Raw genomic sequence first — 144,179 nt, 5'->3', positions numbered from 1 at the left:
TCCGCTTACTCGCTGGCTCTTTGGCTTCCTTCTTGCTCGCTTGAGCTTCGGCTTCCTCAACACTCGCTCGACCTTCTGGCTTCCCTCCTCCATTCGCTTTAGCTTCCTCTGTGCTCGAATTAACCAATGCTTCACGGGACACGTTCAAGAGGAAGAGGGGCCGAATTACAATAGAAATGATGCTTATTAAAAAATATCAGAGAGGTCCCTGTTAGCTCTGCTACATGTCTTGACATTTGGAGGACCAGACGCAAGCTTGGCCATGTGATAGGCGCCGAGGCAGCCGTAGCAGTCTGTTTGTTCTTTCTCCTTTATTGTTCTTATACTCTCTTAACCCTCGCCTTCTCTGGTTTTTCCTCCATAACTCAGCATAGACCTCTGTTCCGTCAAGCCCCTAGGCGCTAAGTATTAAACCCATATAATCGCACACCTTTGCATAATCCTTCATCCGCTGTTCTCCTGTGACATCAGTCAAAAAACACGTGAAGTTAAACCTTCCTTCCGATCATTCATTAGGCGATCTAACGACGTTCACTCCTCCTGATCCCGCGAACCGCCCGCGTGTTAACTCGCGATAAAGAAATTTTCAACTGTTCCCTGCCACCATGCGTCACAGCTCTAATGGAATCGCAAGCCCGTGTATAAATACCACTTGACTCCCAAGGGAGGTGCGAGCATTATCGCTTACTGCTTAAGCCTACTCTCCCCGCTCGATAAACCTTATGCATCTTCCGCACCTCGTGACCGTTGGATCTGCCTGTCCGAGATCCAATGACCTGCGATCATCTTCCAACTCAACTTCTCGATAGCCCCTGTCGTGTTGTATCTGCTATCCATCTGCGCAATCCAACGGTCAGACTCGTTCCTCCATTTAGTTCGTCTACCCACCATAAAGACCGTGCTCCTTAATTTCTCTGTGCATTTGAAGGCTATTTATAGCTGTTACTTGCATGCATATAAGCTCTCCGATGACTTATTTGCATGCCTCCATTGGCTCTGTCTGCTCTTTGCACTGTTTTCTCCTCTGGTGGCTCTGTCTCCTCCTCTTGGCTCAGATAAGTCTGTGTGCTCCTCTTGGCTCTGTCTACTCCTTGAATATTGCCATATTGACATCAATGAAAATTTGTGTCCAACAATAAGCCCATAATATTGTAGGTACGCACAGGTCCCAATCACTTCACTGTACATTGCATATCTTGGTTAACACTGTCTCCAGTACTTTGTTAAATACTTCTACTGTCTCGTTAGCTTGTGGGTGATATGATGTGCTTTTTTGATGATACACTTGAAACTCTTCTATCAGCACGCTGATCGTCTTGTTCAAGAAATGTGTACCGCGGTCGCTCATCAAGATTTTGGACATCAAAATCGTGTCAATACGTGTTCAAACAGAAATTTTGCGGCCGTCGCGACTGTGAAATATTTTACCAGTTGCGCTTCTGCGCAACAAGTCAGGTACTCTATCATAGTGATAATATATCTCATGCCCACTTTTCCTTAAGGTTTGATAGGTCTTACGAAGTCGATCACCCACTTTTCAAAGGGATGAAGTGTCATTTACAGATTCAAAGGCATCTCGTCCCTCCGCGATGGTTTACCTGTTCTTTGACATACATCACAGGCCTTGCAATGTGCTTTTGAATCTTGATGAAGGGTATGCCACCACAACCCTACGCGGATAATCTTTTGAACCGTCGCTCTCCATGCATAATTTCCTCCTGTAGTGCCCCCATGATCATTCACTAGGATATTGTTTCGTTCAAATTTAGGTACATATCTTCGCAATATCTCATCATTCCCCATCTTATATAGGTGCCTCACAATGACAGATAAATCTGTTGTGTGCACCACTAGTTCCTTCTTCTGCTGGACGAAGTACTCTTTCGGTGCAATTCCAGTTGTGAGAAAGTGGATTATATCTTCAAAATGTCCATCTGCTACGCACACAACAAAGAGTTGCGTATCAGGTAATCCTTCCTCCAGACTAGTAGGTTCCTCTCCTGTCTCAATGCACGAAAGGTGATCTAGTCCTGTGTTCAATCATCCAAGTTTCACAACAACTTCAAAATCATATTCTTGGAAAAACAAAAGCCATCTGCATATGCTCCCCCCCAACACAGGCTTATTTACCAAGTATTTTAGCGTGGAATGATCTATATACATTTTGAAGTGTCCCCCTAGCAAGTAGTGCCAATATTTCTGGAGCGCATACACCATAGCCAGTCCCTCACGTTCAGTGGTGGAATAATTCTTTTCTGCTTTAGATAATCTACGACTTACGAATGTTATAGGGTGATCCAAGCCTTCTCCACCCTCCTGTGTTAATACTGCCCCTAGCGCTATACTCGACGCGTCAACATGGACATGAAACTCTTCCTCCCAATTCGGGAAGACCAGAATTGGTGCAGTGACCATATTTTCTTTCAATACATCCAGGCTTTTCTCAGATTCATCATTGCAGTAAAATGTGACATCTTTTTTCAACAACTTTTCCATCAGTGTGATGATCTGGGCATAGATTTTGATGAACTTCCTGTAGTACCCCGTATGTCCCAGAGTAGCGCGTAAATATTTCACACTTCGCGGCATGTCCAAATTCAGGATCACAACATTCTTCACGGGATCTACCATCAGTCCCTGTCTGCAAACCACATGTCCTAATAAGTGTTGGGTTGTGTTATATTCTTTCCACGACTAGCTCACTTAGTTAACTGGGGGGCTATGCCCCCCCTTCATTGCGTTGATTGTGTAGCGGGGGGGGGGGGGGGGTTCATAGGGGGTTTGAAGGGTGCAGGTAACCCCACTCTATGGGGTCCGGGGCAGCACCCCAAAAAAATTTGGTTTTTGACCCTATGTTAGGTTGGGTAGACCTACCTATGGTTTTGTGTTGATTTTCGTACATGGTTTTGGACGCGATGGTTTTTGGTCCATGGTTTTGGACGCGATGGTTTTCGGTCCATGGTATTGGATGCTTCGGCATGTATAAATATGTATTGTAACATTGAAAGGAACATAATGAAAAATCAAGCTGGTAGTCTCGGTTTTGGGATCTAGGGGAAAATCTCTGTGTATATGTGTTTTATGTGTTATGCTCTCGCATTGTTTATTTTTTGTGTTTTAGAATTCGTATGCAAGTAATTTCTGTACAGGGTTAAAACCTACATTTGGTATCAGAGCTGTTTTGGCTTCAAGGGGATGCCTTTGTTGTTGAGGGGTTTCGCTCGAGCATGTGGTAGAACCTATTCAGTGGGAGATATGTGAGATCAATTCTGGTGGTGAAAGAAGATGGCGAGCAGTGGAAAGATAGAGATAGAGAAATTTAATGGTCAGAGTTTTGAGTTATGGAAACTAAAGATGGAGGATCTATTGGTGGATAAAGATTAGTGGATCACGGTAGATCCAGGTACTAAACCAACGGGTGTGCCCGATGAAGAATGGAAGAATTTGGATGGAAAGGCAAAGAGCACAATATGATTGTGTGTCTTAGATTCAATATTGCTGAATGTATCAGGGGAAGCTATGGTGAAGGCTTTGTGGGACAAGTTAGGGACTTTGTACCAATCTAAGTCTTTGTTGAATAAACTGTTCCTACGGAAAAAGCCGTATAACCTGAGGATGAAAGATGGAGACTCAGTGACAGAGCATATGAATGCATTTAATACTGTGGTAAGTCAGTTATTGTCTATTGATATCAAAATTTTAGATGAAGATAAGTGCATTAGCTTGTTGTGTTCTCCACCAGATTCGTGGGATAGTATGGTTATTGACATAGGTAGCAATGCAACTGTCTTGCAGTTTGATGAAATAGTCTCATCCTTGCTGATGGAGGAGATGAGACAGAAAAATATGGAGAGCCAGAATGGTGATTCCTTGTATGTACGAGGACGGTCCCAAAATAGAAACAAAAATAAGTCATCGAGTGGGAGATTTGAATATAGAGGGAGATCTAAATCTCCAGGAAAACCTGTAAAGGTGGTCTGCTAGAAATCCAGAAAGGAAGGGCACTACAAAAGGGACTGTAAATATAAAGCTCCTAATAAAGGAAAGGGTTCTGATGATGCTCCTTCTACAGAGGTGAAAACCACCTCAGATGAACGTGGAGATGTGTACTTGGCTTCTTCAAGTACACATGTAGATCATGAGGCATGGTTGATTGACTCATATGCATCCTTTCACTTCACTCCCCATAGAGAGTGGTTCTGCGAGTATGAGAAATACGATGGTGGTGATGTATTCTTAGGGGATGAAAGGAAGGCTAGAATCGCTGGTCGTGGAAAAGTAAAGTTGAGGTTGCAAAGTGGAAGGGTTAGAACACTTCCGAGTGTGCTACATATTCCTGCATTGGCCAGAAACTTGATTTATATAAGCAATCTTGATGATGCATGTGTAAAAAAAGTGTTCGAGAAGGATATCTGCAAGATGGTTTGAGGAGAACTAGCATTGATGTGGGGAGTTCGGATTGGAACTATGTACAAGCTACAAGGTAGCACTGTTGTTAATGGGTGCAACAGTTCTGTGGTTCTTGAAAGTGGAGCAAAAAATCTAATGGTCTCTAGAGAGAAGACCATGTTGTGGCATCAAAGGCTTGGACATATTGGAGAGAAGGGCCTTCGAATACTTCATGGTAAAGGTATGGTAGAAGGTATGAGTAATAGCTCTCTGGATTTTGATTTCTATGAAAATTGTGTATATGGGAAGCAGAATTGGGTGAGTTTCCCCTCTGGTGGTAAAAGGGCGAAACAGATATTAGAGCTTGTGCCCAGTGATGTGTTTGGACCTATGAAGGTTCCATCACTGGGTAAGTCTGTGTACTATGTATCATTTATAGATGACTTCTCAAGGAATACATCGATATATTTCCTTAAGAAGAAATCTAAAGTTTTTGACAGGTTTAAAGAATTTAAGGCTCTGGTGGAAAACCAACCAGAGAAGAAGATAAAGGTGCTGAGGACAGATAACGGTGGATAGTTTTGCAGTAAGGAATTTGAAGAATTCTATAAGAAGTGTGGTATAACATGGTAGAAGACTACTCCATATACACCTCAGCAAGATGGAGTTGCAGAAAGAATGAACAAGACGTTGATGGAAAGGGTAAGAAGCATGCTCAGTGGTGTTGGGTTAGGACATGAATTCTAGGCAGAGGCGGTGGAGACAGCATGTTACCTGGTCAATAGATCACCTTCATCATCGTTGGAGGATAAGACTCCACAAGTGGTATGGACTGGTAAGAAACCCTCTCTTTCACATCTGAGGGTATTTGGATGTGATGCATATGTACATGTTCCAAAGGAGAAACAAACCAAGTTGGATAGTAAATCTGAAAAGTGCATATTTATTGGCTATAAGGATGGTTTAAAGGGTTATAAGATTTGGAACCCATTAACAAGGAAGGTTGTGTATAGCCGAGATGTGGTGTTCAAAGAGGTGAAATATGTTATTAAACATGAAGTCCAACCAAAGGAACTTGAGAAGATAGAGTTTGAGCTAAAGGAGGAAGAATCAGACTCTACAACAGAGGAGGAATTAGAAGATGAAGAGCCACAAACTCCGGGTGTGAGAAGATCAGTTCGAGAAAGAAGGTAGCTAGAAAGATATAGTCCATCTACTTTCTATTAAAATTTTGCTTTATCTATTACTGATGATGATCCCAGAACGGTGAAGGAAGAAATAGATTCGGAGGATGGAAAACTCTAGAAAGAGGTCATGGTTGATGAAATGGCATCTTTGCACAAAAGTAAGGCTTGGGATCTGGTGGAGTTGCCAGCTGAAAGGAAACCCATTGGCAACAAATGGGTGTTCAAGAAGAAGACAAATGTAGAAGGAAAGGTGGAGAAATACAAAGCTCGATTGGTAGCAAAAGGTTATTCTCAGGTGCTAGGAATTGATTTTGGTGATATTTTTTCTCCTGCTGCCAAGGTAACTTCTATTAGATTACTTTTATCTGTTGTTGCTGCTTTTGATTTTGAGGTAGAATAGATGTATGTGAAGACATCATTTCTTCACAGGGATCTGGAAGAGGAAATCTACATGAAGTAATCTGAAGGCTTTGCAGTGAAGGGTAAGAAAGAACTAGTATGCAAGTTAAAGAAGTCTCTGTATGGGTTAAAACAGTCACCAAGGGTGTGGTATCAGAAATTTGATACATTTATACGGGGACTTGGCTTCACCAGAAGCAAAGTAGATCATTATGTGTATTTTAAATTAATTGGTGACCGTGTTATTTATTTGGTCTTGTATGTGGATGATATGATTTTGGTTGGAAATGACAAAGAAATTATCCAGGATTTGAAGACCCAATTGTCCTCCAAATTCAACATGAAAGATCTTGGTGCTACGAACTATATTTTGGGCATGGAAATTAAAAGAGATCGGACAAAGAGGAAGCTCTGGTTAAACCACAGGAAGTATGTCGAGACAATATTGTATAGATTTAATATGCAGAATAGTAAACTGGTGAAGGTTCCTATTCATGTAGGTGTAAAGTTATCTGCTGAACAGTGTCCCAAGACACAAGAAGAGGAAGAGGACATGTGCCGTGTTCCATATGCAAGTGCAATAGGTAACCTGATGTATGCAATGGTCTATACTAGACCAGACATTGCACATGGGGTGGGAGTATTGAGCAGGTTTATTTCAAAACCAGGGAAGGAGCATTGGACAATAGTGAAGCAGGTTTTCAGGTATTTGCGTGGCACTAGTGATTATGGTTTGTGCTACCAAGGAAGACCAGGATTGGATAGAGTTTTGGATATCCATGGCTTTGTTGATGTGGACTAGGCTGGAGATCTGGATCAGATAAGATCTACAAGTGGGTATGTGTTTAACCTATTTGGAGGTGCAGTCAGTTGGATGAGTAAGAAACAATCTGTAGTGGCACTATCAACTACAGAGGCATAATACATGGTAGCCACTCATGCAAGCAATGAAGCAGTTTGGTTGCAGAGATTGTGTTCAAGTATGGGGTTAGTATAGGGAGCTATAAGGATAGAGTGTGACAACTAAAGTGCAATTTTCTTGGCAAAGAACCCTTCTTATCATTCAAAGAAAAAGCACATTGATGTTCAGTATCACTTTGTGAGGGATATGATAGAAGACAAAAAGGTGTTGATGGTAAAGGTGAACACTTTGAAGAATACTACAAATGCGTTGACAAAATCTGTGAGCTCTGAGAAGTTCTCTTGGTGTAGAGAAACAATGGGCATTGTAGGGCTGGATAAATGACTAAGCGCTCTTGTGGCCCCCTGTGGAAAGAAAACAACAAGTGGGAGAATGTTGGGTTGTGTTATACTCTTTCCATGACTAGCCCACATAGTTAACCGAGGGGTTAGAAGGGGGACATAGCCCCCCCCCCCCCTTCATTGCACTGATTACATAGTGTGTGGGGGCAGGGGGGGGGGATCATAGGGGGTTTGAGGGGTGTAGGTAACCCCACTCTATAAAATTTTGGTTTTGGACCCTATGTTAGGTTGGGCGGACCTACCTATGTTTTTGTGCATGATTTTCGCACATGGTTTTGGACGTGATGGTTTTTGGTCCATGGTTTTGGACGTGATGGTTTTCGGTCCATGGTATTGGATGCTTTGGCATGTATAAATATGTATTGTAACATTGAAAGGAACATAATGAAAAATCAAGCTGGTAGTCCCGATTTTGGGATCCAGGGGAAAATCTATGTGTATATGTGTTTTATGTGTTATGCTCTTGCATTGTTTATTTTCTGTGTTTTAGAATTCGTATGCAGGTAATTTCTATATAGGGTTAAAACCTACAACAGGTTCCCAAAAGGAACAAGGAATGTACACTTCTTGAGGCTAATTGCGATTTGGTATCTTCGGCAAGTATCCAACATCAAGTGTAAGCTCGCTACATGGTGCTTAACCAACCCAAATACAGTCCAATCATCAAAATAAACCTCCAAGAACTTGTGAATATATTCCTTGAATATTGCAACAACCACACGCAAAAATATGGCCAGCGCGTTCTTCAAACCAAATGGCATGATAGTGTATTGAAAGAAACCCCACTCAGTCGTGAAGGTTGTCTTGCTCCTATCTTCCGACACGGTTTTAATCTGGTGGTACCTTAAGAACTCGTAAGTGAAAGAATATGCTTCCTGCCAACCGACATTGTCCAACACCTCATCTGTGAACGGAGTTGGGAATGGATCATGCACACAAGCGTCATTCAATTTTCTCAGATCCATGCATATTTTTATCTCTTCCTTCTACTTCTTTTCTTGCACCACCATTGGACTTACCCAATCGGATTCTTCCACTAGCTCAATGATTCCTGCTGCAAGCATTTTTTTCTAGTTCTACACAGACCTTCTCCTTGTATTTCGGATTTAGGCGGTAAGGTCGCTGCTTAACTGGCTTCCATTAGGTTTTAACGTGATCCTCATCATTCCTAAATCTCCGATGATTCCCTTTAAATCCATAAACTTGGTTGGGAATAAGTCATGGTACTCATGGAGTAACTCAACGATCTTATCCACTGTTGCGTCATCCCAGTAGTCACCGAGTGTTGCAAAATTAGGTTTTTCCTTCATACCAATGTTTACCTGCTTCATTTTTACCAGCGCGGTTATGTTAGGGTTCTCAATTTGTGGTCCTTAAACCTCGCAATGGCCTTATGTTTCTGGAATGTCAATTTTCTGTGGATCTTCGTCTTCTTCTTTAGCAATTACATTATAAAATTCCAGCGTGTAGCTTAGCTAAGTAGCCCATTTAGGCTGAATCGATTCTACCAGCTCCTGTGGTATCCTAAAGATAGCTGCTTTTACCTCTTATAATGCTTCATCAATGTTGTCCCACCATCCATCCTCAAAACTGAAGGTCATCATGAACCCTTCATGTAGGATATCCCATTCACTTGTCCCATGGTAGAGCTCTATATCTATATACCAATTCATGGGTATAACATATCGGTTATGACAGAATAGGTGCACCCACTCAGGTTGTGGCTTTTCTCCATAGACCTTCGTCCACTTGGCCAAGTGTGTGTGTGGATCATCCCGTCCATCATACTTGTCTGTTAATCACATCTTAGGCTTCCCAAAATGTGTGCGCATTATTCTCCTACATTCGTGCTAGTCCTCAAAGCTCCCTTTGTGCGTACCCCACCACCTTGCGGGTGTAGCGCACAGTACCCAATTCAAGGCCTGGAAATGTTACTTTTCTGGCACCTCCATTTCAAACTTATCTAGGAAAGTATCTACCTCACTTAATCCATCATAAGTAGGCATATCCCTCACTTCTGTCATACGCAGCACAACGATCTTGTCATCATATTATACTTCAGTGTGGTTACCTTGTGTAACCGGTTCTGCCATCACGCTATATCCTCATCAGAATCTGACATATAGGAGCTTTCGTGCTCCCATGAGATCCATTCGTCCACGGTGGGATTTACCCAATCTTTCTCTCACGCAGTTATTTTGTAGATGTAGTCCAAATCACCATCACTTTCATAGTCGCGCACCAGCTCTATATAGCGTGATCCTTCAACAGGGTCTAAGGGTATAACTACACACAAAGACTTCTTCTCAAAAATCATCTTGCGCTTCTTCAGATTAACCACCCCGTTCATGTCAGTGGCCCAATCAATCCCTAAGAGCATGGGGTAGGGATTGCTGTCATCAACAATCTCTATTACTTCAAAGTCTGCTAGCATGCTCACTCCCTCAATATCCACAATAATTCCCTGCAATCTCCCCATGGGTATTACCTTTTGCTGGTTCACCATTCGCAGCTGAATAAGAGACCATTTGCATTTGATCCTAAATCTAGAATTACTTGGTCCATCTCATATTCTCCAATCTGCGTAGTTAACCTCATTTCTCTTCCTGTCATTGTCTTATTCTTTCCAATCTTCCAGACTACGTTCAGTTCTCCTGGCGCGGTCCCAACACATCTATTAATGAGTTACTGCAATCCCTTTACAACTTTACTATCGCACAGTAACTTCATGAATGTTTCCAGGAATGTTGTGATCATAGATGGGTCCATCTCTGGCTCTGGTTTATCCTTGCTTCCTGAAGTGAAGGCATCAGTGAAGCTCTTCTTAGCTTCCATGAAGGTTTCTCGAGTGCGCTCCAAATCAAACTCCGCTTCTTTTGCTGGAGCTTTGCGAACCCAAGTGTTATCTTTAGGCTATTTACCATTGTCATCTCCTATCATGGTTCCACTTCGGAGCACAATTTTCACATTTGGATCTTCCTCGCGCGGCTCAGACCTCATCATCTACAGGTTCTAATTTGGGGGAGGTGGTAGCGGCCCCTTGTTGCGTATCCTAGCTATCAACGTAGGACAATCTTCCTTCTCATGATCAAACAAGGTACAGTACAGACACGATGGATGCATTGGGTTCATACAATCACTGGCATAATGTCTCGGCCCTTTGAAATTGTAGCATATCAACTGTCCGCGACCACTTATAGGTCCTCCTCCACCTCGACCTTGTTCACGCCCCTGAAATCCTGTTCTAGCGACTCTCGCATTTTGGTCTAGGGGCCGCGTTTCAGCCTGAACTCTGTAGGTGGGAGTTCTATCCATCATTAACTCATAGCTTCTACAAGTGTGCTCATCGTGTCCCACTGATCTAAAAAAGTTATAGAACAATTGTTGTGAATTTTGTGTATACTTTTGTACCAAATGGTAGTTGTCCGTAGCATGTTTCCCTCCTATTTGACAAATCACGCACCACAAAGCAGGTGCCATGCTAGGTCCTGCTTATTCTTCCGGCCTTAATGACATCGGTCATCCTCCCGCGAGGTAATTTGTGAACACCGGGCAATGGTCCTTATCATGACCCTGACCCTTGCATTTTACACATCAGACATCTTCGCGCAATTTTGGTCGGGCTGTCCTATCTTGTTTTAGAATTTGCATCTCAAGGCATAAGTTTTTCAACTACACGTGGATCTACTGAACTCCCAAGTTAGGATCCTGCATCAAGGTATCATGTAGCCTCATCGCGATCTCTAAGGCCTCTGCGAGAGTTGTTAACTTCTGTTGCGACAACAAGCTCCTTAAACATGGCGTTACTGATGCTACAAACCATTCGCGATATTGTCCATTCGTCAGATTCATATTAGCTTCACGAATCGTACACTTCAACCTATTTCACCTAGTAGCATCATGATTTCTTTGAACCCAATTATCGATTGTGCTTCAGACTTCGGCCTACTAAATTCTTTGTTTAGTGCTGCTTGGATATTCGCGATTCCCACATTTGGATTATCATTGGAGTGCATAATATACCAGGTCAGCGCGCGATCCTGCAAAGCACTGACCAGCTTCACTTTATTTATATTATCATCCGTAACTCCCCCACTTCCCATACTGCTCGTATGATGAGCCAAAATTAGTCAAGATCCTCATTTTCTACTCCCTTAAACACAGGAAACTTTATCGTGCTTTCCATATTGACTTGTGTTGGTGGCAGAGGTGGTAAGGGTGAAGATGGAGGTGAAGGCAATGAAGCTGGTGGAGGTGTGGGTGGGGGTGGTATGCACAGAATCCTCTACCTTATCAAATGAATCGCACTTCATCGAGAGACCTTTGTGAGATCTTCCTCGTCCCCTCGTGGAGGTGAAATCAAAGGGCTTTTCTCTGGTCCCTTACTTCCTTCGTTTCTGTAGGTTTTTCCACTTTACATAGCTCAGAACATCAAGGTAATTGCATAACCCTCTTTTTACACAATAGCATTCTAATCCAAGTATTCAGAGACTTTACGTACTTACCTTGCGGTCCTTTGAGGAAGCATTGCTCTGCCTCGCTGTAGCTAATTGAAGTGTGTTGGCATTATGATGCATGTATTGTACTTGATGGCAACCCACTCGTAGAAGAACAACTCATATATATCTAGATGAATCTACAGAAGAAATATTAGATGTGACAGAATACATGGGATGCAGGACAGCTCAAAGGAATCAGATGACAGTTCTCAATATGACAAGTTAGCTTTTCCATCAAGTCCAAAGGAGGAGATTGTTGGCATTATGATACAAGTGTTGTCCTTGATGGCAAGATGTTAAATTATAGTGCAGCAGGTCAGTAGCAAAGAATTGATGATCAGACTACAAAGAATGAAGAAAGAAGAGTATATACGCAGGTTCACTAGATACCAAGTCATGTACATATGAAAGTTATATGCAGATTCATTATGTACCAAGTCACGTATATACGCAGGTGCGCTATATACCAACTAGGGTATACACGCAGGTTATACACGTAGGTTCACTATATACAAAGACGCATATACACACGGGATTGCTGATCAAAAGTCGCGTATGTGTATGCACACACTTTCATGCACGGAAAAGAGCGTACATGTGGGAAATCTTATTTTTGGGTCCATGGTATTTAGACCTATGGTTTTGGTCCTTGGTATTGCGTCCGAAGTATTGAACCCAGGTATTGGGTCCCTAGTATTGGTTCTAAATGGTTTTGGACCATGGTATTGAGTAAGGCCTAAGACTATAAAAGGAGAAGAAGATCATTAGGAAAATGCATTGAGAAAGTATTGAATATCTGATGAAGTATGAGATCTAGTATGCAAATTATGGGTTCATGATGCTTTGCTTGATCTAAGCTAAGGTGGAATCTCACTGGTTGATGGAGAACAAGATCTAAGGAAGATTGGGATCCAATGGTTTGGAGTGAATCATCTCTGTATGGTTTGATTATTCTTGTTCTAACGCATGTAATGTTCTGATCTGGGTATATTAACTTAACATTGAAATAGCTGCAAAACATGAATGAATATTTACAGATGTATACGCTAGTTGACTTTGATAAAAGAGTGTACATATGTAGGTTAGATACATCTAAGTAGCGTATACAATATGAACTATGATGTTTGAAGTTACAGGTGGTTCTGGTTGTTGATGCAAAGTCTGAGCTCTGGTGACTGTTTACTGGTGTTAGTATTATGCATATTCAAATTGGTTGATTATGTTTAGCTTCAGTTTTGATGGATGAGATCTATAATGGATCAGGATCATAATGACTTATCTTTAGGTGATCTGATGGACTAGATATAGTTTCTAACATCTGTATTATCCTTGTATATGTAATGATCTGGGTATGTCTGAAGTCAGGAAGTGCAACGAAGTTATCAGTAAGTAATTGTTGACATATACGTTGGTTCACTTTGGTGAAGTTGCGTATACATGCTGGTTCGGCTCTTCCAAGTAGTGTATGCATGATTTCTGATGATACAGTTGGTTTTGAATATTGTTGCAGAGTTCTGTGTTCTGCTCTGTGTTCTGGTGATTACAGTTTGTTGACAGGGTTTCAGTGATTCAGAGATTGATGATGCTAGTGTTGATTGATTTTGTGCTTCAATGATATTGATGGGTCCAGTATGAAAATTGGATGAAACGTGGCCTTTTAGATTATGGTGTTGTGCTTCAGGAGTATCCAGTCTGAAAATTTATGAAACGTGGTACCTGGAGGATGAAAGAGAAGGTTGTAGCCTTCTGTAGGTTGGCACCTACGTACTAGTACATCAGCTAGTACAAGAGCTAAGGGGGTGGTAGCTCCCTTCCAGTAGCAGCTGGAAAATGAGTGAAGGTTGGAGCATTCAGTAGGTTGGCACCTACGTACTAGTACATCGGCTAGTACAAGAGCTAAGGGGGTTGCAGCTCCCTTCCAGGAGAAGCTGGAGAACGAGAGAAGGTTGTAGCCTTCTGCAGGTAGAAGCCTGTGTACTGGTATAAGACTGTACCATTACAGAAATATTGTAAAAAGAATTTTCTTATTAAAATAAGATAGAGACGACTTGCAGCAGGTGGTTTTCACCCACATTGGGTTTCCACCTTACATCATGGTGTTCATGTGTGCTTCTTGTGTGTGATGATCTGTTCTGTTTTACTGCACCTGTTTACTGTTCATATGGTTAATAAAAGTCTTGATGCACTAACTAAAGATCAACATTTAATGGATTAACTGAATCATAAGTTTACTGGATATACGCCAGTTGAATTAGACACAGTTGCGTGTACAAAAGGTTCCCTTCACTAAAGTAGCGTATATGAATCTGAGTATGGAAATGAAAAATTTATATTGATTTGATAATACTGATTCACCCCCCCTCTCAGTATTATTTCCAATAATTGGTATCAGAGCAGGTCCTTTGGTAGAAGCTTGATCGCTTGAAGGAGATCCGTAGATCAATGGGAAAGAAGCTTAAGAAGAAAGTGCCTAAGAAGAAGAAGACATCTCAGAAGAGCTATGACAGTGGGAGAATCGATTGGGGAATATGTGGAAGAAGCACTTCAGATTTAGAATTACTTTAGAATGAAGATGAAGAAATAACATGTATTAATTTGTTATACTCTGGTGATACATTTATCCATCCATTTGAAGATGATGAAAGTGATAGAGAAACAACTGAATTTGCTCTTATGGGTGAGCATGAAAGATATCAAATAGAGGTAGAATTTAAAAGGCTTATAGACAAAATTAGAGATCAACAAGATCTATTGAACAAAAGGGAATGTGCCTTCAAAGAAGAAGCTACCAAACTAAAAGCTCAACTAGAGGAAGGAAACAAGGTAAGGAAGTTATTCAAGGACAAGGAAGATCAATGTCAAAAGTTGCAGGATGAAGTGACATCATTAAGAAATGAAGTCAATAAAAGGAGCACAACAATCAAGAAACTCAGAGATAGATCCAGTTACTATGAAAGTCTTGAAGCTACAATTCTCTCGCTAAAAGAAGATTTGTAAGAATCAAATATGCAGAATAAATAACTACTCCAAGTTCTTGAAAAACAAGAAAATGAAGTTCTTGAACTAAGGCATCAGTTGCAAGAAGGAAGAAAAGCTGAAGAAAACATGAAGAAGCAGTATCATGAAAAGGAGGAGCAACATCAGGTTGAGGTAAATATTCTAAAAGATAACTTAGAAGAAAAGGATAAGCTCTTACGATTTCAAGATAGTAATAAGATCTTGGATGATATTCTTAGTAGTCAAAGGTCTCCTGTTATCAAAACTTGCCTTGGTTTTTATGAATCTGCTGAAGATGAATCTAGCTCACAAGGAGAGGTAAGGAACTCTAATGAGAAATCTAAAATAATCAATAAGGAGATGAGAGGACAACCCCATCAATAGCTAAGGAAAGAAATTCTTAAAAGAAAATATTTTACTCCTCTGATGAATAATGTTGAATGTTATGTATGTCATAATCTTGGACATGTTGCAGCCAGATGCAGAAGTAGAATGGTTCAATACCATCACACAGAAAGCTCATCACGTTCTAGGTACTTTAAGGGATGTTGTTTTTCTTGCAATATGTTTGGTCACAAAGCTGTTGATTGCTACAGAAGGAATATGAAACATATGAGATGTTATGCATGTAACAAGTTTGGACATATAGCTAAGGAATGTAGGAACAAAGTACAGGCACCATACTGAAAGGAGAAAACATCATCACACTTGAAGATATGGAAGAAGAAGGAAGTACAGTCAGAAAAATGTGGCACAGCACAATGTACAGACACAACAGACTCAGAAGGAGCTGAAAGTGTGAAACTTCAGTATCCTAAATCTCATACGCAAGTTTCATAAAGTGAAGTCGCGTATATACGTGAGTTAGACACTACACAGTCGCATATATGTTAGTTTGAAGAAAAGCAGTGGGACAGACTCAGGAAAAAGGGTCTGATATGATTCAGTCCATTATTTTCTCTGTTTGATAATGGTTACAATCTGCTGATGATGTGTGAAAATGTCTTGATACTTGTAAGATGTTTTAAAAGTGTTGTGATCCTAAATTAATGATACTTCTTGCTGATATATGCATGATCAGATCTGACAATAAGCAAGATGGCACAGGTTCAGGGGGAGAATATGCCTTTAATAATGCATTGTTGGCATTATGGTTAGTAGTCCTTGGTAATGATGCTTATATGGCTAAATGATCTATCTTGCTATGATATGGTTATGAGTTATCCATGACAAAGTCTCATATGATTCTTAGGGTTACATAGTTGATGTTCAGATTAGATTTGTGGTTGATTCTCTGATGATGCATAAATGGTGCTTACATGGTGATCTTCATAAGGATAAGGAGAAGTACAAAGATTTAATACACATCTTCATTAATTGATGATGAGTCACTCATATGTTGTTGTCATCATATGCATAAAGATCATATAATACAGTTATGATGCAGGATTCCTATAGTTCTTGGCGCTCATGTGGATGAGGATTGTTGCTGTTGATGATATCAAGAAGTCTTGACAAATGATCTTGAACTCAAGATACATAGTGCTGGATACATGAATGATTACTCAAAGTTGCATTGTTGGAGACATGATGATGATGAGTTCTTACCTATATGATGATAGTTTGATACTTACATATGTTGATTGATGCAGATGTTCCCAGAGTGATGATACTTGGATCATGCACATCTTGATGAGACGGCTATGGTGTTTTTCACCTATGATATAATGTGAATGATTTTGTTGCTGGTCTAGATGCTGTTGACAGATGCTTATGGAACAGATCATACATTGTGATAGTTGTTGATGACTATCATGGTCTTATTTAGATGTTTGGTCTCTGTTATAAATGTCATGTAAAGGTCATATCAAGACTCATGATGTAATAGTTTGTCTCTATCTATTGTAGTCATTTGATGAACCCCTTTTGGTCATATGATGTAATTTGTACCCCCACTATGCATGGGAAAGATGATGTAATATTTCAATCATGTATAAACAATTGGTATTTGGTATATGGTTGGGTGGATGAGTCAATATTGGTATATCCCCACTTGGTTGGGAGATGGATGTATGTATGAGTCTTTGGTGATAGGAAGGTCGCTTATGATGTATAGAGTCATGTTCTTTCTTATAAACCATTTTCTGTAGACCTTGTTTACAGTCGGGGGAGCATGAATAGCACACTTCAGCAGAGCAGATATTTCAGCATGTATTCAAAGGGAGCATGGACAGATTGGTACACCTTGGCATATACAAAAAGGGAGCTCATTCAGAGATTTCAGCAGGTACTCAGAGGGAGTATGGACAGGAGAATGTTTATCAAGGAAAGAGAATATCTTGGTCCGCCCTTTGCCCTTGATGTCAAAGGGGGAGAGTGATTGGGTGTTGTTGCCATCAAGTCCAAAGGGGGAGATTGTTGGCATTATGATGCATGTATTGTACTTGATGGCAACCCACTCGTAGAAGAACAAATCACTTATATATATCTAGATGAATCTATAGAAGAGATATCAGATGTGACAGAATACATGGGATGCAAGACAACTCAAAGGAATCAGATGACAATTCTCAGGATGACAAGTTGGCTTTGCCATCAAGTCCAAAGGAGGAGATTGTTGGCATTATGATACAAGTGTTGTCCTTGATGGCAAGATGACAGATTATAGTTGCAGCAGGTTAGTAGCAAAGAATTGATTATCAGAATACAAAGAATGAAGAAAGAACAGTATATACACAGGTTCACTATATACCAAGTCGCGTACATATGCAGGTTATATGCAGGTTCACTATGTACCAAGTCGCGTATATACATAGGTTCGCTATATACCAAGTAGGGTATACACGCAGGTTCACTATATACAAAGATGCGTATACATGTGGGATTGCTGATCAAAAGTCGCGTATGCGTATGCACGCACTTTCATGCACGGAAAAGCGTGTACATGTGGGAAAGCTTATTTTTGGGTCCGTGGTATTTAGACCTATGGTTTTGGTCCTTGGTATTGCGTCCGAAGTATTGAACCCAGGTATTGGGTCCCTAGTATTGGTTCTAAATGGTTTTGGACCATGGTATTGAGTAAGGCCTAAGACTATAAAAGAAGAAGAAGATCATTAGGAAAATGCATTGAGAAAGTCTTGAATATCTGATGAAGTATGAGATCTAGTATGCAGATTATGGGTTCATGATGCTTTGCTTGATCTGAGCTAAGGAGGAATCTCACTGGTTGATGGAGAACAAGATCTAAGGAAGATTGGGATCCAATGGTTTGGAGTGAATCATCTCTATATGGTTTGATTATGCTTGTTCTAATGCATGTAATGTTCTGATCTGGGTATAACTTAACATTGAAATAGCTACAAAACATGAATGAATATTTACAAATGTATACGCTGGTTGATTTTGATAAAATATCGTACATACGCAGGTTAGATATATCTAAGTAGTGTATACAATATGAACTATGATGTTTGAAGTTACAGGTGGTTCTGGTTGTTGATGCAAAGTCTGAGTTCAGGTGACTGTTTACTGGTGTCAGTATTTTGCATATTCAGATTGGTTGATTATGTTTAGCTTCAGTTTTGATGGATGAGATCTATAATGGATCAGGATCATAATGACTTATCTTTAGGTGATCTGATGGACTAGATCTAGTTGCTAACATATGTATTATCCTTGTATATGTAATGATCTGGGTATGTCTGAAGTTAGGAAGTGCATCGAAGTTATCAGTAAGTAATTGTTGACATATACGCTGGTTCACTTTGGTGAAGTTGCGTATACATGCTGGTTCGGCTCTTCCAAGTAGTGTATGCATGATTTCTGATGATACAGTTGGTTCTGAATATTGTTGTAGAGTTCTGTGTTCTGCTCTATGTTCTGGTGATTATAGTTTGTTGATAGGGTTTTAGTGATTCAGTTATTCAGAGATTGATGATGCTAGAGTTGATTTATTTTGTGCTTCAATGATATTGATGGGTCCAGTATGAAAATTGGATGAAACGTGGCCTTTCAGATTATGGTGTTGTGCTTCAGGAGTATCCAGCCTTAAAATTTATGAAATGTGGTACCTGGAGGATGAAAGAGAAGGTTGTATCCATCTGTAGGTTGGCACCTACGTACTAGTACATCAGCTAGTACAAGAGCTAAGGGGGTGGTAGCTCCCTTCCAGTAGCAGCTGGAAAATGAGTGAAGGTTGGAGCATTCAGTAGGCTGGCACCTACGTACTAATACATCGGCTAGTACAAGAGCTAAGGGGGTTGCAGCTCCCTTCCAGGAAAAGCTGGAGAACAAGAGAAGGTTGTAGCCTTCTGCAGGTAAAAGATTGTGTACTGGTATAAGACTGCACCAGTACAGAAATATTGTAAAAAGAAGTTTCTTATTAAAATAAGATAGAGACGACTTGCAGCAGGTGGTTTTCACCCACATTGGGTTTCCAACTTACATCATGGTGTTCATGTGTGCTTCTTGTGTGTGATGATTTGTTCTATTTTACTGCACCTGTTTACTGTTCATATGGTTAATAAAAGTTCTGATGCACTAACTAAAGATCAACATTTAATGGATTAACTGAATCATAAGTTTACTGGATATACGCTAGCTGCATTAGACATAGTTGCGTGTACACGCAGGTTCCCTTCACTGAAGTAGCGTATATGAATCTGAGTATGGAAATGAAAAAGTTATATTGATTTGATAATACTGATTCACCCCGCCCTCTCAGTATTATTTCCAACAAAGTGTCTACTGCGAACTCAGTAATGAATCCTCCTATAATCCAATCAAGCTAGTGATCGACAACGCGCATGATTTTATCCTCCGATGCTTCCAATCTGTGCACCAACTCTGGGGTCCACACAATAGGACCGTCGAGTTTCCACCTTCCTTGGCTATCTACTAGCTTCACGATCCACTCATACAACTCAATAGGGAAAGATGCGAAGAAGATTTCGTGGATCTCTGTGTACAGGTAGCAGTCTAACCACTCTTCTTTTGTCAGTCGTGGGTTCCTGTTCTCCTGCGCCGTGAACTCGTGAATTCTCCTGTCCAACCAACCTTCAATTTCCTTCTTAGTTGGATTCCAATGATACGACATCAGACATCTCTATGCAGATTCTGGTCCTAGCAACGGAACCATTTGTTGGCTTGAGGGGGCCTGACCCAGGTTCAGAGTTAATTAGCCAAACAAATCCCTACACTACTGGCCCTTTTAGCATCAGCCTGTGGAGCGCAGATTGAAGTCTCACCCAAAGCAGTATGGGGAGATGATGGAACCAAGTTTCTGCACCCTGAAGATGCCCGAGGGGTCAATTTAGTCCAACTATGAATACCTTCATGCAGGTCACTTCGCGCACTATCCTGACCTGCGATACCTTCACGATTTGTTAGGATCACCTTTCGTGCAGCCCTAACCAGGGGCTGAGATGCTTTCGTGTTGCCAGGGTAGCGATCTGCGCTATTTCCCCAAGTTACACCACGTATCTTACTTATCTTCTTACAATTGTTAGTTAACTTCACGTAAACAGATACCTTATCTCACATTTACTTAATCAACACAATCATATAAGTTCGTGCACCATATAAACAATGAAAATGAAATTCATACCCAATATACTCAAAGCATAAAAACAGTAAATGAATACACAGGAATGGTATAAAACTTCTCTTTATTAATGCTTCAATGGTTACAGACTCAACCTGCCCTGCGCACTCAGCTGCAGGGGTCCATGCACTCAACTGTAGACTACTAGGCCTCTGCGCACTTAGCTGCAGAGCCTTCTCCTACTCTACGACCCAAATACTTGACTCTACACTTAGATCTTCCGCTATCCTTCTATTCCATCATCATTTTCCTTCTATTACTAACTAATTTACCACTTAGAGCCTTGCTTTATTTATACAATCCCATGGCCCGCGGACCACGGGTAGATCTCTAAAGCTGACATTACATTACAAAACTGAGGGCGGACAACCCTATGACTCATTTACAACTTCACACTCCATGCCCACAAAATGAGGAGTCTTTACATTGGATTTACACATTTTAGCCAAAATATGGGATTTTAGCCCCAAAACATCCCTCGGGGGATGCCGTGCCCAACAACAATGTACATAAATTTCCAAATATTACAAGGTTTAATCCTTTCATGAATGAATACCGCACAAAAATTATGGTATGGAAATCTCAGAAAATTTTCCAAGAATACACTTAATGGAGATCTATGCATTTCATTGTTACGTAAAGTCTGTTTGGTTTAGTTACTTTATTTTTCCTCTTTTCTGCAATGTTCCAATGAAGGAAGTTTAAAGTTTGTTAAATGAGACTTGATTCCTCCAAACACTCCATTGAAGAATCAATTGTTGTTAATATTGGGTGCATCACATTTTTTTCCCATCCTTTGTATTCACTTACATGTCAGCTGGTGAATGTTCAATTCTACATATTCAATGAAGAATGGATGGTCCTTGGATCATGTAACAAAATTAATTAGATAAGTTCATTTAAAATTATTTAAGCTATTGAAAAAATGTGACTCGAGTTAATCACTACTCGATTGTTAGGAAAGTCTATACCTATTGGTCAAAGGAAAATTAATTTATGGCCCACCATGCACGGGGAAGTAGTATCGATTGATTGAGAAGATCAACTAAAATATGCATTTTTTTCCTTGTTAGACTTATCACTTGGTAATTATATGTAATATTCAATTAGAATCGTGCTTTGTGAGCATGTGATATGATCCACACGTTGATCTTTACAATTTGCACTTCTTGTGCTACTATTTTATGGATCTGGTCAACTTGGACGATAACATCCACCACAATGGCACATTATATTCATGGGACTGACTACCTATGATGGTAAAACCATACATATATTCTTTTATAAAATATTATGATTAAAACTACCAATCAAGTTGAAGGTAGTGTGGATTTTGCAAAGGTAGAGCTATACAAAGTTGTGACAATTGACATTAAAAATGATCAAAGTATCTCGAGATGTTGTCTAGTAAAGTTATACTAACAAAATTATATTTTATAATAGAATCTATGTGGTGTTAGTGTCAGTCTTTCCAACCTTCCTCCAGTGATCAAATTTGCTCTTACAAAGTGGTCTCAGAGTGTCAAGGTCAAATTTTGTCATTTCAGTGAGTCTTCAAGCAAAATTTGGTCACTAGGCATTAGGTCTAGGCTTTGCCCAAATGTCAGTCCATGTCATCATTCAGATGAGCCTATCATCATTCAGAGGGTTTTCATTATCATGTCAGTGTCTAATGAGTCTTTTTACAACTTATTCATGCTTCAGTTGTGCCTAGGCAAGGTCATTTCCCTCTCCTAGGGTTTTGAAGGCAATTTCTCTTGGGCGGCTAAATAATCAACAAAACTCATATCCTGATGTTCATACACCTTCCCCTATCCTTAAAGTACCTTATAACACACTTCCCATCCCTTAGATCCACCAAATTCCTCATTTTTCCACAAACCCTAGTTTCTAACTACAACCTGGCAATTTTCTAGGTTGGGCCTGTGTTTTGCCCTTTTGGACCCAGTCCCCTCACTCAATCACTGAGATTCCACTTTCCCCTACTTCCTAACATCCCTCCTCACTCCCACAAATTTCCCCAAGAATTTAGAAGCCCCCTATCCCCTTCATCTCGCTCCATTTCGACAAAATTCCTTGTTTCACACATCGGGATAAGTTTCACTCAAAAGCTGTTTTTGAGCAATCAAAGATGAATTTTGGAAAACGAAGAGCGGTTATTGTCCAAAACATGCCAAGGAAGAAAAACCTCCTTCACGTTTTACACAGGTTTCAAGGTTTGAGAGAAATGTCAAGAATTCCGTTGCCTCAGGAGAATCAAAGACACCTCTGAAGTGACCTTGGGAAAATCAAGTTTTCTCCTAGCTGGGTTGGCCAAATGATTTTTTTGATGGGTAAAATGATAACTAGACACAAATATATTTCCAATGAGCTATCATGAGCTCAATTTGGGGTTGAGGAAGGCATTCAAACGTTGACTGCAACAGTACTCTTCTTTCAGGCAGCCTCATTTGGCACTTTTTGAACAGTCTTGGGAGATTTGATTTTTTACAGGTCAAATCAACTCAAAATTGAAAAATTCCACTTGGGTTGGAAATTACACTCAAATAACTTTCCAACGAGCCATCCTACACCCGATTCCAGCACCGTTAAGGCCTCCAAAAGCCTCCTGCAAAAGCGCGACCCGTTGGGAGGTGCGAGACCCATTGAGAGCCCTCCTGCAGTGTAAAAAATCAACGTGCGCGACCCGTTGGGAGGGGCGCGACCCATTGAGGATTTCTCCACAAAAACTTGCCAGTGAGCTGCCAAGTGACCACAGACTTGCTCAATCTTCCTCCAAATCATCAAATTTGTTTTAGGTAGTCCTTCTACACTTCAGTTGGTGGTTTGTCATGATTGATGGCTCTCATGTGCAAAAGTTGAATTGTGCAAGTGGATGAAATTTTAAATGGCTCCTCAAACATGTCAGACACTGAAACATATGAGTAGAGTGATGACCATTCATCATCTTCAGAGGTTCAGGTACAGAGGAGGCCACATAGAGGTGGAAAAGGTGGCCATCACAGGAGAGAGGAACCTACTTCTTTGGCAGGTCTACAAGCTTGTCCTTTGGCAGTTTCTTGCTTTCAGTACATGTCCTGTTATGAGTTCTTTGTCTTGCACTTGCATGAAGGACATGTCAACCTTGCCGGGGTGGATTTCACTTTGACACCCGAGGTGATTGCACAGGCTACAGGGATTCCAAATGTTGGGAAGATATGAGAAAGTCCTTGATGAGCTATGGAGGATTCGAGGAGACCGAATCTTGAAAAGAAGGAGGCCCGGTGACCTATTGCCTGCTGACCGGGAGTCATTGCTCATTCAGGAGAATGCTCACTTGGAGAGGTTGTTGGCTAAGGCCAACCAAGAGAAAAAGCTGCTAAGGAACATGAAGAATCACTATTGGGCGAGGATGCATGTTTGCAAGGCAAAAATGAAAATGTTCCAAAGGAGGTTGACCGAGGCACTAAAATGGAGAAAAAGGCCAAATCCACTCCGTATCTTGGCTGAGGCATCCCTCAAGGCTCATGGCACTCACTAGCATCATCTACAACACAAATCCCAAAAATTGTGGAGAATTTTGGGTAATTTTGCTATTTTTGGGAAATTTACAGGTTTTGGCTTCTCAACGGGTCTCACCCTCGGTGAGACCCTTTGTCATCGTAGCTCCGTTTTGCAAAAACTCAACATTTTTGGATTTTTCATGCAAAGTTACACATGCCTATGGATGGACTTGAGTTTTTATGGAGTTTTGGGCCTCCAAAAGGTCAAAATACAGCCAAATTTTGACTTTCTGCCCCTTTTTTGAGCTGCAGAAGTAGTCTTGGGAGAATTGACTTTTGACTAGGTAACTGACCTCCAAATCCAAAAATTCTGGTTTGGTGGGAAAGTAGACTCAGAGTCCTTTCCAACGAGCTATCCTGCACCTCATTCTGACACCGGGAAGGCCTCCAAACATGGCTCCAAAGTGCGCGACCCGTTGAGGAGGATGTGCGCGACCCGTTGAGGAGGATGTGCGCGACCCGTTGAGGGAACTTTGCCAGTTTTGACCAGTTCAGCCCAGAAATTGCAGTTTAGCTCCAGTTTGACTTTCTGAGGTCGATGGTGGTCCTCTTGACTGTACTTGTGGCACTTTTTGGATACTTTTACTCTTCTTTAACTCTTCTAGAAGTTTCTTGAATGTAAATGGTAAATATTTAATGTATGGATAGGTTTCCTAGCTTATAGAGGAAAGTTGTTTTGACTGCCTATTATCTAGTGCTCAGTTTAGAAGTAGTTGAAACAGCTCCTAGAAAGGGGAGCTCAACCCCTAGAGGTGGAGAAAGAGGTTAGATCATCTATATTATGCACTCTTTTGCTCATTTTCATGGTTGGACTCTTGAGGGAGGAGCTATCATTGTATATTTCACTTGTATCTCTGCAATTTTTGGCTAAGGAAGACCAGGGTTTTGCAGTCATCTTTGGGATTCTTGTGGACTCATGTGTTGATGGTGTGTTTCTACATGTTATTGTAAGATTTGTTATGTGATTCATTTCCTTTCTATACTGCTGCATATTAAACAAATGAAGTGATAAAGTTAGAATTCATGCTAGCCATGCTCTGCTTTTAAATTTGTTTAATTTCTATGTTTTCTGCTGTCTAAAGAGAATTCAAACCCATTGTTTGCTCTCTTTAGCCCTCTCATCTTTCTTCTTAATCATCCCTTTTAGCTAAAGACATCAATACAGCTTCCTACCTTGCCCCAAAGACCCCCCTGCAGAAACTGTGTCCAATCCCCGCACCCTAAATTGCAGTTCCTCAATTTGCCACCAAAAACCCCCAAATCAACCTTCAAATCAGTTTACTAGCCTAATATCAGTGTTACCGTGTTGGTCATCTCATCCCATTGAAGATCCACCGAGATTGACCGGAGAGAGCCTTCTCCTGCCCCGTAGGGCTAGCTACGAGGCTGAATGGTTTGATGTAGCTTTGAGGTTTGCCTTTTCAGCCTGAGGTGAAATTTCAAGCGCTAACATACTGGCGACCATACTGGGGAGAACAAACTTGTTTGTGGATTGACGTGTTATTTCACAAGTCTTAGACGGAGCCTGAAGTTACACCAGGTAGCCTTCGAAAACGCTCTTGTTTTACATCAGCGTTAGTAGATAAACGCTGCTTCAGTCCATCTCCGTGAGCTTGTGAATAAAACACTTCATTTGCATTTTACCCCAGTACATGTATCAAGTTCAGATCTGATTGTTGATGGTGAACAACGATCAGGCACTCGAAAGGCTGAAATCATTCACTTGGCGACTCTAAATCAGTTTCGAGATCAGATCCAAAGACTCCACTGGAGGATGATCCCGACCAGCAAAAACATGAAAGGAGAATATGGCAAGATCAGGTACTCAAGTTGGAATTTCATCCAAGACATTTTGTTCTTTGTCATAAATTATTTCTTCTCTTTTCCCAAGAATGTCAAGAAGGCTTTGCAAAGTATATTGCATTTGAGAAGAGATCCCAGGCCTGCAGTTGATTCTTTCCCTTTGAAGATTGTGAATACCAAAGATTTGCATGCCTTTGAGCTTGATCAAGATCCTTTTTCCGAATTTTGTGACGACCATCTTCAGATTGATGAACCCCAAGAGACCAAGTCTTATTCTATACCTGTTGTACATATCCCTACACCTTGTAAAATTCAAGATCGGTATAAACCTCTTGTTTCACCTTCTGTTCTTCATGCTTTTCCCAAAAACTATGATCTATACTTGCCGATGTTTGATGGTGAATGTAAGAATGTCAACGCTGAGCAACATGTCCAGAATTTTGAGAATTTTCTAGATCTTTTTGAAGTTGATGAAGAAGATGTTAGTATAAGGCTTTTTGCTCTTTCTTTGCAAGCCAAAGTGAAGAGTTGGTTCAAAACCTTGCCTGATGCAAGCATCTCAGATTTCCAGCAGTTCGTCAAAGTTTTTCTCAATAGGTGGATGATCGGGCAGAACCTTTTCTTGATTGTAGAAGAGTATAACCAGCTGAAAAGATTGCCAGGTGAGACAGTACAATAGTTTTCGGCCAGATTTAATCAAGTTTATTATTCGATGCCAGTTGATATAAGGCCTACTCCTAGATCTGCTCTCTTACACTATCCGGGCGCCTTTGATCCGGAGATGGAGTTTCAGCTGAGAGAAAAGAATATTGCAACACTTCACGAGATGCAAAACAGTGCAGTAAGTGTAGAGGCTCCTCTACTGATCCGAAGGGCAAGGTTGAAGGAAGAAGAAATGAAAAACATAGATCCGGAAAAATCGGCATCTTTAGAGGTGAAGCTTGACATTTTGGTAAGTGCCATGGAAAAGATGATGGACAAGATCAACACAAGAAATGCTTATGATGTTCAAGATCATGGCTCGCTGATTGAAGAAGAACAAGTTGCTGATCCAAAACATTTTGTTTCTTACCCTAGTTGTCATAGATCTGATAATGATTGTTTTGTAGATCACCTTGGAGAAGAGAGATCTATTGATATGACATGCATGCTTGATGATGTGTTTTATAGTGATGATTTGCCTCGTTTTGATCAGTATGATGATGATTATGTTCTCCAAACAGAGGCTAATTTTGCAATCAAACAAGCAGCTAGTTTGTGGAAGGAAAAAGTTCATTTTCAGCAGCTTGAATACAATGTTCAGCCATCACATATCAGCTATGACATTGACGAGGAAAGTGCAGCACAGTTTGAAGTAAGTGACGGATCTTTGCCTTTTTGTTTTGATTCATGTCAGTTCATTAGAGACAACTTCCATGAAATTAGAAATCAGCTGTCAACAAGTCTTGATCTAGACCATCTTGAAGGCAATAAAAACCTTGCTCCAGACTTTACATATTCAGATTTGCAGTCCCCAAATGCCATTGGTTGTCAAGTTGCAGATGAAAGCATGGAAGCTGACATATTTGATCAAATGATACAAGAAGGTTCCCTACCTTTCTGTTTTGAATCATTTCAGTATTTGAAGGGAAATTTGCATAGTCCATCTTCAGTGAAGAATGAGCAGCATGTAGGCAATCATGTAATCACATTGGAACCAATAGAAAATGGGTTGCAACAGTCTTTTCAAGCTTTTCATGATCCAATTGCTGATGTTTTGGATGAGGTTTGCAGTCAAAGTCTTTCTCCATTGACCACATGTGAGCTTGAAACATGTGCTGATATGAATTTGATCCAGCAGTCAGTTTCTTTGTCATTTTCAGCAGAGGTCTCGTCACAAGGCTCAGATCACAATTTGCATTCATATGAGGAAACGAGAAGTAATCCATTGGATGAGCTAAGTTCCAGTGTGCTTGAATTTCAAGATCCTTATGCAGTGTTTTTGGAGGTGAATAGAGAATTCATATCATTCCACGGATCTGTTTCTAAGTTGTCATGGGAGTTGCCTTTCAGTAGTTCTCTCTTGTTATTCATAAGCGAGAACTTGTGGAGAATTCGAACAGCAGATCGGATACTTGCTTGGTTACATTGGTTGTTTCATTTCACTTGACCCGGTGATGTATGAAACTATTAGAGTAGGTTGTGATGAATAAGCTCCCCTTTGAGCATCATTTTCAGTTTGTCGGTTGTGTTTAAGTGTTGAGTCAGTTTTTAGTTGAGTGAGAGTCAATTTGTGTTATCAAGTCATCATTTTTCAGCCATGCAATTCAGCTTGAGTTTTTGACTCCATTGCCCAATGGATGAAGGCACTGGTCTGCTCTCCCAGAGGTCTAAGGTTCTTGGCACCTCCAAGGAGCTACCATCCCCATTGGAGCCAATGTTAGTGTCAGTCTTTCCAGCCTTCCTCCAGTGATCAAATGTGCTCTTACAAAGTGGTCTCAGAGTGTCAAGGTCAAATTTTGTCATTTCAGTGAGTCTTCAAGCAAAATTTGGTCACTAGGCATTAGGTCTAGGCTTTGCCCAAATTTCAGTCCATGTCATCATTCAGCTGAGCCTATCATCATTCAGAGGGTTGTCATTATCATGTCAGTGTCTAATGAGTCTTTTTACAACTTATTCATGCTTCAGTTGTGCCTAGGCAAGGTCATTTCCCTCTCCTAGGGTTTTGAAGGCAATTTCTCTTGGGCGGCTAAATAATCAGTAAAACTCATATCCTGATGTTCATACACCTTCCCCTATCCTTAAAGTACCTTATAAAACACTTCCCATCCCTTAGATCCGCCAAATTCCGCATTTTTCCACAAACCCTAGTTTCTAGCTACAACCTGGCAATTTTCTAGGTTGGGCCTGTGTTTTGCCCTTTTGGACCCCTTCCCCTCACTCAATCACTGAGATTCCACTTTCCCCTGCTTCCTAACATCCCTCCTCACTCCCACAAATTTCCCAAAGAATTTAGAAGCCCCCTATCCCCTTCATCTCGCTCCATTTCGACAAAATTCCTTGTTTCACACATCGGGATAAGTTTCACTCAAAAGCTGTTTCTGAGCAATCAAAGATGAATTTTGGAAAACTGAGAGAGGTTATTGTCCAAAACGTGCCAAGGAAGAAAAACCTCCTTAACTTTTTACACATGTTTCAAGTTTTGAGAGAAATGTCAAGAATTCCGTTGCCTCAGGAGAATCAAAGACACCTCTGAAGTGACCTTGGGAAAATCAAGTTTTCTCCTATCTGGGTTGGCCAAATGATTTTCTTGATGGATAAAATGATAACTAGACACAAATATCTTTCCATTGAGCTATCATGAGCTCAATTTGGGGTTGAGGAAGGCATTCAAAAGTTGACTGCAACAGTACTCTTCTTTCAGGCAGCCTCATTTGGCACTTTTTGAACAGTCTTGGGAGATTTGATTTTTGACAGATCAAATCAACTCAAAATTGAAAATTTCTACTTGGGTTGGAAATTAGACTCAAAGAACTTTCCAACGAGACATTCTGCGCCTGATTCTGACACTGGGAAGGCCTCCAAAAGCCTCCTGAAAAAGCGCAACCCGTTGGGAGGTGCGCGACCCGTTGAGAGCCCTCCTGCAGTGTAAAAAATCAACGTGCGCGACCCGTTGGGAGGGGCGCGACCCGTTGAGGATTTCTCCACAAAAACTTGCCAGTGAGCTGCCAAGTGACCACATACTTGCTCAATCTTCCTCCAAATCATCAAATTTGTTTGAGGTAGGCCTTCTACACTTCAGTTGGTGGTTTGTCATGATTGATGGCTCTCGTGTGCAAAAGTTGAATTGTGCAAGTGGATGAAATTTTAAATGGCTCCTCAAACATGTCAGACACTGAAACATATGAGCAGAGTGATGACCATTCATCATCTTCAGAGGTTCAGGTACAGAGGAGGCCACATAGAGGTGGAAAAGGTGGCCATCACAGGAGAGAGGAACCTACTTCTTTGGCAGGTCTACAAGCTTGTCCTTTGGCAGTTTCTTGCTTTCAGTACATGTCCTGTTATGAGTTCTTTGTCTTGCACTTGCATGAAGGACATGTCAACCTTGCCAGGGTGGATTTCACTTTGACACCCGAGGTGATTGCACAGGCTACAGGGATTCCAAATGTTGGGGAGATATGAGAAAGTCCTTGATGAGCTATGGAGGATTCGAGGAGACCGAATCTTGAAAAGAAGGAGGCCCGGTGACCTATTGCCTGCTGACCGAGAGTCATTGCTCATTCAGGAGAATGCTCACTTGGAGAGGCTGTTGTCTAAGGCCAACCAAGAGAAAAAGTTGCTAAGGAACATGAAGAATCACTATTGGGCGAGGATGCATGTTTGCAAGGCAAAAATGAAAATGTTCCAAAGGAGGTTGACCGAGGCACTAAAACGGAGAAAAAGGCCAAATCCACTCTGTATCTTGGCTGAGGCATCCCTCAAGGCTCATGGCACTCACTAGCATCATCTACGGCACAAATCCCAAAAATTTTGGAGAATTTTGGGTAATTTTGGTATTTTTGGGAAATTTACAGGTTTTGGCTTCTCAACGGGTCTCACCCCCGGTGAGACCCTTTGTCATCGTAGCTCCGTTTTGCAAAAACTCAACATTTTTGGATTTTTCATGCAAAGTTACACATGCCTATGGATGGACTTGAGTTTTTATGGAGTTTTGGGCCTCCAAAAGGTCAAAATACAGCCAAATTTTGACTTTTTGTCCCTTTTTTGAGCTGCAGAAGTAGTCTTGGAAGAATTGACTTTTGACTAGGAAAATGACCTCAAAATCCAAAAATTCCGGTTGGGCTGGAAAGTAGACTCAGAGATCTTTCCAACGAGCTATCCTGAACCTCATTCTGACACCGGGAAGGCCTCCAAACAGGTCTCCAAAGTGCGCGACCTGTTGAGGAGGATGTACGCGACCCGTTGAGGGAACTTTGCCAGTTTTGACCAGTTCAGCCCAGAAATTGCAGTTTAGCTCCAGTTTGACTTTCTGAGGTTGATGGTGGTCCTCTTGACTGTACTTGTGGCACTTTTTGGATACTTTTACTCTTCTTTAACTCTTCTAGAAGTTTCTTGAATGTAAATGGTAAATATTTAATGTATGGATAGGTTTCCTAGCTTATAGAGGAAAGTTGTTTTGACTGCCTATTATCTAGTGCTCAGTTTAGAAGTAGTTGAAACAGCTCCTAGAAAGGGGAGCTCGACCCCTAGAGGTGGGGAAAGAGGTTAGATCATCTATATTATGCACTCTTTTGCTCATTTTCATGGTTGGACTCTTGAGGGAGGAGCTATCATTGTATATTTCACTTGTATCTCTGCAATTTTTGGCTAAGGAAGACCAGGGTTTTGCAGTCATCTTTGGGATTCTTGTGGACTCATGTGTTGATGGTGTGTTTCTACATGTTATTGTAAGCTTTGTTATGTGATTCATTTCCTTTCTATACTGCTGCATATTAAACAAATGAAGTGATAAAGTTAGAATTCATGCTAGCCATGCTCTGCTTTTAAATTTGTTTAATTTCTATGTTTTCTGTTGTCTAAAGAGAATTCAAACCCATTGTTTGCTCTCTTTAGCCCTCTCATCTTTCTTCTTAATCATCCCTTTCAGCTAAAGACATCAATACAGCTTCCTACCTTGCCCCAAAGACCCCCCTGCAGAAACTGTGTCCAATCCCCGCACCCTAAATTGCAGTTCCTCAATTTGCCACCAAAAACCCCCAAATCAACCTTCAAATCAGTTTACTAGCCTAATATCAGTGTTACCGTGTTGGTCATCTCATCCCATTGAAGATCCACCGAGATTGACCGGTGAGAGCCTTCTCCTGCCCCGTAGGGCTAGCTACGAGGCTGAATGGTTTGATGTAGCTTTGAGGTTTGCCTTTTCAGCCTGAGGTGAAATTTCAAGCGCTAACATGTGGTATGGAAAAATGGTGCCTATATGGATATATTTATTTGGTCCCTATGATCAGAGCTTGACTCTCAAAAGAGTCTCTCTATTAGGTTTATTTAAAGAAAAGTCGTGAAGGAATGTAAAAGAATTTAATATACTAGCAAATTGATGCAATTGAATGGTATTCATCCATTCCCCTACCACATAAATTGTTGATGTATTTATGTATGCTTGATTCCATATATTTCATGAACTTGTCTTCCTAGTCGACTTGATCGATTTGTTGGCAAAAACAGCTCAACTAATCGATGGAAATGATGTTGAATTGTTGGTTAACATTGACCGAAGATAGGAATTGACATATCAATGGCCTATGTACCATTTTTATTATTAGCTTTTCAAGAAATTTTATTAGTTGTGTAGTTTTAAACTTAAAAGTACCCTTCATGATGTAAATTGAATTGTAAACTCCATACATTAAAATAAACTTCAAAGAAGATAGAAAGTAGTAGAGCATTCAATCTAGTCATGTTTCATTGATAATGCAAACCTAATTATTTAAAAAAATATGATTAGTCATTCACAGTGTTGTAACATTTTATTTTCATACAAAATTTTCAAAAATATTCCATTTTTTTTACTTTTGCACACTTTATATTCATAATATATAGCATATATGTTATAAAGCGCTATATACTAATAAAAAAATCCGAATATTTTTTAAATTTAATATTGTAATATGTGCCTTGGAAAACACACATGCTTCTTGGCACGGTGCACATTCACACTTGTAAATCAATGATCTAGGATCAAAATAGGACCCCTTTGCATGTCCAATGTTTATCTCATGTGGGGGATCCAAAAAGAAGAGCCCCCCCCACCCCGCTAAAACCACTTATAGTACAACAACGCTGCCCCACCCCCCCCCCAACATCACAATACCATTATGGCTTGGGGTCACATCAATGATTTTTGCCGGAAACTATATTTATTACAAATTTTTTAAAAGGGCACAGCTTGTGGCAGTCAAAAAATGTTTTATTTGGCTTGTTTATTGGGTCGTCTGTTCTATTGGGAGAAACTAAGGGATTTTTTAATAAAAGTCATTGCAACAGAATACAAACTTTCCAATTCATCAAGTAAAATCCACTTTCCTCTTTCATTTTTGTTAATATTGTTTAACCATGAGTCAAAGAAAGATTCAATCAGGAAAAACTCAGTCTAAAATCCTAGTTCCTTTTGTCTTGGAAAAAATAGATGAAAATCCTATTATTGACCGAGATGTTAAAATTGTAGAAACATAGTGTGAATTCGACCACTTTGAGCTTAAAAATTAGGCATTTCAAATATTCCAAAACCATAGCGATGACTTTTCCCTTTGGAAATCTTTCCTTCCCCAATTTGATTTTACCAAAAGTCATCATTTTCCTGAATTGGTTTAGTGGTGTTCAAAGAGATATTTTCCTAGTAAAAGAGTTATAGTTGCCATAAATGAAGATCCCTTGTTTTATATCACATCAAAGTTGATTTTAGAAGCCCTAAAACTTTTTTTTCTTAATTCACTCCATCCATTTTCTAGTGAAGTTTTGCTAGAAACATTTTAGAAATTAACCCCTCAACAAAAAAGTGACATACTTGAAACCTTTTTATCGGAAGGAGTTAATATTCCCCAACATAACCCTCCTTACCAATCAAACATCTTCCCAAATATTTCCAGGAAAGTTATATCAAATCTATGCTATTTATTAGGGTATAAGATTGATGAAGTTGTGGATGAAAAACTGGTTTTAGGTTTTCTATCAACTCTATCTCCAGGAAAGAAGCCTTCTATGTGCTTCAATTTTAGTGAGAAACTCTTAGACACAATTCATGAAAAAATTATGAACTTTGGAATTATGAGATCCTTTAAACATTAATTTATCTTGGTGTATTTAATTCTCTTTTATCGTTTCAGAAAGTTTATTTCAAATATAGTTGGAGAAGTAGGATACACAAGGGAGTTTATGCTCAGTTTTTCATTGGACATCTTTGGTCAGGAAACATCTAAAGATTTTTCCTTTTCAAAATTTGTGGATCAATTTTTATTAGTATGTTACAGTTTTTTGGAAAGTATTGAAGTCCCAAGGATATTACTCGAATTCAAACACACATTGTAGCTTAGTGAACACAAAAAGTTAGGATACTAGTATCTATATCATAGATGTACTGAAATAAAGTTGTATAGTTGTGAATTGCCTCCTTATCGTTTACCAATGTTTTTTCCAATGAGGATTTTTGCACTTGAGTTTATATGACAAATTCTGAACATTGATCAAATGCCTTTTTTTCCAATAAAGAAAGAGATATTTTCAAGCTCAAAGAAGAAATAAGAGCTTTTGTTGTAAACATTAGGTTTTTAGATAAAGAGGTTGAATTTTTGTTGCAACCAATGAGGCTTGCAGAGGGACAGAGCTGATGTTATGATCCATTTGGAAAGATTTAATCCATAATAATTCAATAGGGTTCTACCTCATATGTTCATTCATAAAAAAAGACATTGAAAGATATGTCAAGAGAGAAGTATGGGAAGAGGGTACCCTAAGTAGAATTATCAAGAGAACAAGAAATAAATCAACCTTTAAAATTCAATGTTTTAGCCACTTCTCAACAGAAAGAGAAAGGACTCAAGAGAATTATTGAAGAGATTCCACTTTCAACTTCAGATTCAGAGGGAGAAGCATTTAGAGTATATAAAGGACCAAAAGTGAGAGATATAGATAAAGCAATGTTTGAGACTATTTCAATGGATGTATCTACACCTTCAAAAGTTGTTTTATCAAATGAGCATGTATATAGTCCAAGTCATATGGAAACAACAAAAAAACAATTCTCTTCATCCACTTCTGCCAGTCAAAGTATTTTTTCTCTATTTATGGAAATTAAAAATAAAAATGAAGCTTTGAAATCAGTGACTTATAGCTAATTTTGGAAACAAACTTCATCAATAAAGAAAAAATTAATCTCTCTTTTAGATACAAAGAAGGGGCTATTTTAGTTGGTATTCTTAGAACCTAAATTCCAAGGTGAAAAATCATTAGAGGATTATAAAACTTCCATATTTTCTATCAATACAAAGCAGATCCATCCAATCGATCAGATTGACCTTCATAGATATATAGGGGGGATGATTTACTCCACTTAAACCAGTTCAACAATTAATTTGTCTAATATGCCAAACACATTAAATAAAACAATTTCTGAATTGAAGATGGAGAAAGAATCCTCTTTTGCTAAAGATACTAGGATCAAGTCATTGGAGGACATAATTATTAGACCAGGATCAAATCCTACTGATGCTAATGTTGTACAAGAAATAATAAATAATATGAATTCAAGCATTCAATCACTTCGCAAAGCATTAAATATGCTAACTACTGAGCATCCACAAGCACAAGAGAAAGGGTAAATGTAGAAAGAAAAATAATTACTCCTATTAGTAATGAGTGAACAAACAAGCAAATGAGTAGCCTAGAATCACAAGTGGAACTGTCTTTTAAGGAAAGAGAGCACATAAAAGATGCAATCATTTTATCATCTCATACAACTTTAGAAGGAAATGATTCAACAAAGAAATTAACAAAGACATTGTCATATTTGAACTTAAAGAATCAAGAAATTGATAATTTGAAGAAAGATTTAGAAAAATATCAACAAGAAAAACTTAAGATAATTCCTTAGTTGCTGAACTTCAAAATAATTCTAGGTTATAGAAATAGCTAGAATGGAATTTAGGTCAAGCTAACAATGCTTAATTCTTAATTCAAGTTAAATAAAGAATATGGATGGAGATTATGTCTTCAATATATGATGTTTGGACATCAATTGAAATTATGGTTGAACAAGAGGAGTTTTTAGAATGAGAAGAAAGGGAAATAGATGAATTCAAGAATGAAATTGGAAATAAACCCAATAAGGCTAGTAAGATTATAAAGATTTTAAACTCAAAAACAAAGTAGGAATTAGAAGAAATGGATATTGTTGATATGACCCTTTCAATTATACAAACGAAAAAGGTTATAACTAAGAAGAATTTTATGGTTCAAATGAAAGAAAAATGTAAATTCATGTAAACTTAGGTTAACAGGTTCAACAAGAAGTTCACTATTCTAGAGCAAAAAGGATTACCTTCCTTCAAAATTTTAGAGGGAAAAATTATGTCCAAGGAAAAAGATCAAAGAATACTTAATAGGGCTGCACATGATAATTCAAACTTTATTGGATTAAAATTAGATTTAATTAGTTAAAGTCTTTTTGATAAATTATTTGATGATTTATTTTTATGTTATGAGATCAAATATTTGTTCACAGTCAAACCAACCTTTTAGAAATACAATGACGTGTATGAAACCTATAGAAAGATGATTACTTTTTCTTATCCAATGGGAGAATAATACGAAAAGCTCGTTGAAATTCTATCCTAATTATCAACTTAAAGAAGTATCTCGAAGGGCAAGCTATGTTTCAACAGATAATCAAGACAAATTGAGATTCAGAGGAGTGAAATCAAAGAAGATCTAGATTATGGGGAGCAGAAAATGGGTTGTTCTAAGATATCAACCAAACATAATTTTATTATAGTTCGATTTTGTTATTTTGGATAGGAATTTATTTCCTTGTAATTAGCAGTAGCTGAGCTCTTTGAAACTCTATATATATTGTCGTTGGCTTGATAGGGCCTGACCCAGGTTCAGAAGTGTTTTAGCCGAACAAATCCCGAAACTACCGGCCCTTTCGGCAATAGTCTGCGGAGTGCGGATTGAGGTCTCACCCAAGGTAGTATGGGAGGGTGCTGGAACTAGGTTTCCGCACCCTAGGGATGTCTTGATGAGGTCTGGAGAGTTCACGAACCGATATTTTGCACTTGTATAGTTTCACGCAGCTATCTGACCTTTGCGTAGCCCTAGTACCAAGCAAGGCGACACTGTCTAGATCCCTTATCCTTAGTATGTTTTATTGGTATTATAGATCTTGAATTAACTTAAATGGCCCCAATGCTTTCCTTTACCATTCAACATAAATAGACATGCGCGCAATCATAAACTGTAAACAGATGCATTAACAAAAACAGAGCAACAGATATGCGATATTCCAAAACCAACTTATCTTTATTAATGCTTTTTCCAGTTACAATCCACTTCCTACCCTGCGCACACAGCTGCAGGGGTCCGCGCACACAACTTCGGACTCTACTAGGCCTCTGCGCACACAGCTGCAGAGCCTCTTCTACTACTACGACCCGCGACTCAGACTTACAGACTTAGATCGAATATTACTTTTAGAAACCCATACACTTAAGATCTCCACCAAAGCTACCTTCTACACTTAGAGCCTCACTCTATTTATACATTCCCATGGTCTGCAGACCATGGGTAGGCTGACACATTCTAGATTAAATTAAAGTATTTTAGGGCAGACTACCCTTTGACTTGACTCATTACACTTCAAGCTCTGCGCACTTCGCAGAGCTTTTACAATATCCTTACCCAAAATTGTGGGCTTTAAGCCCCAAAACTGTTACGCGAGGGATCCGCTACCCAACAGGCCCCCAACACAAACATCATGACTCGTCCTGAGTCACTTGGCTGGTGCAGTGATCTTTGCGTGAAATTCATCCAGCAATCTTTGCACTTCGCTTATATCCGTAGCACATTCTTCCACTGTCTGTTGTATCCGCTGTGCGCGTATCTCCGATGTTTCGTTGTTAGGTGCAATTCCTTTCCAGAGTGCATATATGCCCTGCATGTGTGCTAGTTTTCCCTCAATTTTGGCGGTGACCGTGAATGCTTCCTCGAGCCAAGGCTGAATGCGTTCTTTAAGCACCGCTTCTTTTTGATGCGCAGCATCCACTTGGGCCTTTAGAGCCTAGGCCTCCCTCATCTTGGCTAGCCGCTGAGTAAGAGAGACCGTTTGTGCGGTCCCCCGAACATTGTCGTAATCTTGCTGTAGCTCTCGCGCTTCTGTCTCTAACCGTTGGAGCGTTGGGTCTTCCTGCAGTGAAGTGAGGGTGATGAGTGACTGATCTAGCAAGCCAGTGCAATCTTGTATGGCGCACTCTATGGCTTCCAACCCTACTTGAATGGCATGGTGTTGCTGCTCTGGGACCTCCAGCGGTGTGGCGAGTTGCGCCTTGAGCCTCAGCTCTGCAATCTGCAAGTTGAGGCCCAACTAAATCCTCATTCCTTCCTCCTTCGCCTCGCAGAATCCACTGGTCAACTTGTGGATCCGTATGCCTACTAGTAAGTTTGCTGCAATCTCGAGCTCGAGGGCGTGGCGACATGCTTCCTCGACGATTTGCTCCAACCGCCGAGTCTATGCTACTGCTTCATCATGTTGGAGGCTCAACTGTTCGATGTTGATTCGATGTTCACTGAGCATATGTACTACGCGTCCTTCCCTAGCGTGGAGCTCTTTCGTTGCCCCATCCTGTAGCTAGTATAAGATTTCTTATGGGAGGGCAGCCAAGTTTAATCAAAAGTCCATTGAGCCGGACTAACACTGCTCTGTCCTCCACATTGTTTGTTGTTAGTGCTCCTGCTGGCAGCGTGACAATATTAGCCATTTTGGCCTGTAGAAACTACTCAGTTGCTAACTTACCCATAGCCCCATAGGAAGCTACCATTCCCTACTGTGGGGGTCATACCTGAAGTTCCTGCAGTTGCTTCTTAAGTGCCCCCAACACAGTCCTCTGCTCTGTCATTGCCTCCTAGAGTGCCTCCCTGGTGACTTCGCAAACTATATCACCGTTGTCGTGTAGGTCACCCTTGGTGAGTGTGATAGCCTCCCGATCCAACTTGGATGCCTTGGTATTCTTCCGCAACCCTGTTCGTTCTGTCACGTGTGGCTGTGTTAAGGGTGTAGAGGTGGTGCTTAGGTCCGCACCTTCCGTCATATCATCCGTTCCTGGCCCTGTAGTCATGTTTGGGCCTCTTTCTTCTTCTGTCAGAGCGGCCCCTCCTGCTGCTGCCTTTTCTGCAGCAGCCTTCGCTACCTCCCAGGATGCTCGTACTTCCTCAACAAGCTATTCGTTCCACTTTTGTTGTGCTAGAAACTTGGCGGCAACCTTCTGTATTTGAATGTTCATCTCATTGCGCACCACCACATCTAGTGCATGCCATTCCAGTGGCCAGGTGTTGAGCACGACAAAAACAACATCATCTATTGCGATGAAGGGGAGCGTGGTCCACTTCTACTCTAGATCCTTCCGCGCCCAGATATACACATGGTGCATATCCGCTTTAAAGTCTACAAAACTCTTCACACTATCATATACCGAGGTGGATAGGCGTGGTTTCTTATTGATCCACAGTCATATGCTCGCTTCCATCAGTATCCAGAAAATCTTGGCTTCTCGGATTCTTGTGGCATCCTTCGTTGCCCATAGCGACGCGTATTTTGCTGCCTCTGGCCAATCCTGGTCAAGGGGAGGAAACTAACTATCCTCGGGCAATTCACCTGTAACCAACAGGATGGATAAGAGCAACCATGCGTAGTGGAAGGTCTTACCCTGCTCTTGGGCCTCCCTATAGTTCGTCAGGAATTCGTTGCGAAGGAACTGCGCCCAATTGAACTGTACCCCTTCTACGCATTTCTCGGCCAGTGCGATGACCGTTGCTGGCACCTCATTGCCCTGACATTTTCTCATCACCTTACCTACCAACAACTGGGTAGCAACATAGACCTCTTTGTCTTGAATACTAGTAATAGCATACCCTCTTTGCTTTTTCTCCAACTTATATTTCTTTTTCATGGCCTCCGCACTCGTCAAGTCACCACTTGTGCCAACTATTTTTGCGGGGTCCCTTCTTGCACAGGGAAGCCAAGAGATCCTATGAATGAGCTCTGCCGTGATGGGGATGGGCTATTCTAGCCATAAGTACCCATCTTCCACTAGGAAAAGTAGTTACTTGATGACAAATATCATGATTGGGGCCCGATGAAAATGTGGAATTGATAGGAGGTGGAGTAGCCCGGCCTCCTCCACCCCACGCAGCTAGGTCTACGGTTGTAGTGTTGTGATGGCCCCCTTCGTGCTTTGTTCCATCAACTCGCTAGTTTCCAAATGGGGAAACTTCTTGCTATCCACAAGGTCCCAGTCTTCAAACTTCATAGTGGGAATGTGGCCTACAGCCATTCCTTCGAATAGAACCCCCTCGAGGAGGGACAAGGTGTTAAGTGTGCTTTTAATGACATCCAAATCTTTAGGTACCTTTACCCTCCCTTTCCATGGAGGGACATACTTGGGTATTTTTGCTACAGCACATACTGGCTAGATGTCTTCTTCCATCTCTTCCTTTGGTTCCATCTCTTCGACAAACGTCAGATGAGCCTCTTCCTCATCGTCGCTCTCAATATTAACTGCTTTTCCCTTTTCTTCCATTAACAATTTGTTGAACCACAGATTTCGCTGTGACATGTGGACCAGTCCTGTGACCTGTGGGTCCTTCTTGGGCCTCAGCATTTGAGGAGATTTAGGGATTTCGGGTGCATCCCCTACCGCCGGCGTAGGACTTTCTGCGGCTCCCTTGGTTGATGACATGATTCTGACCAGGGACTCCTGTGTATCCTTCGACAACGCTTCAAACCACAGACTTTCTCTTATGACTTCCTCATTCATCATGTTCATGCCCCCTTGATAACGAAACAACTTTATTCACAAGATGCCAAGGGTTGTTCGGTGGAGGGCAATCTGCGATTTATTGGCCCGTTGAAATTCAAATTTGACCGTTCCCCCATATTCTGGCTCATTAATGTTAGAAGGTCAATAGATCATTTCAAATCTAGTTATGACTTCATTTCTTAAATGACCACTACCCACTCCTTTTCACCTTATCTCGAACGTCTTGTCATAAACAATGGCACCAATGGTCACTTCCTTGTTTATCTGCGCGACCACGATCCTTGTGACATATCGACCCTGCACGCACTCCTATTGTCGCACAGCTCCTTAACAGATTGTTTTATAGTCCTCCACTCTCTTTCAACTGTCTGGAGCACTGAGAATATCTCCTCTTTGGCTATTCAGGTGGTCGCACCCCCTTGGTGCACTGCTATCACATCTTGGTGAGCAACCCGTGACACGGTCTCTATTGTCGTTGTTACGCGCACTGCTGGATGCGGCGCACTGTCCTAATTCCCCTCGAGAGTGAGGCATTGCCTTAACCACGTTATTCGATCAATTACCCTTCAGTCATACTCCTCCAATTCATCCTTAGGTTTGCGCGTACTTGGCGGTGACTTTCTAGGTTTTTCGTTCAGAAAGTCCTCCTTTAGTTCCTTTTCCAGCTGTTTAATCTCCACATCCAGCATCATATTCTTCATTCGAAGTAGTATCCTGTTCCTTTCCAGTTCGCGAAGTTGTACATTCCCTTGCCGAATAGCTTCCTGAATCCCTTCATACTCCTCTTCACAAGGTCTTATGAGTTCTTCAGTTCAGACTTCACACGCTATTCTCTTCACCGACATTGCTGCATCCACAACCTTCTATGAAGGTTCTTCAAAGACCTCAGTTCCTATACCATTCTGCAGCCTCGAACTCAGCTTCATGGCCAGGTTCTTGCATAGCTTCGTATATACCCATCTGACCACTAGGGTGCATAGGTTCCCTTTTCTACATTGTATCCGCGGATCCTTATTCATGACTTCGCTTACCTCGGTGAACGATCCCCCCCTCACACTTGGTAGTATGATCCTGTTCTTCCTCCAACAGGTCTTGTTTGGGCCTGCTATTGTAATACGGTTGTGCGCTGGAACAGTCTGTTCTGTATATGTCTGGTGTGCTTGCAAGTTGTTCTACCTTTTCCCACCAATCCACCTTAGTTGGGGTCTTCCAAATTGTAAGCGCATCCATCTTCTACATTCGTGCCAATTTCCGATATTCTTCTGACGTATATGTCCCCATCGTGCAGGTGTCGCGCGCAACACCCATTCAAGCGAACCACACTGTTGCCGTTTGGATACGGTCCTTTCAACTTTGTTTAAGGGTCCATCCATTATTCGGTCGTTATGCACCGTAGTGATCGAAACATCATGTTACAATTCAGCGTTGTGACTTCGTGCAACCGGTTATTCCAGCGTTCTATTTCTTCATCTGAATCCAAAGTATAGGAACTGTCACGCTCCCATGAAATTCTCCCATCTTCAGTCGAGTTCACCCGATCCTGGTCTTACGTTGTTATCTGATAAATGCAATCCAGCTCATTGTCATTGTCATCTTGGCGCACAAGTTCAATGTAGCGCGCTCCTTCGGCTAGATCTAGTGGAACTACCACACGTAGGGACTTTTTCTCGAAAATCATTTTCTGCTTCTTCAGGTTGTTGACTCCATTCATATTCGTGGCCCAATCTATCCCTAACAATGTGGGGTAAGGGGTACTATCATCCATAATATATATTACCTCAAAGTCAATCTGCGTACTCACACCTTCGATATCCATTATTACCCCTTACAATCTTCCCATGGGTAAAATATTTTGCTGGTTCGCCATCCGTAATTGAATAGGATACCATTATAACACGGGCTTGCCCATGTGTTCCCATGTCTGTTTTGGTAACACATTCGCGTCTGAACCCAAGTCTAAGATCACCTGATCCATTTCATACTCGCCAATCTGTGTCGTCAATCTCATTTCCCTCCCGGTGCGTAGTGCATGCCTTCCTAATTTCTGGACTACGCGCAGTTCACCTGGTCCTGTGCACCTAGTGATCAGCTCTTGTAGTCCTTTAACTACCTTATTGTCGCGTAGCAACTTCATGCATGTCTCTAAAAAGGTAGTAAGCATAGAAGGATCCATTCCTGTCTCTAGTTGATCCTTACTACCTAAAGTCAGGGAAAATTTTAGGGGCTAATGTTCGCCCAGTGGGCTAATTTTCCATGATTTTTCCACAAAAAAGATTCGCCAATTTCCAATTTTATAAAAGACGATTCGCCCAAATTTTAGAATATAAAATTATTTTACCTTAAAAATCGCCAAATTTATATAGAGACTATATATAAAATAATTATAAATCTGATTAATTTTACAAATATATCAATAAACATTTATAATTTGCATATTAGGGATTAGTGAGATTCGCCAATGTTTTAAACTTCAAGAAAATTTTCCATCCTTAAAATTTTCCTTGCCTAAAGTAGAGGCCTTTGCGAAGCTCTTCTTAGCTTCCATAAATGTTTCCCTTGCACGCTCCAAGTCAAACTCAGGTTCCTTCGTAGGAGCCTTGTGAACCCATGTATCATCCTCGGGTTGCTTTCCCTTATCTTCCCCTGTGGTCGTGCCGCTTCTAAGTACCATGTTCACATTAGGGTCTTCTTCACGCGGTTCCGACCTCATCATTTGGATATTTTGAGTTGGAGTAGGCTATAGTACCCCTTTCTCGTGCATTTGTGTGATCAGCGTCAGACAATCTACCATTTCATGATCAAACTGATCACAGTATGGACAAGATATTCTTGTGAGGTTGGTATAATCGTGAGCATAGTGCCTTGGTCCTCCACAATTGTAACAGATTAGCTGCCTGCGCCCTCGTCTAGGTCCCATTCCTCCTCATCCTCATCTAAGTCCTTGGAATCCACCACGTGCTATTACTGTGGCTGGATCAAGGCCTCGCATTTCTGTCTTCATTCGATAGGTTGGAGTCCTATCTATCATTAGCTCATAGCTCCGACATGTCTGCTCATCGTGGCCCACTAATCTATAGAAATTACAAAATAGCTACTGCGGAGTCTGTGTATACTTCTGTAACAGGTGACAGTTGTCTGTAGTGTGCTTTCCTCCCACCTAACAGATCGCACACCAGAGTGCAGGTACTGCACTTGGCCCTACCTGAGCCTCTGGTCTCAACGAAATTTGTCCCCTCCTGCCAAATTGTTCGCAAATATTGGACAGTGGTCCTTATCATGACCCTAGCCTCTACATTTGATGCACCACACTCCTTCGTGTGCTTCTAGCTGGGGTGCCCTATCCTGCTTTAAAATCTGCATCTCCAAGAATAGGTTTTGTAGCTGTGCATGGATTTGTTGGACCCCCAACCCTGGATCCTGTATCGATGTCTCATGCAACCTCATCACCATTTCCAATGCTTCTTGCTAGGTTGAGAGCTTCTGCTGTGACAACGTCATCCTCAGGAGTGGTGTCAAAGATGCTACAAACCATGCATGGTGCTACGCATATGTTAGCATCATATTAGCCTCGCGGATCATAATTTTTAGTCTCTGATCCAAATCCCAGGGGGTTTCACCTAGAAGCATCACGATCTCCTTAAATACGATGATCGACTACGTTTCAGATTTCGGCCAACTAAATTCTCTATTCAACGCGATCTGGATCTTCACTATTCCTGCATTTGGGTGATCATTCGAGTGCTTGATATACCAAGTCAGCGCGCGGTCCTGCAGTGCACTTACCAATGTGGCCTTCTTAATGTTATCATCCGTAACCCTGTGTGCTTCCCATACTGCTCTTACTACAAACCAAAACTAATCTGGATCTTCGTTCCCTACTCCTCTGAATACAGGCAGCTTGATCGTGCTCGCCATGCTGAACTGCTGGATTGGTGGAGGTAGTGTGGGCGAAGATGGAGGCAAAGGAGGTGTTGTGAGTGGTGGTGTAAGAAGGGATGTTAACAGCGGAATGTGTTGCCTTATCAAACTGACCGCACTCCTTGGAGAAACCCAAGCGCACTCTTCCTCACTCGCTCATGGAGGTGAAATTAAAGGACTGTTTCCTAACCCTTCGATACCTTTGTAGACCTTTCCACTTCACGTCGTTCCACTCATTAATGTATTTGCATCACCTATTTTTCACATAATAGCATCATAATCTAGGTATTCAAAGGTTTGATGTACTTAGATCACGGTCCCTTGAGAAAACGTCTTTCTGCTTTGTTGTAGCTTACAATCGTGTCTATCGCAAATTTGGTGATAAACCCCCCTATTATCTGATCGAGCCAATGGTCTACTGCCCGCGCAATCTTATTTTATTAAGCCTCTAGCCTGCGCACCAACTCCAGAGTCCACACTATTGGTTGATCTAGCTTATACCTTCCCTGGCTATCGGCTAACCTCACGATCCAATCATACAACTTTGAAGAGAAAGACACAAAGAAGATCTCATGGATTTCCATATATACGTTGCGATCCAGCCACCTCTTCTCAAATATCTACGGGGTTTTGTTTTCCTATATCACAAAATCATGAAGCTTCTGATCCAACCAATCTTCAATTTTCTTCTTCCTAAGGTTCTAGTGTTCCGACATTAGACATCCCTTAGGTAGATCCTGGTCCCGGCAATGGAACCATTTGTTGGCTTGATGTGGCCTGACCCAGGTTCAAAAGTGTTTTAGCCAAACAAATCCCAAAACTACCGGCCCTTTCGGCAACAGCCCGAGGAGCATGGATTGAGGTCTCACCCGAGGTAGTATGGGAGGGTGCTAGAACTAGGTTTCCACACCCTAGGGATGTGTTGATGAGGTCTGGAGAGTTCGTGAACCGATCTTTCGCACTTTTATAGTTTTTCGTAGCTGTCCGACCTTCGCGTAGCCATAGTATCGAGCGCGAGGCAGCGCTGTCTAGATCCCTAATCCTTATTATGTTTTATTGCTATTATAGAACTTGAATTAACTTAAATGGCCCCAATGCTTTCCTTTACCATTCAACATAAATAGACATGCGCGCAAACATAAACTGTAAACAGATGCATTAACAGAAACTGAGCAAAGATATGTGATATTCCAAAACCAACTTATCTTTATTAATGCTTTTTCTAATTAAAATCCACTTCCTACCCTGTGCACACAGCTGCAGGGGTCCGCACACACAGTTGCAGACTCTACTAGGCCTCTGCGTACACAGTTGCAGAGCCTCTTCTACTAATATGACCCGCGACTCAGACTTACAGACTTAGGTTGAATATTACTTTCAGAAACCCATACACTTAAGCTCTCCACCAAAGCTACCTTCTATACTTAGAGCCTCACTCTATTTATACATTCCCATGGTCCATGAACCATGGGTAGGCTGACACATTCTAGATTAAATTACAGTATTTTAGGGCAGACTACCCTTTGACTTGACTCATTACACTTCGTTCTTTGCGCACTTCGTGGAGCTTTTACAATATCATTACCCAAAATTGTGGGATTTAAGCCCCAAAACCATTACGCAGGGGATCTGCTACCCAACAATTGTAATATTTGATTTGAAAAGGGTTGATTATTTAACCAAGAGATTGTTTTTTTTGGTAATACTTGAATATTTCAAAGTTAATCATGTACTGGTTTCAACTTATAACAAAATTTCTTCATATGTGAGTGCATCTATTTTTTTATTATATTTTTCTTCAATACATTTAAGATTGTATAGAAGATTGGGAAAGGATTGGCTGATAATTATCTTCCTTGAAATCCCCTAGCAAAGTTATATTCAATACTACGTTGATTTATCAAGCAGTCTATTTGTTTTAGTCACACTGCAATTTATAGATTGTTTCCTTCTATACAATTTATGTTTGTGTTAATGTTGATCTATGGAATAATTTTCTGTTCACTTTCTTATCTTATTAGATAATTAAATATTCAAAATGAATATATAGATTTTATAAATCCCTCTTCAATATTCTGTCAATATATTTAAGGATTGTCTACTGTTATTATTGAAAAGTAGTGCTTTGGTTAGTCTTTAAAAGACTAAGGTTTGTTTACTTAAACCATGATTCTTTATCCTTGAATCAAACATTTTTAAATAAAATCCTTTACATAGAAGCTTTGACATGGTTCTCTAGCCAAGAATTGTCAACAAAGGACAATAGGCAACAAAAAATGTACAACAATAGTAGAGTAGTAGACAATTTTTTGAAAATTGATATAACATCAGACAATAGAGCATGGATGACCAAGTAATAGAGTTAGAAAATGAAAAACATGGAAGCAGTGGCACTAATTGAGACAAAGTTGATGGAGCATCCAAGGGAGAACTAAAAACTCTTACAATAGATGATGAGCAAATAAAGTAGTTAAGAACAAGATCAGATCAGAAGAATGAGAAGAACACTAATCTAGATTTATGAAGGGAATGAAATGAAATACAAATTTATAATAAAAACACAAATACATAGTAAAACTTGACTTCTATTTATAAATGGAATGTGGTGAAACTATAAATAATGCATAATGAAATAAAATCCCTCAAATGGTGGTATATTTTCTTTGAGAAGAGATATGACAACTACACACATTCACCAAAGCGCATTATAATGATGCTGAAAGGCCCTTTTTAACATAAAGAAGCAATGGTGAAAACCTAAACATCCAAAAAACTAACAATATGAGATGAAATTCCAAAAGGTTTGTGGACCTAATGGGGTTAGTTGGTACATCAACTTCTCGAGGACGTGACTTTTTCATATGATCTCTATTTGGTGTGCTTGGTAGCCCATTGGAAAGGTATGACTGATAACTACACATTCTAACCAGGCCTAGTCCAGAGCCCAATAAAATATTTTGTGCCCTTTCAATATGTTGTTTAGGGCATCAAAATGACCTCAGAAGTTTAGGACCCAAAAAATGTAGAGAAAAACAACTAATATGGGGAATAGGTGGGTGGCCACTAATATCTACTTGGATCAAACACCCACACTATGAGCATAAATGACAAGATGATTACTCAAGAACACTTGAACTGATTGATCCCCTTGGTATAATTGTTGTAGAATGATTCTTTGTGTTGTGTCCTTGAAAACTAAAAGGTGGAGAAATGACAAGTTCATTGAAGCATTGTGTAGCGTGCAGATGAGCACATGAAGGGTTGAGCACTTGAACAAGAGAAGTAAATAATACCATTGTTGGGAAAGGTTTCTAAGCATTGGAGGCTCACTAACTATTCAAGAACCTACCAGATTGAAGGTGAAGGACAAAGAGTAACATGTCATAGTATTGTTCCTGCAAACTTGCTTCGGGACAAAGGAAGGCTTTGAGGGTGAGGGAGGATTTGGAAGGGTGACATAGGGATATAATCATCACACATTATTTTAAGTAAATATATGTATACACAAGCAATAAAGGGTAAATATATTTAATGGATGATTAATTGGAGCAAGTACAACAACCCCAATCACTTTCTTATTATATAAATGCATATGAATATCTAAAGGAATATGGTTGGAATTCCTTCCCAATAATTACTCTTGTGTGTATATGTGTGTGTTCTTGCTGGTATTCATGATGTATTCCATTTTTCTCTACATATTGAGGCTTTTCCTCCAACAGATACATACAATATCAAGCATAAATTCATGACAACATAACATATGTAGGGAAATGGAGAAGTGGAAGGGAAATAAAATTCTGGAGGCTATTATCAACAAGAATTCCAAATTACACCTCAAGGATTGGAATGATTCACTCCCTCAAGATATATGGACCTACCAAACTACATGAAGGATTATTTCCAGCTAGACTCTATATGAATTAATATATAGGTAGAGAGTTCTTTTTCCAATCAAAACAGAGATCTGAACTCTTAGAATGGAAATACAACTTTGAATGAGATTGTATGAAGCTCAAAAGTATAGGCTTATCCAGGTTAATGAGATGGATGAGTTTCCTTACAATAGACATCAGTAATACAACACCAAATGGCTTAGTGGAATGACAAGTTCATTAGGAAGAATAATTTTAAAGCTAGAGACTAGGATTTATTATTTGATTCCAGGTTTAAGGATTTTAGAGGAAAGTTTTATGTTATATGGATAGGATATTATGAGATATACACTATATATGATAATGAAACAATCAAACTCCGTACTATTGATGAAGAGATAACACCACTGATCGAAAATGGAAACAATCTTTGGTTATATCACAAACCCCTATAAAGGGAAGTTCTTTTCAGAAAAATCAATGATGGATGGCTAAATAGTGACTTGGATATTATTTGTAAGGCAGAGATGCCTATTGGGTGAATCATTCTCACATCCTATTCATTTCCCCCCACACACACACACCATGTATGAAAACCCTTAGGGGCATAACTTGGGCACATGTCATTTGAAAAATAGCCTATGCTAGTGCATGAAATGCGAAAAATAGGTAAAGAATAAGTTAAAATAAATTATCCTTTTTCCTACAGAACTCATGCACTAATATTGATTTTAGGACATGCAATATAGGAAGTTACCATCTCTTGAGCTACATTACTACAACCTGAGTGTTTTTATTCGATTGTTGCAACTCCATTTTCACGATTCAATTGTTGCAAATTGTATAATGTAACACCATTTTTGCAATTTCACTAATCAATTTGGGTGTAAATAATACCTGTCGCAACACCATGATTGAATCAAGCTGCAACTCTAGCACAATGATCCCAATTCTACAAATATGGAGTGTTGTAACTATGGAGTGCTACAACTCTAAATGTGTTACAACTGTCACATTGATCGGGATTCTAGCTATCTTTTTAGCGCTAGTGCCACAACATGATAAAGGTATGGGACACAATGATTTTGTCACCAACCCGAAAGGAAGTGACCAGCCATGGTAAGTTTGAAGGTATGCTTATTGAATGCATGTTGATTAACACTATTTTGGTATAAATGACTTTACGAATGATTTTCTCACATCCATAAATTACTGGTACCATCAACCTATGACATAATCCTACTCTCAAAAAATAATTCCCTTTCCATAGATGGAAACTAAAACCTCCAAACCCCCATCAAACTACTCATTTCACACTGCAACGACAAAATGAACTAAGATCTGAGTAGAAAGATAAAATTGGAGGCTCATTGAATCGAAGGGAGCCCAAAATAATGTTGTTATTGTAAGAAATGGCCACATTCGTGGTATTTTTCAGAATGGGGATGGATTGAACATGTCCACAGGTTCTAGTGATATGATGATAATGTGGTGTTGGAGTTTGCAATGAATTTAAGAGACAACGAGTTAATAGTAGGAATAATAATGGTGCATGTAAATGAATAAATCATGGTATAGGTTATAAGGCTACCTCAAAATAGGGAATTATGATACTGGAGGAGAATGCCAAAGTTATAAATCATGGAGTAATTCATTGAGCCTAGTGAGGTTTTGGTTAGGAAAAACACTGTATTTGACTAGAGATCACTGACATAACCTTAGAGAGACATAGGCATTGTAGTGCAAGAATATTTCATGTTTGAAGGTCGCCATGGGATAGTTTACTTACAACATTTGAGGTTATTGGACCACCTCAACCATGACAAGTTTGTTAGCATGCCATTTTTCCTTTCGAAGAGACTTCAAACTGTGACTACTCTCATTCAAAGGTCCAACTACCCTGAGGATTCCGTCTCATATCCCTACCTCATAAAATTACTAGTCTAGCATGAATTGCACAGGGTAGGCTGCATCTAGAGCAAAATAGTAAGGGTACACGTTGAAGAAGTAGTTGCTTCAGCTTCAAAGGAGACGACCGCTATAAATCTAGAGGTTGAGATTGTTGCAATTCTAGATGTTGAAATTTATTAGGTTCATGAAGCTGAGGAATACTCGATTGCCACTTTCATAGAATAAGCAGTCAAAATTATTGCAACTCCTATGGTGGAAGAAGACTTTGATGCAACTCCACAGTAAGAAAAAACTAACCATGACAGTGATGTGGAGATTATTAGAAGAAAGGATTTGACAAAGAGGCTAAGGTAGATGAAATAGAGGACTACATATGTGGCAACACTCAAGAGGAAGAGAACAAGATATCATAAAGAGCTGACCCAAACTACTGTGACCTAGGAAGACTAGGAAGAAACCCTTGCTGTCACACAAGAACCAAAAAGGGTGGAAAAAGAACTTGTTGTAGCATAAGAATAAGAAATCCATACCATCACACACGAAGCAATATAAGAAACATAGGTGATGGGGGAGGAATAAGGCTCTAAGGAACTAGATGTTGGGATGGGTCCCCTAGGGTCAATTTTGGGGCAAAAGCCCAAGTTTTGTTGTATAAAAATGTAAAGTCTCCGCAAATTGTGGTCACGGAGCACGTAGATAGTTAAAGTGTCATAAATGGTTTTACCCTTTTTTATTTAAGTTGAGTCGGATTTTGAAGATCTACCCATGGTCCGTGGACCATGGGATTGTATAAATATGTGTGTCTTATGATGTTTAAAAAAAGGAGGAGGAGGAAGTTTGGTCTATAGGAGGAGTCTAAAGAGTTAGCGAATAATATTAAGAAGAAAGGCTTTGCAGCTGTGTGTGTAGAGGCCTAGAGTAGAATTCGTAGCTGAGTGCATGAACCCCTGCAGCTGAGTGCACGGGGAAGTCTCGAGTCTGTAAGCTAAACTGAATATTAATAAATAAGATTGTTGCAGAAAATAATTGTGTTTATCTCTTTCCTTCTTTTCATATGAATGCACCTTGTGTTATAATGGGTTTATGAAACAATGATGTATTGATGCACGATTTTTCATGATTTATATTGTGATATGAACGCAATGACTGTTAACTATTTACACGAAGATTATATTTTTGTATGTTGAAGTTAATGAACACTTAAGCCAATCAGGGTAATTACTAGGTTAAGAATGATATTTGGTGTGTGTAAGTAGTGGATTCTCCTATTCAGGGTTCGTAAAATATAGTCATAGACCTTCATAGAGGTCTATAGGCTGATTAAGGGAAGTTACATCAATAAGCCTTAAAGGCTTATCGATCTACACAAAGGCAAATTTAGCGCATAAAACACATCATGCTCATCTCTGGGTGCAGAAATTTGGTTCCAACATCCCCCCATACTGCTTCGGGTGAGACTTAAGTCTGCGCTCCGTGGATTGATGTCGGAAGGGCTAGTAGTGTAGGGATTTGTTTGGCACAACTAACACTGAACATGGGTAAGGACCCACTAAGCCAACACTAGAGTTGGAGATGAAAGTTTGAACCATTTTTCTAACACAAGATCTAGAAAGGGGAAACCCAGTTGAAGGCCTTGCTGCAACACAAGAATCAACAAGAGAAGACATATGAGAGGGCCTTTTTTCAACTCTAGAAGTTGGCATGGAACAAAAGGTTGAAGAAGAAGAGGATGTAATTGCTAGCATACCAACAAAAACACAAGAGTTATTGCTACACCAAAACAAAAGAAGACCTTTAAGGTCAAGAAGCATAAGAAAACAATAAGTAAATAGCCCAGGTAGAACCATGTGAGAAAAAAACCCTAGACAAGGTTGTCCAAATATAGTATAAAGGACCTAATATGATATAACTTAATTTTGAGATAGATCAAATGTTATGAAACCAACTCACAAAAGATAGGAAAGATAGATCAACACCTTAGAAATCAACCTCTTCAAGGGGGAAACCTCCTTTACATCACACAAATGAAAAATTATTGGATGATACAAATGAAAAAACCTACTTTCTATATATGTGAGTCTAAGGGGTCACAATATAATCAAAGTCAACATAACAATAAAGGGCACAACAATAACAATAGTGGGCTTCTATGGGGCACAATGGGGACAATAAGGGCACAACAATAACAATAAGGGCTACAATGATGATAGTAATGGGGGAATCACTTGTATTATAGGGACCTAACATGCCCCTCTCCTTCAAAAAAGTGTTGTCATCAATGCTTGAGTAGTTCTGGATACTTCTATATAAAATTCTCATCCTCCCATGTGGAATCATCAGTGGGTAAGTTCTTCTACTTGAAGAGATACTCCGAAATTGGTCGATTTTGTAGCTGTTGAGTTCTTGTTTCTGTGACTTCTTCAAGTTCCAATATGATTTTTCCTTCCTCATCAAGTTATGGCAATATTTTTTGAAGTGGGAGCTTGTCAACAATAACCTTCTTTAAGCATCAAACATGGAAAACTAGCTGCACTCGAGAAGCTGCATGAAGCTCCAATTTGTATGCCATAGTACCAATGTTTTGCAACACCTTGTATGGACCATAATACTTTGGTGATAATTTATTATCCTTCTTAGCTTGCTTGGGAGATATGTTTTTATATGGTTGTAGCCATAGAAATACACGGTCACCTACATCAAAACTTCTTTCACAGTGATGTTGATATGCCTGTTGTTTCAATCTATTTTGTGCCAAAGTTAGGTTATTCTTTAAGAGTTGGAGAACTTGTTGTTGAAGCTCGATGCGATCTTCCACTCCTTGAACCTTAGAATTTTCTCTTAAATATGATGTGATGGACGGTGGGAGATATCCATAAAGTTCCATAAATTGGGCCATTTTTGCTATAGTATGGAAAGAAGTGTTATACCACCATTCAGACAAAGGCAACCATTTGACCCATTGTGTCTATTTATCAGATACAAAGAAACGAAGATATCCTTCCAAACATTTTTTTACTATCTCAATTTTTCCATCAGACTGAGGATGATAAGCTGAGCTATGAGCTAACTGAGTACCAAGACAAGAAAATAATTCTGTCCAAAAATTTCTAGTGAAAATGGGATCTGTGTCACTTACAATAATCTTTGGGTTTCCATGTAGCTTTTGAATCGTTTTCGTAAATGCAGTAGAAAATGTATTAGCTTTAAAAGGATGAGATAATGCACAAAAGTGTGCATACTTGGTAAGTCTATCAACTACCACCATGATGAAACTCTTTCCTTCGAACTTGGGTAAACATGTGATAAAATCCATTTAAACCTCCTCCCAACGTTGACTTGGAATGGATAAAGGTTGTAATAGACCCAGGGTCTTAATTGTTTAACTTTATTTTGTTGGAAAACCAAACATTCCGCCACAAACTTTTGAATATCAGATTTAAGGCCATCCCAAACAAATTTCTTCTTAACCCTATGGTATGTCTTTAATTATCCTGAGTGCCCTCCTAAGGGAGAGGCGTGCAATTCCATAAGAATCTTTTGTTTGAGTTGGGAATTCTGACATAGGTATAAGCGATCTTTGTACCATAATGAATCATTTTTCTAGCTAAATGTATCAGATGTACTGGGATCTTCTTGTAACTTTTGAATGAGTGCCCATACTTCTTCATCATTCTTCCATTCATCCTATGATACCAAATTTTATGAAACCAGCTCACAAAAGATAGAAAAGACAGATCAATGCCTTAAAAATCAGCCTCTTTGAGGGTGCAACCTGCTTTACATTACACAAATGAACAATTCTTGGATGATACAAATGACAAAAGCTCCTTTCTTTATATATGAGTGTAAGGAGGCACAATATAATAAAATTCAACATAAAAATAATAATATAAGGGCACAAAAATAACAATAGTGGGCTTCTATGGGGCATAATGGGGACAATAGTGGCACAACAATAACAATAAGGGCTACAATGACAATAGAACACATATTTCACTAAAATTGGAGACATTTTATTACAAGGACATTACTAGAATTGAGTTTTCTTGGTTATTTTGAAATTCTAGATCCACTATTTAATTCCAAATTTAACGAAATATGCATTATAGTAATGGGGGAATCACTAGTATTATAGGGAGCTAACACCCAATTGCGATGGAGGAACAAGAAGTTCAAGTAAGCCTCCTAGACCAGTGGGATAAAGCCAAATAAGATAGGTGGAATGAAATATCAGTTGCTTATGAGGAAACGTTAATTCATGTGAGGAAGAATCAACAAATTCTCAGGAATCTTAGAGAAAGACTATCTGGGCAGTTAGAAATCCACATAACCAGATGGAATCACTAGAAAATGGAATAGATGAATAAGTTGAAAGGAATATGAAGCTACAGAAATAGGTGGATAAAATAGAAGTGAGAAGATCCATCTTGGATTATTAGTGTAGGCTACACTTAGTTATAGATTCCCTTCTCCTATGTACACTATGTACTTGTAGGAGAAGAACTTCATATTCCAATGAAGGCTCATGACCTCCAAGCCATATGAAATCACCTCTCTAAGTACTTTTTGGGGGCTTATTACACATGCACCAATGAAGAGAATAATCTATTATGTTGTTGGCTTGATGGGTGTTGGCTTATATGGGCCTGACACAGGTTCGGAAGAGTTATTTAGCCAAACAAATCTCGCAGCTACCGGACCTTTTAGTAACAACCCACAAAGCACGGACTGAGGTCTCACCCGAGGTAGCAGGGGAGGGTGCTGGAACCAGGTTTCCGTACCCTTGGGATGTCTAGATGTGGTATGGAGGTTTCACACACTGTTCCGCAGCCTCGTGTTGCTCTGCTTCCGCGCAGATTTGTGGCTGGGATGTTCCTCAATACTATTTATTTAAGGAGTTCTTATAGATCAAGTCTACTTGTGATGGTCTTTAAGAAAACATTTAATCAAGATAACCAGTGCGCGCAATTAACAGAGATACAGATTTTCATTAACCCAGAACATAAGCATGCACATAAAGAATCAATAGAAATACCAATCATAAATTAACTAGATCCACAATAGCTCATATTAACACAGTGTTTCAAAATAAAATCATCTTTATTTCCACTTTATCACCAATACATCTAGATATACCTTGCGCACTCAGCTGTAGGGGTCCGTGCACACAGTTGCAGACTCTACCAGGTCTCTGCGCACATAGCGGCAGAGCCTCTATCTATCACCTAATACCATAAAATCGGACTTACAGACGCACATATAACTTTCACAGACCCATAGCACTACAATTCATTCTCTTCCAAGACTGCCTTCTACCTTTAGAGCCCCGCTCTATTTATACATTCCCATGGTCCACGGACCATGGGTAGGCCGACTTACTCCCTACTATTCTATATTACTTCATGGGTGGACAACCCTTTGACTCGACCTTTTACATTTTTCACTCCACATTTTTCGGAGTTTTACAATATTTTTATCCTAAATTCTAGGCTCTCAGTCCCAAAACTGTTACATGGGACCTCCGCTACCCAACAGTCCCCCAACAAAATCATCATGACTCATCCCGAGTCACTCGTCGGTGCGGCGAGACGTGCTGCCTTGGCTTCGCGGTTCACCTCCCTCTGAGTGACGCTCGTCGTCCTGTTGCTTCTTCGTTGTCTCCTACAACGCTTCATCTGGCTCCTGCTTCATTGTTTCTACCAATTCTCGCGACTGATAATTCTCATTTTGCTCTGCTCGGTTAACACAAAACACCCCCTCATAGGATTTTAGCTCAAGCGGGGGAGCCACATATGGGACCTCCTTGTACCACCGCAGCCACTTCCTACCTTCGTATCTGCTCTTCGCACTGTCTGCTATAGCTTGTGTTGCAATTTTGCAAGACCTTTATTGTTGTCTGTGAGATCCCAATCCTCAAGGTACATCAGAGACGAGTTATTAACTGCATTTCTACCAGTGGTCTCTATATTTTCATCCTTTCTCTTTTTTGTTGTAGTTCGTCGACCTTCCCCCAGGCGAGGCGGCGGCAGCAGGACAAATTCTGCTTCCTGTCTCCCATTTTCCTGTACATCCCCTACTATTGATATTGAACTCTGCGTGGCACCCGCAGCTGTCAACACCATGTTCCTCAGAGAGCGTTGCCTTTCCATCAGCTAGATCACCACCCTCAGGCTTACTCCTTGTGCAGAGATAATGAAAAGTTCCATATCGGTAACCAGCTTGTGTTTTCCATAAGTGTAGGTTGCCTGGTGGATGCCCCTCTGTGATTTATAAGCACTTCAAATTTCAAATTCACTGGCTCCCACCTGTTCTGGCACCCTCATGTTAAACTTGTGGTAGCTCGTTCCATATCTGGCTCGTATCTCTTCTCTTAATTGCCCACCACCCACTCCCTTTTGCCATAATGCAGACATCTTGTCATGAATAGTGACAGCACCGGTCACCTCTCCTCTTAGCAACACATCAGTGCACTTCTTTTTGTGCAACCGCAACCTTTGTGATTGGCCAAGTATACGTGTATCCTGGAAATCACGCCTCTTTCCCCCAGACTGCTTTATCATCCTACACTCTCTTTCAACTACCTGGAGCTGTGAGATTTTCCTTCGGACGGTTAGTCAGGCGGTCACCCCGCCCATGTAGAGCTTCAGGTGATTGCCATTCACTCTTCCCGGGAAGGGGTCTCCATTGAGTTTGGCGAGTTGAACTGCACCCCCATCGGTAACTTCTTTGATGACATAGGGTCCCAGCCAATGCATTCGAAGTTTGCTAGGGAATTTCTCGAACTTGCTATCGTATTGTAATACTAGACCATTCTCCTTGAAGGTGCACACCTTGATATGGCGATCATGCCACGCTTTCTCTCACTGTTTTTGTACTTGCTGATGGAATCCAGCCAAAAACTGTTCCTCCTCTAGTTCCTCTAGTTGCACGAGCCATTCCTCCAAAGCCCTGCGGTCTGCCATACCTGTTATTGCCGCTATCCATAGACTAGGAACAATGTATTCCATAGGCATAATGACCTCCTTGCCATAGACTAACCGAAAAGGTGTTTGGCCCGTCAACTTCTTGCACGTGGTTTGGTATGCCCATAGCACAACAGGGATGTGCAAGTCCCAGTCATTTCGCTACGCATTACAGACCTTGGTCAACATAGTCTCCAAGATTTTGTTGAATGCTTCAACGGTCCCATTCACTTGTAGGTGGTATGGCATACTCTGTTGGTGATATATCTGGAATTCCTCAGTGAGTGCACTGATTGTTTCATTCAGAAAATGCATTCCTCGATCGCTCATGAGAATTTTGGGACATCCAAACCTGGTCAGTACATTCTCGAACAAAAACTTCGTAGCTGTCGCAACCATGCAGTCCTTAACTGCCTATGCCTCTGCCCATCGAGTCCGATATTCTGTCGCGGTGATGATATAGCACGCACCCATCTTCCCTTGCGGCATGATAGGTCCTATGAAGTCGATTTCCAACTTCTTGAATGGTTGTAGCGTCATCTGTGGTTTGAGCGGAATTTCGTCTCTCCGCGATGGTTTCCTAGTCCGTTGACAGATGTTGCAGGCCTGAAAGTACGCTTTCAAGTCTTGATGTAGAGTTGACCACCATAGTCTTGCGTGAAGAATCTTATGTGTGGTAGCGCAACCTACAAAATATCCTCCTGCCACCCCGCCATGTGCTTCTACCAAGATTTGTCCGCGCTCGAATTCAGGGACATATCTGCGTAAGATTTCATCGTTGCCGATTCTGTAGAGATGCCTTGCAATGACGGTAAAGTTTGCTACCCGTATCACCAATTCCTTCTTCTGCTGAACAAAATATCCCTACAACATGGTTCCTATAGTTAAGAAATGGATTATATCCTCAAAGTGGCCATCCGCAATGCGCACTACATATAGTTGTGCATCCGGGAGTCCTTCCTCTAAATTTGTGGGCTCTTCACCGGTCTCAATTCGGGATAGGTGATCTGGACCTACGTTTAGACATCCTGGCTTTACGACAACCTCGAAGTCATATTCTTGGAATAACAACAACCACCTACAAATTCACCCCAACAACACAGGCTTATTCACTAGGTATTTTAGTGCAGAGTGATCAGTATACATCTTAAAGTGTCCGCTGATCAAATAGTGGCGGTATTTTTGAAGCGCGTATACCATCGCCAATCCCTCTCACTTAGTAGTGGAGTAATTATTCTCAAATTTTGACAAACGGCGACTTGTGAATGCAATCGGGTGATCTGTTTCCTCCGCTCCTTCTTGCGTGAGTACCGTGTCCAACGCGATACATGATGCGTTAACATGCACATGAAATTCGATGTCCCATTTTAGAAAGTCCAATATAGGGGCGGATGCCATCTTTTCTTTAAGCGTTTCTAGAATTTTTTTGCATTCCTCATTCCAGCAATAAGTAGCATCCTTCTTCAGCGACTGTTCCAATGGAGCCATGATTTGGGCATAGATTTTGATGAAATTCCGCTAGTAGCTGTGTGTCCCAGTGTGGCACGTAGTTGTTTGACACTTCGCGGTGCTTGCAGATTGAGTATGACAGTGATCTTTGTCGGATCCACCATCAGGCCTTTCTTACAAACCACATGGCCAAGCAGGTTCCCGAAGGGGACGAGGAAGGTATATTTTTTTAGGTTTAGTGCAATCTGGTGTCGTCGGCAAGTATCCAGCATTAACCGTAAGCTCGCTATGTGTTTTTTAACCAGTCCGAATACGGTCCAGTCATCAAGATAGACCTCTAAGAACTTGTGTATAAATTCCTTGAATGTTACTACCACAATGTGTGAGAATATCGCCGACGCGTTCTTCAGTCCAAAGGGCATCACCATATACTGAAAACAACCCCATTCAGTGGCGAACATTGTTTTACTCCTATCCTCTGGCATGATCTTGATCTGGTGGTATCTTGAGAACCCGTCTGTGAAGGAGTAGGCCTCCTACCCACTCACATTTTCCAGTACCTCATCTGTAAAGGGTGTTGAAAACGAATCATTGACACAGGCATCATTGAGCTTCCTGAGATCCACGCAGATGTGAATCTCACCCCTCTGTTTCTTCTCCTGCATAACCATAGGACTTACCGAGTCAGACTCCTCAACTGGTTTAATGATTCCTGCTGCCAGCATCTTGTCCAGCTCTTTGCGGACCTTTGCTTTGTATTTTGGATTCAATCGGTAGGGTCACTGCTTAACTGGCTTCACATCTAGCTTCAACGTTATCTTCATAATTCCGAGGTCTCCTAGGATCCCTTTTAGCTTCATGATTTTTGTTGGGAACAAATCACGATATTCTCGAAGCAACTTGATGACCTTTTCCACCATGGCGGCGTCCCAATAGTCCCCAAGCATTGAATACTTTGGCTCTTCTTCTGTTCCAGTATTTACTTGTTTCGTTTTCAACGACGTCGTGATATCTAGATCTTTGATTTTGGACATTGTAACATTCAAGGGCCTAGATTAGCGGGCGTGACCAGTCGGGCTGCACAGTTTCTTCTGGTTCCAGTGGCATTTTGAAAATGGCGGCCTTCACCAGCTATAATGTGTCGTCCACAGTATCCATCCATTGATCTTCAAAGAGGAATGTCGACAAAAACCCTTCGCACAAGATATCCCACTCGCCTGTGCCATGTCAGAGCTCTGCTTCAGTATACCAGTTTCTGGGAATGACATCCAGGGTGTGATAAAATAAGTGCACCCATTCTGGTTGAGGTTCCTCTCTGTAGGCTTTGATCCATCTGGTAAGGTGCATGCGCGGGTCATCACGTCCATCATATTTCTCTGTTATTCATAATTTCATCTTACCAAATCTTATCTGCATCATGTGCCTACAATCGCGCCAATCTTTGAAAGTCCCTTCATGTGTGCCCCACCATCGCACAGGTGTCACGTGCAACACCCATCTCAATGTATCAAACCGTTGGTGCTCTGGTACTGCGATTTCAAATTTGGTCAGGAATTCATCTATTATTTTCAACCCATCATACATCAGCAGTTTGTGATCCTGGGACCTCACGCAGTACAAAGATTTAGTCACCATATTGTAGTGTAGTGTGGTTAGTTCAACCTGTTATGCCACTACTTGTCTTCTTCATCTGAATCGGTGGTGCATGAATCTACATCACCATGTGATATTCTTCTACCCTCCATTGACTTGACCCATTCTTACCTGCGCAGAAATTTCGTAGATACAGTCTAATTCGTTGTCACTTTCTTTGTTGCGCACGAGTTCAATGTGGCGCGGTCCTTCAGTCAGATCTAGCAAAACTACTACGCGGAGCGACTTTGTTTCAAATATCATTGTTCACTTCTTTAAATTAATAACCCCATTCATGTTGGTGGCCCAGTCTATTCCCAACAATGCAGGATAAGGTGCACTTTCATCCACGATTTCAATTACTTCAAAGTCTATTCTGGTGCTTACGCCTTCTATATCTACTGTAATTCCCTGCAACCTTCCCATGGGCAGGATCTTTTCTTGGTTCGCCATCCGTAATTGAATAGGAGACCATTGTAGTGTAGGCCTACCCATGCACTCCCAAGTTTGTTTAGGTAGTACATTTGCATTCGAGCCCAAATCCAGAATGATCTGATCCATCTCATAGTCACCAATTTGTGTCGTTAATCGCATCTCTCGCCCCATCTGTGTTGCGTGTTTTCCTATTTTGTGAAACACGCTAGGTTCTCGCATCCCTATGCACCTATTTATCAATTCTTACAAGCCTCTAATTGCCCTATTGTCGCGCAGCAATTTTATGCATGTCTCTAAAAATGTAGCTAGCATTGAGGGATTCCTGTCCTACTCAGGTTGATCCCTACTACCTGGGGTAGAGACCTCCGCGAAGCTCTCCCTAGCTTCCAAATATGTCTTCTTTCCAACCCCTGCATCTTCCTTACTTAAGTTCCTCTTATCCTCTCCTGTGGCCATGCCACTTCTTAGTACCATGTTTACCCGGGGGTCTTTGTCGCGAGGTTCGGACCTCATCATCTGCACGTTCTGGGTTGTCGTAGGTTGTGCTGCCCTTTTTTCATGAATTTGTGCTATCAGTGTGGGGCAATCTATCAGCTCATGATCGAATTGCTCACAGTAAGTGCATGATATTCTAGTTGGGTTGGTACAATCCCATGCGTAATGTCCTGGTCCTTTGCAGTTGTAATAGATTATCTGCCCGCGACCCCTTCTTGGCCCCATTTCACCCCGTCCTTGTCCACGTCCCTGGAACCCACTGCGCACGATCGTCGTGGCTAGATCCTAACATCGAGGCTCAGTCTACATTATGTAGGCTGGTGACTGGACCATTAATAATTGATAGCTATGACAGTCTCTTTCTTCGTGGCCCACCGATCTGCAAAAGCTGCAAAATAGCTGCTAGGGGGTCTGGTTGAATTTTGACAATAGATGACAGTTATCTGTGTTATGCTTTCCTCCTACCTGACAGATTGCGCACCAGAGTGGGGTTTTCGTGCTTGGCCCTGCCTATGCCTCTGGGTGCAATGGTGTTTGTCCCCCCATTGCCACATAATTCACCAAGACCAAGTAGTGATCCTTATCGTGCCCCTGGCTCCTGCATTTTATACTCAATACTTCCCCCTGAACTTCTGGGCGAGGTGCATGTTCCTGTTTTAACTTCTTCATTTCCAAACACAAGTTTTGGATCTATGCTTGGATTTGCTGAACATCCAACCTCGGGTCTTGTAATGGAGTTTCGTGCAACCTCGTCGCTGTCTCCAATGCTTCAGCCTGGGTTGACATCTTCTATTGTGACAAAGCCGTCCTCAAATGTGGTGTTAGTGATGCCATAAAACAAGCGCAGTGCTATGCATCCGTTAGCGTCATGTTTGCTTCGGAAATAGTACTTTTCAATCTTTGATCCAAATCCCACGGGGTTTCACCAGGCATCATCACAATCTCCTTGAACCCTATGATCGACTATGTTTCTGACTTCGACCGACTAAACTCTTTCTTTAGTTCGGTCTGGATTTCTGCAGTCCCCGAAGTTGGGTGATCGCTTGAGTACTTTATGTACCATGTCAGCGCTTGGTCCTGCAGCATGCTAAATAGGGTAGCCTTTATGATATTATCATTTGTAATTCTAGGTGCGTTCCACACTGATGTTAACACGAACCAAAATTGTTCTGGATCTTCGCTTCCTACTCCTTTGAATATCGGTAGCTGGATCGCGCTCGTCATTGTCAACCTTGTCAATGTACTATGAACTACTACCACTCTTGGTCCCTTTGATCCTTCAATTCCTTCTCTATAGAGTCCTCGCGTTCCACATCGGGCACCCCTTAGGCAGATCCCGGTCCTGGCAATGGAACTATTTGTTGCCTTATATGGGCCTGACCCAGGTTCGGAAGAGTTATTTAGCCAAACAAATCCCGCAGCTACCGGCCCTTTCGGTAATAGTTCGTAGAGAACGGACTGAGGTCTCACCGGAGGTAGCAAGGGAGGGTTCTAGAACTAGGTTTCCACACCCTTGGGATGTCTAGATGTGGTCTGGAGGTTTCGCGCACCATTCCATAGCCTCACGTTTCTCTGCTTCCACGCAGATCCGCGTTTGGGTTGTTCCTCAATACTATTTATTTAAGGAGTTCTTATAGATCAGGTCTACTTCTGATGGTCTTTAAGTAAACATTTAATCAAGATAACCAGTGCGCGCAATTAACAAAGATATAGATTTTCATTAACACAGAACATAAGCATGCACATAAAGAATCAATAGAAATACCAATCATAAATTAACCAAATCTGCAATAGCTCAGATTAACACAATGTTTCAAAATCAACTCATCTTTATTTCCACTTTTTCACCAATACATCTAGATCTACCTTGCACACTCAGCTGCAAGGGTCTACGCACATATCTACAAACTCTACTAGGCCTCTACGCACACAGCGGCAAAGCCTCTATCTATCACCCAATACCTTCGACTCAGACTTACATACGCGCATATAACTTTCACAAACCCATAGCACTACAATTCATTCTCTTCCAAGACTGCCTTCTACCTTTAGAGCCCCCCTCTATTTATACATTCCCATGTTCCACGGACCATGGGTAGTTTGACTTACTCCCTACTATTTTATATTACTTCATGGGTGGACAATTGTTTGACTCGACCTTTTACATTTCACACTCCGCATTTTTCGGAGTTTTACAATACTTTTATCCTAACTTCTAGGCTCTCAGTCTCAAAACTGTTATGCGGGACCTCCAGTACCCAACAGTGGAGCTTGACCCCGGTTCAGAGTTATTTAGCCAAACAAATCCCTGTACTACTGGCCCTTTCGGCAACAGCCCACGGAGCACGAACTGAGGTCTCACTCGAAGCAGTATGGGGGGATGATGGAACCAAGTTTCTGCACCCTTGAGATGTCTGAGGGGTTGATTTAGTTCAAATGTGAATACCTTTGTGCAGGGTACTTTGCGCACCTTCCTAGCCTACGAGGCCTTCACACCCTGTTGTACTCGCCTTCGCGCAGCCCTAACCAGGGGCTGTGGAGATTTCACGCTGGTAGAGCAGCAATCTACGCTATTTCCCCAAGTTACACTACGGATCTTACCTATCTTCTTATAACTATTAGTTATCTTCACGTAACTAGATACTTTATCTTATATTCACTTATTCAACATATTCATATAAGTTCGTGCAACAAATAAACAGTAAACTTGCAATTCATGCCCAATATACTTCAATGCATAAAACAGGTAACGATACACAGAAATAATGTAAAACTTCTCTTTATTAATGCTTCAATTAGTTATAGACTCAACCTTCCCTGCTCACTCAGTTGCAGGGGTTTGCGCACTCCCAAGTTCGAAGTTATTTAGCCAAAAAAAACCCTGTACTACTGGCCCTTTCGGCAATAGCCCGCGGAGCACGGGTTGAGGTCTCACCTGAAGCAGTATGTGGGGATGCTAGAACCAAGTTTCCACACCCTTGAGATTTCTGAGGGGTTGATTTAGTCCAACTGTGAATACCTTCACGTAGGGTACTTCGTGCACCTTCCTGACTTGTGTGGCCTTCATGCCCTATTGTATTCGCCTTCGCGTAGCTCTAACCAGGGCTATGGAGCTTTCGCGCTGCTAGAGAAACGATCTGCACTATTTCCCCAAGTTACACTGCGAATCCTACTTATCTTCTTATAACCGTTAGTTATCTTCGTGTAACCAGATAGTTTATCTTATATTCACTTATTCAACGTATTCATATAAGTTCATGCAACAAATAAACAGTAAACTTGCAATTCATGCCCAATATAATTCAATGCATAAAACAAGAAACAATACACAAAAATAATGTAAAACTTCTCTTTATTAATGCTTCAATCGGTTACAGAATCAACCTGCCCTGTACACTTAGCTGCAGGGGTCCGTGCACTCCCAGGTTTGGATTTATTTAGCCAAACAAATCCCTATACTACTGGCCCTTTTAGTAATAGCCCGCCAAGTGTGGACTGAGGTCTCACTCGAACTATTATGGGGGGATGCTGGAAACAACTTTCCGCACCCTTGAAATGTCTGAGGGGTTGATTTAGTCCAACTGTGAATCTTCGTGCAGGGTACTTTGTGCACCTTCCTTGCCTATGAGGCCTTCGTGCCCTGTTGTATTCGCCTTCACGTAGCCCTAACTAGGGGCTATGGAGCTTTCACGCTGCTAGAGCGGCGATCTGTGCTATTTCCCCAAGTTACACTATGGATCTTACTTATCTTCTTATAACCGTTATTTATCTTCGCGTAACTAGATACTTTATCTTATATTCACTTATTCAACATATTCATATAAGTTCGTGTAGCAAATAAATAGTAAACTTGCAATTCATTCCCAATATACTTCAATGCATAAAACAGGGAACGATACACAGAAATAATGTAAAAATTCTCTTTATTAATGCTTCAATTGGTTACAGACTCAACCTGTCAAGTGCACTTAGCTGCAGGGGTCCTGCACTCAGCTACGGACTACTAGGCCTCTGCACACTCAGCTGTAGAGCCTTATCCTACTCTATGACCCAAAGGCTCGACTTTCCACTTAGACTCAATGCTTCGTCATTAGATATTCTAGCTTCTTCTACTTCTTAGATTTCTTAGATGTCTTTACACTTAGAGCCTCACTCTATTTATACAAGCCCATGGTCTGCGGACCATGGGTAGAACTCTCAAGCCGACACTACATTTACAAAAGTAAGGGGTCAAAACCCTATGAATCAATTACAACTTTGTGCTTCGTGCCCACAAATCGTGGAATCTTTACATTGTACTTAGTCAAAACTTGGGCTTTAAGCCCCAAAAATTTCCTTGGGGGGATCCTGCGCCCAACAGGCCCCCAACACAAACATCGTGACTCGCCCTTGAGTCACTCTGTCAGTGCGGAGATCTTCGTGCGAAGACCTCCCAACTCTGCTTGGACTGTTGCAAGGTCAGCATCACACTAAGCGATTGCCTGCTGTATCTCCTGGATGCACTGTTCAGAGACCATGTTATCAGAACTACTTCCTTGTAGCTACTCCTGCATCCCCTGCATCTGTACAAGCTTACCTTCAATTGTTGCTGTGATAACGAAGGCCTCATCGATCCAAGGTTGGACACACGTCTTCAAATCCGATTCTCTATGTCGCGCTGCATATACCTGCTCATTAACCACTTTCCCTTTTTCCTCCATGGTCAATTTATCTCTCAGCGGGTTTCGAGGGGACATGCGCACCAAAATCATGGGCTGCTTATCTTTCTTGGGCCTTAGCGTGCACGGCGATTTAGGGATTTACCAAACTATCTCGCCGCTCTCAGGGGCATCTTCTATTGTCATGGCCCGCGTGGCCTCTTCAATGGTCATTTCTCTAATTTCCCTGGCTTCTTCAGATGCTGTCATTTTGTTTGTCCATAAATATCTCAACTTCTCCCTTGGGTGCTCAAACAATGCTCTCAGCAGGTTAAATAGGTCTCTGTTCAGAATACTCTGGGCGCACGACAATGCAATTCGTGAATGACCAAGTGTTGTTTGCTGGGAAGCCCTTTGCAATTTATAGCATCTTTTGAATTCAAATTTAATTGTTCCCCCCAAATGCGGTCCATTAATGCTCCCTTGGTGGCAAATTTTCCCAAATCTTGCCCATAAAGCTCACATGAAATTCCTACCGCCCACTCCATTTGGTCTCAAACCAAGCATCACATCATGAATAGTGACTATAATAGTCACTTTCCAGACAACCCGCGCGGCAGTGCAACCACCCTTGCATGGTCGCGGACCTTGTGACACTTTTGTCCTACGCTCATTCCTGTCATCGATCAGCTCTTGGCCAGGGTATTTTATAATCCTGTGCCTCTTTTCAACTACCTGGAATGCTAAGGTTGTGCTTCCCATGGCTAGTCATGTGGTTGGGCCACCTGTATACGGCTTCAACCGACCATCCATCACTTTTCCTGGAAAAAATCCACCTTTTATTTTTACTGTCTACGTCGCGCATTTCACCATTTGTATCGCACCACCATGGGTGATCCCTCTAGTAATATATGCTCCAATCAAAGGCATCAAGCTGATCAAATCTCGGTGGTAGTCCCCAAATTTTTCAACGTAATTGTGTTCACCTTGTTTTATCACCCCAGTTTTCTTATCAAGAAAATCCTTCTTTATTTCTTCCTCAAGCTTCTTGACTTCCAATTCCACCAAAGTGCTTCTCTCCCTTAACCGCACTCTTTCTTTCATGAGTTCTTGGAGCCCAATATCACCCTATTGGATTTCTTCCTCAGGTCCCAAACGTTCTTCTTCGTTCAGCTGCACGATCCCTTCTTCCAAGGCTTCACGAACCATCATATCCACTAGCGTTGCTATGTTTGGGCTAGGCATAATATACTCTATTGGGAATACAACATTTGCTCCATAGGCTAGCCTAGAAGGCGTCTATGCCACCAGTTTCTTGCACATTGTCCTATAAACCCACAAAACTATTGGTACGCGTAGGTCCCAATCACTTCGTTGCGCATTATATATCTTGTTCAGTGCTTTGTGTACTTCGTTAGATGCTTTTGCGTGGGTAACCTTCTATGCACTCATGTTTTCCACCCTCTGTCATTCCAACTTAAGGGATTGTTTGCGCAATTGCCTCCCTAACACATGCTTATTGACTGTTTTCCCCAATGTGAAGTCCATGTGCATCCGCATAGGTTTTTTACCATATGCCTGTACCCACTTAGACAAATGTGTGCGTAGACCATCCCGTACATTGTATTTATCTATTATTTGCATCTGAGGCTTCCAAAAATGCATGCACATCATTCTCCTATATTCGCACCAGTCCTCAAAGCTTCCTTCGTGCGTACCCCACCACCTCGCGGGTGTAGCATGCAGTACCCACTTCAAAGCCTCGAAACGTTGTTGTTTCGGCACCTCCCTTTCAAATATGTTCAAGAAAACATCTACCTCACTTAACCCATAATAAGTAGGCAGATCCCTTACTTCTGTCGATACGTAGCACAACAATCTTGTCATCATGTTATAGTTCAGTGTGGTTACCTTGTGTATCCAGTTCTGCCATTGCTCTATTTCTTCATCTGAATCCAATGTACAAGAGCTTTTGCGCTCCCATGAGATTCGTCCATCTGCGGTGGGATTTACCCAATCTTGCTCTCGCACAGTTATCTTGTAGATGCAGTCCAAATCATTGTCGCTTTCATAGTCACACACCGGTTCTATGTAGCGCGATCCTTCTACAGGGTCCAAAGGTATGACTATGTGCAGAGACTTTTTATAAAAATCATCTTACGCTTCTTCAGATTAATCGCACCATTCATATCAATGGCCTAATTGATTCCTAAGAGCACAGGGTAGGGATTGCTGTCATCAACAATCTCTATCACTACAAAGTCTTCTAGTACACTTGCCCCATCAATATACATGGTGATTCCCTGAAATCTCCCCATAGGTATGATCTTTTGTTGGTTCGCCATTCACAGCTGGATAGGAGACCATTGCAATGTAGGCCTTCCCATGCACTTCCATGTCTGCTTCAGAAGAACTTTCATGTCGATCCTAGGTGTAGAATTACTTGGTCCATCTCATATTCTCTAATCTGCACGGTCAACCTCATTTCTCTTCCCGTCCTCATCACATGCTTTCCAATATTCTAGACTATGTGCGACTCTCCTGGCATGGCCCCAACACATTTGTTAATGAGTTCCTGCAATCCCTTTACAACCTTAGTGTCATGCAATAACTTCATGAATGTTTCTAGGAATGTTGTAAGCATAGATGGGTCCATTTCTGGCTCTGATCTATCTTTTCTTCCTGAAGTGGAGGCATCAACGAAGCTCTTCCTAGCATCCATGAAGGTTTCCTTAGTGCGCTCCAAATCAAATTGTGGTTCTTTCGTCGAAGCCTTTCGAACCCAAGTACTATCTTTAGGTTGTTTACCTTTATCCTCTCCTATCGTAATTCCACTTCAGAGCACAATGTTCACATTTGGATCTTCCTCGCACGGCTCAAACCTCATCATTTACAGGTTTTGAGTCGAGGGAGGTTGGAGCGCCCCCTTATCGCGCAGCCTAGCTATCAGTGTGGGACAATCCTCCGTCTCATGATCAAACAAGGTACAATACAGACATGATGGATGCGTTGGATTCGTACAATCACGGAAATAATGTCCTGGCCCCCCACTATTGTAACATATCAGCTATCCGCGACCCCTTCCAATTCCTCCTCCACCTCGGCCTCATCCGTGCCCCTAAAATTTAGATCTAAGAAGACTTCATTGACAGACAATAGTAAAATAACAGAATTTTATCAGATAGATCAATCAGATCCGAAAAGAAGATTTTCTTTTGTATACGCTACTTGAAAGAACCGAACCTTCATGTATACACTCTTTGGATGAGATGAACCTGCATATAGATCTGCAAATATTGACTTAGAACTTTGCTGTAATTCCAGACTTCAGACAAACCCAGATCATGATAGATAATGAATAGAACAAGCACAAAACATTAGATCTAGTCTCACCTAACATCATATTATTCAATAATAAGTCATTTCAAGTCTCATGATTCCTGATCCAATATTGAACTCAAGGTGCACATGAATATTTTAGATTTAGTCCCAAACATAACCCTGCAACATAAAATATACTTCAGATAGAACTATTCCTTAGAATCTTGTTGCTTGCTCCACTGGCCTAATGATCTTGTCCTCCTTATATACTCTTAGGCTTTTCTCAATACCTTGGACCAAAACCACTTAGGACCAATACCTTGGACCAAATACCTAGGGTCAATACCTTGGACCAAATACCTTAGACCAAAGACCTTGGACCAATACCTTGGATCAAAATACCTTGGATCAAATACTTGGTTTTCCAACATGTATGCGCTTTTCCTCCTGTGAAAGTGCGTGTATACATTATATGCTTCTTTTGTCATGTTAACCTGCATGTATATGCTTCTTGGACAAAGTGAACTACCCGGTATCCAACCAAGTATCCAAGTCAAGTAGCGCAGTTGAGTATCCAAGCTGAGTAGCTGATAAACCGAGCCCGGTTGAGTATCTGAGTATCCCATCCAAGCCCAGCCAATGATCCCATCCGAGCTCTGATTGGCGGCAATATGGTTGTGGGTAAGCTACTGGATATGCCCATTTCCCTACATGTGCCTCAAAAAGAGAATCTACTGCCTTCTATATATACCTATACCTTTGGTGCTTCTCCTACCTATGCCTCTCCTACTGCTGGAGAAACAATAGCTGCATGGCTTGGCTTAGATGGCTCTGTAGCTGGATCAACTGGTTCTGCTCAAAAAAATAGAGAGAATCTATTTTCTTATCCATTCTATCTTGTTCGGATAGGATAATAATAAGCCCTACCCAGTTCCATGTCCCATGGTTGGTGAATCCGAAGCTTATACCTAAATGGAAACTGTATCACCGCCCTTTCTCCCACTCTATTATTAATTAATGGCACGAGAAGGAATAGTGGGTCACAGAATACATCGATCTGGTATGGTTCTGGCCCTGGTCAAATGGAATACGAATGTTAGTGGGAACTAGAATGTCGGGGAGAGGAGGTTGACCCGCTTGTCCGCATCGGGCAAGGACCAAATAGGGCCTTTCAGGATGCGCAAGCAGGCTCGACCATAAGGACCTTTAGGTGCTCGACCATAAGGGAGAGGGAGAGGACCTTACTTGAAAAGGGAGGGTTTAGCTTTAGGACCAACCCAGTGAAAGCCTTTCAAGACCTAAATAATGCCGATGCAGGGCCAGAAGAAAATAAGACTTCCTTTCAAGGCCTTATTATTCGAAGTATTGACTGACCTGAAAATAGGATGCGTAAGCAGGCTCGACCATAAGCCCCCACGCAATAAGTAAATTGAACCTTTCTTCTTCAAATGGACCAACGTATACCTCTCTTTCTTAATTCTTTGGAGTCTGATCTATAATCCTTTGTTGTTAACCTACTGCATTGTGAACTATCATCTGAGAGAGTTACCATCAAGGACAACACCTGTATCATAATTCGAACAATCTCCCCCTTTGGACTTGATGGAAACAACAACATGTTGAAAATAGCAACAAGAAATGCTAAAAATAGCACCACTATAAATAACATTTCAGGATACATTCCAATTTTAGTTAGTCCCTGAACTAAAATTGAGAATTAAAATTCGAATTTGATCTTAGCAGGTGTTTGTAAAATAATTAATTAATTCATCTTGAGTTAATTAGTTGTAGGAAATCAAACATGAAGTCTATGTGAAGACATGCAACAGTTTCTCCATTGATTGAGGAAGTTATCCCATGATTAAGGAGATCATGATGAGTTGTACTTTGAGTTGTAATTAGTTATCTCAGTTATCTTAGTTAAGTCCAGTTAGATTAGTTCCAACAGTTTGTGAAATTGATTGTGAGTTCAGGTAGTTAATGCATGCATGCATGCATGTAACTGATGCACTTCGGATAACTGAATATTCTCTCATAAATAACTCATGCATGTTAGTTCAGTCAGAGACCCAGTTGAGATCAAGTGATGGGGCAGTGTACTATCAGTTTCAGGAATATTCCTTGGAGGATATCTCTTGCATGTAGAAGGAATTCATTCCTTGGAGATTGCACAGTTACTTTTGAGTTTGATGGTTGTGTGATGAGGCAAATTCACACAGGTGGCAGCATTGGAACCCAAGAGAAACTACGCAAGAAAATAGGAGTCTTGGAGGGCTAAGGGAAGGCATATGTTGTGTCTATTCAGTTTGTGAGTTGTATTTTACAATTGTACTGAGAGCTGGATGGCTTGTGAGCTAAATATTTGTGTAATCTGAACATATTTCTACTTGTATGATATTACAGAGATCGAGGTTTTTAGTTGAGGCTTTCCCTAGAGTATTCTTCTATGTTCATGTGTGATTACTTTCTCATTCTGAATTATATGTGTTCTATTTGATCTTGCTCATAATCGATTAAGCTTCCACAAGTTTGTTGTAGAAGTAGATCTAGTATTTTGCTTTAGTATATTACATAATCTGTTGATCTATAGTGGGAATTTCTACATGGTATCAGAGCAAAGGTGATCAAAGCAAAGAACAGTATACAAGAAGAGAGAAGTTCGAAGTTTGAAGTTCCTAAATATAGAAATCGAGTTCTTATCACATCTCAATTTCACCAATGGCGTTCAATGGTTTAAGACTTGAGTATGCCCTTGATGGAAGCTCAAATTATATAGCCCGGAAGGATCGCATGGAAGCAATATTAGAGGATAACGGTCTAAAGGACTTCATTGATCAAGAAGTCCCCAAGCCAGTAGTGGCTAATGCTATAGAATTGGCAAAATGGAAGAAATGTGTGGCTAGAGCAAGGAGAATCCTTTTGGAGGGAGTTTGAGACCACATAGTCTCAAGTCTCCATGGGAAGGAGACACTGTTTTCAACGTGGAAAACATTGAAAGATCTATATCAGAACAAAAATGATCAAAGGAAGTTGGTGCTAAACGACAAGCTTCGGAAAATCAAGTGTGAAAGGGCGACACGATCTCTACATATCTGAACAAGCTCACCACCTGCAGGGATGAGCTTGGAAGTGTAGGGATCACGACAGCCGATGACAACATGGTGAGTCTAGCTCTCCTTAGTCTTCCTAAGAGCTAGCATAGCTACCAAGACTCAGTAAATGGAAGAGAAAAACTACCATATTGGGAACAACTTTGGTCAGATCTGATGCAGGAGGAGATAAGAAGAAGCACCAGAGATGGATCCTCATCAAAGCAAGATGATGAGGAAAATCTAGCCTTAGCGAGTAAGGCGAGGAAAGGGAAAGGGAAGGCATCCCATTCCAAATCTAATTTTTGCCATGGTGGGAGGAAGTTTGACAAATCGAAGGTGTGATGCCTTCATTGTCATGAAGTGGGCCATTATGCTACGAATTGTCCACAAAAGAAACCCAAGAAGGGATCCTTGAAGGGATCAGATGGTGAGGCACTGGCCTCACAGTTTGAGTTGATTTCTCTCTCATCGCATGCATGGTTTTATCCATGGTGGGATGTGTTTGGTAGCTGTATAGTGGAGCTTCATTCCACATGTTTGGTGACAAGAATCTTTTCAGTACCTTGGAGGAGAAGGATTTCCAGATGCGGATCGAGATGGGCGATGATGGAAAATACCATGTTTCAGGTGAAGGTACGGTTGTGTTTCAAAGTGAGCATGGTGCTCCTCTCACCCTGACTGATGTAAAGTATGTACCAGGTCTGAAGAAGAATCTTGTGTCTATTGCTATGCTAGAATATAAAGGCTATGATGTAGTCTTTAGTAAAGGAAAGGTATTCCCAAGGCATATTGGCATTGGACAGACCACGAGGATCGGGATTCAAGTAAAGAATCTCTACAAGCTGTTGGTAGATGACTGCACTGCATTAAGTTCCAAAGCTGAGTCGGTGTAGAGCCAAGATGTTGGCAAGCTATGGCATAGAAGATTGGGCCACTTGCACTATGGAGTCCTAAAGATCATGCAGCAGATTTCTACCAAACTGCCCGAGGAAAAACTGGAGCAGACAGATACATGCAAACATTGTACCTTTGGTAAGTATGCAAAATCTTCCTTTTAGGATCGAGAAGTAGAGCTGGAGCAATCATGGAGCGAGTTTACACAGATGTTTGTGGACCATTCTTTATAGCCTCCACCTCTAAAAAAAGGTACTATGTTATTTTTATTGATGATTTTTCTTGTAGATGTTGGATCTACTTTATGTAAAAGAAGGATCAGACCTTCTTGAGGTTTTGTGAGTTTAAAGCCTTGGCAGAGAAAGTATATGGAAAGAAAATAAAGGCCTTGCATAGTGACAATAGTGGAGAGTATGTCTCCCAACAATTTAAGGAATTTTTCGCTGTAGAAGGAATTAAACGGGAGTTAACGATACCCCATAGCCCACAATAGAATGGGGTGGCCAAAAGGAAGAACAGATCGATTGTGGGAGCAGCTCGAGTGATGTTGCATGACTAAAGCCTGCCACTGCATTTGTGGGTTGAGGCATGCAATACAACAGTATACTTGCAGAAAAGAAGCCCACACTGTATACTGGGAATGAAGACACCTATGGAGGCTTTTTTTGGGAAGCGACCAGATGTGAGTCACTTCCGAATCTTTGGATCATCGGTTTATTTCCATGTGACCAAAGATGCCGAGAAGAAGCTAGATCCAACTTCTGAGTTGGGGATACTTGTGGGGTACACTGATACACCTCACAACTATCAGGTGTTCCTGCCTACTAGTCAGAGGATAGTGGTATGCAGAGATCTGAAGTTCGACGAGCAAAAAGCCATGCGAGTATCACTTGAGAGGGAGCTCAAGTTGCATGTAGAGGAGGGACTTTTAGTTCCTAAGGAGGAGGAGCCTCAGATTGATGCAAAGCAGCCGCATGCAAAGGATCCGAGAGTGGAGACATCTACTCATGTTGAGTCTACCAGATATGTGTGGAAACGCTCAAGGGAAGTTGACAGGTTGATGTTGGATGTGCGAGAGAATGTGGGACAGCCATCCTCTCAGTACAAATAGAGGTCGCCTGAGCAGTACACTGGTTACATGGCCCTGGTTGGGGAGTGTGTAGATTTCAAGCCTTCTTCATTCGAGGAGGCAGTGCAGCAACCAGTCTGGGTTGATGCAATGGTGGAGGAGTATGACTCCATCATTCAAAACTGTGTTTTGGATGTTGTCCCAAGACCTCAGGACAAGTTAGCGATGAGTTCCAGATGGCTTTACAAGGTAGAGCAAGCAGCTAATGGTAGTGTTGAGAAACATAAGGCAAGGTTTGTTGCCCGTGGTTTCTCACAGGTCGAGGGGATTGACTACGATGAGACTTTTTCTCCTGTAGCAAGGTACTCATCTATCATATCAATGTTGGCACTATCAGCTCATATGGGTTGGAAGATCCATCAGATGGATGTGAATATAGTGTTCCTCAATGGGAAGATTGAGGAAGAGGTGTACATTGAGAAGCCAGAAGGTTTTGAGACCTTTGATCGTGAGTCGCATGTGTGCCGACTCAAGAGGGCTTTGCATGGGTTGAAGCAAGCACCCCGTGCTTGGTACACCAGGATCGACAGCTACTTCACTGGGTTGGGCTTCACCAAGAGTGAAGCAGATGCGAACCTTTACCACATCATGGTAGAAGGTAAGCCATTGATCATTGTTCTTTATGTCGATGATCTGATTTTGACATGTGATGATCAGTTGATCCAGTCTTGCAAGGAGTACCTTGCAAGAGAGTTCGAGATGACAGACATGGGTGTTATGCACTACTTTCTAGGCATGGAAGTGTGGTATAAGGATGGGGAAGTTTTTGTGTCTCAAGTCAAGTATGCCAATGAGATACTCAGGCGGTTCCACATGGAGAAGTGCAAGCCCATGCAGACTCATCTAGCTGGTAACTGGAGGAAGGAGGATGCTACTTCAGGTGAGGTAGTAGATTCTACTATTTATCGGCAACTTGTGGGTTCACTTATGTATCTAGTGAACACACGACTAGACTTATGCTTTGTAGTGAACCAACTAAGTCAAGCTATGGTTCAGCCTACCAAGCTATTTTGGAAGGTAGCAAAGCATGTGCTAAGATACCTCAGAGGCACATCTCAGTATGGATTGTGGTACATACAGACAGAGGGAGTGAAGCTTCAAGGCTTCACAGATGCAGATTGGGCAGGGAGTCCATCAGACTGGAAGAATACTTCTAGAGGAATCTTCAACCTTGGTTCAGTTGTAGTTTCTTGGTACAACAGGAAATAGAGGTCAGTTGCACTTAGCTCAACAGAGGATGAATACATGGCTGCCAGTCAGGCAGCATGTGAGGCCATTTGGATGCAGAAGATTCTAGTGGAATTGTTTGGTCATAGGATGGATTCAACTATGATCTACTACGATAATCAGAGTTGTATCAAACTCTCTGAGAATCCAGTTTTTCATGACAGGTCCAAGCACATTGATATCTGGTACCATCATCTTCGAGACTGTGCAGTGAAGAGGATCATGTTGTTACTGTATGTTTCGACCGAGGAACATGATGTAGATATTTTGACTAAGGCATTTTCAAAGTGCAATTTCGAGTTCCACAGAGACAGGATTGGGGTTACTGATAATCCCTTTCTTGTTGAGAGGGAGTGTTGAAAATAGCAACAAGAAATGCTAAAAATAGAAGTGCTAAAAATAACACTGCTATAAATAGCGTTTCGGGATACATTCCAATTTTAGTTAGTCCCTAAACTAAAATTGAGAATTAAAATTCAAATTTGATCTTAGAGCTGTTTGTAAAATAATTAATTAATTCATCTTGAGTTAATTAGTTGTAGGAAATCAAACATGAAGTCTATGTGAAGACATGCAATAGTTTCTCCATTGATTGAGGAAGTTATCCCTTGATTAAGGAGATCAGGATGAGTTGTACTTTGAGTTGTAATTAGTTAGCTTAGTTATTTTAGTTAAGTCCAATTAGATTAGTTCCAACAGTTTGTGGAACTGATTGTGAGTTCAGTTAGTTAATGCATGCATGCATGTAACTACTGCACTTCAGATAACTGAATATTATCTCATAAATAACTCATGCATGTCAGTTTAGTCACAAAACCAGTTGAGATTAGGTGATGGGACAGTTTATTATCAGTTGCAGGAATATTCCTTGGAGGATATATCTTGCATGCAGAAGGAATTCATTCCTTGGAGATTGTGTAGTTACTTTTGAGTTTGATGGTTGTGTGATGAGGCCAATTCACATAGGTGGCAACATTGGACCCCAAGAGAAACTGCAAAAGGAAATAGGAGGCTTGGAGGGCTGAGGGAAGGCATATGTTGTGTCTATTCATTCTGTGAGCTGTATTGTTCGATTGTATTGAGAGCTAGATGGATTGTGAGCTGAAGCTTTGTGTAATATGAACATGTTTCCACTTGTATGATATTACAAAGATTGGGGTTTTTAGGTGAGGCTTTCCCCAGAGTATTCTTCCGTGTTCATGTGTGATTTCTTTCTCATTCTCAGTTATATGTGTTCTATTTGATCTTGCTCATAATCAATTAAGCTTCTGCAAGTTTGTTGTAGAAGTGGATCTAGTATTTTGCTTTAGTATATTGCATGATCTCTTGATCTATAGTGGGAATTTCTACACAACACCAAGACACTCTCCCCCTTTGACTTCAAGGGCAAAGGGAAAACCAAGATATTCCCCCCCTTTGACATACATTATGCTGTCCATGCTCCCCATGAGCACATGCAAAGTCTGCAAAAATATTTTCGAAAACAATAACATGACTCTAACTCAACTATGTGGGTATGACTCATACATACATCCATCTCCAAACCAAGTGGGGATATACCAAATTTGACTCATCCACCCAACCAAGTGGGGATATACCAATTGTTTATACATGACAAAAATACAATAAATATTACATCATCCATCCCATGTAAAGTGGGGATACAAATTACATCATTTGTCCAATAGGACTCATTCAAATGTATGAGAAGACATATAAAACCCTAGACTTTTACATGACTTAAGCAACAAATGGTATAAATATCTGAAGCCATAGCTGGACTCAAAAACCATAATGCCAACAATGCAGAATGTGTGTAAAGGCTAATTCTCCCCCTGAACCTATGTTACCTGTGCATTGTTAACAAGTCAATGATCAAGGCATCTTTGTCAGTCAGATAAAAATTAATGAACAAAGCATATCGATAGATTGTAATCATCAACAATAGACAGATCACCTACATCGGAATCTGCCCCACTGTTTTTCTTGACTGAAAAACATATACACTCCTTCACCCATAGAAACCCACGTGTATACATGAATATACTTCATGAAACCCACGTATAATAACCTTTTTCTAAAGAAAAAAACTAGATTCTAATAGCAGGATGATGCAACAACTACTCCTAGTTTTTGTCTGAGATATTCAAATGTTTCTCTGGGCAGTGGTTTAGTAATATCAACAACCTGTTCTTTGGAGGGAAGATACTCCAATTTGACCTTCTGTTCAAGCACTTGTTCTTGTAGAAAATGGTACTTGATGGGTATGTTCTTGGTCTTGGAGTGCATGGTTGGATTCTTTGAAATACTGATGGCACTTGTATTATCACATAGAATGGAGATGGGTGGAGTACATGTGATATGAATGTCTTGCAAAGTTTACATCATCCAAAGTAGTTGTGTGCAGCAAGATGCAGTAGCCACATATTCTGCTTCAGCTGTTGATAAAGAAATTGAACTTTGTTTCTTGTTGAACAAGACACTAACCTAGAACCCATATAGAATGCACCACCACTAGTGCTTTTTCTATCATCAACGCTTCCTGCCCATTTTGCATTTGTATATGCATGCAGAGTAAGATCTGCATCTCTAGGATACCATAAACCAAAGTCCTGAGTTTCTTGAATATATTTGAAAATTCTTTTGACTTCCTGAAGGTTTGATTCCTTTGGATTTGCTTGGAATCTTCCAACTATTCCTACTACATGCATGATGCCAGGTCGAGTACCTGTTAGATAAAGCAAACTACCAATCATGGATCAGTAAGTTGGTTGATGTACTGTTGTTGATTCATCATTTGAGCTGAGATTGCATCCTATTACCATTGGGGTACATACAAGTTTAGAATCTTCCAGTTTCGTACCTTTTCAAGATCTGTTTGAGATATTTGGGATGTGAAATAAAAATACCATATTTATTTTGTTGAACTTGTAGACCAAGAAAATAGGTAAGTTCACCAAGTAAGGACATTTCACCTTTTTTGCATTACTGAAGCAAAATTCTGACTCATGGATTCTTCATTGCTACCAAAAATGATATCATCAACATAAACAATAATAATTAGCAATTTATCAGTTTCAATCTTTGTATATAGATTGCTATTTGCTGAACCTTTTGTAAAACCTTGTTGGTGTAGATATTTTTCAAGGTGGTAATACCAGCCCCTTGGAGCTTGTTTCAGATCATAGAGAGCCTTTTTGAGTTTGCATACAAGTTTTTCATAATTTCCAAGAATGAATCCTTCTGGCTGTTCAATATAAAATTCTTCTTCTAAATCTCCATTAAGGAAAGCTAATTTTACATCCATTTGGTATACTTTGAACTTCTGAAAGCTAGAAAGAGCAAGAAACATCCTTATGGCTTCAAGTCTGGAAACATGTGCAAAAGTTTCTTCAAATCTATACCTTCTTGTTGAGCATACCCTTTACAAACAAGTCTAGCCTTATTTCTAATGACTTCTCCATTCTCATTCAGCCTGTTTTTGAATATCCATTTAGTTCCTATAATATTTTTATCATGAGGTCTAAGAACTAATTACCAAGTATCATTCCTTTCAATTTACTCAAGTTCTTCATCCATGGCATTGACCCAACATTCATCTTTGCATGCTTCATTTACATTTTGAGGTTCGGTGGAGGATAGTAATGCTAGATAGCTTGAGGTCCCTGTAATGGTTCTTCTTGTTTGTACACCTGCCTCTTTTTCCCCTAAAATTTGAGTTTCTGGATGATTTTTCTGAACATACCTGGACGAAGTCTTTTCTTCTACCATTATCTCTTCTTCTGGTGCTTCATTGGTTTCTTCTTCAATATCATTTTGATTTGATGTGGGAAAATAATCCCCATCTTCTTCATTGTCATAATCTTTTGTTTTTATCTGTTTTGGATTTTTGCATGCTTCATCAAATACAACATCAATGCTTTCAACAATTTTCCCAAGTCTTTTATTATAACATTTATATCCCTTACTCCTCCTCGTTCTTCTCTATTCTCATTAATGGCATCCCGTCGCACACATTCCGTCCTTCTAGGGGTATCAGACAGGGTGACCCGCTCTCGCCCTTTCTGTTTGTCATCTTAGCTGAAGGGCTAGGTCGCAGCATCAAATCGGCTATCCTCTCTCAAAGCCTCAAAGGTCTAGCTTTCCACCATGCTCCCTCCTTTTCTCACCAGCAATTCGTAGACGATAATATGTTATTCGGTCATCCATCTGTTCAAGAAGCTCGTTCTTTCAAATCAATACTTGCAAACTTCTCGGATGCTTCGGGAGCTCTCATTAACAAAGTTAAGTCTCAGATATTCTTCTTTAATACGCCTCCCCCCACCCAAAGAGCCATTGCCCGTATCCTAGGCTTCACCATTGCTTCCCTTCCTTCTAAATATCTGGGCGCTCCTTTAATTGCCTCGGCTCTCAAGCATTCCTCTTGGAAAGACCTTTTAGAAAAACTTGAAGCCAGATTGTTCCTATGGACCCACAGAGCTCTTAATATGGCTAGTAGGTTAGTGCTAATTAAAGCTGTTCTACAGTCCATGCCTCTTTACCTTTTTTCCATTTTGGCGGCACCTAAGTGGGTTCTCAAAGCAATAAAACAGCTTCAGCGCAATTTCTTATGGTGAAATTCGGGTCCAAATCGAAAGTGGGCTCTTGTCAAATGGGAGAAGGTATGTCTACCAAGGAAAGCTGGAGGCATTGGGCTAAGAGACCCAGAACATAGCAATATGGTAATGGGGGCCAAAATCTGGTGGAGATGGCTCTCAAATCCCAGCACTCCTTGGGCCTCCCTATGGACGGCGAAATATGCGAGCAATACGCCCATAGAGGATAGAATTAGAATGTCAGAAGTTAGTAAAGGATCAGTCATCTGGAACTCGGCCATTCAACATCGAAATCTAATACAAAAGCATAGCTTTTGGGATGTGAAGGATGGCCACACAGCACGGTTTTGGGAAGACTCATGGCAGCAGCTTCCAAACCTCAGAGACACTATCCCGGGCCTCCCAGAACAAGATATAAATCAGTATGATAAGGTGAGTCAATTTTGGGACTCACTCTCTGCTCAAGAACACAGAAAGTGGAAAGAAGCTAGTCATATAATACCTCACAGCCCGGAGCAAACTCAACTTTCTCTTTCCTCAGAACTTCAAAAACGAAAAATCCTATCTTCGGCAGGAATGGACATTCTCAGGTGGGGATACGAGGAAAAGGGCACTTTCACCACCAGAGAAGCATACAAAATCATCATCAAAGACAGGATAATCAGAGATAATTTATGGGATAAGATATGGAATTCATCTATATGGCCGAAGGTTTCTACTTTTCTGTGGCTTCTGTCTCACAACAGGATTCTCACATGGGACAACCTCAGGAAAAGGAACTTCTCTGGGCCATCCATATGTCCTAACTGCAAACAGGAAGAGGAATCAGCATTACATCTTATGCAAACCTGTCAGCTAGGAAGGAAACTGTGGGAAAAGGTTACATTCCGCTGTCAAAAGGAAGGCAGAGTGCATGGGGACATTAAAGGCACCCTTCGCACTTGGAGCCAAGAGCCATATCAAAGCAAACTTTTAAACACACTATGGCAGCTCATTCCGGGGTTACTAATGTGGAATATATGGAAGGAGAGAAACAGAAGAATCTTTAAAGATCAATCACTGTCGATTGAGCAGATATGGACTGGATTGCACCAAAATATTAAAGAAACCTTGTCTATCAAAGCCTGGTCCCAAGAAGACTTCCCATCAATCCCGCAAGAACAAACTATCTGGGACAACTGGCAGATTCACTTAGAGCATCCGCTCTCTTCCAATTACAACTCCTCAAAGCATCATGATCCTCCAGCAAGATGGACTCCACCGCCAATCAATGTGTTTCAACTTAACTTTGACGGAGCTTCGAGGGGTAATCCTGGGAAAACAGGATTTGGTGGAGCCATCAGAAATTACCAGGGTACTCCCCTTCTAACTTTTTTTGGCTCAATTGGATGGAACACCAACAATGCAGCGGAATTGGAAGGATTATGGAGAGGGCTTAATCTGGCGCAAGAACGAGGTTTCTTTCCTCTTATTGTGGAAGGGGACTCCCAAATTATCATTACTATGGCCTCAAAACTTATGCAAGGATCCCCCATTCACAAGGTCAGCAGCAGCTGGAGAATGGCTCCACGACTTGAGCTTCTCAATCAATGGCTTTCTCATCACCAAGCAATCTCCTTCAAACACATCAGGCGGGAAGGGAACAAGCTGGCAGACTTTCTTGCTAATTTAGGAGTGGACACTGGAATGGAATTCTTCGAAGGCCCTCTATCCAGCATAGCTTCTGAGAACCAACTCTCTAACTTCCATACCATTGTAACAAATGATATGCATTCGAAGGAAGATACACACCCAGATGCGGGTGCATTAATAGCGTGTTAATCGCACTGCATGCGACTTGGGCAGCTGTCAACCTACTTAGCTGGATCTGGCAGTTCGCGGTATGTGATCTCCAGGCATTTATGGTTCATTTGGCTCGAGGTTTGCAGGTAAGGGATTTTATTATGGCGCGCCTTAATCACGGTTCATTAGCTCCGAGTTCTTCAGGTATTGGTAATCTGGTTTTCCTCTGTTGGTTATGCCCTCAGCGCCCCTGCGCAGCTCAGGGAGTTTGGAAGCCCCTCTGGCTTCATAACCGGTCTCAATCTGCCTGCTTCTGGTATATTGTTCTGGTTTTCTCCGCCGGTGTCTGGTGTATTGAGTTGGTCTTCTCCGCCTGCGTCCGGTCTACTGATTTCGTCTTGTCCGTCTGTGTATGGTGTATCGATTCGGTCTTTTCTGCAAGTGTCTGGTCCGTGCATTGGGTTTATTCTGCCTTTGCCTGGTTTTTTCTTCTGGTCTACTCCATCTGTAGCGAGTTTTGCATTTGGGTCTACTGTACAGAGGTCTGGTCCTTGAATTGGTTTCAATCAGACTGTGTCTGGCCGCCTTACTCCCACCTTCAGTCTCCCTGCTCATTCAAGCTGCCGATACATTCTGTAATGGCCCGACGTCGCGGCGTCCCCCGGCGTGGTAGTAATTCAGGCTCTCGTGGAGGTTCTCGGGGTCGTGGTGGCTCTGCCCCTCAACGCATCACTCCGTTAGCCTCTGCCTCTCCATCCTCTCCGCCCTCTGATCATTCTCGACCCACCCTGAATAGCTCCTTTCAAACGACCCGGTTCAAGTTCAGAAGTAGGCTCAATAAGCCTCTCATCTCAGCCACTATTACTGTTATCTTCTCGGAGGAGGAAGATGAGCTTACAAGCTCGGATGAAACCTCCAGGGCTCAGTCTCAATCTCAAAATTCAAGTGATTTTCAGGGTGACATGGCTGGAGTTGTCCTCAATGACACTTCAGTGCTGCACGAGGAGGGCCATCAGGAAGACCTTCAACCCCAGCCAGCTTCACCACAAGAGAAAATTCTTGCTTGTGAGCCTGCGCGCCTCTCTGGAAGTGTTCTGAATCTTGTTCTTCCTCCAGAAGGCAGTATGATGGAAGCTGAAGACAATGTAATGGTGACCTGGGTTAGCTCCCCCAACCAGGCAAACGAGGACGCGACAGGCTCTCCTCCGCAGGTTTAATCACTCCTGGCTCCAGCGTCATGACAGCAAGCTATCTTCTGATTTCTGGTATTTGTGTGAAGTTCCCATGATGCATGGCTTCTTTTGATATCAGCATGAAATTTTATAGTCTCCAGGACATAAATCTGGTTTTGAATCTTTTTGTAATAGCGATTGTAAAGGACAGCATTTTTGTAAATGATCAGCTTCCTCTGAAGCTTCGATCTCATATAGCTCAGTTTAGTTTTGGGTCTCTCAAGCTCACCATAATTCTCACTTCTATGACTCTCATTTTTGTAAAAGGAATGCAGTGTGCTACCTGCAACAGTCTTTTTGGTAGAGGGCAGGCTACAGCCCCCTCAGAGGTTCAAACCTCTTTGTAAATATTTTTTCCTTTTATCTTTAATAGAATAGTCTTTATACAGAAAAAAAAAAAAAAAAAAAAAAAAAAAAAAAAAAAAACATTTATATCCCCTACTTCTGGAAGAATAACCAAGAAGAATACATCTACTCTGGGTTCAAACTTACTAAGTTTTTCATTAGTCCTTTTGATAAAACATTTGCTTCCAAAGACTTTAAAGTATTTTACAGAAGGAGTCTTACCATACCAAAGTTCATGTGGAGTTTGAGTGTTATTTACCCGAACATTTGCTTTGTTTAGAATAGTCACAGTAGTGAATGCAGCTTCACCCCAGAAGGTTGCAGGAGTTCCAGATTCAGCTAGCATAGCTTGAGCCATTTGTTGAACTGTTTGTTCATTATTTCTTCCACACCATTTTGCTGAGGAGTCCTTGCGGTGCAAAATTTCCTTTTTATTCCTTGTTGTTCACAAAAGTCAAAGAATTCATCCGATGTAAATTCCGCTCCTCGATCAGATCTGAGGCATTTGATTTTTCGATCTGATTCATTTTCAACCAAGGCTTTGCAGGCTTGGAACTTTTCAAATGCTTCATCTTTATGCTTTAGAAGACCTATGTAACACATTCTGGAAAAATCATCAATGAACAAAATAAAGTATTCTTCTCCACGAGGTGAGTTTTTCCTTGATGGTCCACATAAATCAGTATGGACAAGTTCAAGAGGCTTACTAGCTGACCCTTGTTTTTCCATGAAGTGAACTCTGGTTTGCTTACTGATTTGACATGGTTTTCATATTGTATTTTCTGGGATGTCGATATGTAGAAGATCACGAAAAACCTTGAGTCTCTATACTTTTATTATTTGAGCAAAGCTTAGATGTCCTAATCTTCTATGCCACAGCTAGTTTTCATCATTTTTTCTTAGATAACATTGTTGTTGTCCTCCCTTGAGTATGTATAAGTTGTTTGGAGTTCTTTTACCTTTGATCATGGTCTCTCCTGTATCAAGCTCATGAACAACACATCCGTTTGATTGAAAAACCACTTCATTTCCTTGATCACACATTTGACTGACACTCAACCGGTTATGCTTTAAACCATCTACATACATAACATTTCTAGCTTTAACCTTTTCTTTCAAGAAAACAGAGCCTTTACCATTTATGACAGTAGGAGTGTCATTTCCAAATGAGACATTCTTTTCCTTTTCTAAGGCATTATATGAGTGAAATTTTTCGTTGTCACCTGTCATGTGTTTCGAGCATCCACTGTCGATGTACCACCGATTTTCTTATCCTTCTGCATACAAGGCTATACCACATCTTTCTATTTGAGATTCTTTCCTTCTCCATATCTTGGGATTTAATGGTGTTTTCTCCTTTTGAGATGTTTTCCGAAATTTGCTCCTGCATTCAGATTCTTCATGACCAAAGTTGTTACATATTAAGCATTCTATTTCATTTTAAAGAGGAGAAAAGGTTATTATAGGTAATTCTCTTGATTCCTATTACATTCCTTTGATTTCATGATTCTCTAGTCACGATGGTTTTGTAAGAAACGCATTGAGTAGCTTTGTGTCCAAAATTATGACATGAAAAACATTGCCCATTAAAGAAGTTCTTGCGAATATCAAATCTGTTAACCTGGTGATTGTAGTTTCTATTGATATTCATCTTTGGAGCAAATTGAGTATGATTTTCCTGGGGTTGGTTGTGGCTTCTATTCATTCTTGGAGTAAATTGAGTATGATTTACCTAGTGATCAGCTTTATGCTTTTGCTAACGATTGTCATGCTCTTCACTGGTCTTTGCTGCATCAAGATAGCTTTTGGTGGAGGTTGACGGCTTTTGTGATTGAGATGCTTCTTCATTATATCCAAGACCTGTCTTTACTAGAGGAGAACATTGAACTTTGATAATTTCATTTAAATTTTATGATCCTTTAGCAAATCTAAGATTGAGAGATTCTATTTTCTCAAGATCCTTTCTTAGACCCATAATTTCACATTCTAGTTTTCATTGTGTTTTTCCTTTTCAGCAAGTTGGTATGTCAAGGTATCTATAATCATATTATTTTCTTCTAAACAGATTTTGAGTTTAGAGATTTCTTCATGAAGTTCTTCCTCTTCTAATGCATCCCAAAAATTATCATCCTCATAGGCCATGAGAATTCTATAATCATCACTATTAGATAAACCATCACTATCCTCTTCAAACTATCCCAAAAATCATTGCTATCATAAGCCATGAGAAGTTTGTAATCTTGTCCAGCTTCATCTTCATCACTATTAGATAAACCATCGCTATCTTCATGAGTATGGTAACTCCTTTTATTCACAACTTGTTTTCTATTCCATTTTTCATATTCCTTTATTTTTTCATATTTATCTTTATGAGGACATCTGGCAGCATAATGACTGAATCTGCCACAAGCAAAGCATTTGAAGGGTAGCTTACCTCTAAACCTTCCAGAACCCCGTTGAAGCTTCCTGACAAAGTTTACCTCATCTTCTTCTTCTTCTTAAATATGTCCTGATTCATTGTGTTCTTCCTCTCCTTCTATTGAGGCTTTAAATGTGGCTTCTCTCATATCTGATGGTCCTCCTTTTCTCATCTCAAAAGCTGTTACAATTTCATGAAGTTGTGTCATAGTGATATTCTGCAGATCCTGTTTTTCTTCTATGGCAGACACTTTTGAATCAAATTTAGCAGATAAGGATCTCAAAACTTTCTCAACTAAGGTAACTTTCTTTATTTCTTCACCTAGATGCTTCATACAATTAACAACCTCATCTATACGTAAGAAGTAACTAGCTATACTTTCATCACTATGCATCTTAAGAGTTTCTTACTGAATTATGAGAGTTTGAAGCTTAGCACATTTTACCCAAGAGTCTCCTTCATAGCTCAAAATGATTTTGTCCCATATTTCTTTGGTTGATTTGAGCTGCATGACTTTGAAAAACTCTAATTGTGATAGACTTCCCAATAAAGTATTGACAACTTTGGCATTGGTTTCATATTGCTTTTTACCTGTCGCATCTAGAGGAATTGCTGTTGGAAATGTATATCCTCCTTCCACAATTTCCCAGACATCCATTCTAAGTGATTGTAGATAGGTTGTGGTACTTATTTTCCAATAAACAAAGTTTCTCCCATCGAAGATTGGAGGTCTGATGGATTCCATGCTTTCTTGATTATTCATGTTGATGGATCTCCCTTCAAGCTATCAAGCTTGTTCTGAAGGACCTTCTCTAATACCAATTGTTGGAAATAATACTGAGAGGGGGGTGAATCAGTATTATCAGATCAATACTTTTATTTCCCAAACAGATTTATATATGCTACTTCAGTGAAGTGAACTAGCGTGTACACGCGATTGTGATTAAGGAAACCACCATATATTTAAAGAACTTGTGATTTAGAAAAGTTATCATGTGTTCAGCTTAAAGCAGTATATCAGATATTTATTAGACAGTGCAGTAAAATCAGAATAAAGAATCACACATAAGCAACACACATGAACACCGAGATGTAAGGTGGAAACCCAATGTGGGTAAAAACCACCTGCTGCTGTCATCTATGTCTTCTTTTAATAATAAGAAAATATGTTTACAATCTTGTACTGGTGCAGACTCATACTAGTACACAGGCTTCTACCTGCAGAAGGTTACAACCTTCTCTCATTCTCCATCTTCTACTGGAAGGGAACTACAACCCCCTAGCTCTTGTACTAGCTAATATGTTTACTAGTACGTAGGTGCCAGCCTACAGAAAAACTCAACTCTTCCACCGGGGACCACGTTTCATGAATTTTCAGACTAGATACTCTTGGATCACAACACCGCAATCTGAAGGCCACGTTTCATCAAATTTTCATTCTAGACCCATCATAACTTTTAAACTTAAATTGCATCAACCAATATTCAGATAATCTGAACAAGCAGATCACTGACACCAGAACACTGTGCTAAACCCAGAACCCTACATCATCATTCAGAACCAGCTGTAACCTTAAAAATCATGCATTAGAGTGTATACGCTACTTGGCCGCACCCAAACTGTGTGTATACTCTAGTTCCGTTAATTGAACCCTCGTATGTACCTTAAAAACTATTGCAAACATAAATTTTTGAATCAAGTCTGTACCAACTATCAATATTATGAATATATACTGTCAACTTTCAGAGCTTTACACAAGCGGGGACAGAGATCACTTCTTCTCACTTATACAATCAATCAATCAAATGCCAACCTCCTTATGCATTCAGTTTTACATTCATATCTAAGAAGACTTCACTGACAGACAACAGTAAAATAACAAAATTTTATCAGATAGATCAATCAGATCTGAAAAGAAGCTTTTCTTCTGTATACGCTACGTGAAAGAACCGAACCTGTGTGTATACGCTCTTTGATTGAGACGAACCTGTGTACAGATCTGCAAATATTGACTCAGAACTTTGCTGCAATTCTAAACTTCAGAAAAACCTAGATCATGATAGATAATGAATAGAACAGGTGCAAAACATCAAATCTAGTCTCAGCCAATATCAGATCATTCAAGAATAGGTCATTTCAAGTCTCATGATTCCTGATCCAATATTGAACTCAAGGTGCACATGAATATTTTAGATCTAGTCCAAAACATAACCCTGCAACATAAAATATACTTCAGATAGAAGTATTCCTTAGAATATTATTGCTTGCTCCACCAGCCTAATGATCTTCTCCTCCTTATATACTCGTAGGCCTTTCTCAATACCTTGGACCAAAACCACTTAGGACCAACACCTTGGACCAAATACCTAGGGTCAATACATTGGACCATATAGCTCAGACTAAATACCTTGGACCAATACCTTGGATCAAATACTTGGTTTTCCAACATGTACACGCTTTTCCTCTTGTGAAAGTGCGTGTATACGTTATACGCTTCTTTTGTTCTATTAACCTGCGTGTATACGCTTCTTGGAAAAATTGAACCAGCATATACCTCTCTTTCTTCATTCTTTGGAGTATGATCTATAATCCTTTGTTGTTAACCTGTTGCACTATGAACTATCATCTGAGGGAGTTGCCATCAAGGACAACACCTGTATCATAATGCCAACAAAATTTACCCAAAACAAGCAATAAGTAATTGAACTTTGTAAGACACATATTTAAATACTATAAAAAAATAACTATAAAAGGGTGTATTGAATACATGGAACAATCCACATAATATATGCAGAGAAGAGATCCCTTCAACCCCAAAAATTTGTAATGGATTTAAATATGTACACTGGTACATCAAGTATATAAAGAGTTGTGAAAACCATTGGGTTGGCTTTAACTTTCAATATCCAATGGTTTGGATTCCTTATACCAAGTATCAAAGAGAGTATAATATGCCTAGAAAAAGAAGAACTTTCCTATTGGAGGGAAGTTGATGAAAGGAAAGGCTATTAAAATGCTCATGAGTCAAGGGGGTGAACTACATTATCAATAACCTCCATGGAAAGTACAATCACTTAGACCTAGACTCACTATTGGTTCCATAGGGACATGAAATATCTTTTGCGCGAGGGCAATGATGGGCACACAATTTGGCATTTTTCTAGCACCCATCTAAGACCTTTTTTCACATCATTTTTCCATTTTCACCTCATCGCAATAATTTTTTTCCCATATAAATGAAATTTGGGCAAGGCACAATTATTGTATTAATATTCCATTTTAAAGTTTACTCTTATGTGTTTAACGAGATAATCACCTTTATATACTAGCCAATGGTATTCATGAAGTAGATATGCATTACCTTCAGGAAGGATCATAACATAGGCACTATAGCTCACCATGCATAGCTGCTGCAAATCCCAGTTGCCAAGTGTTGTAACTCTTGATTACTAGGTGCTATAAATCCTTGTTGCTAGGTTCTATGACTCCCTATTGCTAGCTATTATGGCTCACTGTTCTAATGCAATTCTGCAATTTTGAATGGCTGCAACTTTGAACTACTAACACTCATGTTGCAACTCCAAGGTGCTAACATTGGTGTTATGAATCCTTGTTGATGAAAATTACCTCCATTCATTGCTACAACTTACTCCATAAGATGCTACTACAACTCTCAGTGAGTTGATAGTTTGGGAAAGATGCTACAACTCTGATAACTAGTACAACGTGTCATCTCATCCACATAACTATCTCTAATAGATTTCCCATATCAATAAACCAACCGATCTCCCAATGTAAGAAAGTGACAAGGAAAATTAGTTGCTCCACAAGGGAAGTGTGACCCAATTGCCACTTGTCACATAGTTGATCAAATCAACATTTTCCTAACTTTCTATCTTTTGAAAGATTTCATTATAACTAGATGGAATAGTTTGATTCTCGTAATTGTCCATTGAACTCTTAATATAGTTCAAACATTTGTATAAGTAGAAAAACTAGAGATGAAAAAAATAATCAATCAGAATATGAAATATAGAATGTAGATAGACTCAGTGTGTTTGTAACTACAATTTAATTTCTGCAATATAATTTCACATTCCTTTCCAATTCAAATTGATGGTGTGTTGATTGGTTAGTGTGTTGTTGTTCCTTTATTGTCTAAGGAGGTAGTCCCCCCTCCTTAGCCAGGTACTATATGTAACATGGTAGAATAGCTACAATTTTATTTGAATTATTTTATTTCCAATAATTCCTCCGTTTATCGTATTGTTGCAACTCTAAGATCTAATTCTATTATTTACATAGTGCTGAAACTTTGACATTTAATTTGTTTAATTACGTGTTACAATTCTTAAATGTATACACAACTGCAACTCTTATAGTTCTAAAATGTAGTTGTTTTATTGGTATAATTCTTGTGTAAATATAGTTGTAGCTTATAGTTTGGATTATGATGCAACTCACATTATCGTGACTCTGAAATTAACATTATAGTGCTATGTTTTGTAGGTTTAACTGACTACTCTATTTTCAAGTTTACTTTTCACTTAACCTTATTTTCCAGAAATTGTAATTGTTATTGTGGTGTGATTTTTTATAACACAATTTGGTTTGAATCTCTTACAACTTGTGATTCGATACATGTTTTTTAGCTATTGCATTTCATGTGCATTCTTGTTAAAAAATTCAATATCATATAAAACACTTGAGCAAGTCACCTATTGCTGCTAGTGTTTTTACTTTTTTGAAAGTGTGTTTACTTTCCTACAAACATGCTTAATTTCACACAAACTACACTCTTTATTTTCTTGCATGAGTGGTTTTGATTGCAAGTGCATTGTGTTGGTGTTCATATACATTTGAGTCTTTACATACCGTGCATTTGGTTTAAATCACTGATGTAGGTGACATAGTTGGTTTGGAGGGTCTGTTTGCCTTGCATCTTTACCATACATTATCTCTCAAATGTGTGTTGTAACACTCTATTTTACATACCCTATTTTGGTTTGATTTATGGAGTATATATTTGATTGTTTATTACTTCTCACAATTGTTACTATGGATCATTATATTATAGATGTGTACCTTGTTCATTGCATTTTCTATGTTATATATATTGTTATGTTAACATTTTTTGCGATGCAAGCACATAATGTTACTTGTATTCATATTGTTTTGTATTATTCTGATTAGTATGTGTGTTTCAAGTATACTAGAATAGATCCATTCACCTTCCCAAAACAAAGTAGTGACCCATATGACCATTTTTTGTATGAGCCCATAAAATTGAATGTTAAAGAAGCCTTTCTTTTCCATGAAAATGTAGTTAGGTTTCATTTCCTTGCGTAATTTTTTGTGTTGCCATAGAATTCATTAATTTTTCTAGATTTACTTTTGAATTGCAGAGTATGAAGAGAGTACACTTAGGGAAATATCACATTGTGATTCCCTCCTAGCTGTACAATGACTGGTTGGTTTATTTAGCGTGATGGACAAGGTCTTGTCAATTAAGGACATCGTAGGAAACCTTAGTGGCCTCAGTAGACTTAGAGTGCCTTCCCTTTCCTTGACTTTGTTTGTAGCTTTTACCCTCACAGTGAGCCAAATTTGAGATTTAGTTTAAGTTTTATTGAATGAGATATGAATGCAACAACTATTATGTGCAATAATGTTTTCTCATGAAATCACTACAACCATCTTCCTCAAGTCTATTGTCTAGAGAAAAAGTTTGCTATGAATTTTCTTTCAACTGATTCAACTTTCCATGTCATTTCCTTTCATAGTGATAAGATAGAAATGCATTAGTAATTTGTCATTTGTAGATATAGTGTAGTATCTCAAAGTTTAAGAACACCCTGGTTGATAATTTAATGTCAAATCCTTTAAGCAATGAAACCAACCAATAGGTTGGTTTCCTTGAGTTTGGATCTCCTTTCTTTGTCCCTTGACTTGTGACTTTGGACCACCTTTTCCAAGCTTCTATTATAGTTTATTTGTAGACTTTAACTCCCACTTATTCCTTTGATTCAATTTCTACTCAATTTTTGTTGAGAATTGTAGCAAGAAAGGCTTAATTTGAATTAGCCTTGGTCAATTGAGGAACTTCAAAATTTCCATGTCAACAGACAACTTGGAGGAATTTAACTAAGGTAACATGGCTCTTGTAACTTATTTAGCTCAATAGATTTGAGTTAGAGGGCTTGTAGTTGAGTTATGCATGTGTGATTACTAATTTATAACAATCCAGTTCAGTTATTTCTAGTTATACTTAGTTAAACTAATTCTAATAGTTAATATAAATAGTTGGAGGTAAGTTGTACAACGAGACAACAATCTAACTAAGAGATCATCCAATTAATTGATCAATCAACCAAAAATAGCTCATGCATGCAAGGAATTCGAATTTCTCAACTGTGGTGGAGATTCCAAGGCACTGCAACATCAATTGTAGACTAGTCTTGAGTGTACAAGTGTTGCATGCAATTAGTAATCAATCCTTGGGAATCGCACAATCATTTTGGATGAAATTCCTAAATAATAGGGTCCAATTTCCTTAATATTTGTGCAAGGAAATAAGAGATTAGGTGGGGGAAAATTGACTACGTCTGGGTTAGAGCTTCTCATTGAGCAGAGAGAACAATTATTATTTTGCAGGTTGAGCTCAGAGTCGGACCTAGAAATTGTAATAGATTCTCTATTCATCTGATTAATGCAAGCATGATTAATGGGTTTTTATCAGTTGGTTTCTTCTAGATACATATGTGTACTTGTGTATGTGATTGATGTGTGCTTACGAATGTTGTTCTGAATTGTGAATTAATTTCCGCAAACGAGTAGAGTGGAATTGTGTCTCTTGGTTTAGATTAAATTTATTAAGTAGTTTCAATTCTATCACCAAATTTCTACTTGGTTTCAGATCAAGATTCACATTAGAACAATAATTTTGAAGTTGTTCCCCAGGAGGTTTGAATTTGCAGCTTCAATGTAGTAGAATTCCTTCAAAGTTGGGAGAATGGCCTCCAATGGATTGAGATTAGAGTATGCCTTGGAAGGAATCTCAAATTTCATTGCCTGGAAGGATCACATGGAGGTAGTTCCTGATGAAAATGGATTGATAGAATATGTCAAGACATACATTCCAAAACCAGGATCAACTCATGCCCATAACCTAGCCTAATGGAAAAGATATGTAGGCAAGGCGATGAGAATAATTCTACAGAGAGTGAGAGACCATGTTATATCAAATCTCGATGTGAAAGAAACTAATTACGCAATGTGGAAGGCACTGACTGACCTATTTGAGGATAGTAGTGACCATAGAAAACTGGCCCTCAAAGTTATAATTTGAAACATTAAGATGCAAAAGAATGATACTATTCCGCTATTAACAAATTTACATAAGTTTGGGATTAGCTTGGAGGGGTTCGTGTTAATGTTGCAGAAGAGGACCTGGTGAGCCTAGCTCTTCTAGGTCTTCTAAAATCCTGGCATAGCTACCAGGACTTGATGAACGAGAGGGAGAAATTACTGATTTGGGAATGCTTATGGTCCTATTTGGTATAAGAAGAAATCAGGAAAAATACCAGAGCTGGAGGTTCATCCACGGGAGAGGATGAAGAAAACTTTGCATTGGTTGGAAAGGGAAAGAAGGGAAAAGGGAATAAATCTAAAACCAAACCATAATCTATCCAAGGGGGAAAGAAGAAAGACTTTTCCAAAATAAAATGCTTCAATTGTCATGAATTCAGGCACTATGCTACAAAGTGTCCACACAAAAAGTCTAAAAGAAGAACTCGGGAGGACAAACAGGTGAAGCATTGGCTTCAAAGTTTGAGTGACACTTCACCTTGATCGCATGCATGGCCAACACTATGATGGGGAGTGTGTGGTACTTGGACTTAGGTGCCTTGTTCCACATGACAGGGTGTAGAGAGTTTTTCAGTGACCTAGAGGAGAAAGATCTCTAGATGCATATTGAGATTGTGGATGTCAGAAGGTACAATGCTATCAGGTTTGGTACAATAACCTTTAAGGGGGAGTTAAGATCCTTTATTTTCCTCAAAGATGTAATGTTTGTACCAAGCCTGAAGAATAACCTCATCTTTGTAGCAATTTTGGAAGATCGTGGCTATGCTATTATTTTTAGTAAAGGGAAAGCCTTTTTGAGACACATAACTATTGAGAAGGTGAATCAAATTGGGGTTTGTGTGAAGAAATTGTATAAAATTGATGTGGAATATTGCGTTGCATTAAGCAATAAGGCAAAGAAAATGTAGAGTTGAGATGTTTGTGAACTCTGGTACAAAAGACTTGGTCGTTTGCACCATGGAGCCCTTAAAATTATGCAGAAAATAACCATTGGTCTCCCTAAAGGATCACTTGACAAACATGATGTTTGCAAGGGGTGTACCTTGGCAAAGTATGTAAAATTCACATTCCATGATCTAGACAACAAAAAAAACGCAATCTTGGAGAGAGCCCACTTTGATGCTTATGGACCCTTCTCAACAACCTCCATTGCCAAACATAAATACTGTGTTATTTTTATTGATGATTTCTCAAGAAAGTGTTGGATCTTCTTCATGTATAAGAAGGATGAGAAATTCTCAAAATTTTGAGAATCCAAGGCACTAGTTGAGAAAGAGACCATCAAGAAGGTGAAGGATCTTAGTAGTGGTGAGTATGTTTTGAATGAATTTAGGAATTTTGTGCCAAAGAAGGAATTCAAGGACAGCAAACAGCTCCTCACAACCCACAATAGAATGGGGTAGCTGAGAGGAAGAATTGAAGCATTTTGGGAGCTGCAAGAGCTATGCTACATGACCAAGGCCTTCCACTACATTTGTGGGCAGATGTAACACAACAATCTACTTACAAAACCAAAGTTCTCATCATATTCTTCATATGATGACACCAGAGGAGACCTTCTCGAGGAGAAATATGGATGTCTCTCATTTCTAAGTTTTTTGAGCCTTTGTTTACTACTATGTGTCCAAATATTTGAGGAAGAAACTTGAGCTGACAACAAAGTTGGGAGTTTTTGTGGGTTATACCAAATCTCCGCACAATTACCAGGTGTGCTTACCTTCCCTCAAAAAGACAGTTGTACAAATGGATGTAAAATTTGATGAGGGGAAAGCAATGAGATGCTCTCTTGAGAGGGAGCTTCAAATCCCACCAGAAGAGGAGATTTTAGCTCCAAAGGAGGAGCCTCGAGAAATTGTGGAGAAACCACAAACGGAGGAACATAGAAGAGGTAGAATGGAGATATCCACTCAAGAAAAACCATCCATAGAAGGTATAAAGAAAATTAGGGAAGCTGATAGATTGGTGTAGGATGTCAGGGAGACTGTGGGAGCTCCTTCAAATTTACGCAAGCAAAGGAGGTCACTTGAGAGGTACAATGGCTACATGGCTCTAACAAATGAACTTGTAGATATTGAACCTGTAACAATCATGGTGAAAATTCCATGTAAAAATATATAAATACAACAGATGATGGGACACATATTCCAAGATGAATGGTGGGGGAAACATCCTAGTGGGTGTTGATTTGGTTTATTATGGATAAGGAAATTGGCAAAGGAAATGACTAAGGAATTAAAGAGGAAAAAAGGTATTTTGGTACATTTATTTATTAAAATAATGGAAATTAGGAGAAAATGATGGTGAAAGGTCATATGTTGCATGTGAGGAGGAAATTGAAGGAAAATAATGGAAAATGAAGAAAATAGAGGTCTCATTAATAAAAAGGCTTTTGTTGGCTTGAGGGGGCCTGACCCAGGTTCAACATTAATTAGCCAAACAAATCCCTACATTACTGGCCCTTTCGGCATCAGCTCGCGAAGCACGGACCAAAGTCTCACCCAAAGCAGTATGGGGGGATGCTGGAACCAAGTTTCCGCACCCTGAGATGGTTGTGATGTCGTTTGATTCCCTCTATCCCTGCCTTCGTGCAGGTCACTTCGCTCTAGGGCTTGCAAGATGAGCCCTTTATTCTATCCTTCAATACCTCTGTGAAAGGGTATGATCGACCTTCGTGCAACCCTAGCCTGCTGCTTAGGTACTTTCGTGCTGCTATGGCAGCATGCTATGCAGATTCCCCAATTAATCTAAGTGACTTGTTTATCTTATCAAGCAATTATACTTAAGGTCGCGTAAACAAATATTTGTAAATGCGTTAAATTATTCAATGTAATTGTATTCATTCACGCATCACATAAGCATAATAAAGAAAATTCATACATAACACATCAAGATGCATCAATAGAACAAAGACACAGGAATTGCCAAATATTTCTCTTTATTGATATCTTCCAAATGATTATAGACTCCATCCACCCTGCACACATAGCTGCTGGGGTCCGCGCACTCAGCTACAAACTTCTACCCTAGGCCTCTGCGCACTCAACTGCAAAGCCTCTACCTACTCTACAACCCAAGACTTAGACTTCTTACTTTAGAGTTATGACTCTCTTACATTCTGTGTGTCTCTAACTACTTAGAGTTTAGCTCTTTTTATACAATCCCATGGTCCATGGACCATGGATAGATCTCTTACATCCGACTTTACTTTACAAAAATAAGGGAAGACTACCCTTTATGACACATGACACCTTCGCACTCTGTGACCACAAAATGTGGAGAATTAACAATTTTATTACAAAAGTTGACTCAAACATGAGCTTTTAGCCCCAAAACTTACCTTGGGGGATCCCACTCCCAACAGGCCCACAACACAATCATCGTGACTCACCCTCGAGTCACCCGGTAGGCACAAAGATATTTACATGAAGCCCGTCCAGCTCGACCCGTATGACCGCAACCTCGGATGTGCACTGAGCTACCACCTGCTTCATGTCTTCCACTGTCTTCTCGGTCACTGCTCCTGCGCTGTCAACCTGAAGCTATTGTTGCATCACTTGTAGAGTTGCAATATTTCCTTCAATATTTCCTATAACTGCATAAGCTTCCTCCAGCGAAGGCTTTAGTCTTGCCTTCAACATTGCTTCCTTGTGTAGCACTTCGTCCACATGTTCCTTCAGCTACTTGGCCTCCTGCAGCTTGGTTAGCCTTTGTGTCAGTGCGACGGTTCGCGTTGTGCCCTTAACCTCATTGTAGCGATGTTGTAGCTCGCATGCTTCTGTCTCTAGCCTTTGTATATTGGGGTCCTCTTGCAAGCTTGTCATGAACTCATTTGATTGCTCAAACAACTACATGCAGTCCGCTACTGCACTATCCACCACCACTACTACTTTTTTGATAGTGGTTTCCCACTGTTCCTTTACTTCTGGCAGTGTTGAAGGCTAGGCCCTCAACTATAGCTCAGTAATTTGCAGGTTCAAATACAACTGAACTAGCACCATCTTAGTTCGAGTGTCACACACCCCTGTGGCCAATTTACAGATGCATACCTCGACTGGATCCTCCTTTGGAATGGCCAACTCTAGGACCATTCGACATGCCTGTTACACAAAATGTTGTCACCATGACTTTCTGTAATCAGTGTGAGTCTATCACCACTCATACTGTCCTCCTTTGCTAGTCTCAAACCTTAGCTCTTCATGTCAAGCTTTAAAAATGAGAGAAAGTCCTTGAAAATCAATAAAGCTCTGGTTCCGCACTTTCTCTTACCATTACCTGCGGTCCCGCACCCCTTGGTCATGTTACTTGCGGACCTGCCCGCTTTGTCTCTAAAGAAGTGGGTGCGTACCCCCGTGAAAGTCAAAAAGGCGCAAGTTTATTCTCAAAAACTCAATTTGGGTTAATTCTGGATGCTTCTAGAAGGAATCTTGACGTGGATGGTTCGCTCCTAGGTGGTTCATGCATCCCATAACTAAAGGAGCTAATCCCTTGATGAGAGGAGCTTATCACTTTGAAGGAGGGCTTTATCCCTTTGAAGGTGGACCTAGTAACTTCCCTCCATTGCACTATAAATTAAGGCATTGGGCTGGTTGCTAGGGAGGTTAGAAGCTGAACATTTTTGAGGGTAAATGCTGTTGGAATTGAGACTTCCTAGTTAAGCTTGAGAGGAGAGATTACATACCTTTTGGCTTCATTGGGAAGAGAGTGAAACTTGTCAAAGTAGAGGAGATTCTTGCTGGACTCTGGGAGGAGCTTGTACAGCATCAAGGCACCAAGGTTGTAAAGTTCTTCTTTGATTAAAGTTAATACAATCAGATTCATTTTTCTCAATAAATTGTCTCATATGTTTTATTTCACGAACTCCTTGATCATCATGATAAATATGGTTTATTATTTTGGCTTTTCATATGCTATTTGATATGTGTGCCTTTTTGTGTTTGCAGATTCTTTAGAAGGGAGCTCATTTGGATCAATGGAGCGTGGCTTCCACAAACTAGCACTGGACCCGAGGTAGGCCTAAAACATCTACTAGCATTTATTTATAAATTGCATATTTAGAGAAAGATAGAATTTGTTTGGTTTGCTTGTCGCTAGATATCATTAGATACTAGGGAGATCGGTCTTGTCCGCAAGAATGACTTATCCGGCTGACAAAATGGCAACACCACTGGGGAATTGAATTTTTGGTTTTTGCCTTTGCTTTTACTTTGACTTGAGAAACTGTCTCTGTTTCTGGTTTTTGCTTGATGTGTGTGGGATTGGGTAGGTTCTTTAGATCTTGAATTATTTTTTGTTTTTCGTACTTTTGGAAGAGGACCGCACCCTCTGTTTGTAACACAATGCAGACATCCCCACACTTTTTCTTTACATACAGAGCGGTACCGCACCTAGGTATACTGGGAGCCTGCGGACCCTGTCAAAATTTTGAAAAACTTAAAATATTTTCATTCAGTCAGCTTAGGATTTGTTTATGTGTTTTTAGCCTCTGCCCAGATCTGCACATGACTTGTCAGAAACTTTTCTTAGGTTAATTCCACTGGAATTTAGGTTTTAGGTGAAATTTCTAGAAGTTTTGTGTGTTGGGCTTGATTTTCATTTGGTCTTTGTAGTAACTCAGAGCTTAGAAGCCTTAGAAACCTCAGATCACCTTGGTTTTTTCTGGCCTTCTTATGAGTCTGACCGTTTTGTAAAATCTGCCTTTGTTGAGGAATCCATCTTGTTTTTCTCCTTGCGAAACTTTGAAAGAACTTGTGTTGAAAGTTTTGGATTTCATTTTTATAAAAGAAAACAAAAGTTGGTTGTTTTTTGATTAATTTGTGATTTTGGACAAATTAGTCCTTAGTTTGCTCATAACTAAGTAAAACATCCTTGAAAAGAAATTTTGTAAGCTTTTACTTCAATTAGTTTTTTAGAATTTATAGATCTCAAGATTAGATTTTTCAATAGTTTTGAGTGTTTATAAAAATTAAAAAAAATCTCTTTTGAAAAAAGTTTGTTTTTGTAGTATTTGAGTGTTTGAAAAGAAAGGGAAATTTTCGTGAGAATAACTAGTTGTCTCGTTTTTTAGTGTATTAGAAAAGACAAAAATCTCTTCTTTTGATTTGATTGTTAAGGAAAGATTTGTTTTTACAAGCATTTGCATTCTCAACTCTTTCTTTAGCTAGAAATTCATTGAAGAAAAAGGATTGTTTTTCATCTTAAGTGCATTTTTAGTGATTTGGAGTCAAGTCTTCACACCATAAAGTTTCATCTCTGCACCTTTTGACTTAAGAAAAAACCAATAAAAATAACGCTTAAAGTAAAATCTATCTACTAATCTTTTATTTCTAGGGCTCTTTATCACCAACATAGCTTAGGCTAGTATCTTGGAGTAGGGAGTAATTAACTCTCCAAGATAGTAAAACAAACAAGTAGCTGTGTCTTGCGGTAGGAGATAAATTCAAATTGTTACATCTATGCTCTGGGAAGCTCCTCTTAAAGGAGTCAAGCATGAGATCATGTCCGAACTAGTGGGGTACTCAATCCTTCCTCATTGGGAACGATACAAGATATACACGTATTAAAAACAGTAAACCTCGGATTAACCATTGTCGAGGAGCTTGGGGTCACTTGTTGATAAACCTTGGATTATGTCAAGGAGCCTTCAAGGGGATTGAGCTTGCTACTCTGTCCTTGCGTGTGTATCGGATCACAAACTATTCCCCCAGGTATATTTGTTTCCGTTGGTAACCATAGTGACCATATAGGATTCTTTCCTAAGGTGACGGTGGAGGGAAGATCCCATTGTACCTGGAGCAGATGTCGGCTAGACTCACTTGGATTTTCTGGGGGGTTCTCTTAACTCGAGACGGTTTAGTGGAGAAACTTGTGCCACTCTATTCATTAAGCAGGTTGCCGGGGTAACTGTTCCAACCACCATTTCTGTATTGAATTCTGCGACGTTGGATTTCATCACCAACTAGTGTTTTCGGTATGAAAAGTTATTGTTTATGTGTGGTTTGACCTCCTAGATTCTTTAGGCATGTGATTCAAAATTGTTTGGTTCTTTAGAGACTTTAGGTGGTTTTCATTAAGATTTTTTCTTTGTTTGTGTGTGAAGTAGTTAAAATATTTAATTGTGGTTGAATTACCGAGGAATTCCCGTAGACTTCGGGGCCAACCTCCTGCGTTTTCACCGAGCCAGCTTGAAGGGCTACGAGCCCTTGTAACTCCTAGCGACAATAGATTTGGGTCACCTAAAGAGGGAGAGTCTTCTTTAGTTATACATCCTGATTATCAAGTGCAAGCACCAGAGTATATTTTAGAACCAGTTTCTTTTTCCGAAGTTACCAGTAGTTTTTCTTCCACTAGTGAATTAGTCGAGGAACCTGAAATATCTGAACCTGAAACTGAACCTACTACTACTCCGATATCAGGATTTGCCTCTCCAACTTCCAGTGGTCCTGGTTCACCCAGGGTAGAAAGATTCATTACCCAAAATCTTCCTTCTGAACTTATTGCTATTGAAGAACTTGTTACTCCGGAAGAAGGTATACCTATCCCTGAAAATCAACTAGCTATAGAACTTAGGGAGTGTCAATCGATCTTTTACAGTCCACCTAGGAGGGACGCTTGGTATCTTTGATTGACCAATTTTTTGGACAACCCGGGACTAAGTTTTTCACCACCTCGCATTCCTTTTCATCCAACACCTAGGGGTTATTATCCTCCTTTGAATATGTCGAGACAGTCGTCCATGTTTTATCAATCTCCAGAAAAATTTTTATATGGTGGTCCTTCTGTTCCCTCTGGGTATCAGTCACTTACTGGTACTTTTTCGGGGGCTTCTCCTCAACCTATCGAACAAGGGTTATTAACTGGTAATAACGGAACTAAGTCGTTAAGTGTAGAAGATATTCTTATGATGTTAGGTACCATTCCAAATCTGCAACCTCAAGGTGGCCAGTTACCACCTGGGGGCAGCCTCAAGGTCCTCAATTATCGCCTGGGGGGCAACCTCAAGGTACCCAATTACCACCTGGGGGGCAACCTCAAGGACAATACATACTTACAGGACAGTAAATTCCTCAAGGTCAACCCCAGACTCAGTATGTACCTCAAGGTCAACCCCAGTATCAATATGTACCTTAAGGTCAACCCCAATATCAGTACATGCCTCAAGGTTATCAACCTCAAGGTTAGTACCTAACCCAAGGTTTCCAACCACCTTCAGGTCAGTCATTTGTCCAAGGAGCTGGAAATGTACCTTTGAATTATCAACCCTACCCTCAACCCCGTTATGGTCCTCAATACGCTCAACCTTCTATGGGTCCATACCCCAGAATGAACTTAGTGTGGGAACCATCTCAAACTCAACAGATCTTACAACCGAATGTGCAGTTGTCATCTCAATCTTGACAACCCTTGGTTTTTGGTTCAACCCAACAACCTGTCCAGCCTACTATTCAAACTTCTGCACCTTCAGTAGTTTCTCAGCCTAGGCCTAGTTCACCTCAAACGACTGCTGCAACTGCTGCAACATCTGTTCAATCTACCCCACCTACTTCTGGAGTATCAACAGCTCCGGTTTCTACTGTTCCTGCATCAATTCCTCAAGAATCTTTACCTCAGTTTGGACCCACAATTTCGACTTCGGTTCAAATGCCTGTAGGACAACCTGGTCCAAGTACGGTTATCACAACTCAACCTCAATTTCCTTATCAACCGTACCAGGGACAGTACCAATTCAGTCCTGCTATGCAAAACCCAGTCTATCAGTATCAACTGTACCCTGGATATACTTATCAGCAACCTCCACAACCCCAGTATGGTCTGGTTAATCCTGGTTTTCCGGGAGGATATAATATCCCAAATGCAATTCCAATTCCTAGTTATCCTAGATATCCTCCTCCTGGGGTTGGTCTTATGACCCAGGGTTTCAGGGACCCTAATCGTCAGTTACCATTCATTGCAACTTTGGACTTGCCTGATTTGTCGCGCCTTACGAACGGTCCAATTAATTATCTTCCATTTTGGCCGCCAATGCCAAATAAGTTGCCTAGTGATATTCCTAAGTTTGAAGGTAAATCAGGAGAGGATTCGTCGAACCATGTGATGAAGTATCACCTCTGGTGTGCGTCTAAATCCATTTCAGATGATTCAATTCGTTTACAGCTTTTTCAATGCACTCTAATTGGTCTTGCAGCCAAGTGGTACATTGAGTTACCGCGAGCCACTTTTTATAATTTTAGTCAGTTAGCTACTTCATTTTTAACTCATTTTCAGTTGCCAATCATATATGAAAATGGCACGGAATTATTAACTTCATTAAAACAGTCAACGTCCACTTACATTTCAGATCACATTCATGAATGGAGGCGTCGATGGCGTTTAGTGAAAGTTTTTATTCCGGATTAGATCTTAGTAGAATGGTTTGTCAAATCTTTATTACCAAAAATCACTGAGGATGTAGATAAGGTAGGAGTCGTTACTGAAGAGCAAGTAATTGCTCAATCTCAGTACCTTGACCTAGTTTATACGCAGTCAGGTACGTTACACGAGAAAATCCTCGACCTTCCTAAACAAAATCAAATAACTGCAGCTCCTTCAGGGTCTCATGCCACTGATGGTATGATTGGTACAATTAATACCAAAAGTAAGAAGAAATCTTCCAAGAATTCTTCTCCTATCATGACTTTACCAGATTCCCCAACAGGAGATTCTTCCGTGGAAATTTCCACCGATATTCATGTTGTAGAGTCATCTACAGCTAAATCAAAATCCGGCGGTAAAAAGAAAGGGAAGAAGAAAAATAAAACAGATAAAAATTCGAAAGAGAAACCAGAAAAAATGGAATCTACTGATGAGAAACGCAAACCTCGTTATCCTTGTCTCATTTGTGATGAAGAGAATTTTACAAGAGACTACCCTTATCGCGCTGAGGTTGCGAAAATCGTCAAAGGTTCTCAAATGCCTGCTGTTTTGAAGGATCCTTTTCCTAGTCAAGACAATAAGATGATAGGTTCTTCCTCAAATGCCTCAGAAGAACCCATAATGATGATGTCCCATGTTAGGATTGCGACACAATCGCAAGATTATGGAAGTAAAAGTCATGTTGGTGGTAAGGAAGCAGAATCTTCTAATTCGAAACCATCAACTTCAACTCCTGGTTCCGATCCGCTGCAAATCGAGAAACCTAACCCAGACTTAGTGATCAAACCACCCGCCAAGGGTATACTTTGAAAGTCAGCTTTCAATCCACATGCGAGAGCTGCTCAGAACTATAACATTGTTGAAGATTTGGCTATTTCACCTTCAGTAATGTCGGCTTTGGAGGTGCTGCAATCATGTCCAGCACAGCGTAAATTGCTATTGTCGGCTATAGGAGCTGTTGACATTCAGGACTCGAACCTTATAATTTTCGATCTAGAAAATAGTACACCTCTCTTACCTCATCAAATGGTTTTCTAGATTCCAGTGTTAGTAAAAAACAGACCTTGCTATAGGACTGTGATTGATGAGGGAGCCTCAACGTGTATTATGTCGTTCAGTGTTGGAGATCGCTTGGTTCTCCTACACTTAATCAATCCCCAATGATTCTAAAGGATTTTGATGGCCGTGGGTTCCATCCTTTTGGCATTCTATAGGATTTACCTATAGGGCTTGAAGGCAAAACTATTAATCTAGATGTGGAGGTGGTTGATGCCCCTCTAGATTACAACCTTCTCTTGGGTCGTAGTTGGTCTTACTCTATGACTGTTGTTGTTTCATCGGTCTTTCAGCTCATAAAGTTTCCTCATAATGGAAAGATCGTAACTATAGACCAGCTAACTTACTTTTCATATGACCCAGCCTCTTCTGAAAGTATCCAGCATGTCGGCAAAACAACTATCCCTTATAAGGATGTTGGCATAGGACTAGTTAAAGATTCTGGTCTACTAGGAACTTTTTCCTTTTCTCCTCCTAACGTATCTTCTTCTACTGCAACCATTCATATGATTTCATCAGACACTATTGTTTATGATGATCCTTGGATCGTACCTTCCGAATCTGAGATAGATTCATTTGGTGATGCTATGCCTTTGAGTCCATATGAAATTGCGTATTAGGCCGTATAGTCATTTTCTGATCCTTCTTCAACCGAAATTGACTTAATGAATGTGGTCCATGAAGAATCACTTTCAACATCAAACTCAGATTCAACAAATTTTTCCGAACTTGTTCACACTGATGAGCAAATTCGTGAAATCTTGTGTGTTGATGATTTACCATGGGAAGATCTTCATCATATATCTTCGTTTTTACCTGAGATTGATCGCTTTGAAAATGATTTTTCATCTATTTTTACGACTGATTATGTCAAGGAACCTCAGAATCCAATAAAAAATCCTAACTCTGAGTTAAATTTGGGAAATATTTCTTGAACTATTCCTATTGACATTTCGGTTAAGCCTGGAATTGTTGAAAACATTCATATAGGTGCCTCTTGTACGGAAGATGAAATTCAAACATATAAGGCCCTATTTCAAGAATTATGTGACGTGTTTTCCTGGTCATATGAGGAAATGCCAGGAATTGACCCAGCAATTGTTGTTCATGAAATCAAAACTTACCCGGACGCTAAACCCGTCCAGAAACGTTTGCGCCAGATTCACCTGCAAAAAGCTGCTGCTATTAAAGCAGAAGTTGAAAAATTACTTAAAGCAGGTTTCATTTATCCAATTCCGTTAACGGATTGGGTATCGAATATTGTTCCTGTCAACAAAAAGTAAGGAACAATAAGAATATGTATCGATTATAGGGATATTAATCGAGCCTGTCCAAAAGACAATTACCCAACTCCCTATATCAATCAAATCATTGATGATTGTCCCGGTAGTGAAATATTCTCCTTCATGGATGGTTTTTCCGGATACAATCAAATAAATATTCTACCTGCTAATCAACAAAAAACGGCTTTCATTTGTCTACGGGGGACATTTGCTTATTGCAAATTACCGTTTGGGCTCAAGAACGCCGGTGCAACTTTTCAAAGGGCCATGTCTTACGCGTTTCATGACATCAAGCACATTGTGCAACCCTATCTCGATGATTTACCTGCTCATTCATTACATCGAGTCGATCATCTCATCCATTTACGAGCAATCTTTATGAGGTGTAGGCATTATCGAATTAGGTTGAATCCACACAAGTGTGTTTTCTGTATAAAAACGGGTCGGTTACTGGGGTTTGTTGTTTCGAAAGCCGGCATTCGCATCGATCCCTCGAAGGTTGAAGCTATTGTCAAATTGCCTCCTCCTTCAAGTCTTCGCCAACTCCAAAGTTTGCAAGGGAAAGCAAACTTTTTACGTCGATTCATTCCTAACTACGCCGAGATCACAAAGGGTTTTACTAGGTTGTTGAAACAGAATACTCCATTCTTTTGGGATGAGATAGTTGACAAATCTTTTGATGCACTAAAACACGTGTTGACCCATGCACCGTTATTGCATCCTCCCAACTACAACCAGGACTACTTCTTATATCTCGCCGCCTCACATTCCACCATCGGAATGGTGCTAGTTCAGGAAGATGAATTCGGTAGTGAACATGTGATATATTACCTTAGTCGCACTTTGAATCCAACTGAGCTAAAATATTCACATGTGGATAAATTGGCCCTGGCAGCTGTTCAAGCTGTCCAACATTTTCGTCATTACATTTTACTACGCAAAACTACAACCCTATGATCTATATTTTGACCAAACAATTGCTAGGGAGCAAGTACTCCAAATGGATTGTGATCCTATAGGAGTTTGACTTGGAATTTGAAAAGTCTAAGTCAAAGAAATATTTAGTTTTTGTGGAGTTGATGTGTGACTTCCCGCATGCTGACACTGAAACTGTGGCGGAGGAGCCCATTGCGGACGAATCCTTGTTTCTAATCAGCACTTTAGATCCATGGTATGGGGATATCATAGTTTATATCCAAACCCAATCCTTTCGGCCTAAAATTTCAAGATCAGAGCATCAGAAAATACGATTCCAGTCCCAACAATTCAAAATTATTGGAGATACACTTTATCGTTGTGGGGCGGACTCTGTTTTTCAACGTTGTTTAATTCACGAGGAAGCTGAAAGGGTTCTAAATGACTGTCACTCTGGAGCATGTGGCGGTCATATGTATGGGTTTGCCACAGCCCAAAAGATATTGCGCGCTGGCTATTTCTAGTCGTCTTTGTTTAAAGACTATATTAACGCGGTCCAAAAATGCCACAACTACCAAATTTTTGATCGAAAGATGTGCGCTCCACCTGCTCCTCTCCACCCTATAATTGCCATCGGTCCTTTTGCGAAATGGGGTATCAATTTTATTACATGTAACCCTCACTCAGTCGGGGGGCATGCATATATCATCCTTGCAGTAGATTATTTTACCAAGTGGGCTGAGGCAATGCCTACATTTGAGGCAGATGGCAAAACTGCTGCGATTTTCGTGTTCAATCATATAATTGCTAGGTTTGGTGTTCCAAAAGTGATTATCACTGATCGTGGGCGTCATTTTCAAAACATTATGATGACTGAACTAACAGACCAACTTGGCCTGTGTCACGATAGTTCAACTCCATATTATCCATAGGCTAATGGTTTGGTTGAAGCCATCAACAAAGTTCTAGTCATCATGATCCGACGAATCATTGGGATTCATAAGTTGAATTGGCATAAAATGTTATTTTCAGCGCTTTGGGCATATCGAACCTCAGTAAAAACATCAACCGGTTTCACTCCTTTCCAACTAGTTTATGGTTTGGAAGCTGTGTTACCCATTGAATGCGAAATCATGTCATTGCAAATGGCCATAGAATTACTTCCAACCACTTCTGAAGAGGAAAAATGTTTGTTGTACTTGGCTCAGCTAGATGAGAATCGACGTGATGTTGCACTAGCAATCAAAGCTCATGCCAAACGTATTAAAGCTCAGTATGATCGAAATGTTACACCTCATAATTTTTCGGAAGGAGACCTAGTCTTACTGTACGATCAAGAAAATGATAAATTAGGCACTAGAAAATTCGTACCCATGTGGCATGGTCCTTATGTTGTTAAGCGAAAGTTGGAAAAAGGGGCTTACGAATTGGTAGACTATGATGGGGTCTCTTTCAGTAAGCCTAGAAATGGTCTTTACCTGAAGAGATATTATGCTTAAATCTGGGTGTGGAGATTTTTAGTTAGGTTAGATTTCTTTCTAGCTGGTGTGTTTTAGATTAAGAAGTGTGCTTAGCTTAGAGAGTGTTTTTTCTCATTATTCCTACTTATCTTGATTTTACTCTTGATATTGCAGATGTCGACGTCTCTCCAAACATACATCGGTTTTGCTAATGGTGCTTGTCGTAATACACGGAACATTTCTTCCGCAGCTTGGGTTATCTATTCACCCTCTGATGAGTTGGTATCTATGCATGGGGTAAGCCTCGGTCAAACAACGAACAACATTGTAGAGTATGTTGCAGTGATTGAGTTATTATCTGAATCCATCTCATTTTGGATTCGGAGTTTGATTGTGAGGTTAGATTCTGAACTCGTTGTGTTACAACTTAATAGAGTGTATGCCATTAGAAATCCAGTATTATTGAGATTATTTTTGAGAGTTCGTCTCTTGGAACGTAAATTTGACTATATTGAATATCAACATATTCCAAGATATTTAAATACACTAGCAGATGCAATTGCTTCTCGAATGTTAAGTAGACATTTACAGTAATCAAGCAAGTAAATTTAAAAACATTCCATAACATGTTTTACAAGATAGTCGGTAATAGTGATATAGCATAGCATAGAAGTGTGTCATATATACATCGTCTTCGATCATAGGTTGAAAAACACCTTATGATTGACAAAAATGATAGTACAAAAAGAAAAAATGTTATATGAGTCTACAATAGATGATCATCCTATCACTGGTGATGATCACGATAAGAAACCACTGTACGGGCCACCCTGCAAAGGAACCTCCTGAAAGGTCCTGGGACCCCAATCACATAGCGTTGTAGCCTAAGAGGAATGTCATCTATGCTGGTCTCTAGAATGTCTGCTATGAAACGCTCTAGATGGTTTTCCAATTCGGCCAGGGTCTTTGTAGATTCGTCCTGTGGGGCTGGTACTGTTGCAGCTGGCTTTTTCCTCTCATAGGGCCGGAGAGTGGCTGGTCGCCGTGGATGATTTAAAAACAAAACAAAAAACATTAAATTAGAAAATTTTGAAAATGATTGTACCTAAGTCATCCCATTGCTCTCCTGGTGGAAGAGTCATGTCTGGGTCACCACGATAATCCATCCCAGCATAAGGAAAATCCTGAATAGGGAAAACTTGGTTCTCCAACCAACAAAAATACTCAGGAGGAAATCGAGCAACCTCCGAACCCTCCTCAGGATGACGGGCCATAACTGCAACCCAACGCATCAGTTTGGGCTCTCAAGGAAGTCTAGCTCCAATGGTAAGATGCTGTGGGACCAGCATTGGAAGCCTCTCTAAACCAAAGCTCGCAACTAAAGCACTGCATCCAAAGTTCTTCAGTTGTTCGTTCTTTGCTCTAGTAAGTTGGCTTTTTACATTAGCCAACACAGCCTTGCACCAGTTGAAGGTGGTGCCTCGAATGCAGTCTACTGCCATCCGCATTTGGGATCCAGTTGCCACATGTAGTGTTGCGCTTCCGTAGAGCCTGGTAACAGTAAATGCAATCACTTTGAGTTCAGGACGGGAGATGGTTTTGATATCAATCCCTTTGTCTCTAGTTTGGTCGTTACAAAACTCTAGCTAGAGGCTATCGACAGACTGGCCACCTGGCCTAGTCCCGAATAGAGTCAAATGTTCACCTCTCTTAGGCAAACCAGTCGGAAAGTAAATGTCTTCCAGCTCCATTTCGAGCTGGTGGCCACCAATAAAGAAACACTGGTCCTGTACATTCCACCTGTCTGCCAGCCACTGCAAAAAGTCCACCTGGGCCCTCATGCCAGGTATAGCCCAGAATTTGAATAAACCACATGCCTTCAATGCATCAATCGAAGGTTGATGATTAATCACGGCGAGATCCACATCCTCGTGCTCCCGTTCCCGCCAGTCAAGCATAATGTATATCCTACATTCAATAAAAAGGCAGATTAGAATATTTAAAATCAAAATTTTTGGGTGGAATTTGAAAATTTTAAGTTTGAAAACCTTTGCTGTGGGGACCGCACCCTCTATGTTAGAGACAGTGTGTAGGTCCGCACTCTGCCTTAACGGCAGGTGTGGGCCCCTGACTTTTTTCCTTTTATGAAAAAGTCGGGGTCCGCAGGTTTCCTATACTGCACCTGTGGACCCACGCACGCGGGTTTTTAACCTAAATATTTTCTAAAAATGAAAATAAAACCCTAAAAACAAATTTCAAATGGATGAAATGCAAGAGTAAGATGAAGTGGATTACCTGGAGGTGACGGTGTTCGATTCCGACGGACGGATTTTCCGCAATCTTCATGGGAAGTTTCTTACCAAAAGCTCTCTTTTCTCACTCTGAAGTCAAACGGTAAAAATGAATTTACGAAAGCCCTTTTTATAAGCTTTTTTGAATAAATGAATTTTTAATTTGTTTATTTTTCACTTTAAAGTGATAAATTTTGAAGCATTTTTATTTATTTTAAACAGGTATGAGTAATGTTTGAGTTTTTGTGCAAGATAACGGATTTTTCAGGCAAAATTGGTCATTTTATACAAAAACATTAGAGTCACCTTTAAGCTCTTTTCTGACTCCTAAAATATGAAAAGATTGCTGAGTTTTTCTTTTTAAGCTCGTTAAAATGGAATTAAAAAGACGGTCCACTTACAGCCCTTTTCTGATCGTAAAAACATGAAAAGATTGCCAGATTTTTGTCGTTTCAAATTTGATATTGGTTATAAAATGACATGTCATTGATCGCCTTTTTACTTTTTCAGATCAGAGACACTAATTATGAAAAGTACTCCTTGATCGTAATGGTCAAGCGGTTCTCTCAAGTATTATTTGTAGGTTTTAACCCCGTACAGAAATTACCTACATACGAATTCTAAATCACAGAAAAATAAACAATGCGAGAGCATAACACATAAAACACATATACACAGAGATTTTCCCCTGGATCCCAAAACGGGACTACCAGCTTGATTTTTCATTATATTCCTTTCAATGTTACAATACATATTTATACATGCCGAAGCATCCAATACCATGGACCGAAAACCATCGCGTCCAAAACCATGGACCGAAAAGCCATAGGTAGGTTCGCCCAACCTAATATAGGGTCCAAAAAAAAATTTCCCGGGGCGCTTCCCCAGACCCCGTAGAGGGGGGCTACCCACCCCCCTCAAACCCCTCAAACAAGGAGGGTTGCCTCCCCCCCTGTGACCCCCCCACTGCGCAATCGATGCAACGAAGGGGGGGCTCCACCCCCCCTCTAACCCCCCAATTCACTACGTGGGTTAGTCGTGGAAAGAATATAACACAACCCAACAATCTCCCATTTGTTGTTTTCTTTCCACAGGGGGCCACAGGAGAGCTTAGTCATTTTTCCAGCCCTGAAATGCCCATTGTTTCTCTACACCAAGAGAACTTCTTAGAGCTCATAGATTTTGTCAATGCATCTACAGTATTCTTCAAAGTGTCCACCTTTACTAGCAACACCTTTTTGTCTTCTATCATATCCCTCACAAAGTGATACTGAACATCAATGTGCTTTGTCTTTGAATGATAAGCAGGGTTCTTTGCCAAGAAAATTACACTTTGGCTGTCACAGTCTATTCTTATAGCTCCCTGTACTAAACCCATACTTGAACACAATCTCTGCAACCAAACTGCTTCCTTGTTTGCATGAGTGGCTGCCATGTATTCTGTCTCTGTAGTTGATAGTGCCACTACAGATTGTTTCTTACTCATCCAACTAACTGCACCTCCAAATAGGTTAAACACATACCCACTTGTAGATCTTCTTTGATCCAGATCTCCAGCCCATTCTGCATCAACAAAGCCACGAATATCCAACACTCTGTCCAATCCTGGTCTTCCTTGGTAGCACAAACCATAATCACTAGTGCCACTCAAATACCTGAAAACCCGCTTCACTACTGTCCCGTGCTCCTTCCCTGGTTTTGACATAAACCTGCTCAATACTCCCACTGCATGTGCAATGTCTGGTCTAGTACATACCATTACATACATCAGGCTATCGACTGCACTCACATATGGAACACGGGAGATGTCCTCTTCCTCTTCTTGTGTCTTGGGACACTGTTCAGCAGATAACCTCACACCTACAGGAATAGGAACCTTCACCGGTTTACTATCTTGCATGTTAAACCTCTGTAGTATTGTCTCGACATACTTCCTCTGGTTTAACCAGAGCTTCCTCTTTGCCCGATCTCTTTTAATTTCCATGCCCAAAATATAGTTTGCAGCACCAAGATCTTTCATGTCGAATTTGGAGGACAACTGGGTCTTCAAATCCTGGATAATTTCTTTGTCATTTCCAACCAGCAACATATCATCCACATACAAGACTAGATAAATAACACGGTCACCAATCAATTTAAAATACACACAGTGATCTGCTTTGCTTCTGGTGAAGCCAAGTCCCCGTATAAATGTATCAAATTTCTGATACCACATGCTTGGTGATTGTTTTAACCCATACAGAGACTTCTTTAACTTGCATACCAGTTCTTTCTTACCCTTCACCGCAAAGCCTTCAGGTTGCTTCATGTAGATTTCCTCTTCCAAATCCCCGTGAAGAAATGTTGTCTTCACATCCATCTGTTCTACCTCAAAATCAAAAGCAGTAGCAACAGATAAAAGCAATCTAATAGAAGTTACCTTGGCAACAGGAGAAAAAATATCACTAAAATCAATTCCCGGCACTTGGGAATATCCTTTTGCTACCAACCGAGCTTTTCATTTCTCCACCTTCCCTTCTGCATTTGTCTTCTTTTTGAACACCCATTTGCTGCCAATGGGTTTCCTTCCAGCCAGCAACTCCACCAGATCCCAAGCCTCATTTTTGTGCAAAGATGCCATTTCATCAACCATGGCCTCTTTCCAGAGTTTTCCATCCTCTGAATCTACTGCTTCCTTCACAGTTCTGGGATCATCATCAGTAATAGAAAAAGCAAAATTTTAACAGAAAGCAGAAGGACTATACCTTTCTGGCTGCCTTCTTTCTCGAACTGATCTTCTCACAGCTGGAGTTTGTGGTTGTTCATCTTCTGATTCCTCCTCTGCTCCAGAGTCTGATTCTTCCTCCTTTAGCTCAAACTCTATCTTCTCAGGTTCCTTTGGTTGGACTTCATGTTTAATAACATCTTTTACCTCTCTGAACACCACATCTCGACTATACACAACCTTCTGTGTCACTGGGTTCCAAAGCTTATAACCCTTTAAACCATCCTTATACCCAATAAAGATGCACTTTTCAGATTTACTATCCAACTTGATTCGTTTCTCCTTTGGAACATGTACATATGCATCACATCCAAATACCCTCAGATGTGAAAGAGAGGGTTTCTTACCAGTCTATACTTCTTGTGGAGTCTTATCCTCCAATGCTGATGAAGGTGACCTGTTGACCAAGTAACATGTAGTATCCACTGCCTCTGCCCAGAATTCCTGTCCTAACCCGGCACCACTGAGCATGCTTCTTGCCCTTTCCATCAACGTCTTGTTCATCCTTTCTGCGACTCCATTTTGCTGAGGTATATATGGAGTAGTCTTCTGTCATGCTATACCACACTTCTTACATAATTCTTCAAATTCCTTGCTGCAAAACTCTCCACCATTATCTTTCCTCAACACCTTTATCTTCTTCTCTGTCTGATTTTCCACCAGAGCCTTATATTCTTTAAACCTGTCAAAGACTTCAACTTTCTTCTTAAGGAAATATATCCATGTATTCCTTGAGAAGTCATCTATAAATGATACATAGTACACAGACTTACCCAGTGATGGAACCTTCACAGGTCCAAACACATCACTGTGCACAAGCTCTAATATCTGTTTCGCCCTCTTACCACCAGAGGGGAAACTCACCCGATTCTGCTTCCCATATACACAATTTTCATAGAAATCAAAATCCAGAGAGCTATTACTCATACCTTCTACCATACCTTTACCATGAAGTATTCGAAGGCCCTTCTCTCCAATATGTCCAAGCCTTTGATGCCACAGCATGGTCTTCTCTCCAGAGACCACTAGATTTTCAGCTCCACTTTCAGGAACCACAGAACTGTTGCATCCATCAACAACAGTGCTACCTTGCAGCTTGTACAGAGTTCCAGTCCGAACTCCCCGCATCAATACCAGTGCTCCCCAAACCATCTTGCAGGTATCCTTCTCGAACACTGTTTTTACACCTGCATCATCCAACTTGCTTACAGAAATCAGATTTCTGGCCAATGCAGGAATATGCAGAACACATGGAAGTGTTCTAACCCTTCCACCTTGCAACTTCAACTTTACTTTTCTGCGACCAATGATTCTAGCCTTCCTATCATCTCATAAGAAGACATCACCACCATCGTATTTATCATACTCGCAGAACCACTCTCTATGGGGAGTGAAGTGAAAGGATGCACCTGAGTCAATCAACCATGCCTCATGACCTGCATGTGTACTTGAAGAAGCCAAGTACACATCCCCACCTTCATCTGAGGTGGTTTTCGCCTCTGTAGAAGGAGCATCATCAGATCCCTTTCCTTTATCAGGAGCTTTAGATTTACAATCCCTTTTGAAGTGCCCTTCCTTTCTGCATTTCCAGCACACCACCTTTACAGGTTTTCCTGGAGATTTAGATCTCCCACTCGATGACTTATTTTTGTTTCTATTCTGGGACCATCCTCGTACAGACAAGGCATCACCATTCTGGATCTCCATATTTTTCCGTCTCATCTCCTCCGTCAGCAAGGCTGAGACTATTTCATCAAACTGCAAAGCAGTTGCATTTCTACCTATTGCAATAACCAGACTATTCCACGAATCTGGTAGAGAACACAACAAACTGATGCACTTATCTTCATCTGAAATTTTAATATCAACAGATGCTAACTGACTTACCACAGTATTAAATGCGTTCAGATGCTCTGTCACCGAGTCTCCATCTTTCATCCTCAGGTTATACAGCTTTTTCCACAGGAACAGTTTATTCACCAGAGACTTAGATTGGTACAAAGTCCCTAACTTGTCCCACAAAGCCTTCGTCGTAGCTTCCCTTGATACATTCAGCAATACTGAATCTGAGACACACAATCGCATTGTGCTCTTTGCCTTCCGATCCAACTTCTTCCATTCTTCATCGGTCAGTCCCGTTGGTTTAGTACCTGGATCTACCACGATCCACTGATCTTTATCCACCAACAGATCCTCCATCTTGAGTTTCCACAACTCAAAACTTTGACCATTGAACTTCTCGATCTCTATCTTTCCGTTGCTCGCCATCTTCTTTCACCACCAGAATCAATCTCACAGATCTCCCACTGAACAGGGTCTACCACAGGCCCGAGCGAAACCCCTTAGCAACAAAGGCGTCCCCTTGAAGCCAAAACAGCTCTAATACCAAATGTAGGTTTTAACCCTGTACAAAAATTACCTGCATATGAATTCTAAATCACAGAAAAATAAACAATGCGAGAGCATAATGTTGAGATTGCAACAAGATGATGGAGCTTAGTGAAAAGAGTCGCCTTCACTAAGTGGGCCCGCAGGCTATTTTTGGCGCAAGTCTATTTTTAGACTATGTCTGTTTTTAGACATATGGATCATGTCTATGTTTATGGATGATTGATCAAGTTGGGAAAAATAGATGGACTTCTATTTTTGATGAAAGTGTGAGTGATCACAGTGTGAGTGATCAAGTCTATTTTTAGACTGGCTGTCAAAAAAATAGAAAAGTCAAATATTATTATCTCACAATAATATTTGGACTATAAACTTAATCTTATTCTCTTGGAGCACTTCAGTTTGAGCTACGGAAGTGGCACATGCAGCTGTCATAAGGAAATTCGTTTTTCTTATGAGTCAGTTGAGTTGTTGCATGCATGACTTCAGTTAGAACTCAAGTGAGTTGAGTTTAGTGGACTGGAGGTACAGTTGATGGAGTTGTGTTCAGTTTAACTTAGTTAAACTGGTTGTAGTTAGTCTAACTGCAGATAGACTAATGATGAGTTGTTAAACTAATTATTAACTCATAATACAACTAAAGAATACATCAGTTAACTCAGTTGCATGTCAGTGCATGTTCAGTTCAACAGGGACAGGTGGTAGAGAATCAGATTGCTATCAGTTGTGACTATAGTTGTGCACCAGATCTTGCACAATCAAGGGATTGAGTATGCCAATGAGTTTGCTCACGTATTTGGCCCACATTTTAGCCTTTGCTCACGTCCAACAAAGAGTGAGTGACTATTTTGCAGGTGAAAATCGAGTTTGGGAAGAAATTCTCATCAGTTTTCAGAGCAGGTATTGAGCAGTGGAGGCAGGCAAGCAGTGGAAGAGATTTGGAGATCAGATCTGAGCTGTATTGTGTGTAACAGAGGTGGAGATACTTGTGAGAAGTATTATGCTGTGTAATGTTACATGACTCAATCATTAATATACAGATAGTGTGGGGTTCTTAGCGAGATGCTTTCCCCGTGATACAAACTGTGTTAATGTGTGAATGCTCTTGATGTTTTATTGTTATTGATGCTGCTATATTCTTGATCAACGTAGAGGAGCTTATGTATTGTGTATGTTTTCCGCATTAGTACATGATCAGGATAATCTCCATTGAATATGTGTTAAATTATTCAAAATTTCTACATGGTATCAGAGCCAGATGATTTGTAGAAAAAGTTTCTACATGGTATCGGAGCGGCTTGATTTGTAGAAGAGATTTTTACAGGATATCAAGCGAGGGTTGATCGGAAGCAGTTGAGTTGGTTGCTGGTGGAATTCGAATTTGCAGCAGTGTTTTCTTGGTGACAACGCAGCAATGTCTTTCAACGGATTGCAATTGGAGTATGCTCTTGAGGGCAGCTCAAACTATATTGCATGGAAGGACAGGATGGAGGCAGTATTGGATGATAAAGGGCTGAAGGAATTCATAGATACGGATATCCCAAATCCTACTGATGCTACTCAAGCTGATGCTTAGCAAAAGAAGATCGCAAAATGTCGAAGAATTCTGTTGGAGGGCGTGAAGGATCACATTGTGTCCAGCCTCCATGGAAAGGCTACTCCATATTTGATGTGGAAATCATTAACAGAATTATTCCAAAGCAAGAGCAATCAGAGGAAGCTAGCGCTCAAAGATAAACTCAGAAACATCAAATGCGAGAAGGGAGACAGTATTCCCAAGTATCTCACGAAGTTCACTCAGTGTCGAGATGAGCTGGGAAGTGTGGGGGTTACTGTCGGTGATGAGGACTTGGTGAGCTTGGCTCTCCTTGGTCTTCCGAAGAGTTGGCATTCCTATCAGGACTCTGTCAATGGTCGGGAGAAGTTGCCAGGATGGGAAAGACTATGGTCAGATCTTGTGCAGGAGGAGATCAGGCGGAGTACCAGGGACGGATCTTCGTCAAAGGGAGCTGATGAAGAGAATTGTGCTTTGGCTGCCAAAGCAAAGAAAGGGAAGAGCAAGAAAGCTTCTCAGTCTGGTGCGAAAGGCAAGAAGCAGGATATGTCCAAGGTGAAGTGTTTTCACTGTCACCAGCATGGACACTATGCCACAAATTGTCCGTAGAATAAGAAGAACAAGCAAGCTGCTGGATCTGCAGGGGGAGAGGCTTTAGCTTCTCAGTTTGAGCTTGATTTTTCATTGATCGCATGCTTGGTTTCAAGTGTGATGGGATCAGTGTGGTTTCTGGACAGTGGTGCGTCTTTTCACATGACGGGAGATAGAGATTTGTTCTCTGATCTGGAGGACAAAGATCTTGGAGTGCACATCGAGATGGGCGATGATGGTAGATACAGTGCGACCGGTATCGGTACCATTTCCTTTGAGAGGGAGTCTGGTAAACCCTTTGTATTGAAGGAAGTCATGCATGTTCCAGGATTGAAGAAGAATCTCATCTCAGTGGCGATGTTAGAAGACAAGGGGTATGATGTTGTTTTCAGCGAGGGAAAGGCCTTCCTGCGCAGCAAGACAACTGGTGAGACCCGGAAGATAGGGGTTCGAGTGAGGAACCTTTATCAGTTGCATGTAGATGGATGCGCAGCAATGGCAGGCAAGGCAGAAGGATTGGTGAGCCGGGATGATGGCGAGTTGTGGCACAGGAGATTGGGTCACCTTCACCATGGAGCCTTGAAGATACTGCAGCAGATCACTACAGGGCTTCCTAAAGGCACACTTGCGCAGTCAGATCAATGCAAGGGGTGTACTTTGGGGAAGTTTGTGAAAGCCACCTTTCACGAGAAGGATAGTCGCGCCACGACGATCCTTGAGAGAATTCACACAGACGTGTGTGGACCTTTCTCAGTTGCTTCAACAGCAAAACACAGGTATTATGTGATTTTTGTTGATGATTTCTCTCGTAAGTGCTGGATCTTTTTCATGAAGAAGAAGAGTGAGACATATTCAAAGTTCTGTGAATTCAAAGCACTGATCGAGAAGGAGTCGGGGAAGAAGGTGAAGGCTCTTAGGAGTGATAATGGTGGTGAATACATCTCGGACGAGTTCAAGGATTTCTGCAAGGCAGAAGGGATTCGTAGAGAGCTCATAGCTCCCCATAACCCACAGCAGAACGGGGTAGCTGAGCGGAAGAACAGAACGATTGTGGGTGCTGCACGGGAAATGTTGCATGATCAGGGCCTACCCCTTCACTTGTGGGCGGAAGCATGCAATACAACAGTTTATGTGCAGAACCGTTGTCCTCATAGGATACTTGGCATGAGTACACCCGAGGAGGCTTATTCTGGTAAGAAGCCTGATCTTTCTCATTTGAGGATTTTTGGTGCTAACGTTTACATGCATGTGACGAAGGATGCCAGTAAGAAGTTGGAACCGACTGCAGAGGTTGGGATATTTGTGGGGTACACTGATACGCCCCACAACTATCGTTTGTATTTGCCAGACAGTGGTAAAACTGTTGTGCGACGGGATATAAAATTTCAGGAGGAGAAAGCCATGAAGTGTTCGCTTGAGAGGGAGCTACACTTGCATGCAGATGAGGAGCTATTAGTTCCTAAAGATGAGCTTCAGGACGTGGATCAGCCACAGGACGAGGTTCATGGAGTGGAAGAGACCACTCATGCAGCGCCAACCATCAGAGGGCAAAAGCGCTTGACAGAAGCTGAGCGACTGGCTCAAGATGCAGAGAAAGTTGTAGGACCACCTACAGCCCAACGCAGGCAGAGAAAGTCACCTGATCGGTACACTGGATACATGGCTCTTATGAGCAAGTGTGTTGTGACTGAGCCATCCTCTTTCGAGGAAGCTGTGGAGGATCCCGCATGGGTAGACGCCATGGTGGAAGAGTATGATTCTATTGTCAGAAACAGTGCATGGGAGATTGTTCCTAGACCAGAAGGGAAATCAGTGGTGGGTTCGAGATGGATCTACAAAGTTAAGCAGGCAGCTGACGGGAGTGTGGAGAAGTACAAGGCAAGATTTGTTGCCCGAGGCTTTTCACAGATTGAGGGGATCGATTATGAGGAGACCTTTGCACCTGTCGCAAGGTATTCTTCCATACGGACGATTCTTGCTCTCTCAGTGCAGATGGGATGGCACATTCATCAGATGGATGTGAAGATTGCGTTCCTCAACGGAGTCATTGAGGAGGAGGTGTACATTGAGCAACCCGAAAGCTTTGAAGTCTTCAGCAGCGAGTCGCATGTGTGCAGGCTCAAGAGAGCGCTGTATGGGTTGAAGCAAGCACCACGTGCTTGGTACACACGGATAGACAGCTATTTCACAGGACTTGGATTCTCCAAGAGCGAGGCGGATCCGAACCTATACCAGATTGTGGTGGAGGGTAAGTTGCTTATCATTGTACTGTATGTTGATGATTTGATTCTAATGGGTGATGAGCTGTCGATACTGTCATGCAAGAAGGATCTTGCTACAGAGTTTGAGATGAAGGATTTGGGCCTCCTTCACTATTTCCTAGGATTGGAAATATGGCAGCACAGTGGTGGACTGTTTGTTTCTCAGGGCAAGTATGCTCGGGAGACACTGGAGAAGTTCAACATGCATGGCTGCAAGCCTGTTGATACTCCTCTTCCTGGAGGTTGGAAGAAGGAGGATGCCACTTCGGGAGAAGAAGTGGATGCCACTGTTTATCGACAGTTGGTGGGGTCGCTGATGTATTTGGTCAATACACGACCTGATATATGCTATGCAGTTAACCAGCTTTCACAAGCTATGGTTAAGCCTACCAAGCTCTTCTGGAAGGCGGGCAAGCATGTATTGCGCTACTTGAGAGGCACATCGGGATATGGTTTGTGGTACAGACAGGAGGATGAGGTGAAGCTATGTGGCTTCACGGATGCAGATTGGGCAGGGAGCCCAACAGACAGAAAGAGCACATCAGGAGGGCTCTTCAGTATCGGATCGACAGCAGTTTCTTGGTACAGCAGGAAGCAGAGATCTGTGGCACTCAGTTCAGCGGAGGCCGAGTATATGGCAGCAAGTTTGGCTGCATGCGAGGCTATATGGATGAGGAAGATCCTGGTTGGTTTGTTCGGTTCTCATTTGGATCCTACTGTGATTTACTGTGATAACCAGAGTTGCATTAAACTCTCGGCTAATCCTGTATTTCATGATAGATCTAAACATATTGAGATCAGGTACCATCATATCAGAGATTGTGTGCAGCGGAGGATCATGTTACTTTCGTACATTCCAACGGAGGATCAGGATGCTGATATTCTGACGAAGGCTCTCACCAGGAGAAAATTCGAGTACCACCGAGGTAGGATAGGGGTTGCTGATAATCCATATCTTGTCGAGAGGGAGTGTTGAGATTGCAACAAGATGATGGAGCTTAGTGAAAAGAGTCGCCTTCACTAAGTGGGCCCGCAGGCTATTTTTGGCGCAAGTCTATTTTTAGACTATGTCTATTTTTAGACATATGGATCATGTCTATGTTTATGGATTATTGATCAAGTTGGGAAAAATAGATGGACTTCTATTTTTGATGAAAGTGTGAGTGATCACAGTGTGAGTGATCAAGTCTATTTTTAGACTGGCTGTCAAAAAAATAGAAAAGTCAAATATTATTATCTCACAATAATATTTGGACTATAAACTTAATCTTATTCTCTTGGAGCACTTCAATTTGAGCTACGGAAGTGGCACATGCAGCTGTCAGAAGGAAATTCATTTTTCTTATGAGTCAGTTGAGTTGTTGCATGCATGACTTCAGTTAGAACTCAAGTGAGTTGAGTTTAGTGGACTGGAGGTACAGTTGATGGAGTTGTGTTCAGTTTAACTTAGTTAAACTGGTTGTAGTTAGTCTAACTGCAGATAGACTAATGATGAGTTGTTAAACTAATTATTAACTCATAATACAACTAAAGAATACATCAGTTAACTCAGTTGCATGTCAGTTCATGTTCAGTTCAACAGGGACAGGTGGTAGAGAATCAGATTGCTATCAGTTGTGACTATAGTTGTGCACCAGATCTGGCACAATCAAGGGATTGAGTATGCCAATGAGTTTGCTCACGTATTTGGCCCGCATTTTAGCCTTTGCTCACGTCCAAAAAAGAGTGAGTGACTATTTTGCAGGTGAAAATCGAGTTTGGGAAGAAATTCTCATCAGTTTTCAGAGCAGGTATTGAGCAGTGGAGGCAGGCAAGCAGTGGAAGAGATTTGGAGATCAGATCTGAGCTGTATTGTGTGTAACAGAGGTGGAGATACTTGTGAGAAGTATTATGCTGTGTAATGTTACATGACTCAATCATTAATATACAGATAGTGTGGGGTTTTTAGCGAGATGCTTTCCCCGTGATACAAACTGTGTTAATGTGTGAATGCTCTTGATGTTTTATTGTTATTGATGCTGCTATATTCTTGATCAACGTAGAGGAGCTTATGTATTGTGTATGTTTTCCGCATTAGTACATGATCAGGATAATCTCCATTGAATATGTGTTAAATTATTCAAAATTTCTACATGGTATCAGAGCCAGATGATTTGTAGAAAAAGTTTCTACACATAACACATAAAACACATATACACAGAGATTTTCCCCTGGATCCCAAAACCGGGACTACCAGCTTGATTTTTCATTATATTCCTTTCAATGTTACAATACATATTTATACATGCTGAAGCATCCAATACCATGGACCGAAAAACCATAGGTAGGTTCGCCCAACCTAATATAGGGTCCAAAAAAAATTTCCCGGGGCGCTGCCCCAGACCCCGTAGAGGGGGGCTACCCGCCCCCCCTCTAAACCCCCGGTTCACTACGTGGGTTAGTCGTGGAAAGAATATAACACAACCCAACATTATTTTATACTTTTTCGGGCTTGGGAGACACAAATTTACGAAAAAGGACAACCATGGAGTTTTCTTAAGTTTTTTCAGACTCTCTAAAACTGAAAAATGTCGAGTTTCTCCTATACTGGACTCGTTAAAATTTAACAGTAAAGGACCTATTCAATAAAAAATAGGAACGCACCACTCCTTCTTAGGGTTCGAATTTAAACTAAGTTGGACTCATCCGAAGGATGAGCTTACAATCAAGCAAATTTTATCCTCCTCAAGCTTGTTAAAAGAGGTACTTGCCAGAAATGGTGGGGGAAAAGAGAGAAAAATGAACCTGTTTGTCATGCTTTGTGTCCCAAAAAAACATTTAACCACTCTTGAACACGACACTTTTTATTCACCTGGGTTGGGAAATCCTTTGCCTAATAGTTGATCAAACCATATTGAAAGTCTTCAGCCGGTTTCTGGGTATTAAATTGGGTCAATTGTCACCAAACCATCTGCAATGTCGTTATGTGTTCAAGAGGTCAGTGAAAATAAACCATTCATCTGCAAAATATATGTCATCCATCTTGACCATCCCTGAGTCAGTCCTTGCAACTATATTTCTTCAAACTTGATCTATGATTTCGTGTTGTGGGCTTGCCTACGACGGATCGCTTTCTATCGACTTCAGCTCATTATCTAGAAAGTCAGTACCTTGGAATCTGCATGCCTCAATGGCAGGTTTCTCGCCTTCGACGATAGGTTGCATCATTGACCTTCGATCAAAGGATTCTGTGACATGTTCGACGTCAACACATCTATTCACATTTCATGGATTGTAATGAGTACTTTGAGAGCCATTGACATTAATGGTGGTTTCTCTCACACTTGTTAACAGTTTACGTCATTGACTGGTAATCAAGTGGTTTCTACCATGTTCGACTTTGACACATTCATTCACATGGATAGAATCGTACTATTTCGGGAATTAGAAATCAAGACCCTGGATCTAGTTTCCACCATCTAGGCTACGAGGAATTTTGTATTCATTATACAGTGGACTATTCATAAATAGATGGCTGCGTCCATACTGTGTCTACATGTGTCTATACTTGTGATGTGTTGCAAGATCATTCCTATATCAGAGCAGTTTAGTTAGTTTTCTAGTCAGTTTTGATCAAAGTATGGGAATGCCTACCTCAGTGATGATATGTTCTCATATATATATTTTGTATTGAATGTTTTTACAGGTTCCAACCAGGCTCTCCACGAGATGATCCTCAAAATGATAAATTACTTCACTCTTCTTAGATGATAAATGAAATCCTCATCTACTACAGACTTTGCACTTTAGGGGGAAATCTATTACACAAAATATTGTCACCATGACTTTCTGCAGTCAGTGTGAGTCTATCACCACCCATACTATCCTCCTTTGGAAGTCTCAAACCTCAGCTCTTCATGTAAAGCTTTAAAAATGAGAGAAAGTTTAAAAATGAGAGAAAGTCCTTGAAAATAAATAAAGCTCTGGTTCCGCACTTTCTCTTACCATTACCTACGGTCCCGCACCCCTTGGTCATGTTACCTGCGGACCTGCCCGCTCTGTCTCCAAAGGAGTGGGTGTGAACCCTTGTGAAAGTAAAAAAGGCGCAAGTTTATTCTCAAAAACTCACTTTGGGTTAATTCTGGATGCTTCTAGAAGGAATCTTGACGTGGATGGTTCACTCCTAGGTGGTTCATGCATCCCATAACTAAAGGAGCTAATCCCTTGATGAGAGGAGCTTATCCCTTTGAAGGAGGGCTTTATCCCTTTGAAGGTGGACCTAGTAACTTCCATCCATTGCACTGTAAATTAAGGCATTGGGCTGGTTGCTAGGGAGGTTAGAAGCTGAACATTTTTTAGGGTAAATGTTGTTGGAATTGAGACTTCCTATTTAAGCTTGAGAGGAGAGATTACATACCTTTTGGCTTCATTTGGAAGAGAGTGAAACTTGTCAAATTAGAGGAGATTCTTGTTGGACTCTGGGAGGAGCTTGTATAGCATCAAGCCACCAAGGTTGTAAAGTTCTTCTTTGATTAAAGTTAATACAATCAGATTCATTTTTCTCAACAAATTGTCTCATATGGTTTATTTCATGAACTCCTTGATCATCATGATAAATATGGTTTATTATATTGGCTTTTCAGATGTTATTTGATATGTGTGCCTGTTTGTGTTTGCATATTCTTTAGAAGGGAGCTCATTTGGATCAACGGAGCGCGGCTTACACAAACTAGCACTAGACCCGAGGTAGGCCTAAAACATCTACTAGCCTTTATTTATAAATTGCATATTTAGAGAAAGATAGAATTTGTTTGGTTTGCTTGTCGCTAGATATCATTAGATACTAGGGAGGTCGGTCTTGTCCGCAAGAATGACTTATCCAGCCGACAACACCTCCTCAATGACTTGCATAATCCTCTTGCTCTGATTGGTCGCCTCAGTCTCAGCGGTGACGACAACATTTCTCTATAGGGCCATCTTCTCATTTTTGATTCACTGTTCGCTAATCACCTAGAGGGCATGGTTCTCTCGGGCCCTCAGTTCTACAATTACTCCATCCTGTAAGAGGTGGAGTGCTTCACGTGGAAGCGGTGCTAGGTACAGCCCAACTCCCTTCAGGGCACTGACAGCGAGCCTGTCAGCCTCATTTTCTGTGGTCAGTGCTTCATTTGGCAGCACTATCGTATTGGAAGCCTTCATGCGCAACATATCGGCAACCTTTGAAGTGTCGATAGCCAAGCTGGTAGACACCATACTAGCCTACGACGCACAGGTCTGCAACTCCTACAACCTGGTCTGGATAGCCCCTAGGATGATCTACTACTGTTGTTCAAATTGCTGCAGGGCCTCCGCGGTGACATCCTTGACTGTGTCACCGATATCATGTAAGTCACCCTCTGTCAATGTGATAGGGTCCAATGAGGTCTTGGTCGCCTTTGATTTCTTCCTGGACCCTCCCTCTCCAACTCTCTTGGGCGCTTAATGTGGGTGTACGTCTCCTGAGGGTCTGCGTCATGCTATTCTATTTCTTCCTCTTTAGTCTCAGGCGAAGGTGACCTCATGCCTTTGTCAAAGCCACACTCTATTCCACCTATCTGCTTTCCTGCCTACTCCACCTGGGTCTTATCAGTGGCCTCCCTTTTCCTTTTCTTGACCAGCTGTGTCATCTTCAGCTTAGCCTCCTCCTTCTTCTTCTACACAACAGACTTTCTCCCGCTGGTGGCCAAGTCCGTGGTAGTGAGCTAATCAGCTGGCCATTGGTCAAGCACCACATCAATGGCGTCATCCATGACCCGATATGGCAATTCGTACCACTTCTGCACAAGGTCCTTCTAGGCCCTGATGGATATTCGATGGAAATCAGATTTAAACTCAGTGTAGCCTTGCAGGTTGGCATACACCATGGGCGACAATCACGGCTTGTGATTTATGGCCATCCTGATGTTCATCTCTATCAAGATCCAGAAGATCTTATTGTCCCAGACTCGCTACACGTCCTTGGTCACCCATAGTGAAGCGTACTTCGTTGCTTCAGGGAGGTCTAGCATGACCAAAGGGAATTGGCTGTCCTCTGGTAGCTCCCATGCTACCATCACAATCGACAGTAAGAGCCATGCATAGTGGAAGGTCTTGCTGAGCTCTTGTGCTTCATGGCAGTTTGTTAGGAACTCTCTGCAAAGGTAGTTCGACCAGTTAAACTGGACTCCTTCAGCACACTGTTGTGCGAGCGTGACGACAGGTGCCAGCACCTCATCGGCGTGATGCTTCCTCATTACCTTCCATGTGAGGATTTGTGTGGCTACCTTCACAGTGGGGTCATAGATGCTGGAGATAGCATACCCACATGACTTCTTCACCAGCTTGAATTTTTCCTTCATTGACTCTGCGAGAGCCTACTCACCACCCTTTCCACCAAAGATCATGGCTGGATTCTCACCCGTATATGGCAGGCGTGTTATGCAGTGAATCAACCTATTCGTGATGGGTATCGGCTCATCCAGCCACAGACAAAAATCATGCAACAAGCACAGTAGTTGCTTGATGACCAAAACTGTCACCGAGGTGCGGTTATAGTGCGACACCCAGAGCAGGTTGAGCAACCCTACCTTTTCTACTCCCTTGAGCCACCTTTGTGGCTCCAATGCGGTCATTCTCATATTCATATCTATGATGCGACACATCAACTGCTCGGTTGCCAGGTGTGGGAACTTCTCGTGGTCCGCCAAGTCCCAGTCTTCAAGATTCAGTAGGGGCATTCGTGCTAAGCGCGGACCATCGAAAACAATTTCGTCTAGTAACAGAAGGGTTTGTAGGGGAGTCTTACTCTCATCAATTTCCGTTAGGACCTTGGACTTAGGCTTGCGCGGAGGGACATACTTTGGCAACCACGTAATAGGGTCCGTACCTTGGGCTTCAACCTCCTCCACTTCCATTCCCACATCCTCATCATCCATCGGGATGTCTTTGATATCTTCCTCCTATGGTTCTAGGTTTATAGCCTTTCCTTTCTCCTATGCAGTGGGCTTTGGTGGGTTTCTCCTTGGCGATGCGCGCACTAGTATGGAAGGCTGCTTGCCCTTCTTTTCTTCACGGTTTCCTTGGTTGGGGTTGGATTTAGTCTCGTTGTTCTCGGTGATTTAGGGACCTCTGCCAATACTTCATCCACTTCTAGAGCAACTACTTCTGCTTCTCTTTCCATTTCCTGTGTCGGCTCCTCTACTACTTGTTCGATATTTATAATTTCTGTGGGCGCTGACAAAACACTTTCTAACAATGCTCGCGATGTCTCTGGCAAGTTCGCAAATGCAGGAGTCTCTTTGAAAGCCTCAAAGAATTCTCCATCCATAGGTGTCTAAGAGCTCAACAACTCAATACTCAAAATTCCAAGTGTTTATTGTTGGACAAGCACTTGTAATTTATAGGGCATTTTGAATTCAAATCTGACCGTTCCCCCAAATTTCATTCATTAATTCTGGATTGGCGGAATATTTTCAAGGATCTGAGCCATAAATTTCATCTTAAATGCTGGCCACCCGCTCTATTTGGCCTCATTTCTGCCGTCAAATCACGAACAATAACTTTAACGGTCACTTTTCGGCCAACCTACATGATTTCTCCCTGATTAGCGCAGCTCCCTTCGCGCTGTTGTGGACCCTGTGACACTTCCTTGCTTCGCACCATCCTCCAATCGTGTAGCTCCCCAACTCGGGTAGTGTAGTTTATAGTCCTGTGCCTCCTTTCAGCTGCCTGGAGTGCTAAGACTGTGCTACCTTCATTTAGTCACATGGCCAAACTGCCAGTGTATGGCTTCAAGCGACTGCCATTCACCTTTCCTGGGAAGGGTTCTCCATTCAATTTGACCAGCTATATCGCTCCTCCATCAGTAATTTCCTTAATGACATAGGGCCCTAACCAGTGCATTCTGAATTTCCCTGGAAATTTATCAAACTTACTATCATATAGAAAAACTAGGTCATTTACCTTAAATGAGCACAGCTTAATGTGTCAATCATGCCATGCCTTTTCGCGCTGCTTTTGGACCTGCTGGTGAAATCTAGCCAAAAATATCTCTTCCTTGAGCTCATCCAGCTGTGCGAGCCTCTCCTCTAGGGCTCCACGATTCGTCATACCTGTGAGCACTGCTATGCGCAGACTAGGCACAATATATTCCATAGGCATTACTGCTTCAACACCATAGACAAGCCTAAAATGGGTTTGTCCAGTCAACTTCTTGCATGTTGTTTGATAAGCCCATAGTACTATAGGTATGCCTAAGTCCCAATCACTTCGCTGAGCATTGCAAACCTTGGTCAGTGCATTTTTGAGCACCTTGTTGAACGCCTCCTCTGTCCTGTTAGCCCACGAGTGATAAGGTGTGATTTTTCGGTGGTATACTTGAAATTATTCCATCATCGTGCTGATCATCTCATTCAGGAAGTGTGTACCACAATCACTCATCAAGATCTTTGGTCAACCAAATCACGTCAGTATGCACTCAAAGAGGAATGTTGCAGTGGTCACCCCTATGCAATCCTTCACAGGTTGTGCCTTCGCCCAACGAGTCAAATACTCTGTCATGGTGATAACATACCTTTCTCCTGTCTTTCCTTGGGGCTGAATGGGTCCCACAAAATCTATCGCCCACTTCTCAAAGGGTTGCAACATCATCTGTGGATTCAAAGCATCTCATCCCTCCGCAATGGCCTGTCAGTCCTTTGACACACATCACACGCCTTGCAATACACTTTTGAGTCCTAATGGAAGGTTGGCCACCACAACCTTGCACATAGAATCTTCTTCGCGGTTGCTCTTCCTGCATAATGTCCTCCGGCGGTGCCCGTATGAGCATCCATGAGGATGCTTCTTCTTTTGAACTCAGGTACATACAATCGTAATATCTCATCAGTCCCCATCTTGTACAGATGCCCAGCAATGACAGAGAAATCTGCCGCACACACCACTAATTCCTTCTTTTCTTGGACAATGTATCCTTTTGGTGCAGCACCTGTTGTTAGGAAATGTATTATATCCTCAGAATGACTATCTGTGATGCACACTGCAGATAGCTACGCTTCAGGTAATCCCTCCTCTAAATTAGTGGGCTCTTCCCCTGTTTCGATGCACGACAGATGGTCTGGTCCCACGTTCAGTCATCTAGGCTTTACAATAACTTCAAAATAATATTCCTGGAACAATAAGAGCCACCTGCAGATTCTCCCCCCCAACACAGGCTTATTGACTAGGTACTTCAATGCAGATTGATCCATATACATCTTAAAATGGCCTCCCAACGAGTAGTGACTAAACTTCTGGAGCGCATACACCATAGCTAACCCTTCACATTTGGTGGTGGAATAGTTCTTCTCCGCTTTAGATAATCTTGAACTTGCGAACGCGATACGATGGTCCAAACCTTCTCTGCCAACCTCTGTCAGTACTGCTTCCAACACTATACATGATGGGTCGACATGTACATGAAATTGTTTCTTCCAATTCGAGAAGACTAGAATCGGCGCGGCGACCATATTTTCTTTTAATATATCCAAGCTATTCTTACAATCATTGTTCCAGCAGAATGTGACATCCTTCTTCAACAATTTCTCCATAGGCATAGTGATCTGGGCATAGCCTTCGATAAACTTCCTGTAATATCCCGTATGCCCTAGGGTAGCACGCAACTGCTTTACACTCCTCGGCGCTTCCAAGTTCAATATCACCGTTATCTTTGCAGGATCTACCATTAGTCCCTATCTACAAACCACATGCCCCAATAGGGTCCAAAAAGGAACAAAAAATAGACACTTATTTAGATTGAGCACGATTTTGTATCTTCAACAGGTATCCAGCATCAGGCGCAAGCTTGTTACATGGTGTTTTACTAACCCGAAGATGGTCCAGTCATCGAAATATACCTCTAGGAAGTTATGAATAAATTCCTTGAACGCAACCACAATTACGCACGAGAAGATCACAGGTGTATTCTTCAATCCAAACGACATTACAGTGTATCGAAAGCAACCCCACTCAGTTGCAAAGGTTGTCTTGCTCCTATCCTCCGGTGCAATTTTGATCTGGTGGTACCCAGAGAATCCATCAGTGAAGGAATATGCTTCTTGGCCACCTACATTATCCAACACTTCATCACTAAACAAAGTTGGGAAAGGATCATGTACACAAGTGTCATTTAGCTTCCTAAGATCAACACATATCCTTATTTCATCCTTTTTCTTCTTTTCCTGTACCACCATTGGGCTTACCCAGTCAAATTCCTCCATAGGCTTAATGATGCCTACCGCGAGCATCTTGTCTAGCTCTAAGAAGACCTTCTCCTTATATTTCAGACTGAGACAATAGGGCCTTTTCTTAACTGGCTTCATGTTGGGTTTTAATGTAATCTTCATCATACCTAGGTTCCCGATTATACCCTTCAGATCCATAAATTTGGTAGGGAATAAATCCTAGTATTTTTGGAGAAATTCAGTGGCCTTATCCACCGTTGCATCATCCCAGTAGTCTCCAATCTTTGCAAATTTGGGTTCTGCCTCCGTACCAATGTTTACTTGTTTCATTTTCAACAGCGCGGTTGTATCAGAGTTCTCAATCGACGGTCCTTTAACCTTGCGGTGAACCTCTGTTCTGGAAAGTTAATCTTCCACGGATCCTCATCTTCTTCTTTAGTGGTCATGTTATAACATTCTAGTGTGTGACTTAACTGAGTAGCCCACTAAGGCTGAGTCAGGTACAAAGGGTCTTGTGGTATCCAAAAGATAGCTGCTTTCACTTCTTGTAGCGCCTCATCAATACAATCAAACCCGTCTTCAAAACTGAATGTCATTACAAAGCCCTCGCGCAGAATATCCCATTCACCTGTACCATGGTAGAGCTCTGTTTCTATGTACCAATTCATAGGGACAACATCCATGGTATTATAGAACAAGTGCACCCATTCAGGTTGGGGATTTTCTCCATAAGCATGGGCCCATTTGGCCAAATCCACACACAAATCATCCTGCCCATCATAATTTTCAGTCATTTGCATCTTAGGCTTCCCAAATCGTGTTCTCATCATACTCCTACATTTGTGCCAATCATCAAAGCTTCCCTTATGCATACCCCACAATCTTGCGGGCATAGAGTGCAGTGCCCAGTCCAATGCCTGGAAGCACTACTTTTCTGGTACCCCCCTTTCAAATGCATCCAAAAAGATATCTACCTCATTCAAACCATCATAAGTAGGTAGATTTCTTACCTTTGAGGACACACAGTGCAACGATCAGGTCATCATGTTGCAATTCAATGTAGTCACTTCATGTAACTGATTCTACCATTGTTCTAACTCTTCATCGAAGTCTGAAGTGCAGGAACTCTCACGATTCCAAGTAATCTTCCCATTCGTGGTGGGATTCACCCAATCATTATCTCGCGCCGTTATATTATAGATACAATCCAAATTGTCATCACTCTCATAATTGTGAACTTGTTCAGTATAGCACGATCCCTCAGCAGGATCTAGGGGTACTATTATGCGTAGCAATTTCTTCTCAAAGATCATCTTCCGCTTCTTTAGATTGATTACCCCATTCATATCAGTAGCCTAGTCAATTCCCAGGAGCGTGGGATAGGGATTGCTGTCATCCACTATCTCTATTACTTCAAATTCAGCCAACGCGCTCACACCTTCAATATCCATAGTCACCCCCTACAGCCACCCCATGGGGATGATCTTCTACTGATTGGCCATCCTTAGCTGAATTAGAGACCACTGCAGCGCGGGTCTCCCCATTCATTCCCAAGTCTACTTTGGTAGAACGTTCGCATCTGACCCCAGGTCCAAAATAACCTAATCCATTTCATACTCTCCTATCTGCGCGGTCAGTCTCATCTCCCATCATGTTCTTGTTTTATGCTTTCCAATCTTTCACACTATGTGCGATTCACCCAACGTCATTCCAACAAATCTATTGATGAGCTCTTGTAACCCTTTCACAACCTTACTATCACGCAATAACTTCATATAGGTCTCCCTGAAAGTTGTGAGCATAGAGGGGTCCATCTCTTGCTCAAGCTTATCCTTGCTTCCTGAGGTGGAGGCCTCAATGAATCTCTTCTTGGCTTCCATGAAGGTTTCATGAGTGCGCTCCAAATCGAACTCAGCCTCCTTCACTAGAGCTTTGCAGACCCATGTACTTTCCTTTGGCTGATTCCCCTTGTCATCTCCTGTCGTGATTCCACTCCTGAGCACTATATTTATGTTTGGATCCTCTTCGCATGGCTCAGACCTCATCATCTGCAAGTTCTAAGTCGGCGGAGGTGGTAGCGCCCCTTTGTCATGTATCCTAGCTATCAACATAGGAAAATCTTTCGTTTCATGATCAAACAATGTGAAATACTTGCACGACGGACGTGTTGGGTTAGTGAAATCATGGGCATAGTGTCCTGGTCCTCCGCAATTGTAGTAGATTAACTGTCCTTGTCCTCTGCCAGGTCCTCCTCCACCTTGGCCTCATCCGCACCCCTGAAATGCTGTCCACGCCATCCCCACGCTCTAGTCAAGGGGCTGCGTTTATGCCTGAACCCTATAGGCAGGAGTTCTATCCATCATAAAATCATAACTCCTGCAATTATGCTCATCATGCCCTACCGACCTACAAAAATTTCATAATAGATGTTGCGGTGTCTCTAAAAACTTCTACAACAAATGACAATTATCTGTGGCATGTTTTCCTACTACTTGACAAATAGAACACCATAATGCAGGCCCCGCGCTAGGTCCTGATTGAGCTTCTGGCCTTAAAGGCATCAGTCCTCCTCCTGCAATATAGTTCGCAAAGCCCAGACAATGGTCCCATTCATGCCCCTGACTCTTGCATTTCACGCACCATACCTCCTCACACACCTCTAGTCGAACCGTCTTGTCCTACTTTAGACTTTGCATCTCAAGGATAGGTTCTTCAGCTATGCATGGATCTACTGAACCCCCAAGTTTGGATCTGCATCAGAGTTTCATGTAGTCTCATGGAAATCTCCAAGGCCTCCGCCTGAGTGGTTATCTTCTGCTGCGACAGTGTGACCCTTAAGTGTGGCAGTAGCAATGCCACAAACCACTCGCAATGTTGTCTATCTGTCAAATTCATGTTGACTTCGTGGATTGTACACTTCAACCTCTGATCTAGTTCCCAAGTCATTTCACCTAGTTTCATCACGATTTCTTTGAATCCCACAATCGACTGTGCCTCAAATTTAGGCCTACTGAATTCCTTATTCAATGCTATATGGATGTCTTCCACTCTAGCATTTAGGTTAACATTAGAGTTCTTGATATACCAAGTTAGTGCACAATCTTGCAGATCACTAACTATAACACCCTAAGCTTCCCATATAGCTTTCACAACAAACCAGAATTGGTTCAGGTCCTCATTTCCCAAGCCTTTGAACAAAGGCAACTTCACTAAATTTGTCATAATGAACTACGGTGGAGTTGGAGGTGGTACAGGTGAAGTCGTAGGTGATGGTGGTGAAGTCGTAGGTGGTGTGTGTGGGGGTGGTATTCTTGGAATCCTTGTCTTATTAACTGAATATCACTTTGTGGAGAAACCTTCGATATCCCTTCCTCGTCACCTCGCGGAAGTGAAATCAATGGACTATACTCCTGACAATTTTTTCCTTTGTTCCTGTAAGTTTTTCCGCTTCGCGTAGTTCAAAACATCAAGGTAGCTGCATAACCCGTTTTTTCACAATAACATTTTAATCCAGGTATTCAAATATTTCACGTACTTACCTTGTGGTCCTTTGAAAAAGCGTGGCTTCGCCTTGTTGTACCTGACTGAGGTGTCGACTGCAAATTCAGTCACAAATCCTCCTATGACATGATCGATCCAATTATCAACAATGCAGGTGATCTTGTCCTCTAATGCTTCCAATTTCTATACTAGCTCTGAGGTCCAAAAAATAGGATTGCCAAGTTTCCACCTTCCTTGGCTATCTGCTAGCTTCGCGATCCACTCATATAGCTCAATTGGGAAGGAGAAGAAAAATATCTCGTGGATCTCTGTATACAAGTATTTGTCCAACCACTATTCCTGTGTCAGGCGTGGGTTTCTGTTCTCCTGCCCACAAATTTGTGGATCTTCCTATCCAACCAGTCTCCGATCTCCTCCTTAGTTGGATTCCAGTGATACGACATCACACATCTCTTACGCAGATTCCGGTCCTGGCAATGGAACCATTTGTTGGCTTGAGGGGGCTTGACCAAGTTTCAATGTTAATTAGCCAAACAAATCCCTACACTACTGGCCCTTTCGACATCAACCCGCGGAACGCAGACCAAAGTCTCACTTGAAGCAATATGGGGGGATGTTGGAACCAAGTTTCCACACCCTGAGATGGTTATGATGTCGTTTGATTCCTTCTATCCCTGCCTTCGCATAGGTCGCTTTGCTCTAGGGCTTGCAAGACAAGCCCTTTATTCCGTCCTTCAATACCTCCGTGAAAGGGTATGATCAACCTTCACGCAACCCTAGCCTGCTGCTCAGGTACTTTTGCGCTGCTATGGCAGCGTGCCATGCAAATTCCCCAATTAATATAAGTGACTTGCTTATCTTATCAAACAATTATAGTTAACACCATGTAAACAGATATTCGTAAATGCATTCAATTATTCAATGTAATTGCATTCATTTGCGCATCACATAAGCATAATAAAGGAAATTCATACATAACATATCAAGATGCATCAACAAAACAAAGACACAGGAATTTCCAAATATTTCTCTTTATTGATATCTTCCAAGTGACTACAGACTCTATCCACCCTGCGCACACAGCTACAGGGGTCTGCGCACTCAGCTGTGGACTTCTACCCTAGGCCTTTGTGCACTTAGCTATAGAGCCTCTACCTATGCTACAACCCAAGACTTAGACTTCTTATTTCAGAGCTACAACTCTCTTACATTCTGTGTGTCTCTAACTACTTAGAGCTTAGCTCCTTTTATACAATCCCATGGTCTTCGGACCATGGGTAGATCTCTTAGAGCCGACTTTACTTTACAAAACTAAGGGCGGACTACCCTTTATGACACATGACACTTTCGCGCTCCATGACCACAAAATGCAGAGACTTTAAAATTTTATTACAAAGTTTGACTCAAACATGGGCTTTTAGCCCCAAAACGTCTCCTTGGGGGATCCCGCTCCCAACAACTTCTAAGGATCAATGGGCAGGACTTGGTCAATTCAGTGTTGGAGCTCTCTTCTATTCTCTCTCTTTCTCTCTCTTTCTCTCTCTTTCTCTCTCTCTCTCTCTCTCATACTCTTGGATACTTAGATTTTTCTTGGAGCATTCTTGGAGGGTGTGGCATATTTGGATTCTTAGAGAAAGAAGGCAATGGAAGAGAAGGAAAGCGAAAGAGGCCACCGATATCAATAGCTACATCAAATTTTCTTGCAGTTACCAAGTTGCATGTATGAATTATTCACTAGTTTTCACATGCATGGCACATGCATGGTTCTTGGTCATGATCTATCACTGGAATGGAGGATTGAGTGGAGTGACAATGGATTTTCCTAGCCTTGACATTTTCCAGATAGCCATGGTGTTGTGGGTTATTTTCCTTGTTTTCTAGTTGGTTCTCATGTTTCCTTAGCTTGGGTTGATCTATTAGTTCCTGGAAGTCTTGGTTGGACAAATTATTAGGAGCCGTGTAACGGCTTCGGTTGAGTTACTAGTCCCATAGATTTGGTTGGACAAATGCTCTGAAGCCCTGGAACAAATTGGGTTGAGTTACTAGCCCTGTAGCCTCAGTTGGACAAGCACTATGAAGCCCTTGGTGGGTTGAGTTATTAGTCCCATAGCCATGGTTGGACAAATGCTCTGGAGCTTGGTAAAAGTTGTGGGTTGAGTTGCTAGTCCGATAGCCTTGGTTGGAAAAACGCTTTGGATCCTAGAAAAAGTCATGGGTTGAGTTACTAGTCTTGGGAGCTGGGTTGGAATAAACACTCTGGAGCCCTGGAAGGACGGGATAGAGACTGATTTGATGTTGGTTTTGTGATGTCTTACCATGAGGTAGAATCACTATTTGATGGGTTGAGGTGGATGGTCTCTAGAAGCCCTGGATGAGTTTTAATTGATGTGTTCTATGAGATCCCACATTCATGCTTGGAATATGGCACAAGGGTGAATGACTAAAGAGAGATTTGGCTCAACCATTCTATGATCGGGTGGAATGTGGAAGTCCCATCTCGTGTTTGGATTTTTCATCATTAATGAAAGGTTATTTATTCTTGTATATCTATGAGAATTATGATGTATTATATGTGGTTTATATGGCTATGACTTTATTGGTATTACTGTCCCTATTATGTTGGTTATGTATGTATTTTATGACAACAAATTTGTATGAATCTCATCATGTTCTTACTTTTTATTGAATGGTCAATGCATCTATGACCTAATGGATGAAATGGAAGCTAATGTGATAAGGAGACAATGCTTCATAGCGAATCTCAGATAAGTATGATACCCCTACACTCAGATCTGTTATTTACACCTATAGGTTGCATATTTACTAAGTGTTTGACAAAATGTTTGTCATGGATAGTAGGGGTCCAGTCAAGGTCTTGAACAAGTATTTGCTTTAGTACTATCATTTCCATGTCATTTTATTGATTTAGAGAGATGGTTCAATTCTGGGTAGTGAACTAGTCTCTGGGCCTGCAAAAGTGGCTCAAATCCCGGAGTCAATGGCATAGCATTGACAATTTGGGTCTCTCGTCACTAGCAGGCAAGCTTATGAGAGCGATTTTGGTTTGTTGGTCGCACACATGCCTTGTCATGGGAGTGAATTTGGGTTTAATTCATCTAAATTATAGGTTAACTCAGGGGTTGGGAACCTGGAGTGGTGGATTAGCTCCTTGGGGTCCTAAAGCACCTAAGGGAGGTCTGTATGTTGTGTTTCTATCGATTCCATTTCCTTAAGGTTACCTAGGAGGTTGAATCATATCATGGTAGCCTCTCGTTGCATGTTTACCCTGACTGGCCGGTTGCTTGGGTAGATGTGGGAGGAGGGTATTACAGAGTGGTATCAGAGCCAGGTTGCGCTCTGCTTGGGCTATTTATTGGTCATGCATTCATGTTGGTTTCATATGTGTTCCTTATGCATGTAGTCCATGTGCTTGTTGCATTTGCATGGTGTTGATCATGGTTGTAGTAATGTCACCATGTGAAGGTTGAAGGTGTTTTCGTGGAGTATGTCTTCATGTGTGTATGGTTGATTATGCATTATTATGCACGTCAATGTTTACATATTATCAAGTGAACGTGACATGGTTGTTGTTGTCATACATGAGGTCATGGTGGGTGTAGTTGGGAAGGTCATACATTGATGACTGAACTCTATCTAGAATGAAGTGTGTATGGTTTGGCACTCATTTGTTATATGTCTATATACAATTGTTATGCATGTATGGTCTTGGTTATAGTTTGAATAGTAGGTCAGACATGCTTTGTGAAGTTATTGTATACAATTTAGGTCATCATGGTGGTATTGGTATGTTATGATGCTAACGTGTTAAATGAGATAAAGCAGGAGATGCACATCATCATAATGAGGTTGCATCATTAGACTTTGGGGTAAGAGAAGATCATCATACAAGTATTGTATGCTTGGCATGCAGGTATGTAAGTGAAAGAATGTTATATGCATTAGGTTATATACATTAGGTGTATGTACATGTCTTTTGATGTTATGGTTACATACATGACAGATGATAGTTGATTAGTATAGTCACATGCACACCTGTGGTTGTACGCACTACTATTTTTGTTTTATGTTAGATAACTTGATGATCATGTTATATGTTGTTGATGAGCATGCTATAGGTTAACTTGTTGTTGTTATATGACAGTTAGCCTGATAATTTGGTTTTATGTTGTTGATGAGCATGATATATAGCTTATTGTTGTTATGTACTATTAACTTGATGGTTAGGGTTATTTCATTAAGATCTTGATGTTGTAAGTTGGATTGGTCATATGCATGATGGTTATGTACATTGAATTAAAGATCTTGATGTTATATGTATTGTGTTAACCTGGGTTGACCTATGCAGATGGTTATGGTTGCGATATTCAGGTATGAGCCGACATATTTGTGATATGGTGTCGTAATAATCTAGATTGATCGTACATATGTGATTGTTATGCATGAACGACAAATGCTTATGAGCTTATGACATGAACATGTTAGTTAGTTACTGTTATGGATATCATGATTTATGTTTGAGTTGATATGTTGTGAAGTTGTATCATGCTAACCTAGATTTATTGTGTAGACAAGATAGCCTCCCCTAATATACACTAAGGTATGAGTTTTCTTATGTCGTATATTTGGTGCTTGGTTGTTTGATTATGATGTCTATTTTGTGTTTGAGTGTTTGATGTCTAGTTGATTTATTTAACATGGTATGTTTGCAAGTTGGTTGAATGTTTGATGAGTTGCATAATATGAGTATGTGTTCCAAAGATTTTGTTTTAAGATGGTTTTACTAACACATATGTGTTGAGATAATTGATATGTACTCTAATGAAGTTGATAGTTGTAGCATTATGTCTAATGACTATGAGTTCACTATGGATTACAACATGATTGTTTGTGAAGGTTGACTTCAATTTGATAGATATGATTGTCTTTATATTTGGAACATATGGTTGACATGTGTGAGCATTTGCAGGGTAACATGCTAGGTATTAGCATGACAAGGTAGCAATTGATGTGATTACATAACTAACAGTTGGTTGATGTGATAGTACTGGTAAGCCTTGATTGCAACAGGGTGAAAAGGTGAAAGAAAGGAATTAGACAAGAATTCCTTTGGCTATGTTTAGAAACCCTAATTCCAAATGAATGAGTGATTTGCATACAAGAAATATTCTTAACCTTGATTTTGTTTGACATTATGTGGATATGTGCTAGATTCATGAAAATGTACTTGACAGGTATATTATCTAGTCTTTAGATATAGGTGGACTTGTCTAAGGATTGGAGTCCCTTGAGAGATGAGGTGGATGTGTTCAGTTGCAAGAAAAGTGCTTGGAACAACAATATAAGGTAAATAATGTATTATTATGTTTATTTATACAGTGACAGTTATGTGTTGATGGCAATATGATGCAAGGGACTCCATGGCAAAGAGAGGTTTCCATGAAATGTTGAAGAAGGATCTGGTTGAGTTTCCTGGGAACCATGGGGATTGAGTCATGGTGTTTGTTGTTTGTCTTGTGATTTTCGTCTTTTGTGATTTGGTTGCACTTGATTGCACCTTTGTTATGTCTCGTGTAAGGCCTTGCCACTTTGTTTGCAATTTCATATTGCTATTGATTCTCATGGTTTTCTTCTTGTTTGTTTCTTTTCTTGCTTGTTTCTTGTTTGTTTCTTTTTGTTATCTTTCTTAAAGATTTTCCATAATGTTTATTTGAATATGAATGCTATAATTGGAGTATTATCTCATAATTTATTTAATTACACTCTGTTTTAACAGTTAGGCAAATACATGTTTTCTATTGATATCTAAGTTAAGGAATTCTTAATTGCTCCTTAGTTTAGGTTGTCTCTTTATAATCTATAGCAAAGGATTCTTAATTTCCCTTTGTTTCTGATTACCCTTTGTTCCTAGTTTCAATCCCGGTCTGAGAATTCTTAATTGCTCTCACCCTGGTTAAAACCTTTTCACCCATCTGGCCCAAAGACCTGCACTCTACTCTGCTATCTTGCCCTTTTAACATTCCCTTTAGTGATTTGATCTAGTCTTGTTGCACTTCTTTTCACTCCATAGCCCAATGGTCTAGAGACATCATTCTATCCATCTATTTAAAGAACCCCACCACCGAATCTTCAATACAAATAAAAACCCCTTGAACATTAAGAACTAGCCTAATATCCCAGCAAACAAATCTAAATCATATAGAGAGAGCCCTCTCTGAGCTTAGGTTGGCTAGACCATATGCCCAAAAGTTGGTTTGTGGTTACCTCAGTCATTTTCTTTCTTCTAATAACTTCTAGAGAAAATTCTGAGTGATAACATAGTGGAGACTCCACTGGGTAACCAACAACTCCTCAGTCCTAATAAAGCTTTAATAAAATTCTAATTCTATATTTTGAGCCTCTTAAAGTTATTTGTTAGAAGTTATATTGAAAAAATCTCACAAAAACAATTAAAATTTTTGAAATTCTAGCTTCTAGGAAGACTCATTTTACTAGGGCTAATCCAAATCCAAACCCTCCCCTAGTAGTTTATAATCCCAACCTAATTTCAAGAAAATCTAAAAAGTAAGAAAGTTCAGTTAGTCAAATACCATTAGTTAAAGATAATTCACGTCCTGATGAGTGGTTATTTTAGAAGAACTTCCCTTTGATTAGTATTTGATCTTTCATTATTTAGAACAAAATCTGAAAGTGCAATAGATGAAACTATTCTAGATCCTGATTTTATTGCAGACCTTGAAGTCCAACAGACCAACAAATCAATTGATGAGTACATTTTGAAATCCCCACAATCATCCATTAATACTACCACTACCCCTGAGTTTTATGAACAATTCTACACTACTTTGAGTTCACCATTATTCCTTTCAACTTCATCAATAATACCTTATGAAGTCCATTCTTCACCACCATTTATACCTTCACTCCCTCACCAACCTGTCATTACTTATTCATCACCTACTATTCCTGGTTCTTCATCCACAACTGTATTAATTCCAAGTATCTCAACCGCACATCTTAACCCCTCCCAACCTACTGCAATGGCAAACATATATGCTCCTCTTGTTTTACCAGCCTAACTTCATGCTATGTCTACAGATTATCAGAGTAATATTCCCCTATTTGATGTTATTGGTCAGTACACTACCCCGTAGCAAATAAACAAGATGTATGACTTTTTTGAACTACATGAAATAGATAAGGCCAATGTCCATATGAGATTCTTTGCCCAAACTTTGACTGGTGATGTCAAGAAGTGGTTTAAATCCTTTCCTGCCAACCACATACCAGACCTAGAAAATTTCCAAAGGTTGTTTATTGATAGGTGGGAAAAGAAAAAGAATCCCTTACAAATCCTTTCAGAATATGAGAATATTAGGAGAGGACCTAATGAAATTGTTCAAGATTATTGCACTAGATTCAATAACATATATAATGCAATCCCAGTTAACCTTAGACCCCCACCTAACTTAGCGTTAATAAATTTCCCTGATGGTTTTCACATAGATAACACATACCAACTTAGGGAAAGAAACCCCCCAACATTAGAAGAAATGCAAAGTGTAGTTGTTAGTGTAGAAACTAATTTGTTAGCTAAAAGGGCTAGAGTTAGAAATGAAAGGAGAATTGCAAAGGATGAAACTTCACCATCTAATATTAAAATAGATAACTTAGCCAAAAATATGGAAAGACTAATGGAGAGAATAGGTAACATGGAAAGGAAACACCAATGGGATAACCAACAAGCACCTCCAATTAGAAACCCAAATTTCATAAACAACCAAAACATTGGGAAAAATGGACTAGATTAGAACATAAGGCCTCCTTTTCAAGAAAATTATGTAGATACATCCCATCTTGAAGATCCAGAGCAAGATACACAAATTAACCTAATGGGAATAAATGATGAGGACACTATTTTTCTAACCCAAGATGAGCAGGAACTGTATATGCTGCAACAATTACAAGTACAGACTGGGGAATCATTTGATTACAAACAAGGATCTGAATTTGCTATTTTCTACGTTCATAAACAGTATAATCTAAGAAGCAAAAAGAATGTTGATTTCCCTGACCAAACTAAGAAAACAACACAAAATCAACCCAAGAAAATAAAAGAAGCCCCTGTTTCAAAGATCCTCCAAATTCTCCCTAGGCAGAACCCAAATCCTTCTAGCCCCACAATTGTAGATATAACCTCTGATCAACCTTCTGTTGATCAACCATCCACTTCAATTCCACCTAAGGAACCAGTGGACAAAGCTCAAAACACCAGATTTGAAAATCCACATAAGGAGATCCCCAATAAAGAAAAACAAGACAATCCTACTCAAATCCCTGCTGCGAAAACTCAAAACCTTCAAACATAAAAAGTCTCTTTGCCATTCAATTTGGGAACAAAGATAGCAAAGCTAAAGATTTCAGTCCCTTTAATAAAACTAATCAAGAATGAACCTTATAAATCATAGATAAACCAGACCTTAAACATTGCTGAAAATGAGGATTCAGTTAACTTGTTTGATGACCAACCAGAACTCATATTTGGTCCAGATGTTAATGGAAAACCATTAGAAGGAGGAGTTCCACCTTTTTACATTAGCCTTAGTATCCATGACAAAATTCTACACAATGCAATGTTGGATTCTGGGGCCTCCCACAATTTAATGCCCAAATCAGTAATGGAGAAATTGAACCTAGACATTACAAGGCCTTACAAAGACTTATTCTCATTTGACTCCACTCAGGTAAAGTGTATAGGATTGATTAAAGACCTGTGTGTTACTTTAGTCTAGTATCCTGACAATTAAAGCATCCTTATGGACATTGTAGTTGCTGACATCCCACCAAAGTATGGCATGTTGTTATCCAAATCATGGGGAGCCAAACTTCAGGGATCTTTACAACTAGATATGTCATATGAAACAATCTTTGTTTTTGGACAACCTAAGAAACTATACCGAGAAACCTTAATGAAATATATGGTAAGTAGCCAGGATTATCCTCAAAACTTCCCCATCTACTCCATGCACTCAGACATTGATTCTTTTATCTTGTATAATGTTGATCAAACATAAGAAAGACTTTTAGACAATACTAATGTAGAACCAAAAGAAATTGAAGTTTCTACACAAAATGAAACTAATCAGACTACATAACTATTTAATGAACAAGAAGTTCAAATTGCTATGAATGATGAAAAGTTTGTTGCACCAGATAGTGAAAATTATGATCATGAGATATTATGGCACTTAGAATTTGATGGATCAGTCAATAAGTTAGGAGCAGGAGTAGGAGTGTGAATATATAATTTGGAAAATAATTACTCAGAAGGCCATGCATATAGATTGAATTTCAAATGTACTAATAATATAGTTTAGTATGAAGCATTAATTTTAGGTCTTAAGTTAGTTAGGAATCTAGGAGCTAAAAGAGTTTCTGTCATGAGAGACTCTAAACTAATTACAAAACAGATTGATGTTGTATATATGACTAAGGACCCTATATTAAGTTGTTATAGCAACACTATTGTAGAAATACTTAACACTTTCCTAGAAACAAAGCTTGCAGTAATTCCTAAAATACATAACATGCAAGCCCATAGTTTAGCAATGTTTGCCAGCACCTGCAAATTACCCTTCCAACCTAACTATCAGTACACTACTAAAGTTAGACATAGACCTACAATTCCAGATAATTTGAAGAATTGGCAAATATTTTCTAATGATAAACAGATAAATAACTTTTTACTTTTAGAAGAATAGTTTGTAAATAACAATATAGATACTGATACATCAATAGATCCTGACACTAAGGATGAGATATAAACAAATGAGATAGAAGATGATGAAATAGATAGACTTAACCCAACTAAATTTACTGAATCAGATGTATATAACTTGGAGCTAATGGAGATTGATGAAATAATCAGTGAAGAAATTGAAGTAATTAATCTCAAAGATAACTTCTTACCAAAGGGATTAACTCCTCTCGAAGATTTATTTGATTCAAATGATGTTCCTAGGAAACCTAAAATGGAACCATTAAGGTCTGATATAGAGGAATGTAATGTAGGCACTGATGAAAATCCTAAACTGATCAAGCTTTCAAAATCATTACCTCCAACTGAAAAAGTGAAATACATTGAGTTGTTGAAAGAATTTAGGGATGTTTTTGCTTGGAGTTATGAGGACCTTAAATCCTATGACAGCAACATCATCCAGCACACAATTCCTATTAAAGAAAATCAAAAGCCTTTAAAAGAAAAACTTAGAAGGATTAATCCTGTCTTATTACCTGCAATTGAAAAATAAATTCAGAGGATGTATGATGCCAAAATAATTGCACCAATCAGATTTTATGATTGGGTCTCAAACTTGGTGCCAACTAGAAAGAAAACTAGTGAGATCAGACTCTGTGTGGATCTCAGAAACCTCAATAAAGTGTCACTAAAAGACAATTACCCTCTCCCCAAAATGGATCACATTTTACAGAGAGTAGTTAGATCAACCAGAATCTCATTGTTCGATGGGTTTTCTGGTTACAATCAAATCTTAGCTCATCTAGATGACCAACCCAAAACTACTTTTACTACTTCTTGGGGCACATTTATGTATGTGAAAATGCCTTTTGGGCTAATGAATGCAGGAGCCACTTTCCAGAGGGCTATGGATATAGCCTTTGCAAAAGAAATTCATGATTTCCTTGTGATATATCTAGATGATATTACTGTATTTTCAAAATCTGACAATCAACATTTGGATCATCTAAGGCAAGTTTTTATTAAATGCAGGAAGTTTGGAATCTCCTTGAACCCCAAAAAGTCCTTGTTTGGGTTAGAGGAAGGAAAGTTGTTAGGTCACATAATTTCAAAAGATGGTATAAGAATAGACCCTGCAAGAATAGAAGCCATATTGCAAATAAGACACCCTAGGAACATTAGAGAATTACAAGCTTTCTTAGGAAAAATTAATTTTCTTAGAAGATTTATATCTAATCTAGCAGAGTTAATTAGATCACTAAACAACATGTTGAAAAAGGACTCCACCATAAAATGGATTGTTGAGGCTAAAAAATCCTTTGAAGACATTAAACTAGCCTTAACTAAAACACCTATATTAATCAGTCCTAAATTTGACAGAGATTTCATTTTGTTTTCCTTTGCTTCTGAGCTCAAAATAGTTGTTGTCCTATTACAGAAAAATGACCAAGGCTATGAAAAACCCATTTCTTTATTTAGAAAAGCCCCGAGAGATTCCCCCTTGAAATACAATATAATGGAAAAACAGGCCTTGGCTTTAGTCAAAACCATTAAGGACTTTAGGGTATACATCTTATATTCTCATATAGTAGCCTACGTTCCTAATTCAATAGTTAAAGACACCCTAACTCGAGATGATCTTGATGGAAAGAGGGGAAGTGGATTGATACTTTTTAAGAGTATGATATAGAAATCAAACCTACTAAGTTAATCAAGGGCCAAGGTTTAGCCAAGCTCATGGCTGAATC

The sequence above is a fragment of the Pinus tabuliformis genome, chromosome X (assembly GCF_031772625.1).
Source record: "Pinus tabuliformis cultivar Carrire ecotype Pingquan chromosome X, CPIR1, whole genome shotgun sequence".
NCBI classification, from domain to species: Eukaryota; Viridiplantae; Streptophyta; class Pinopsida; order Pinales; family Pinaceae; genus Pinus; species Pinus tabuliformis.
This window is presented reverse-complemented; position numbering follows the sequence as displayed.